Source organism: Helianthus annuus, chromosome 9, assembly GCF_002127325.2.
Source record: "Helianthus annuus cultivar XRQ/B chromosome 9, HanXRQr2.0-SUNRISE, whole genome shotgun sequence".
Classification (NCBI taxonomy): domain Eukaryota; kingdom Viridiplantae; phylum Streptophyta; class Magnoliopsida; order Asterales; family Asteraceae; genus Helianthus; species Helianthus annuus.
This window is the reverse complement of record NC_035441.2, coordinates 187,165,334-187,299,519: the sequence shown is the minus strand read 5'-3', so window position 1 is coordinate 187,299,519 and position 134,186 is coordinate 187,165,334. Positions and strand designations below refer to the sequence as shown.

Genomic DNA, 134,186 nt, shown 5'->3' with positions numbered 1-134,186 from the left:
TTTGGAACATGTGTCAAATGTCTTAAAGGTAAAATGACATTAGCGAATAAGAAAGGTGCCACTAGGAGTTCTAATTTATTAGAACTCATTCACACTGACATTAGTGGCCCCTACCAAATCGCTGGCATAACAGGACATACTTCATTTATCACTTTTATTGATGATTATTCTCGTTACATGTACTTGTATCTTATTAAGGAGAAATCTGAATCTCTAACAACTTTTAAAGATTATAAGGCTGAAGTTGAAAAGCAATTAGATCGTCAGATTAAAGTTGTGAGATCAGATAGAGGCGGTGAGTATTATGGAAGACATACTGATGTGGGTCAAGCTCCTGGTCCATTTTATGAGTTTTGTAAGGGCCAGGGGATTGTGAACCAATACACCATGCCTGGTACACCTCAGCAGAACGGTGTCGCTGAAAGAAGAAACCGTACCCTTATGAACATGGTGCGCAGTATGTTAGCCAACACTAACTTACCATTATTTCTCTGGACTGAAGCGTTAAAAGCAGCTGTTCATATACTCAATAGAGTTCCTTCTAAGTCTGTCCCTAAAACTCCTTATGAACTTTGGACAGGAAGGAAACCGAGTCTTAAATATATGAAAGTATGGGGCTGCATTGCTGAAGCAAAACTTTACAATCCTTTCCTAAGGAAACTTGACCCTAAGACAGTTACCTGTTTCTTTATCGGGTATCCTGAGAACTCTAAGGGTTATCGTTTCTATTGTCCTTCCCATGTCACCCGTATTGTTGAAACCAAGCGTGCCGCGTTCCTGGAGGATTTCAAGGTCAGTGGGAGCAGTACCAACCCTTACGAAGAATTGCAAGAAGTACAAGACGCGGGGGGGGGAGAGACTCGTCGCTTACCATTACTCCGATTACTCCTCTTGTACCCAATGCAACTATTGTTCCTGAAGCTACTGCACCAACTCCAAATTCACCTCTACAATCAGAACCCATTATACCTCATGATGAAGGCACATCAAACGCTCAAAACCAAGACAACGCTGAACCCGATAATCTACTCAGGAGGTCATCCAGGCAAAGAAGGCCTCCTAATTGGGATGATTATGTTACCTACCTGACTGAAATGGATCCCGGAAAGCTCAATGATCCTATCTCTTACAATGAAGCCATTAGCAGTGATCAGTCTTCTGAATGGAATAAAGCAATGATTGATGAGCTTGATTCCATGAAGAAAAATGACGTTTGGGATTTGGTAGAATTACCCAACGGAGTCAAACCCGTAGGATGCAAATGGGTGTTCAAAACAAAACTGGATCCGAATGGGAACGTTGAACGCTACAAAGCGAGATTGGTTGCAAAGGGCTACACTCAGAAAGAGGGAATTGATTATCAAGAGACGTTTTCACCTGTCTCTCGTAAAGATTTATTAAGGATCGTCATGGCCCTAGTAGCTCATTTCGATTTAGAGCTGCATCAGATGGACGTTAAAACCGCTTTCCTTAACGGAGATTTGGACGAAGATGTTTACATGAAGCAACCTGAAGGCTTTGAGCCTGAAGGTCAGGAGCATCTAGTCTGTAAGCTGAAGAAATCCATTTACGGGTTAAAACAAGCATCACGTCAGTGGTACCTCAAGTTTGATGAAGTCATGAAGAAGCAAGGTTTTATGAAGAATCAAGTGGATCAATGCACCTACCTCAAGATGAGTGGGAGCAACTTCACTATACTTGTCCTTTACGTTGACGACATTCTATTGGCAAGTAATAGTTTAGACATGTTGCATGAGTCGAAGCGGTTACTCTCGCATAACTTCGACATGAAGGATCTCGGAGATGCATCTTACGTCATTGGCATCGAAATTCACCGAGATAGAAACAAAGGGATCTTAGGATTGTCCCAAAGGGCCTACATAGATCGTGTCCTTACACGGTATAACATGCAACAGTGCAAACCCTCCATCGCTCCAGTAGTTAAGGGAGATGTTTTCGGTTCGTTTCAGTGTCCGACAACAGAGGTTGAGAAGGAGCAAATGAGCCAGATACCTTATGCATCAGTAGTCGGGAGCTTGATGTATGCTCAAGTCTGTACTCGTCCAGATATCGCTTATATTGCTGGAATGCTAGGCCGTTATCAGACTAATCCTGGCTTAGATCACTGGAAAGCAGCTAAGAAGGTACTTCGATATCTGCAAGGGACGAAAGACTATAAGCTGACTTATAGAAGAAGTGATCATTTGGAAGTGGTGGGCTACTCTGATTCTGACTTTGCCAAATGCAAAGATGACAAGAAATCCACTTCGGGCTATATCTTTATGTTAGCAGGCGGCCCTATCTCTTGGAAGAGTCATAAACAACAGTTGACTACAACTTCCACAATGATGGCAGAATACATTGCTGTCTATAACGCAACCTGTCATGGAATGTTGATTAGAAATCTGGTCACTGGACTCAAAATTGTTAATTCCATTTCTAGACCATTGAAGCTTTACTGTGATAATTCAGCTGCCGTTAGTTTCTCGAACAGTAACAGTTCGACTGGAGTTGGTTTATATCTCGATACGAAATATCTATTTGTACGTGAACGTGTTGAGGAAAATAATCTTTGTATCGAGTATATTAGTACTAAGGATATGCTTGCGGATCCGATGACTAAAGGTCTCCCTCCTAAGGTTTATGAAGAACATGTTCGGAATATGGGATTATGTAAAGACCTTATTTGAGCATATTGTACTAGCTTATGTTTTATGTTTAATGAAATTTCCTCAAGTTTGATTTTGTATGTCTATTAGAATATGTTCAACCGGTATAATGGCATATAGACAAATAAAAGTTACAAATCAAACAAAGGGCTTATGCGTATTTTGATCATGACGATTAGGTTTTAAATTAAGGCTATAGTATGATTAATGGGGGTCCTGAGTCGCATAATGATTCAACGGCTGTATTTTTCTGCTATAGTACTTGTTTAAGGCTAAAATGAGTGTTAACTCCTGATCTGGCTTATCTAATACTCATAGTAAATGATTACTCGGCTAAGTGGGAGAATGTAAGATTAAATATATTATGTTTAATATTTAATCTATAGCCATCTTAATCATTTACATTATAGAGATCAAAATATATTAGAACCTATTATTTAATTAGTTGGTAATTGTTGATGGACCATATTACCCTTAGTAACTAATTAAGTTTCCTCCTGGGTGCTTATATAAGGAGAGTTATGTGGAGGTTTAAGGGTTACTCAGTTTCACAATTCACACCCCATAAGTCATAACATCAATAAGGTTTTCGGCCTCCTCTCCATAACCGATACCCTTTTCGGTTTCTAAGTTCCCATCATCAGTCAGCACCCTAAGGAGGAACCAGATCAAGATGACAGGCATGTCGAACTCCCTTACAGGATTCTCCTCTGCACTATCTGCTGTGACAGGTATGATTTATATTGTTTTCCTTCATGAACAAACAGAACTGAACCAACACCTGAGTTTCATTTAAGGAATGAAATAAAAGAAAAATAGCCTAAATTTTTTAGTTTTTCTTTCCTTCCGATTTGGAAGAAAATGGGAAGAAAGAGATCTTTTTTTTTTTTTTTCCTAATATGTAATTGGAATTTGGACAGTAATCTACATGCTGAACTAATAGAACCGAAATTATCCACTTCATAATGCCCAAAAATAGAGCTCATACATGTATTATCTGATTAATTCATTTTTCTTGGTCCTCGCAATTAATACATTTGTATCAATAATATTTGTGTTACATCTTAGGAAATCTCACATTCATCGTTGTCTCATTGATAAGTAAGAAGTTATAATCGTAGTGAATGTCTAACCTCAAATAGTAACGCATTTGAGCGTCTCGGTCTCGGTTATGGATAAGAGGAAAATTCTACACTTCAGGATGCTTAAATGGGTAATCGAATGATGAGTGACCTCATATGATATAGACAATATTGAATTGTTATATGTAGAGTTTATCTTTTCATATTTACTTATATGGTGACAAGATATGAAATACATTAGCTAGTAATTTAATTAGATAACATTGTCTAGAAAAAAATTACATTATATATTATACAGTCACTACAAATTGTGCACCAGATCCTCAGTTTTTGGAAATTTATATATAATATAACCTGATTGGAAAAATAATTTAAATATCTTTTTGTTTGTTTATACTTTTTATTTAACCGTGCATAAAAATATAAAATAAATATATGAAAACAAACAATATAACATATCTTTTTTTCTTTTGGAGAAGATAACATAACATATGTAATCTTTTACTCGACATGTCTCTTTTCTTTTGGAGAAGATAATATAACATATGTAATCTTTTAATCGGGTCAATAATTACCATGTATCCATCAATAAGATCATGGAAAGGATGAAAACATACAAACACCATACACTCTTTTTTAATCAATCAAGTTTTAAGAACAAAATCTACTAGACTACTACCATACGCGTTAAAAACACATAGTTAAATAAATCCAAATATCCGTTACTGAGGAACATATAGAGGTTTAGGCAAAGCTCCGAGAGCAATAGTCTCAAACTTGCAATCAAACAATTGACTTGTGTTGTCAATGTTGCTCTTCATATCTTCCGTTGAGATTAGCGAAGTTATAAGATGTAAAAGAATTCGCTCAAGATCCTCTCCATTGGTCCATTCATGAATTTCACTCTTAACAAGCTCTCGGTTTTTGCATATCAAGTCCCAAACGGGAAAATCTTTCCTCGGCATCATGTAATCCCCTTTCCCAAGCTTCAAACTCGGGCAAAAGTCACCCGCTCCATCGCCCAAATATATAATTCTTTTATCTTTTTCGTTCTTGAAAGTGGATTGAATTCTTTCTATGACTTTACCCTGTTTAACAAAAACAAAGGATTAGATAAACAAAAATAAAAATCCTGATAAAAAATGAACACTTGATGGTAAGTCAAAACTCTATATATTCAATGTATTTTTACTATTTTTCTTAGGTTTTTTTTCCCACCAAAAAAACCTCGTACGGTTAAAAACCGAAACAGTTTTAAAAAAGAAAAAATAAACGATTTGTACACCTCTAGTGAAAAGTTACTCTTAGGTTAAAATGTCATAAGAGAAAACCTACAATTTTAAAATTTTTTCAAATGTTGTTACAATTAATTTAATAAGAAAAAAATCAGATTGATGACAAATAGATTTTGATACGATACATATATAATTATACATTATATTATATTATGAATAATAAATAATAAAAAGGAATAAAGTTTACCTTGCACATGTTAGGAGGACAGAGACTACAACCGTGCGGAGATCTAAGAAAATCATGGTAAGGCAAAATCCTTAACTTTCCTTCATCGTCCACAAATCCGGGATTCGTGTTGATCTCCGAGAAACATTCTCGTATTCCAAGATGACTTAACACCGTTTCTATGTAGAACGTATTCGCATCACTAACAATCCTCAGATCGCATCTGGAACAATTCATACAAACATTAGTAAAACGTAAAACAAACCACAAAACAAACAACAATACTATGAAAGTCAAATTAGTTACCCCAAAGCGTGCGCAGCTTTTATAGCAGGAACAATCCTAGGATGTATTGGGACACGGTTTAGTACTTGTTTGATGTCCTCAATTGTTTTACCTTGTAAATGCAGTTCCTCCATCAACTTGTCCTGTTTTTGTTTTTCAATGCTAAGTTAATTACAACCTTATACATAACAATATAATTATAACTAGTCTTAAGCACCCACATGGGAGGGTGGGGGAGTAAAACCGTGCTACCAACGTTATGGGGCCGGGAGGCGTAAAACGGTGCCAAGTAGCAACCGAACCACGATCAAAATTGGAAAAAAAAAGCATAAAACAAAAAAATGAATTGTAACGCCAATTGACTCACGTGACGTAAAATGTAGACGAAGTCGAATATATACTAACATGTATAAGAAAGTCGAGGGGGTAAAAAAAACCCGACAAGGTAAATGTGACTACCAAACATCATGCTAAATAGCAACCGAACAAAAAAAAAACCTGATGGACCAAATGTGGCCACTAAACACTGTGCTAAGTAGCAACCAAAAATGACAAAATCCAGTGAAAAACGTAAAACAAAAACTAATAAAAAAACTAAACTCCTTTAACTTTTTATAACAAAATAAAAATAAAAACCCAAAAGCCAAACTATTTCTCAGTATGTTAGAAATTAATAGATATTAGATAATAATAATAATAATAATAATAATAATAATAAAAGTTATTGAAGATTTACCATCATGGAGTTCCAAGGCATGGTGGGGAGGAGTTGATTGAAGAGATCAGTAGCACCTAATTCATCCACAACCCAATTATCGCTATCGATGTCGATTATCGTCTTGTCAAAGTCGAAAACTACCACAATGCCAGACATGTTCGCCGGAATATTGAGAGTATTATGATCGGAGGTAGGTGTGTGTTTGTTGGAAGGGTTAAGGGTACAAAGAGGGTATTTATGGTGGTGTATGCCAAAGGAATATTACCATATTAACGGTATACTATGTGTGAGGGGTTATTCTTTGAGGCGTAGATCTCAGCCGTTGAATTCGTGTCACGTGATTGATGGTCAGTGATCCGACGGTTGAGGAAAGAGTTTGGTGGTAGAGTTTAAAAGCAAAACGTAAATTGAAAAACGCGGGAATAAGGTAGAGAATATGCCACTATATTCCTTTCATAATGTAAAGTTAGCCACTTCTTTTCGACCTAATCAGGGTGCTCCACAGCTCCAGATATTAAACCGTTCAATTCAATCCATCCAATAAATATGAGTTGATTGATTATTCAATTCAATCCATCCAATAACTATGAGTTAGATTGATTATAATAGTTTTTTAAATTTAAACATATAACAACCCATAAATTATCATATTGTTTTAAATTATGTTATATAAATTGGTTTTCCAACTATATATTTGATTAGGTAAGGGTTTCAGTAAAAAAAAAAAAAAATTCCGTACAAAATATAAAAAGTCTATATAGGCATATTGTTTTAAATTTTAGGTATAATGTTTTATATTCTTTCGGCATGGTACTATATAGAAAAACAACAAACACAGTGGCGAAGCTTGACCTGAATAACGGGGAGTCGAAAACGTATATACCCAAAAAAATTTATAGAACCGGGGGTCGAAAACGTATATACCCAAAAAATTCTATACGGAAACTACATATATAACACTACTGAGCGAAAAGTTCGGGGGATCGGACGCCCCTCCCCGCCCATGACCAAACATAAACAATTTAAAACACAATTAACTGTATTCTAGGTAAGAAATTACTACTTTTTTTCCAAACCAAAGGAGTTCCTAGGATTATTATATTATATACAACAATACAAACACTTATCTTGTTCTCTATTTAAAATTGATTATTAATTTCTTATTATTGAATGTGCCTATGATGCTTTAATATGTTGATCTGATTTATAAACGTAATATAAAACGTACAATTGATCTTGAAAAGTGGTGGTTTAGGAAAGTGATATGCAGTTTCTAGAGGAACTTAGAATCCAAATTGTGTTGAGACAGGTAAATCAGGAAGGTACCAAGTAACATGCGATGTTGGCCGAGCATAGGCGGCTATTCCAGAAACGAGTTGATTTCTTACTTTTTTTATGTTTTACATTATTATTCCATATATAACTTTACAACTTTTTTATGCATTATCACTTGTACATTATGCTTTATGTGTTTTTCAAAAAAAAAAATTTGATTTTTTATTTTCAACCCAAAGGTTTTTACTTTTTACAATTTTAACCTACATAATTTGTTGTTTTAACTTTAACCCAAAACTTTTCATTATTTGCAATTTAACTTCACAACTTTTCTCACTTATACTTTTCATCTTTCGCAAATTTTTGTTTTACGTATAGTTCTAAATTTTTCGAGTTAATACGACGCAACGTGCATGTGTGGTTCAACGTTTTACCTCTATTTTTCCATGTTTGACAGGTTCGTCGCGACACGCATATCCTAGGTCGAGTCAGTGTTGGTGGTCGATTACGGTTGTGTGACATTAGTACTATCTGACACCATTTTACGTCCCGCCGCAATGCGGGGTGTGCTTTGTGGGGTTTTCAAAGAAAAAATGGTTATGCATATGGTTGTCGTAACGTTGGCTTTGGGGTTTTCCAAAAAAATTGATTTTTTTTTACTTTTCACCCAAAAGTATTTCATAAATTATTTTTGACTCAAAACTATTTGTTTTTTTTACTTTTAACCCAAAACTTTTTATCTTTTGCATTCTATCCTCATAACTTTTTTTACTTTCAACTTTGGTCCTTTATAGTTTTCATGTTCCGCAAATTTTTCGCTTTATGCTTGGTTCTAAATTTTGTGACTTAACACATCGCAACGTGTGTCTTTGGTTCAACGTTTTTACGTTTCATTCTAAATTTTGCGAGTTAACACGACGCAACGTGCGTGTGTGGGTGAACGTTTTTACATCGTCTATTTTTCCCCGTTTGACATGTTTAACATAACATGCGGGTCCTAGATTGACTTAGTTATAACTAAAGAATCCCCGCCGCATTGCGGCGGGTCGCAATCCTAGTTTAATTAATTTAAGAATAAAACCATATTCATATTTAAAACAATAAAAATCATTAGAGCATCCACAATGCATAACTTTACAAACCTTCACTTTTAAACATCCACAACACAACTACACAAACCTTCACTTCAACATTTCTCGTCAGATTTCAAACGTCCTTAAAAACCTCTATTTTTATATAAAATTCTACTTTACATAAAAAATATACAAATAATATTGTGTGTGTCTTCTTGAACCGCTTGAAGCCCGCAAACAAGAACCAACCCCCTCGAACTTGTTGACGGGCAGGGGTGGATGTAAAGAGGAACAAGGGGTAGCCTCCGCTACCGCTTGGTCGGAAAATTTTTGACGTTTTTAGTGTAAATTTTAGAAAAATTTGACGTTTTTTCGATTTCGTTACCGCCTATTTATAAAACGTTACCGCTTGGTCAGAATCCTAGATCCGCCACTGTTGACGGGCTCCACTCATATCACAACGACACAACCTCGGTCCGCCACCTCAAGTCCGGATTTCCGGACCATGTCACGTAAACGAAGTTTTATGCTCTTACGGCATATGTATTGTTTTAAATATCTAATTTATTTTTCTGTTCATTACATTTTTCTGATTATTTTACAGTTATATTTATTTTTTCAAAAATAGAAAAGAAAAGAGAGAAACAGTCCAAAAAACTGTATGATTTGCATGTATATGGAAAGGTGGTTTCCGGAACGAACGGAACATATTAGTATATTAGGCCATGTGTAGTCATAAAGCCTTTTTGTGGGCGTTATGCGACACGTGTCGTGCCACGTCACACAGGGGCTTTATGAGGCGTTATGTCACTAGAGCCCGTAGTCATAAAGCCCCTACCTCATCATAACCAAAGTGTAAAATGCAGGGACCAAAGTGTAAAATGCAGGGACCAAAGTGTTTTAATGCAGGGACCAAAGTGTAAAATGCAGGGACCAAAGTGGAAAATGCAGAACAATTCTCCTCCATCTAGCGCCGCTATAAATATCACGCCTTTTATTTTTTTTTTAGCATAGCGCCCAGGGGGGTGGTGTGGGCGGCGCTATGTTGGCGCTATGGCCCAACTTCGCGCCCCACTACGTTCAACCTTAGCAAATAATGGCCATCCACCAAAGACCAAGCCTCGTCATATCCACCTCTTCATTTTGGTGTGTTATGTTATTAAAAATAACTTTTTGTTATAATATTTAAATTATGTAAAAATCAACCATTGAAATATAAATAATATAAGTTTCTTAAAAATAAAGTCTAGTTAATAAAAATCAATATAGCCCATAGCATTATAGTCTAGTGGTATCTTTGGGGTGAAATAAGGCTTACGCACCATTAGGTTTTGGGTTCAATTCCCACAAAGCGAATTTTTCAGATTTATTGGGTTTGCTTCTGAATTTGTGTATAGGCATTATTGCCCAGTAGAGTTGGATATGATCAGGTGGTTCCGGCTTTGCTGGTGGCACGATGATACTTCAGTGATCTAAATTTATCGTTAAAAAAATAAAATTGCTATACGACGTCTGTTTTAGTCTAATAAAATTACATAGGAGTTTTAAACTTCTTAAATCTGAATACATTGGGGTGCATTGAAAATTTAGTAAAGAGTTATAGAGATGAGATCAAATACAAACCTTAAAATGTGTAAGAACTATAAGAACCAACCACTATTAGACATGTGTCCTTCATTAAAAAACTAGACAAAGGGTATTTTAGACTTTATCACTCTATTCTTTGAATTTAATTAATTCTAAATTTTAATTATCCTCTATATTCATGCACTATTTCAAATCAAAATTTGAAAATTTTCAACAACAGGCACTTTGTAAATCAGCACAATCTTCACAAACCGCAACAATAGGCACTTTGTTAATCAGCACAATCTCCGTCAACAACAGACAATTTGTTAATCAGCACTTTGTAACAAATTATTACAACTATATGATTGTTTTAAACTAAGATAAAAGTCAATAAAGATAAGTATCAAGAATTCAAATAAAGAAATAAACAGATAAACTAAAATAAAAACTTGAAATTAATTTTCCATTACGCAGTTAGCATGTGTATTTACATAAATTTAGTTTCCTGTTGTGCTTGTTTTTCAAGTGCTGCTAAAACATGTGCTACTTATTTTTTCAGTATGTTTTTAATGTGTTGTTTACACATGTGCTGGTATGTTTCTAAAGTTCTGTTAGCACATGTGCTGATATGTTTTTGAAGTGTTGTTAGCATATGTGATGGTATGTTTTTAAAGTGTTGTTAATACACGTGTTGGTTAGTTTTCAAAGTGCTGATTCAAATCACCTTCAAGCAGGATAAAATCTTATGGGAAGAATAATATTCAAATTTTATGAAATATCTCGATGGGCAATTATATTGTAATTAACACATAATCAGCACAATTATAAAACAACTTTTGGTAACTTTTTTAAAAGTTACTTTTATAAATAAAAAAAAAGTATAGCAATATGGTACTCATATTAAAGATAAAAAAATACTTGATTTTATGGTATATTTTAAAAAAAAATAATGAAATATATAAAAGTTATTTTAGTTTAAAAAACCTTGGTGGAATTTGTATTTAATTGAAAATGTCAAATGACTAGCAATTTTACATAATTACCCCTAACTTGTTAGTACTAGTTTTTAATTATAAGGGTTTTATTTATAATCAACCATAACCCTTGATTTAAACTATCAATGGTTCAGATTTGTTCTTACGGTACTTACAATTAGCACTGTTTGTACAGGATCTCAACCCAAGAGTTATATGCCATTTTAGTGGTTTGAGTCATTTCCCTAGTTTAGTCCAAAGGTTTTATTTTTCGTTTATGGGTCTAAAAAGATTTCACTGTTGCCATTTTAGTCCACGAGGTTAACTTAATCTATTTCTTCTGTTAACGAGAAAGGGCAATTCAGTCATTTTATATGGTCGAATTGCCCTTTAGTTAACAAAATTACATATAAAATGACCTAATTAGTTTTGATAAATAGAAAATACAAAAGAACCTAATTACCCTTGAACTCTGTTAAAATAAACAGGGTTAAGTATTGGTACCCAAATTTGTTACAAATTGAAATGTTAATACCTTATAAAGTAACTTTAAACTAAGTACCGTAGGTTGTTACTTTCTACAAACCACATGGGGGCTAACGGTGTAATTAACTCTAACTATTATATATACTATGTTAAAACCCCGTGTATTACACGAGTTGAATAAATATAATTTTTTAGGGTGGAGTTGGCTACAAAGTCTATTTTTCCTACAAAGTGTACAAAGTCACAAAACACCATAATTTCAGCAATAAAACACATTCAAAACCCACAAATAACAAATTGAAGATTACTAAAACGTCATATTCGTGGGTTTTGTGTTGTGTTTTGGATGATTAAGCTTTGATTTTCGAATGACTAACATTAGTGTGTTTTATGTTGATTATCATGTTGTGTTTTATATTCATAGTTCTACGATAGTGTGTTTGATGTTTTTATGGATTGTTAGGGGTTGGATATTGTGTTTTAGTGATCTTGACTCTGTTATTTGTGGATTTTGAGTGCGTTTAATGGTTGAAATTGTGGTGTTTTATGACTTTGTACACTTTGTAGGAAAAATTGACTTTGTAGCCGAACCTCACCCTAATTTTATATACTAAATAATAAAATGATAGTTATTCAATCCTTAATGTATCTTTTAAAGCCTCGTTTATTACATGACTTGAATAAATGTAATTTTATATATTAAATAATGAAAAAAAAAAGTTATATCTTATAAAAACCGGTGTATTGTACGAGTTGAATAAATGTAAGTTTATATACCAAATAATAAAAAGTTATATCTTTAAAAAAATCTATGTGTTACACGAGTTGAATAAATGTAATTTTGTATACTAAATAATAAAAAAAGTCATATCTTTAAAAAACTCTATAATTAATTTCAGATTATTATGAAAACAAAAGAGATAAATAGATTTAGTTAAAAGTGTGTGGTTGTATTTATAAGAATTTATTTTATTCGTATAAGAAATAACCTATTAAATTAATTTCAGATTATGAAAACAAAAGAGATGTATTTATAAAAAATTCTTTTATCCGTATAAGAAATAACCAACCTATTAAATTAATTTCAAATTATGAAAACAAAAAAACATAAATAGATTTAGTTAGGTTAATGTTTGATTTTATTATTTAAGAGGAAAGAAATAGTTAAATAATCAGAAATGACACTTGTCCAAAAAGAATTTTTATTTATTAGTATAGAAAGATTAAGTTAAAAGTTTTTTATTCAGTGAATAAGTATTTTTATAACCAATGGGGTGATCAATTGGCAAAGGGAAAGCCGTTTAAAACACCTAAATTTGAAAGGAGAAAGTCTTGATTTCAAGTCTCATAAATGACAGGAAATTAAAGAAATTTGCCGTTTAAAAAAATATCTTTATACTATTAATCAAAAGATATAGTCACATGATGTGTCTTTACAACAAGTTTATGTGGTTAATATCATTTAATGTAAATGATAAAACTCTAAAAAGTATAAGTTTGGAAAAGGTAGGGATCTCTAGGACACGTATTAACCGATCATGTGATCCGATCTAGACCGATGTCCCTACAAGATGTGATCATTTTTTAAGAAAAAAATCTCTTAATTGAAGATAGTAAGACACTATACTCTTATGATTTTATGAATTATTTTAATTTGTTTCATTGAATGTAATAGAACTAAATTGGAAATTGAATTTGAATTGGATTTTAAATACTCCTTTGAAATCTCATAATATGTTTGGCTGGTATAACTATTAGGGTGAGAGGGGCACTCCTCTAAGACCATATGTAATGGGGCTTTATAAGGGCATGAAAGTTTTTGATAATGCCCTTACACCATTACTCATGGGCATTATAGGTGCATGAAGAGTGAGGGGCATTTCTATAATAATGCCCAAAGAGAAGAAAAAATAATGGAAAGTAATAAACGAAATGGGCATTAACCATTACACCTTTTTTAAAAGGGCATTATGATGATGATATGGTGAAAAATGCCCCTTAGTGGGCATTAACCATTACCTATGGTCTTAGACACACCCAATCAACACGCACCACGTCAACTCCCCACTTAACTCCCCCCACACCCTCAATTTGATGGCGACACTCCTCTCTTGGGGGACTTGTTTTTTTATTCAAAAAGAAAAAAAAGGAAAATAACTTGATTGGTTGAAAATCTGGTGGGCCACCCTCTCCCTCTCTCCCTTCATGCGGTAACTAGTCCCCGACCTTCCATCCCCTCCATGCGGTGAATGATGATGGCGGCACTCCTCCCCGCGCGGTAACTAGTCCCCGACCCCCCTCCTCGAGAAGTGCCCCGCTTACCCTTAATGAAACTAGAATGTAAATATGTAAAATAACATAACTACCTTGAAATCACATAATGTTTTTTGTTGACATAATTTCAAGGGTTTTATATTTAACTTGTTGAAACAAAACAACCTAAAGAATGAAATATACATTCCGGTTCCATTTCACTATATGAAACGAACGCAACTACTATTTTGGGCACTTAGCACATTTTCCTATGTTCGTATTTCTTATATAAATAATAATACAGTGTATACCAAATTAGAAATCCTAATATTATATGGTTATAGGCATACTAAATCACTAAATTGCTAGAGATGACTTTTCAAGCAATTTTATTAACACTAATATATTACTAATCCAAAACTAGCTAAACCCAGATTTTCACATAGATACGTCATATGTTTGGATCTTAGAGATTCTAAACATGAAATATTATGTGATAATAGTTTATAAGAACAAAGTAAAGATACGTTTAATTGGAAGAGTCATGACATTATGTGACAATAGTTTATAAGAACAAGTAAAGATACGTTTAATTGGACGAGTCATAACATAAGGTCAAACTAATAATCATTATCCATTTGCACTACAATATCATGAACAATATAACATATTTTTTAGCGTAAAATGAATTAAAACAGGACATTCGTTTAATGAAAAAAAAAGGTTGAGTTTTTTTAGCGTAAAATGAATTAAAACAGGACATACGTTTACAGAAAAAAAAAATGTTTGAGTTGCCCTTGTTTTTAACAAAGAATAAAAGAGTACGTCCAAGAAATAAAAGTGGGCCAATCAGGAGGCAGATGGGCCAGCTGGCGACTGCCTGCTGCTGGGCCTTTTTTGCTTTGTTAAGCTGGGCTGGACACTAAGGGTGATGGGGCGTCGGGGACTTCAATCGGGGAGGCATTTTGCCGATTAGGGGGTACCGCCATTAAGGCGGGGGAGTGAATCGGGGAAGCAAATGGGGGTGGAGGCACCGAAGAGAGGGGGAGGAGAGAGAGAGGAGAGAGGGAGAGGGGACCAATCAATGATTTTCTTTTCTTTTTTTTTTTAAAAAAAAAACCAATTCACCTAAGTGGGGAGTGGCGCCATCAAATTGGGGTGTTAGGGGAGTTTAAGAGGGGAGTTGACGTGGCATACGGGGATTGGTTTGGCGTAAGAGAGGGGACTCACCTATTAGGTGAGCACCCCCTTCACCCTAAGAGTGTTATCCAGGTTGCCAAGAATTATATTTTTGTTTTTTTATAAGCGGATAAACCATTTTGACACTCATTGTCACTTTACTCTTCATCATTTAAAGCTTGGGAGCATCTTGCTTCCATTTGTTCTATCAACCTTGCAGATTGTTGATATTTTATCAAGGCTTAGTCGGCGTCTTAGTATTGTTTCTTGTGTGATAAACTCTCAATATTTATTATTATTGCATTGTGAGTTTGAGGGGATGTTATCATAATAAAATAAAGTATGGATTCATTTGTATTGGCTTATCTCTCAGCCTATTTAGTTGCTAAACCTAGATTGCTTCTTTAATACATTGTCTTTCTTTCATTGTTTATGTAACTCTTTTCTACTCTTTAATAATAAAATCATAGTCACATTATTTGTACATGTTTATCAATTATTAGTCCCTGATTAAGTCCCAGACTGGCCGGTGAACCCAAACATTTAAGTATAAACCTTAGCAAAACAACCTTCGAACATTAGTGGCATCTTGGGGGTGGGATAAGACTTTGAGACCAATAGATCTTGGGTTCCATTCCCACAAGGGGTTTTTTCTCATATTTATTGGTTTCATCCTGAATTAGTGTATAGACATTATGCCTAGTGGAGATGGATATGATCGGGTGATTCCGTTGGTGGCACGATGATACTCCAGTGGTTTAACGATTTAGTTAGAGGGTCATCATAAGCTTATATTCTATACTGGTTCAAATTAAGGGGTCCATCTCTAAGTTTGTTTTTCAAAAACTCAAAATTTATAAATAAAAATTCTAAAAGTTCCGGTGACCGGAGGGTCAACGGACCCTCTTGACCCCCCTCTGGTTCCGCCCCTGTTTGTCAGTGATCAAAATTTGTCGTTCAAAAAAAAAAACACCTAAGGACTATTAATTGAATGAACACAAAATGTTGTGAAGATTTATGATTGCCTAGGTACAATAATTGTTATTTTATATGAATACAAGTAACATGATGTTATAAATGTAGAATGCTTGTATAAAATTGAAGTATGGTCTCAATAACATATGTGGTCCGTTGAAGCATTAAATAAGTCATTTAGCTATTAAGAAGAGAAAGTTTGAACAGATATGGTTAGGCAATCATATAAATTAAATGTTAGATTTTTATTCAATAAAGTGTATCAGTATGCTTTGTGTTGATAAAGTATTATTTGAAGTAAATAATTATATAAATTAAATTTAAGTTTGCCTTAAAAACTGGATGTAAAATGTAAATTGTAGATTTATATACCTTCTCTTCCTATTTGTAATTAATTCTGTATTATAAATATCTCCAAACATTTAATCAGAAAACTCACTTAATATTTTACAATACCCACACTAGTTTTCATACGAAATTTGGTTGTGTAAATTTGGTGTATAGGCATTATCGCCCAATGGAGATGGATATGATCGAATGATTCCGCTGATAATACAACGATATTTCGTTAGTCCGTCAGTGATCTAAATTTATCGTTAAAAAAGGAAAATTGGTTTTGTAAACTCTCCATTACTAGATTAATAGTATGTATTTGAAAGACCAAACTTAATAAATTTGTCGTTAAAAAAAGAAAATTGGTTTCGTAAACTCTCCATTACTAGATTAATAGTATGTATTTGAAAGACCAAACTTAATCAATGCAAAGAGATAAGTTATAGCAAATCCAAAACCAATTAAAAACTGTCCCACTATAGTGGGGATTGAAGAAGTACATTATCAATAATGATAATCAAATGAAACATCACAATCATTCGTTTACCTTTTAAACTATGACTATTGTTTGCTAAAAAAAATTACCATCACTACTTATTTTACAATCATTGGTAAATAAAAAAGTAACTTTAAACCACATTTTTGTTGTTATAAAAAAGTCTAGATACTTCATCATTACAATTAAAAAAAACGCTTTCGCCATATCATAAATCCTCTATTCAGAATATCTAACGTTGTCGTTTAAAGAATATCTAACGTTGTCGTTTAAAAAACTCTATAGAATAGTTGAAAGAAATGTACTACAATCCTCGATTAAAGAATATCTAACGTTGTCGTTTTTGTATATAGAATAGTTGAAAGAAATGTACTGCAATCCTCGATTAAAAGTTCTAACCTGAAGCACTGCTTTTGATTTTTCAACTAGAGTGTCTAGAAGTAATTCACGGATTATTATTAGTTATTATTAGCATTTAGTAGGTCATGAGGTATATCTTAACTCTTGTTAACTTCATATAAACGTCATATCTTAACTCTTATTTTACCTTTTTTTTTACTTCTCCTCGTTCGAAAGAAATGATTTAACTTTGTTAACTTTACCTCACCCACCATTATTTTTAATTATTTTAATGTTAATATTAAAATTAAAACAAAATAAATAAATTATAATAATCATACTATTTCATTAACTTCTTAGCTAAAACAAACATTTATAATAAATAATATTAATTTTTTTTTTTTTTTGCCTAAGTTAACATGTTAACAAAGTAGGTTTTAACTTTTAACACCCCTTAACATGTGGAGGGAGTGGTTTGAAAAACATTTTAACTTGACATATCATCTTTAACATCAATGAAGTTAGATTACACCCCAAGACCATAAACGACGAACACTCATCCTTTTGATGGGGTTGTAGGCAAACATCTGATTACACTAGTGTCTGGTGTTTAGTGGCTAGAACAATTGCCCACCAAACGAGACAATGAAAAACTTAATAAACAATGATGAAAACACCATTTTGATAAATAATTTAAAAAAACACACTAAGGGTGAAAGGAGTGGTTACCTATTTGGAATAGGTAAACTCCCAATTCACCCAATCAGACAGTGTCATGTCAATTCACCTAAATTGTTTACCTAATGCTCAACAACGTTAGCGGTGGTTTATCTAATAGGGTTTAGGTAAACTATTTAAAAAAAAAATGTATGATTGGTTGAGAAGGAATGAACCCCACCACACACACATCTCTCTCTTCTTTCCCTCCCTCTCACCGAGTCGGTAAAGGTTCACAGAGATTGGCATGTGTGATCGGTAAACCCAATGTTGACGACGGTGTTACCACTTTAGTTTACCGAATTACCGCTCACTCCGTTCACCCTAAAATGATAAATAGTTTTTCCACTAACACCCGTAGTTAATCGGGATGATCATTGTTCCGATAAAATCTTATTACAAGGAGACGGATAGAAAAGTCATGTTACACTAAACTGACCATATATGTCATCGTTAACTCAACCCCGGTCGTCTACTTTATTCACTTTCCATTCCAGTCACCGACTGTCACGCTCATCCCATCACAGCCACTCTCATTCACCCACACCCTCCAATCCCATTCGACTTTCACGCACTCAACATACACTAACCGTCTTCAAATCATCGTAAACGACAAAAAACACAAAATAAAAATAAAAAAAGTAAAAATAAAAAATAAAAAAATCGGGAGAGAGAAAGTATTCGCTGCAACGGGGAGTTGTTGTTTTGGTGTGTTCTAGAGAGAGAAAGTGTTGTTCGAACGAAGAGAGAGAGAGAGAGAAAAAATCTCAAGCTATGAATTAATCGATTCTGATGATGATGATGATGATGATGATGATGATGATGATGATGCTTATTAATGGTTGAATGAAAAGGCAACATTCTTTTGTTCTTTTTCTTTTCATGAAATATTAATCGGACGGTTCGGAAGCTGCGATCTCGAAGAATATTAATAATAATTCTCAAAAAGCGATCCGTTGATGCTGTTGTGGTGTTGTTGTTGATGATGATGATGATTTTAATCATTTTATTTTAGTTTCTACTTCATTAATTCGTTTTACCTGTTGATTATTATTAATTAATTAATTAAACAAAGCGATTAACGAGAAGATTAACAAGCAATGACCGGTGGTGACGGAGGCGGTGGCGTTACGGCAGCTCCGCCGCTCGACTGGAAATTCTCGCAGGTTTTCGGAGAACGAACCGCCGGTGAAGAAGTTCAGGAAGGTAAACTTGCTTTTGTACTTGATTTGATAATCGTTTGTGTTTAGGTTAGGGTTAGGGTTTGGATTAAGTGTTGTTTTGATGATTTGATCTGGTTTTCGGATCGGTGCATTGCTGAATTGTTGTTGATTTGAGGATGATGAGATACGGTTGTGTTTAATACTGGTGTTTGGATAAGTTGTTGACCTAATTAGTTGTGTAATGACAAACTTGTGATTGTAGATTGATTAAGTTATTGTTTATCTAGGTTTATAGGTTTTATTGTATTTAATTAACTTCCTGAAATGCATATTTTGTTCTGTTGTAATTAATTGTTTATAAGATTAAAGGTTCTTGAGTTTACTCGTTTACGCCTAAAGGCCCTAAACGCGGATGGCAGTGGTTCTATATGTATAATAAGAAACTAATTTATTTAATGCATAGATCTGATCACATATCTTATCGTTGTATTATATACCTAATTGTATATCTACTGTTATACGAGTAGGTAATCTAGTATTACTTTAATATGCTGTAGACTTGTGGTATATCTTCTGTTGAAAGTTTGAATTTCATATTTTCATAGGTGAAATGCTTTTTTTTTCTAATATTTGCATATGCACTTTATAAGATGTAACCTAGGGGAACTGGGAAGTTGTTTGGAGTTCTTGGGTCAAGTTTGAAATATATCTGTTTTTGTATGTTGTTAATCGGATAGAAAAGTCACCTTAGGTTAGTATTGTGATGAGAGATTATCTATGCAAATAAAGTGTAGGTTGTAGTCGTTCAAAACTTTATGACATATCAAGGACACTAATAAGTTTTGATTTAAGTAGGATGTGTGATTCCTATAGTTGCTATAACATAGAAACAAATAGCTGCTGCATGCTGATTATATTGTGCCGGTTGGTGAATTTGGAAATGTAATTTATGAGACTGTATAGGCTTTCTATGAACGTATATGCCTTGTTGGTGAGTATATGGTGGATTGGTGTCTAGTTTCTTTAGTTTAGGATATGTCAATATCATAAATGCTAAAGATATTGAATCTTGCAAGTGCTAATATGTTTCTTTAATTGGCAAAATAGCGCAAATATTGTTGACTGAAACCAAAACCAAAACCAAAACCAAAACCTGAACTCAAATATGTAAAATGTTTAATTTAACAGCCTTTTTGCACTTATTTTAGCTTGTCTAAGCTGTTCACAACATATTTGACAGTTGATATTATTTCGGCTATTGAGTTTGATAAAAGCGGTGACCATCTTGCTACTGGTGATCGTGGGGGGAGGGTGGTATTATTCGAGAGGACTGATACAAAGGAGGTCAGTTATAGTAACAATTCCGGAGATTTTTGTTTCTCTTTTGTGTTTTGATTTTATCCCATTTTTGTAACTTTACAATATAATTCCCGCTTAATTATGTAGCATGGTGGAAGTAGAAAGGATTTAGAGAAAACCGATTACCCAAGTAGTAGGCATCCAGAATTCCGTTACAAAACCGAGTTCCAGAGCCATGAACCTGAGGTATTCTTTCTGTTATTTGAGCAAATTGTATAACGTATACAGGTTGTGTTTTATATCTAACGGTTCAAATGGAACAAGACTTCAAAGTTAGCCGGAAAGAAAACGGATTAAATGGGTCTGAAAATTGCCCAAAGTGTAGTTTATATGCGCAAAATCTCCTGGATAATTTTATTGAAGAAACTAGATTACTGGTGATTATTGAAATAATCGTGTGTGATGAGAATTGTTCATGTTGCTTATTATTGAATCTCAAATTTTGCTTTCAGTTTGATTACCTAAAGAGTTTGGAGATCGAGGAGAAAATTAACAAAATTAAATGGTGCCAAACAGCCAATGGTGCCCTTTTTCTTCTGTCTACTAATGACAAAACCATCAAATTCTGGAAGGTCCAAAAATCAACAAAAAAAATTGTTTCTCTTTCGTCCCTTCTCGTGACATTTGATAAATTAACAAAAAACGTTGACTTTTCAGGTCCAAGAAAAAAAGATTAAGAAAATTGCTGACTTGAATTTGGACCCTGTAAAAGCTGTTGGAAATGGAAGTATTGCAAGTTCTAGTGTTTCTTCAGTTAATAATTTGTTACATACTGGAAATGGGGAGTACACAGATAAATCTTACACTAGTTTGAACAAGGACTTTTCTTCTTCAGGGGCAATTCAGTCATTGCGCTTACCAGTGGTAGTTGTATTTAATTTGTGCTTTATATATTTGTACATTTGTTTTCAGTTATTGCGTTTACAGGCGAAAATGGGTAATTAGTAATAGTGATATCAGTCTTATAATAATGATAATCGTCCTTTACGGGGTGTTTGTGCTTTATATGTTTGTACATTTTTTTCAATTATTGCGCTTACAGGCAAAAATGGGCTAAGAGTTAATTACATAGTTAGTCCTTGTGGTTTGCACAAAGTAACATACTTAGGTACTAATAGTTTAAATTTAAAATCACCTACTAGGGTATTAACTTTTCATTTTGTAACGTTTGGAGGTATTAACGTTATTGTTTGTTAAACTATTAGTACCTAAGTATGTTATTTTGTGCAAACCACAGGGACTAACTATGTTAATACCCTAGAAGTTAATACCTCGAAACGTTACAAAATGAAAAGTTAACACCCTAGAAGGTGATTTTAAACTATTAGCACCTAAGTATGTTATTTTGTGCAAACCACATGGACTATGTAATTAACTCAATGGGCTAATTAGTTAATTGTAATATCTGGCTAATTATGATATTTTTCATCATTTATGTTTGAATGTGCTTCGAAGTGATATTTAATTCTCAAACTGACAGTTCAAAGTTGTAACTTTCTGGTAATTAGCTGTTTAAATTGTTATATTACATCAACCAAAGAGGATATTCTTATATTATGTGAGTAAGAGTCTCTCAGATTAGGTAGTTTATTTATCATTTGATAATCCGCTTCGTTGCAGCTGATATGAGACTGATGATAATGATCATAGTATGTTTATCCAAACATTAAAAACTGATTATTATCATCACAAGTTTCAATAATCACTTAATCAGTTTCTAAATGCAAATCCAGACACCCCTCATCAATTTAATATATTTATCTTGTTGCAATGTTATTTTTGCTCGTGTCATTTGATTTTCTTTATCATTTTGTAATATAACATGAAGGTAAACTTTGTAGGTAACTAGTAATGAGACAAGCCTTGTTGCAAGATGTAGAAGAGTGTATGCTCATGCTCATGATTATCATATCAATTCTATATCAAATAACAGGTTTGGATATTTATTCTTTTTCATTTATTGTCATTTATTATGTTATTATTCCAAACATTTTCTTGAAGTAATTATGATCTGTATATCACAGTAGTAATCAATAGGGATAAGTTAATAAGTGTCTACTGATTTTTATTCCAATTTTTTTTTTGTTTGTATTAGTGATGGTGAAACATTCATATCAGCCGATGATCTTCGGATAAACCTATGGAATCTGGAAATTAGCAATCAAAGTTTCAACATTGTAGATGTCAAGCCTGCAAATATGGAGGACCTCACTGGTATATATTTTAGCACCTATCTTATTTACAAGCAACTTAAATCTGATGTTGCTCTTATTATGGATGCATATGTCATCTGATTTTTTCTAAATGAACCCTTTATGGCTTAATTTTTTTTTTTTTTTGAGTGAATTTCAAGGATTGTCCTCTTTATACCCATTTTTAGGCGCTGTCCTTTATGTTCAAAATTGACGAGTTTTGTCCTTTATGTTTTCATATCACACACATTTTGTCCTTTAGGCCTAACCCAGTTAGTTTTTTCAGTTAAATTTGGTCATGTGCTTTGCACATGAGGGCATTTTTGTCAATTCAAAGGTAAGTTCAATGGCAGATTTACAGCTCAAAGCTTTTGCAACCTTTGAATTGACAAAAATGCCCGCATGTGCAAAGCACATGACCAAATTTAACTGAAAAAACTAACTGGGTTAGGCCTAAAGGACAAAACTTGTATGATATGAAAACATAAAGGACAAAACTTGTATGATATGAAAACATAAAGGACAAAACTCATCAATTTTGAACATAAAGGACAGCGCCTGAAAATGGGTATAAAGATAAAGGTCAATCCTTGAAATTCACTCTTTTTTTTAATAACTCTAAGTGTTTTTTTGGCTTACATGCAGAGGTTATTACATCAGCAGAATTTCATCCTACTCACTGTAACACACTAGCATATAGTAGTTCAAAAGGATCCATTCGTCTTATAGACTTACGTCAATCTGCATTATGCGATAGACATTCTAAATTGTAAGTATTTTGGTGCCTTTTTTTATATTTACAATTCTCGTTAGGCAAACTGCCCCAAAATAGAATACATTTTTTTGCAATTATAAAAAGATGATACTAAATAATATTTGAATTTGTTCTTAATTGTTATGTGACATATTAAAAAATAGCAAAAATCATTCCTTTCTAGAATTGATTTTAAAAGCTAACTTGGCTGCTATAGTTGGTGATAAAATGTAACTGGTTCCTATTATGGTTACTAAATTCATGTAATTTGCCCATTCTGGTTTTGTTTTATTTTCTAATAGCGACACATTTGTTTTGTAGGTTTGAAGAACAAGAGTCACCTGGTTCAAGATCGTTTTTTACTGAGATAATAGCATCTATTTCAGATATTAAGTTTGCAAGGGATGGAAGATACTTACTAAGTCGCGATTACATGACCCTTAAGGTTCATAATTCGTTATATTTTTTTCCAACTAAATAAAATAATACTTTTTTTTTAATCCTGGGTTATTTACTAAAATTGCAATTGATTTGGGCAGTTATGGGACATCAACATGGACTCGGGTCCAGTCTCGACATTTCAGGTTCATGAACATTTAAGACCCAGGGTATACCTCCTAAATTCACCAAACTTTTTGGAGCTATTTTAAATATTTTGGTGCTGAGATTACTGATATTTTGCAACTGATAATATCCAGCTATGTGACTTATATGAAAATGATTCGATCTTTGATAAATTTGAGTGCTGTTTAAGTGGTGATGGTCAGAGGGTAGCGACTGGTTCTTACAGGTTATGCCCGTATTGGAATTGTAATATGTTTTGCTGTTACTTTTGCTCACCCACTGACTCGTTAAACTTATATTATTACAGCAATCTTTTTCGTGTATTTGGATCGAGTCCGGCCAGTACTGAAGCAACTACCCTGGAAGCTAGCAAAAACCCTATGAGGTATCTTTTACCAACGTGGCGTTCAGCCTGTTATGTTTTTTTTTTTTTTTTTTGAGTGTAATGTCATTTTCGTCCCTGAGGGGTGTTCAGTTTTGTGACTTTTGTCGAAAGGTTTGTTTTTCGCATTTGGGTCCAAAAGGTTTGAAATCTTGCCATTTTCATCCGGCTCGTAACTCCATCCATTTTTCTCCGTTAAGTCGGGGTATTTCCGTCTTTTTTGTTAGACTTAAAGGGCAATTCGGTCTTTTTCACTTTATGTTAAAAGACCGAATACCCCTGAAAAAGACCGAAAAAGAAAAAATGGATGGAGTTAACGAGCTGGACGAAACTGGCAAGATTTCAAACCTTTTAGATCCAGATGCGGAAAAATAAACCTTTGGACAAAAGTAGCCAAACCTTAGGGACGAAAATGGCATTTTACACTTTTTTTTTAATCTTAATGTGTTATGTTAACTTGACCCGTTAAAATTATTATATAACCCAGGAGACAAGTGCAGACTCCTTCAAGATCTTTAAGCAGCAGCATAACTCGTGTGGTCAGACGAGGTTAGCTGTCTTTGTCAACTAATAATTAATCATTTTTGGTATAATTTCTGATTAATATAACGTATGAATAATAGGGGGAGAGAGCCCAGGAAACGACATAAATGGGAACTCATTTGATTTCACTACAAAGTTACTCCATCTAGCATGGCATCCTACTGAAAACTCAATTGCTTGTGCTGCTGCAAACAGCTTGTACATGTACTATGCATAAATTACAACTCCACCCCTTGAGTTACAAATATCTGCCAAACATGTCTAAAAGGTTGTAGAAGATGTTAAAATACACATAAACAACAACAAGGTGTCAGAAAGGTTCTAGAAGATGTCAGTTTCTGATGGTGATAAAATTTCTTTAACCACAAATGTTGGACCTTTTGTTTTGTTATATCCTCTTTCCTCCCCAGTTTGCTGCTTCAACCTACATTGTTTCTTTTTCTTTTTTTTTTTTTTTTTTTTTTTGTGATAAAAAGTTAGCTTTTATAATTGCAAAAGGGATGTTGTTGGTTTGGTTGTTTTTGTGCTGTTGTTTTGGGTTGAAGAAAAACAGACTAGACTGGGATTGTAGCTGATATGTAGTTTTAGACTTTTAGTTGGGAAAGAGTCATGCGTCTTGCATCGCAGGCTATTAAATTTTACATATTGTTATTGGTATCACTCTGCATTTTTTACTGGTTATCTTGTTGTTTAATCCTTTTGTTATATATACAAAACCAAATTTTGAAATACAAGTCACCCTTTTTTACTAAGCACTGATCCTCACCATGACAAAGGATCACTGAAAGATACACTTATTATTGTTTAATAATAATATGATGAATGACACTTGTTTTGATTTTATTTTGCATTAGTTGGTAGTTAACTAAGACTCAATCTTGTAATAAAATCAGTGAATATTTCATTACTAATGTCTAATTATAATTTATAATTAAACATTAGTAATTATAATGCCCACTTCTGATAACTTGTGCGAAAGGATAATCTCTCCCTGTACCTCCCCGGACGGTATCTTCACCGGGTATCTCGCCTTTTGTTTTGAAGTGAGGAGTTCTTTAAAAGGCACCTGGACTTCTCTTATCATCCGGTCGAACCACTTCCCGTCGTGTTGGATCTCGCAGAAGACGCTGTAGCTGCTGTTCATGTAATGCAGCTGGAATTCCATGCGATAATCCCAGACGGGACAAGTACCAGCCTTCTTAGTCACCTTGGTTTTATATTTGTTTGAAGACCTCCTGCGCTCCCCCACCCCCTCCATCGATCCAAAGGGTGGCATAAGGATCCATGGTGCCAAAGAATTTGACGTTGTACAGATCCTTTGCGGAGTGGAGGATGATCTCCTAGCGTGCGTGACTCCATTCACCGATCTCTCAACTAATTATGATGGGTATCTTGTAGTTGGTATACAAGATACTAACGCTCAACCAAGGGTTGACTGCGGCAACCGTAGCTTCCCCGTTCTTTCATGTAGGATCTTTCAAACAACGTTTTTAGAATTGGATCCAATTTTTTTTTAAAGGAGTTGCCAATAGTAGGAAAGAATAAACAATTAACGATTGCTTAACATGTTAACCTAATAGTTTCTTAAGCATTGAAGACAATATGTTATACTCTCTGCTAAGATCTTATCACATTACCATAACACTAGGTAACTATTTTATGATCATAGAATAATTGCAAGGGTGCGGCATGCATCCATTCAGGATGCTTCTTTTTTATGGGTCCGATATGGCAGAACGCTGTTCCCGATCATCTTGATCCCCTCCATCCCAATCCATCCTGATTTGTATGGTACGTGCTCTTTACAATTCATCCTAATCGAGATTGCCATTCCTTCATCTTGTATGAAACCACGTAACACAGTAACAGTAAAACTTTTACATAATTTTTTAAAATTAATACATAATGCATTTAGTGGAAGTTTCAGTTACATTGTGGATGATGGTATAACACGACTTCCAGCGAGTCATGTAATCAAACCCAATTTCCCTATACGTTTATTTGTTTGAATAAAAGTACAACTTCACAATTAAGCATGTTTGAATTGTAGAATGGGTGATTCAAGCAAACCGAAAACAAAACCATAATCACCTCGTTAACGATGCAAACATACATGTTACAAAAAAAAAAACAAAAAACAAAACTAGAAATTCATTTTTATAGTTTTAAATATGATGGTAAATATTCGTGTCTTTTTATTCATAGAATTTCCAACTCGGGTTAACATGTAAATTAAAAAAAAAAAGAATTCTCTGTAATTTTACTAACTAAAGAAAAGTTGAAAGCACATTATCAAACAGGTACAGTTGTTGAAATCGAAATGGAAATGGTTGTTCCTCACTCCATGTTCTAAGTTTGATGTAAATTAAATCACAAATCCAATTATCAAATTACACAATTATAATATCACATGGGAAGGGTGCGCGCCTTGTACATGCAAATGTAAGCCATATGCCAATCGCCTGTAACAACGAAACAACAAACGAATCAACATTAAAACATGTACCAAATACTACAAAGGCATATTTGTTTGTATGAAAGGAATTTCATCCATACCTCCTCCAGAAAGTTTTGTTATATCTTCTTCCCTTTGTGGGATTGGATTATCATCGTCAAATTGGATCCATTTCCCTATATATCAACATCAGTTATTAGCTCGTTGTTTCGATGTTATAACAAATTGCAACAAGTGTAGAGCAAATAGACATGATGGACTAACCATTTTCTTGCTTGACCCATGCAACATAATGACCTGAATCTGCACTTCTGCCTTTATGAGTCAGCACCGCCACCAAATCATACACTCCGGTCAACTGGACATTCTTATCAGAACCTACAAATTGTAGAGCAAATATGTCATACACAGTGGCGAAGCTTGAGATTTCCGACCGGGGGGTCAGAAGTCACCGGACCTAAAATTATACCTTAAAAATTATAAAACCGGGGGGTCGAAAACGTATATATCTAAAAAATTCTATACGAAACGTACATACATAACACTACTGAGCGAAAAGTTTGGGGGGTCGGGCACCCCTCCCGGCCCCTTCAAAGCTACGCCCATGGTCATACACGATGGACATTTTTGTACAAAAAAAATTTATATCAAGATTATATAAGAATGTAAATTTGTATAAGGTTGTTAACCTTCTCCCAAAGTAGTTTTAGACGATTCCCCGCTTGCATTTGATGGTCCCTGAATAAATTGAAAAGGCGAAAATAAGTGAAATGTTAGCATATATGTGTGACAGATGTCACGTTTACATAAACTGTCGAAAAAACAACGTACCTCTGCATCAGACATCTTAACATCAATGTCCACTGAAGCAGAGCTCTTTTCTTTGAGTTTCAAACCAGCCTTTCTACCGTCCTCATCTCTTAACATCTAAAAGTATCAAAAGTCGAAACCGAAGTGAAAACTATGAACATCATTTCTTCCATTTTTGTAAAACAATAAATTTCTATAAACGCCTTAATAACCGCACGATAGTTGAAAGAAACTACACAAGTGCAACAGGTGATCGAGAAATTTTTGCTGATTTTTCAAATTTTCTGACATGGCATCTCATTTATAATTTTAGATTGAGTAAATTACGTTTTTGGCCCCTGTGGTTATATCACTTTTACTATACTAGCCCAAAATAAGAATTTTTAACATATCTGCCCCCATGTTCACTATAACTAACCATTTTGGCCCCCATGATCTCTAGACTTGGGGGCCAAAATGGTTAGTTATAGAGACCATGGGGGCAGATATGTTAAAAATTCTTATTTTGGGCTAATATAGTAAAAGTGATATAACCACAGGGGCCAAAAACGTAATTTACTCTTTTAGATTATATATGTATATGCCAACTTGCCAAGAGGCATCTGATGTGATGATACAAACTATTTTTACATATAACATTAAAAATAGATCATCATTTCAAAATTATAATAAATAAACTTAAAAAGCAAATTACACAGACCGATCCTGTGCTACGCAAAACTTTCACATTTCATCTTTTTGTATCATAAGTTACACATATCGTCCCTAATGTACACTAGACCGTCACACTTTCATCTGAATACGTATATAATGGTAATTTCACAAAGATTAAAGAAAACTTGTAACATTTGTCAGTGACAGCCTGACCGGGACCAAAAGCGTGACAGCCGGTTGAACAATAGTGACGATATGCGTAATTTCTCATACTTACGAAATATGAAATTTTTGCAAAGCACAAGGATGGTTCGTGTAATTTACTCAAAATTATTTTTCACAGTAGCCTTTTTGCATATGTGGCGACCAGAATGGTATCAAGCAATGCCACATCACCAGTTAGTGGAGTAATTTGTAATAAAATGCACCTTGGTTTCATTTTTGTTCCTAACTTAAATATGGTTGCTACAATAACTTTATTGGTCACCATTTTTGAATCTATTATATTGCATTTCAAGTAGATATATAATGTAAAAGTTACAAACCTGACGAGGAGTTTCCAGCTTTTTGCGAAGATCATCTGAACAAAGATCAAAAATATCCAGCTCCAATGGATAATCCACTTTCTGAATAATTCAAGTATACAGATAGTCAAAAATTAATTTTAAAGAAATAACATTAAAGGCCAATATATTAGGTGGTTATCTTCTTAGTAAGAAAATAAATGCATTCTTAATAGTAACTTTATTACCCTCAAAATCTTTGCTTTTTGATTAGATTCCCGCTTCCAGAAAAATCGGACAAACTGAATAGTCAAGTACCTAGCATATGAGAAAACAGTTTCAAAAAAGGTCAACACATGTCTTGTTGTGTAACAGGTTTGGATTTTGACAAAATATGTAACGAACGAAATGACAGTTACTTTGGCAATCCATTGATGTGTGAATCTTTCAAGTAAACCGCACTGCGTCCCAAAGAAGGAGAAGCCTTTTCTAGCTCTGATTTCAGACCCTGCAAGAAATAAAGTCGATCGTACATTATTAGTGACCTACATATCTGTTTGTGACAAAAAAAAAAGTGAGAGAGAGATAATGAGGAAAAGATTATCTGCAAGTGTGATCACTTCTACAATAAAACTTACATGCTTCAGCCCCTCATGCAAATGATTCACCTCCTGTGATATATGGCATTTTAGAGAATAAACCGATTCTGTCTCTATGCTTTCTTCACCACTTTCCGCACAGTGCACCCTACACAGGCAAACATACCATTATGTAAAATGCCATTTTCGTCCCTGAGGTTTGATCAGTTTTACGACTTTCGTCCAAAGGTTTGTTTTTTCGCATCTGGATCCAAAAGGTTTGATAACTTGCCATTTTCAACTGGCTCGTTAACCCCATCCATTATTCTCCGTTAAGTCAGTGGTATTTTCATATAAAACTAGATACCAGTTCTACAAGCATGACAAGAATGTTCATATAAACTAGATACACGTATACCTGCTGACAAGGTCAATGCCGAAAAGTTCTTTCACTGTATCAACATTGGCACTGCATGTTAAATGAGAATAATGGTTACCAAATAGATGAGGATCAAACACACATCTAAATAGCATTTAGAACGTAACTGGCACATATATGTTATTAAACGTAAAAAATGGGTTGATATTCGATGTCAAACATATAGAGATGATTCAAACTATTAAGGTATATCATTAACTGTACAGCGTCACGATCATGATCTATCGAGTATTTCTATAACAAAAAATAGGATCATGACCAATATTGATCAATATAGCCGAAAGTTCATTAAAATACCTTGTACTTGGAGATCTAAGGGCCTGTGAAAGAGTATACAGAATCTGTGTCCAGCATTCTTCAGCATCCTGTGAGGTATCAACGGTGTTAATTTCAAAACGCAAAAGATTAGGAAATTTGACAAACAAAATGATATCATAAAAGTGTGAAAATCAGAGAAACCTGCTGCATAAAAGATCCGTTATGCAGCTGCCCAAATTGAGGATATTTTTTCCGCAATACCTACAGTCATAAATGATGTGCCATAAATAAAAACATCTCAACAAAATTTGGCTTTTCGCGTTTTATTATCACATACATAGTTACTAAAGGCGTGAGGCGCACTCAGGGCTATTTGTTGGGCCCGGGGCCTTATTTGCGCCCGCCTGGGCGCTCGCTTTAATAACTATGGTAAGTATCATAGTTATTAAAGGCGCGAGGCGCACTCAGGGCGATTCGTTGGGCCCGGGGCCTTATTTGCGCCTTGGCGCGCCTGGGCGCTCGCTTTAATAACTATGATCATATAGTAAAAAAAGACAAATATAATATTTTGCGATTTATTGGAAAGGTTGTCAAAAAGCAAAATTTAGTGGTGTACAAATCACCACCCTTAGATTTAGGATGTAATGAACTTATGAAAAAGAACTGCCAAGTACTTTGTTTTTCACTACAGTTGTAACTTTTAACAATATTAGGTCTAGCAACGTTACTGTGTATATTACGATCTTCGAAACACAATTGTTAGCTCCAAATTCATATAGATACAAATATACGACTATATTTTGCAAGTTCAGGGGAAAACGTACCATCCAAAATTGCATGGGTGCAACTGGCTTGACATTTTTATCAAGTTCACTAAACAAGTCCCGTGTTGCAACAGTCAAGAGATGAGAAGATTGATCCAGATCATTGCTTTTGCCAGACTGCGGATACCTAAACAAAAAAAATTGCACAAATTTATTACTTCTTCACAGAAGATGTATGAATTTTGTGTAGAAAATAGTATGTTACTTCACTCACTCTATCAACGCAGATTTAAGCTCTGGGACTGAATGAAGGCATTGCATGGTGGAATTCATGTAACAGGTATTTCCCAGATTAAATAATCCAGCAGAATGACCCTACAGAGAATAAAAAAACGGTAGGTAACTAGTTTCATTCCCAAACATGATACATATATATGTCATACCCGACACAATATAATCTGGGTATAACCTATATATTGAAAACCAGAAGCTAATATTACATCAAGTGTCTATAAAGTCGGTCACTTCATATATGTGAAATACTGAAATGACTAAGAAAAAAATTAATAAGGTGTTGCTAGAACTCAGCTGGTCTGGTATACATACGTAAATAACAAAAGATTCAAAAACTGGTTAGTTAGCGAAATGATTTTGCAAAACTAGGCCTGTAAACGAACCGAACAAACACGAAAGCGGGCATGCTCGTGTTCGCTCATTTAACTTTAACCGAACAGAAACACGAACATATAATCGAACACATTTTTTTGTTCATGTTCGTTCATTAAGAAAATGAGCATGTTCGTGTTTGTTTATGCGTGTTCGTTTAAAACCTAAACGAACATAAACATACAAACAAACAAACTTATATGAACATAATTTAATAAACATAACGAACACAAATGAACATAATTGACCAAGCATAGACGAACACAAAGTAGTTTTTTCATATAAACTGGTGATTAATTAGAATTAGTTCAATTCAAAAGCCCATTTTTATTACTAGGAAGTCCGATTACTAATTAGTTATTTTTATATGAGTAGTTAGAAATCCCGTTTAATGTTTATATCTATATGAACATAACTATTTATGTATTTGTTATAATTTAAATGAACTTCTCGCCGAACTGTTCACAAACAGTTCATGAACGTTCGGTTCGTTTACAGACCTATGCAAAACACATAGATAGAATATGATATTTTGTATGTACAACTAAAGATTCGGAAACCTTACCACAGCAACTACTTGCTCTTCTTCTGGAAGGTCTTCCATAAAAACGGGACCCTTCTCTGGAGCCTTCACAATCTCATCAGCAGTTCCCACCATCATTAATTTTTGACCCTATACATAATAAAAGAATAATAAATACCAATTTCAACAAGGCAATCAAATGTCAAATGTAAGAGAGATCATTCACCTCTTTCAACCCCAACTTTGACCAATCCGCGTCATCCTGGTTAACAGATGAAAACAGTGTGATTATCGTTATACAAAGAAAAAAGAAGCTAGATAAAATTATGGCATGTGGAAAAACGGGAATACCTTTAATATTCCACCTTTCACCATTATCTTTTGCCTTTCAGGGGGTACCCCTGTGAGGTCATACAGCTGACATTTGAAAACATATGGGGGCTGGGTTGTATCTATCTCCACTGCGGGGTATAGCTCTTTTTGCCACTTGACACTCACTGTGATAAGGACATATGAATGACAGTCAAAAACATAAGTTCTTAAGAGAAACTTAAACCCCAAATGAGTTGGCAAGAGCGAGCATACACTACTATGTACTTAGCTGCATGGTTTATTTCCGAATAAAAAAGGCTCTACTAGCTACCAGCAGGACTTTTATGAAGAATAAACTAGCCAGATATAAATTATATACTAAAGCAACTGTTAAAAGAGCACAAACATCCGAAAGGCAAGACAGGTATTCAGGTAATGTCTCGTAGAAGCAATGTAAGGCAAAATAATTTATACTTTATAGAAACAAGAGATTATGCATCTACTATTCTGAATCCCTCAATACATGCAAAGCATAAATTATAGATAGTATAATGTGAAAAGAACAATTTGATAAGAGCCAACGAATAAATATAAGCCTACAGAGTTCAACAATAGTATTCGAAATGCATATCCATCTAAAACACACTCCATTTATTTCATTAAAAATCACATTCCACAAACAAGTAACTAATAACCTCAACCCATAATCATATAACATCAACAGAATATTCTAAAATATAGAAACAAACCAATGACCGGCATAAGATCCTCTAAGAGCTTCCTAGTTACACCACTCGCCGTTTACTAAAATTATATACAATTATAAAATCGCCACTAGCCCGCTAGGCAATCAATTCTCACCGCACGATATATCTAAGGGCTTTTGTAAAGCACATGCATTGTTAAAATGAAGGTTTGCATCACCTTCGCTTGAACTTAAAAGTTAAAACGATGCGAAGTTTTTAGCTATCAGTATTACATCTCTGGAGAAATACGCTATGAACTTATTCCAAACACACATATACATATAAGTGGAGGACAAGCAAGTCAAGTGACTATAACGAAACTGAATAATCGATATCCGGTACACACACATGAAGCATCCAACACATAAAACAGCCACCATCAGTCCTACATAAACAACAACTTACTTACATAATCTAATTCTCAGGTTGAGCCCTAGAAACGTGAAACGAAACACAGCAGCAAATAAAATCAGCTAAAACATATACAAACTCATGAACCACAAGTCACTAGCATACCTAATCGGAGATAACAAACGAAAATGAAATGTATGCAGTTCGAACGAATAACAAGTTATTGTGCGCACAAACTGTTGTTTGAAACTTTGAATCGTGAATCAACGTAGGAAGAAATTGTAGATTAAAGCAAGAGAAGGTTGAAAATCTACCTGTAGGCATGATTATGATGATGATTGTTGGTGCGATCGGTAGCGGGAGAAAGATGTATGCGTGTGTGTTGTGTTTGCTTGGAGGAAAGGGCAATGATAACAGAGACGCCAAATTAGAAAGATCTCGGTGAGGGGGGATCGTAAACCGCCGTAGTTGTTAATTGGGCCTTGTTTGAAGACCTGGGCCTGAATGAATGAGCCCATAAGGCCTGTTTCGGTTTATATAAATGGTACTAATCATGAAAATCATCTCACTGCATGTAAGAATAATCTAGAAACTACTCATAATCGACTCAACTACTCATGACAAACTCTACCACTCATAACCGACTCAACTCTCAATCATTGCTACAAGTCAATATACTCTCTAATATGCCCCCTCAAGCTAAACGGGGCGTAACAACATGAAGCTTGGATTGCAAGGTGTCGAAGCGTGATGATGACAACCCTTTGGTCAATATATCTGCTAATTGAGCCATAGTAGAAACATAGCAGACACAAAGATCTTGAATGAAATGCAGATCAATCTCAATGTGTTTCATGCGCTAGTGAAATACCGGATTGACTGCAAGATAGGTAGGCTGTAACACCAAAGAGTAGGTGGATAAGACAATGAAATATGTAACTCATGTAACAAGGAAATAATCCATCAAATCTTGGCAGCAGTATGTGCTAAAGCACGATACTCAGCCTTAGTGCTCGACCGGGCGACAGTGTGTTGTTTCTTGGAACTCCAACTAGTAAAGTGTTGTTTCTTGGAAGTCCAACTAATAAATTTTGGGAAGACCATAAATTGATGAAAACGCAAACAGATTGACTTTTGAGTCTAAGGTGCTGTTTGTTTTTGCAGACGTAAATTGTCTGCAAGCTGATTTCATCTGTTTTCGTATCTGCAATTGAAGATGTGGTCTGAAGATTTGCAATCTGAAAATATAAGATTGTTTGTTTTTATTATTATTATTATAACTCTCTCTACCACTAACACCACCACCATCCTCCAACCCACCACCATCTGCCAACCCACCACCACCATCAGCTCCCCCCCTGTAACACCACGTAAAAACGTGTCCAATTATACATAGACACGTGTCCTAAACTCCAGTTATGCGAAAGATTGAGTTTAAGGGACTAAAGTTGACAACAAGTGAAAATATGCAAACGAAAGGACTAAAGGTGTCAATATGCCAAACTTGGGCCTCTGAATGACCACACGTGAAAGAAATATTCTTAAATGGGTGATTGATTGGGTATGCGAAGCCGTTTGTGAAAATAATCGGAAGATTATAAATTACATGGGTTAAAAGTGTCAATATGTCAATTCTGACCTCTGAGTGGCCTTTTAACAAAACCAAGGCTTCATAATATTCAAATATACTCCCGAGAATGTGTGATAAAAATTTCACGTGATTCCAAGATCGTTAAGCATGTTTTCCAAACTTTGGGCTAAAAGCGTCAACTTGATGTAACTTGCATTTACAAAGGAATTTAACGAACCCGAGTCTAACGAAGTTTGTTTATACCTCCTTGGGCTCCAAGAAAGTAATTACAAGGGCCTTGATTGCCAAAAATGGAGTTAAAAAGGATTAAAAACGTGCAGGGACTGAAATTGCAAGTTTTTAAACTTGTTGAGCTGGTAACCTGGGTGCTCGCGTAGCGCGAGCCTGAGACCTTTTGCCGTCGCGCTACGCGACGGCCTTCGCTGGACAGAATGAGCCTGCCAGGTGTGGGTTTGGCTCTCCACCGCCTTAATCTAGTTTGTAACGAAGTTTGGAGCTATATGTCGGTTTAATTCACTAGCTAGGACACCTGGAGTGATCCTAGGGCCCCCAAAAACACCTGGAAGTGATCAAGTTCCATAGAAATCCCTATATAAGAGCACCTCCTCTTGTGTTCTTGACTCACACTTGCAACATTTCATTGTGGGACTTAATCTGGAGCTTCCAGCAATAAGGAGAAGACTTTCAAGTGTAGAAAAGATTGCTAGGACCAGTAGTAAGTTTCTAATTACTTGTTTAGTTAAATAATTTAGCTTAATTGCTTAAAAGTCAAACTTAGTGCTTAATCAGTTTGACTTTCGTTTTAATTACATGTGGCTTAACCACTGATCAAATTGAAAGTGGTTATGAAACCACATTAGTATAAGTGATTAACCCCTGAAAGGGTGTCTCCTAATTATCTCGTTTGACTGGTTAATTGTCGGGTCAAAGTAGTTTGACAAAAAGTCAAACTGGACAGAAATGACAAAATGATTCTAATTAATAAACCAGAGGTTCTAAATTATATTATAACATTCTAATGACTTGGTAATGATTATATAAACATGTTTTATCAGTCCTAATCCGACAATTAATCATCTAAGGGCAGATTATAACCGAAAGTCGCAAAAGCTTGACTTTTGCTATGACTTCCAGTTCTGACCCATTCAAGCTTATTTCTTCCATGTTTTAAGCTTCCATTAGGACCATACTACATTGTAGTATAACTCTCTGAAGTTATATTGCATGGTGCCTAATCGTTTGTCATTTATGCTCTTGATCGTAATTATGCTCATTAATGCCTAAAACGCCCTTTTTGCATAAAATCGAGATTTTTAGCAATGTGAATGAACTAAAACCTTTGCTACTGATATTTAGGCATGTCCCGAAAATTTGACATCAGTTTGGGGTCTAGAATGGGAGTTATGCTCAATAGCGTAATTAAGGGACTTCTTAGTAATTAGAAGGCGTAATTAGCATAAGGCCCATCTAAACCCGATTTTTATTACCAAACTTTTTACCTACTGATGTTAAATAATATTTTGGGATTTTTAAAGATTTTTATTTATTTTTAAGCTGAACTTAACATAGGATTATAGTCTAGTTTCGGTAATTACCAATTTTACCCTTTTCATGCATAAAATGAGTTTTACATAACTTTTTGAAACCAAACTTTTTGCTACTGATCCTAAATGATAAATGTATTATTTTGAACCCTATAAACTGACCAAAATATCAGATTTCCTATCTTTACCATATTAGCCCTTTAAATCGCATATTTAGCGTTTTTAGCACCTAGTATGGGTCAAAACTATATTTATCATATAAAACTCATAACCTACTGATGTTTTAAACTAATTTACATAATATTACAGTAAGCTAATGTTTTAAACTCAGAAACTTATTTTTAACCCCTAAAAGCCTATGTAAAATTACCAAAATGCCCCTACGGTGCATAATTGGTTATAAAAGGTATATTTTCCATATATTAAGTATCCTACTGATGTAACTTAATAAAATACATGTCTTTACTAATCTAATAAGACCTGGAACTCGGTTTTATAAATAAATTCTTTTATAAGCATCAAAATTACCAAAATGCCCTTTTGGTACTTATTTTGGTTTAAATTGCTTTTTGGGCATAAATGTTGATATACTACTGATATATTGACATATTATGAGCATAATAATGATTAAGACCTGTTTATAGTTTGTCCGGTTACCCGTTACGCATTTACGCGTTCGGATCGGTTTACGTGACTAGTTTACGTAAAATAGCCGAAACGGGCTTAACCTAGTTATTAAAACCTCATTTTCCAGAATGTATTTAGTTTACCCATATTATACAAGTATCCAAGCTTGTCGGGTCTAAATCACATTCTATCCCGGTCTCCGTTTAATCTACCGGTTAGGTCCGTAAGGTTTCTTTCTAGCTAGTTGGTCTAAGTCTCCGACTTAAGTAAAGACCCATTAGCATCCTAATAGATAATTAAACCTTCTATACAGATTTATAGCTTCCGGTAAAAAGTATCTTTCAAGAATCTTAGGAATTTACTGCTACATCAGGTAAATACTTTTAACTTATTTTCCCTATACGGGCTTGGGATACGGTATATTAATACCGCTTGGTCGGTATGGGATTATTATGTCGGATTGTGATTTAATAAATCCGCATAACCCGTTTTAATCTGTATTGTTTGATAGCATAAACGTTTGGGGGTTAACGACCGTGTCCTGGATATCCTTGGCTCATTTAAGTTATTAATGGCCACGACTATGCACGGGGTGCAGGCATGCACCCGACAGATGCAAATGCTAAATATTAATCTACCCACAAGTTGGGGATAACTCCTTTGTGGGTTCTATAAGTGGTGAGTCAGTTAATCATGTCCGGCTTACAAACCGGCCCCACATGTATGACAAGCATGTAAAACTGTATACAAGATTTTAATAAGATTGTCCCAAGTTATAAAAGATTTGTGCCTTGTGCATCTAAATAAATTTTCCTAAATGTTTTCAAAACGAGTCAGTTAAATTGTATTTACCAGTGTATACTGACGTATTTTCCTAAAGATTGATTTGACAGGTACTTATCGAAATAGGCTGGAGCTATAGGGTGTTGTAGAGGATCTTGCAAATCCCGTAGATACCTTGAGTCTGTAGTTTTTGGTTATTTTGTACTTTATGATCCGCTTGTGGATCTTATTACATTCCAGTCTGTATTTTCTTGTATTCGAACATCGACAGACAGTATGGTTTGTAATAGTTTATTTACCCAGCCTTCCGCTGTGCTATATTATTATGTGTGTTGACAATGATGATATCAACTACGTCACGATACTCCCCACCGGGCCCACCGGTAATACGTGGAATATTTGGGGTGTGACAGGTTGGTATCAGAGCCAACATTGAGCGAATTAAACACTAACCTTTTGTGTTTAATCTCAATGACACAATAAGCACATTCCTTAGACTCTCGAGTCTAGGCAAATGACCTAGGATGCATCTTTATCTTTCTTTTATTACTTTTATGTTTTGTTTTATTTTGTTCTCTTGTTCAACAGGAAGTTAACCATCATGCCTCCAAGACTAAGAGGACGTGGCAAGGGTCCCATGCGTGGAGGACCGTCATCTGCAGGACCATCTCACAGACGCACTCCATCGGCGTCTTTTTCCACTTCCGACTCCCGCGATATGTGGGGTCAACCTTTCGAGCCGGCAAGACACTCAGTCTCGCTTAGCTCTTCGCCATCTTTTCATCCGTCTTTCGGACCATTTGCTCCAAATGAGCCCGAACACTCTCACCATTCGGACCAATCTCACCACTCGCATAACTCTTTGCAATCTCATTCATTTCATCATTCCGAATCCCCCTACTCTCCAAGACAATTCAACCCAGCCGACTATGTGAACGACTTTCTTGGCTACAACCCGCTGGGCCCTGAGGACCATTTCTCTCAAGAAATGGAGATGGATGACGACCCCGACCCGGAAATGCAAACAGGAACCCCGGGCCACCCTATCAGCATATCTAGTGGGTCACCATTTCAGGGATCTCCTTATCGTGGACCCGACTCCTTCCAAGAGAGGATGGCTACCTATGACTGGTTCTTTACCCCATCTTATCATAGCTCTCCGGCTCAACCACCTTTAGATGATCCTCAATTTCAAGCTGTCTCACCACCACCACTTCCGGTAGAGGAGCCACCGCAGCAGCCACCACAACCACCTCCCGAGCCTCCGAGGCGAAGGAGGAACGCTCGCATGTCCGTTAGAGGAGGACCCCGTTTTAGTTCTCCTCGAGGATCGAGTTCCTATCTCCCTATTCCCGAGGACCCTCAAATGGGTGGGCCCTCGAATGCGGCACCGGAGGCTGATCCTCCGCAAGCTTCTTATGCACCACCTATGCCGCCTGTGGGATTTGATAACCCAATTCCGGCATACCCAGGTTCTTCCGGGTATAATCCTTATGGAGACCCGTCGGGATATCCATTGGGCTACGGAACCCATGACCCATATCTTACGGCTGCGCAGTATCACCACCTTTATCCTTCTTCTTACCCCCCTGTGCCTCCAACTGACTACCCTATTCAGGGTTATCAGTATCCTCCGTATCAGCCACCTCCTTCCCAGCAACTACAGCAGCAGCAACAAAACCAGGAAATCTTGGAGAGGTTGGACAGGGTTGAGCAGAAGACCAAGAAGAACAAGGAGAGGCACAATAGCTTCATGAAGGGTCTTGCCAACCTTATCAAGGGAAAGAAGAAATAGAGGGTTGTTTTTGTTTCTTGTTTATTGTAATAATGTCCCTGCGAGGACATTTGTTTGATTTCTGTATCAAGTCCCTGCGTGGACTTATTTTCATTCCTGTTTACCCCTGCGTGGGTGGTTTGTCTTTCTTAAGTCCCGTTTAGGGCAATTGTATTCGTTTCTTTTCATAATGAAGTTTAGCTTTGGTTTTAATTGTGTATTTTATTACACCATGTTATTTCCTTTCAATTTATAATTGATCTGCCAAAGAAATTCTTAGAGGTATAACCTAGCCAAAGTATTAATTGGCTATGATGGTACAACCTTTTTAAGAAAATAAATCTCTGTTAACATCTGAAAACATGTTAACACTCCTAACTGTGCGGTACGAGAAACCACACAAACTTCCAAAAAGGTACTTGGACCCTTCCAAGTCATATAAAGCCAAAATGATCAATATGAATCCTGGCTAGAAAATATCAGTGTGATGAATACACCAAGACATCCATTTGAGATGCATGCTTTAAGCAAAGGTGTAAAATGACAATGAATGTATGATTCATAAACTTCTTGTCAAAAAGGCGATGAACTTTGTTCAGACCTTAAAAGATCACTGATATTTGAGATCATTAATTTGAATCTCAACTCGTTTTTGTGACAAGCTTTTAAGCCAATTTAAATGTCCTTTGAAACGAGTTTAAAGATAAATAAAATGCCTTCTATGACATGGACAGTTTTGAAAATTTCTATCTTTTCCCTGTCTAGTAATATGTAGAAACGCATTATGTAAACATTCAGTTATATTATAAAATGGTCTAAATGGTTTAATAATACCATGACCAATGAATCATCAATGTGATGAACTTATATATAATTTAAATTACTATTATTGTTTATATTATAGCATCCTGAAATGGCTGGCTCCGACGAAGTGAACAGTCATCCAGCACAGGGCAATACCAGAATTAACATTACTGGTGCAGAATTACAAGCTATGATCACCGCTGCGGTCTCTCAAGCGGTTGATGCAAAATTTAAGGAGCCGAGCATCGTTCGGTCACAAACTCACTCGAAAGCTCATTTTAAATCTCACACTCATAAGAAGAGTGAGTCAGTGCATTCGTCTAACCAGGGTAGTATACCCAAAAGACAGATAGATCTTGAGCCGACCCCTAGGTACGCCAAGGGTTGTACCTACAAATATTTTGTTTCCTGTAAACCGAGGGATTTTACGGGAGAAAAAAGGGGCGATAGATTGCATGAAATGGATTGATGAGATGGAGACGGTGATAGACATTAGCGGCTGCGCTAAGGAAGATGTAGTTATGTTCGCCTCCCAATCTTTTAAGGGTGATGCCCTTACGTGGTGGAAAGCACTCGTGCAGTCCACCGGGAAAGTCCATTTGTATAACCTTTCTTGGGAGAAGTTTGTCGACTTAGTTAAGGACACTTATTGTCCTCAACACGAAGTAGAGCATGTGGAGACTGATTTTCTCACCCTCGTGATGAAGGATCTAGATTGTAGATCCTATGTGACTAGTTTCAACTCCATGTCTAGACTGGTACCGTATTTAGTCACACCTGAGCCCAAGCGCATTGCGCGTTTTATTGGTGGTTTGGCTCCTGAAATTAAAGGAAATGTGAAGGCTTCTAAGCCAACCACCTATAGATCTGTTGTGGATCTGTCATTATCCCTCACTTTGGATGTGGTGAGGAGTAGGGCGAAGAGAAATTCTGAAGAGGGGAAGAGGAAGAGAGAGGATGATCAGTCCTCTCAGCCGAATAAGAAAGGAAAAGGGAACTCTGGTTCCAAGAAAGGGCAAACTGATAACAAGCCCAGGTGCAAGAATTGCCATAAGAGGCATTTTGGCCAGTGTAACCAGGAATCACAGGCCAAACCATGTGGGATATGCAAAAAGAAGGGGCACAAGTCTGTTGAGTGCCGAAACATCAAGGATGCAACCTGTTATGGTTGTAACGAAAAGGGGCATATCAAGACCAATTGCCCCAAGAATACGAAGAAGCCTGAAGAGGCTAAGAAGAACAATGCCCGAGTGTTCCAGATGCAGGCAAGGGAAGCGGTGACTGATGATAACGTCATAACAGGTACCTTCCTCATCAATAATATCTATGCTAGAGTCTTATTTGATTCCGGTGCTAATAAGTCATTTGTAGATCATAAGTTTTGTAAGCTTTTGAATTTGCCCATTAAGACTCTAGACATAAGATATGAGGTAGAACTTGCTGATGGTACCTTAGAATTTGCTTCAACTCTCCTTGATGGATGTTCAATATCCATTAGGGACCATTCTATTCCGCTATCCCTCCTGCCAATGAAATTGGCTGGTTTTGATATAGTTCTAGGCATGGATTGGTTATCCCATAACCAAACTCAAATTGCCTGTGATAAAAAGCTTATCATTATCAAAACCCCCTCCGGTGAGTCGGTCACTATTCAAGGAGACACACAGTACGGGTTGCCCAGCAATGTGTCTATTCTTAAAGTATCCCAGTGCTTGAAGGGTGGATGTGTCATTTACATGGCACAAGTGACTGTTAATGAGCCGAAGCCGAAGATCGAAGATATTCCAATCATTTCAGAATATCCAGATGTCTTTCCTGACGAGTTACCTGGATTACCTCCTGAGAGGCAAGTAGAATTCAGGATCGACATTCTCCCCGGATCTGCCCCTATTGCACGAGCTCCGTATCGCCTAGCGCCTACCGAAATGAAAGAGCTAAGAACTCAACTGGATGAATTATTGGAAAAAGGTTTCATACAACCCAACTCTTCGCCTTGGGGAGCTCCAATTTTGTTTGTAAAGAAAAAGGACGGATCAACGCGTTTATGCATTGATTACCGGGAACTAAACAAGGTAACGATCAAGAATCGTTATCCTTTACCCAGGATCGATGACTTGTTCGATCAACTCCAAGGAGCGAGTTACTTCTCAAAGATAGATTTGAGATCTGGGTATCATCAGCTTAAGGTTCGAACCGAGGATGTTCCGAAGACAGCATTCAGAACGAGGTATGGACACTTCGAGTTCTTAGTGATGCCTTTTGGGCTCACTAATGCACCTGCAGCATTCATGGATCTCATGAATAGAGTCTGCAAACCATATCTAGATAAGTTTGTCATTGTCTTTATAGATGACATACTTATCTACTCGCGTAGCCAAGAGGAGCACGAAAAGCACCTTCGATGTATTTTAGAACTGCTTCGACAGGAGAAGTTATATGCCAAATTCTCTAAGTGTGAATTTTGGCTTCGCAAGGTCCAGTTTCTTGGACATGTGGTCAGTGAACACGGTATTCAAGTGGATCCTGCCAAAGTAGAGGCTGTAATGAATTGGGAAGCACCTAAGACACCTACAGAAATTCGCAGCTTTCTGGGTTTAGCAGGATATTATAGGAGATTCATTGAGAACTTCTCAAGAATAGCTGCACCATTGACTTCCTTGACCCGTAAGAAGGAGAAATTTATCTGGGGTCCCAAGCAGCAGGAATCCTTCGAGACTTTAAAGCAAAGATTGAGCAACGCTCCGGTTTTGTCACTACCGGAAGGAATTGAAGACTTTGTTGTTTACTGCGATGCTTCACACACCGGCATGGGGTGTGTACTTATGCAACGGGGCAATGTGATTGCCTATGCATCGCGACAGCTAAAGGTGCATGAAAAGAACTACACCACTCATGATTTGGAATTGGGTGCTGTAGTATTTGCACTAAAGCTGTGGAGACACTACTTGTATGGAACTAAATGTGTGATCTATTCAGATCACAAAAGTCTCCAACATTTGTTCAATAAAAAAGAACTCAATATGAGACAACGTCGTTGGATGGAAACGTTAAATGATTATGATTGCGAAATTCGCTACCATCCCGGTAAGGTGAATGTGGTCGCAGATGCTTTAAGCCGGAAAGAAAGAGTTAAGCCAATTAGGATCAATGCAAAGAGCATTGAGTTGAAGAATAATTTGAACGAAAGACTGTTGGCTGCACAAAAAGATGCCATGTTGGAAGATAATCTTTTAAATGAAAAGTTAGGTGTAACTGCTGAACAGTTGACACCTGGAAAAGACGGAATTCTTAGGATGAATGGCAGAATTTGGGTTCCTATTCAAGGAGGACTACGGGATGTAATCCTTCAGGAAGCCCACAATTCTAAGTATTCGGTTCACCCGGGAGGTGATAAGATGTATCAAGATTTAAAGGCCAATTATTGGTGGATAGGTTTAAAGAAATCTATTGCCACCCATGTAGCTAAGTGCCTGACATGTGCTCAGATTAAAGCCGAACATCAGAAGCCATCAGGACTTCTACAACAGCCGGAACTCCCCACTTGGAAATGGGAAATGGTAACTATGGACTTTATAACCAAGTTACCCAAAACAAAGCACGGAAATGACACTATATGGGTTATTGTTGATAGACTGACAAAGTCAGCTCATTTCCTGCCCATTAAGGAGACTCATAGCTCCGATAAGTTAGCCCAGTTATATGTCGATAAGATTGTAGCTCTTCATGGAGTACCGGTGGCAATTATCTCTGATAGAGATACTAGATACACCTCTCACTTTTGGAGAAGTTTTCAACAATCATTGGGCTCACGTCTGAATTTTAGTACTGCTTACCATCCTCAGACCGATGGTCAAAGTGAGCGTACTATTCAGACCTTAGAAGACATGCTTCGTGCATGTGTTATGGATTTGGGTGGTAGTTGGGACGACCACCTGCCTTTGATTGAGTTCTCCTATAACAATAGTTATCATACCAGCATTCAGGCTGCGCCTTTTGAGGCACTGTATGGTAGAAGATGCAGAACACCTGTCTGTTGGGCCGAAGTGGAAGAAGCTCAGATATCAGGACCTGATATAGTCCTTGAGACAACGGAAAAGATTATTCAAATTCGAGATCGCCTAAAAGCGGCCAGGGATAGGCAGAAAAGCTATGCTAATTTAAGACGAAAGCCTCTAAAATTTGAAGTAGGCGATAAAGTGTTGTTGAAAGTGTCACCTTGGAAAGGTGTAATGCGTTTTGGTAAAAAGGGGAAGTTGAGCCCCAGATATATCGGACCATTCGAGATCCTAGAATGTGTTGGCAGTGTAGCATATAGGTTAAGACTGCCGGAGGAGCTAAGTGGAATTCATGATGTGTTCCACGTTTGTAATCTCAAGAAATGTTTAGCTGATGAATCTTTAGCAATGTCTCATAAAGACGTGCAAGTTGATAAAAGCTTGAGATTCATTGAGAAGCCTATAGCAATTGAAGATCGGCAAGTCAAGAAGCTCCGAAGAAAGTATGTACCGATAGTAAAAGTTAAATGGGACGCTCGTAGAGGTCCCGAATATACGTGGGAAGTTGAGTCCACTATGAAACAAAAGTACCCTCACTTGTTCCAGTAAATCTCGGGGTCGAGATTTCTTTTAAGGGGGTGAGGATGTAACACCACGTAAAAACGTGTCCAATTATACATAGACACGTGTCCTAAACTCCAGTTATGCGAAAGATTGAGTTTAAGGGACTAAAGTTGACAACAAGTGAAAATATGCAAACGAAAGGACTAAAGGTGTCAATATGCCAAACTTGGGCCTCTGAATGACCACACGTGAAAGAAATATTCTTAAATGGGTGATTGATTGGGTATGCGAAGCCGTTTGTGAAAATAATCGGAAGATTATAAATTACATGGGTTAAAAGTGTCAATATGTCAATTCTGACCTCTGAGTGGCCTTTTAACAAAACCAAGGCTTCGTAATATTCAAATATACTCCCGAGAATGTGTGATAAAAATTTCACGTGATTCCAAGATCGTTAAGCATGTTTTCCAAACTTTGGGCTAAAAGCGTCAACTTGATGTAACTTGCATTTACAAAGGAATTTAACGAACCCGAGTCTAACGAAGTTTGTTTATACCTCCTTGGGCTCCAAGAAAGTAATTACAAGGGCCTTGATTGCCAAAAATGGAGTTAAAAAGGATTAAAAACGTGCAGGGACTGAAATTGCAAGTTTTTAAACTTGTTGAGCTGGTAACCTGGGTGCTCGCGTAGCGCGAGCCTGAGACCTTTTGCCGTCGCGCTACGCGACGGCCTTCGCTGGACAGAATGAGCCTGCCAGGTGTGGGTTTGGCTCTCCACCGCCTTAATCTAGTTTGTAACGAAGTTTGGAGCTATATGTCGGTTTAATTCACTAGCTAGGACACCTGGAGTGATCCTAGGGCCCCCAAAAACACCTGGAAGTGATCAAGTTCCATAGAAATCCCTATATAAGAGCACCTCCTCTTGTGTTCTTGACTCACACTTGCAACATTTCATTGTGGGACTTAATCTGGAGCTTCCAGCAATAAGGAGAAGACTTTCAAGTGTAGAAAAGATTGCTAGGACCAGTAGTAAGTTTCTAATTACTTGTTTAGTTAAATAATTTAGCTTAATTGCTTAAAAGTCAAACTTAGTGCTTAATCAGTTTGACTTTCGTTTTAATTACATGTGGCTTAACCACTGATCAAATTGAAAGTGGTTATGAAACCACATTAGTATAGGTGATTAACCCCTGAAAGGGTGTCTCCTAATTATCTCGTTTGACTGGTTAATTGTCGGGTCAAAGTAGTTTGACAAAAAGTCAAACTGGACAGAAATGACAAAATGATTCTAATTAATAAACCAGAGGTTCTAAATTATATTATAACATTCTAATGACTTGGTAATGATTATATAAACATGTTTTATCAGTCCTAATCCGACAATTAATCATCTAAGGGCAGATTATAACCGAAAGTCGCAAAAGCTTGACTTTTGCTATGACTTCCAGTTCTGACCCATTCAAGCTTATTTCTTCCATGTTTTAAGCTTCCATTAGGACCATACTACATTGTAGTATAACTCTCTGAAGTTATATTGCATGGTGCCTAATCGTTTGTCATTTATGCTCTTGATCGTAATTATGCTCATTAATGCCTAAAACGCCCTTTTTGCATAAAATCGAGATTTTTAGCAATGTGAATGAACTAAAACCTTTGCTACTGATATTTAGGCATGTCCCGAAAATTTGACATCAGTTTGGGGTCTAGAATGGGAGTTATGCTCAATAGCGTAATTAAGGGACTTCTTAGTAATTAGAAGGCGTAATTAGCATAAGGCCCATCTAAACCCGATTTTTATTACCAAACTTTTTACCTACTGATGTTAAATAATATTTTGGGATTTTTAAAGATTTTTATTTATTTTTAAGCTGAACTTAACATAGGATTATAGTCTAGTTTCGGTAATTACCAATTTTACCCTTTTCATGCATAAAATGAGTTTTACATAACTTTTTGAAACCAAACTTTTTGCTACTGATCCTAAATGATAAATGTATTATTTTGAACCCTATAAACTGACCAAAATATCAGATTTCCTATCTTTACCATATTAGCCCTTTAAATCGTATATTTAGCGTTTTTAGCACCTAGTATGGGTCAAAACTATATTTATCATATAAAACTCATAACCTACTGATGTTTTAAACTAATTTACATAATATTACAGTAAGCTAATGTTTTAAACTCAGAAACTTATTTTTAACCCCTAAAAGCCTATGTAAAATTACCAAAATGCCCCTACGGTGCATAATTGGTTATAAAAGGTATATTTTCCATATATTAAGTATCCTACTGATGTAACTTAATAAAATACATGTCTTTACTAATCTAATAAGACCTGGAACTCAGTTTTATAAATAAATTCTTTTATAAGCATCAAAATTACCAAAATGCCCTTTTGGTACTTATTTTGGTTTAAATTGCTTTTTGGGCATAAATGTTGATATACTACTGATATATTGACATATTATGAGCATAATAATGATTAAGACCTGTTTATAGTTTGTCCGGTTACCCGTTACGCATTTACGCGTTCGGATCGGTTTACGTGACTAGTTTACGTAAAATAGCCGAAACGGGCTTAACCTAGTTATTAAAACCTCATTTTCCAGAATGTATTTAGTTTACCCATATTATACAAGTATCCAAGCTTGTCGGGTCTAAATCACATTCTATCCCGGTCTCCGTTTAATCTACCGGTTAGGTCCATAAGGTTTCTTTCTAGCTAGTTGGTCTAAGTCTCCGACTTAAGTAAAGACCCATTAGCATCCTAATAGATAATTAAACCTTCTATACAGATTTATAGCTTCCGGTAAAAAGTATCTTTCAAGAATCTTAGGAATTTACTGCTACATCAGGTAAATACTTTTAACTTATTTTCCCTATACGGGCTTGGGATACGGTCTATTAATACCGCTTGGTCAGGTATGGGATTATTATGTCGGATTGTGATTTAATAAATCCGCATAACCCGTTTTAATCTGTATTGTTTGATAACATAAACGTTTGGGGGTTAACGACCGTGTCCTGGATATCCTTGGCTCATTTAAGTTATTAATGGCCACGACTATGCACGGGGTGCAGGCATGCACCCGACAGATGCAAATGCTAAATATTAATCTACCCACAAGTTGGGGATAACTCCTTTGTGGGTTCTATAAGTGGTGAGTCAGTTAATCATGTCCGGCTTACAAACCGGCCCCACATGTATGACAAGCATGTAAAACTGTATACAAGATTTTAATAAGATTGTCCCAAGTTATAAAAGATTTGTGCCTTGTGCATCTAAATAAATTTTCCTAAATGTTTTCAAAACGAGTCAGTTAAATTGTATTTACCAGTGTATACTGACGTATTTTCCTAAATATTGATTTGACAGGTACTTATCGAAATAGGCTGGAGCTATAGGGTGTTGTAGAGGATCTTGCAAATCCCGTAGATACCTTGAGTCTGTAGTTTTTGGTTATTTTGTACTTTATGATCCGCCTGTGGATCTTATTACATTCCAGTCTGTATTTTCTTGTATTCGAACATCGACAGACAGTATGGTTTGTAATAGTTTATTTACACAGCCTTCCGCTGTGCTATATTATTGTGTGTGTTGACAATGATGATATCAACTACGTCACGATACTCCCCACCGGGCCCACCGGTAGTACGTGGAATATTTGGGGTGTGACACCCCCTCTCTCTCTCACACCCATTAAAATCTAAATCAAAAGGAAATATCCAAATGAGAGGTTAGAATCATGACACTACCCATATCAGCAGGAGTAGGATAACATCCATCCCTGCTCATCACTACCATTCTCTCCATAACCATTTTCTCTTAAAACTTTAACACAACAATGGAGTCGCGAATCCTCTCCTCCGGCGCTACCATCTTCTCCGCCCTCCCTCGCCTCACCAGACCGGCGGCAAAAATCAACACAGTCACCGTCGTCGTCGCATCTCCGGCGACCGTCAACACCACGGCGGCGACATAATTTAGGGATGACAACCTAATTTCCTGCCACTGCTTGCGGTTCCGGCGGATGAGAGTTTGAGATTGGTTGACTCATTTTGAATTTGAGTTTCATTTTAACTTTTGTTTACTTAGAAAGAATAGAGAGAGAGAGAGGATACAGAACGTGGATAGAGAAAGAGAGAAGAGTGAGGGAGCGAGAATGGAGTATATTAGCTTTTGTGAAGATGTTTTAAGCATAGGGTCCATAGCTTATTTTTTAAGATGAAAAAAGATGAGTTCAGATCTGTTAGAAAGAAAAAAACAAACAGTCTTCAATGGTAATGTCTGCACGCCTGCAGACATCAGCTCCCTTGAAGATGTTTGAAGAAAAAACAAATACCTCCTAAATTGTATTTCAAGGAGTTTATTTTTTACAAAACCAAGTTCCATAACTCATTTAATATAGGTCTAAATAACCTAAAATTTTAACTCTTTGAAATTCTATATATGCCTAGAAAACTTTTTGAAGAGGTCTTTCATGTTTTGATAAAAATTCAATTTTTTATCGAATGTTAACATTTACAGTGGCAAATATTTTGTTGTTACCATTTTAATTTGTTTCCTGAAGCATATTGGAAAAATGAAATATAAATATTATTGAAAACCTGACACATATGGGATAATATCATAAAATTTTCATAATATTATTCCATTGTCCTGTCTGTCAATAAAATTTGTGAATTTAACATTAAAACTGACCTGAAAATTCACTTGTTGATCTTGTTTGTTTTATCATTATCTTTAAACTATCTAACCCTAACTGGCATATAATTATTTTAAAAACCCTAATATATGCTTAGGCAAAAATAGCTAGTCATCTATTACATAACTTAACATGAGAACTCTATTGTGGTATATAAACCTTATTGAATCACAACACTTATCACAATGCATATCAACTAACCAAACATGGTCCTTACACGTGATATCTCTATACGTAGTTTTTGCTAAGGACGACCTTCCTTTTATTAGCAAACTTTGGGCGGGATAACTTAGCAACGTTATCAAGTGACTATCGCGACCTCTTTTAGTTTTTTGTTATTAAATCTTTAAAAGGGGGAAACATGCTAATTGACAACCATTTACTTCATTGTTTGTATGTATGTATGTAGCTGTTGAAATTGATGTGATTACATAAGCTAACATTGTTACATTTCAAGCCCCATAACGTCACTGTCATTTAATTTAACTTCTGGATGGAGCTAGTGGACAATATTAGATAATACTGTTTGGGTTGACAACCCCACTCTTGTCGTGTTACTGCTTGCTAAATCACACAAACACTATAGGTAGGCACCTGAGTGAATATCTCCAACATTAATAACGTATTGATGTCGCATAACATGCATTAATCGGGGCACCGTGTGTTAACATGTCAGTAGGCTTGATTTGTGACTTATGTGTTTTATTATCATGTTATACATAACATGCACTGCTTCCTTGCAAGAAACAACAATTGAACTTATTTACTGTTTTATCGAACTTATCAAACATGCGTTCTCACCAACTTTATAGTTGATCGTTTTTAGCACGTTTTCAGGTAATAGAAACAATTGAAGCTTGGTTGATAGATGTTTTGCTAAGCCTTGCATTTAGCTATCATGAACAAGTTATTTTTGCTTTTTGGCTCTTTCATTTGCATCACTTTATTTGTTTGAACATATACGAATAAGTTGACTTATATGTGTGCATCACTTTGGCAAATTTGTAACATTCCAAAACTTTGATAATATAATATATTTGTGAATATGTTAAATATTATTTCATATAACGGCATATACCCGTTTTAACGTGAAAAATATGAGATATATTATTCAAAATCAAGACATGGCAAACATAACATAAAGCATGGCTACTGGTTACGAGAGTACATAATAATATTTGGGGCAAACTCAATATTTAAGTTAATTGAGGGACCGAATGTGACCAAGAATGTAAATCAAACAAGAAACCTAGTTATGCTTGAAGTCAGCCACATAAGTTGATCGAGAGACGAAACGTGACCAATAATGTAAATCAAACAAGATACCTTCTTATGCTTGAAGTTAGCCAAATATCATCTTAATATCAAGAAAGACAACAAGGCGTGCACGTGAGAGTGAGAGAAAATAGAGACTGGGGATAAGAAAATCATTTTGAGCTTAAAAAAGAAAGATCATAAACCAGATTACATCATCTATCTTGAAAATATATGTTACGCAGCGGTTTGACTTTTCTAGTCAATAAACTGCCATCGACTTCTTCACATAATCTAACTTATCATCAATTATGAAATCGTACAATGCCATAATTATTAGCTAAAATATTTGTTGTACGTACAATACAACACATGAAATTGTTGTGTTTCCACTTAACTTTTCATGTAATTCTAAATGACACGTCACTTCTCCGTCGAGTTGTGGTGTTAGACAAACCAATGAAACATGGATTTAGCGTGGATCGCTCGCGAAGACACATAACTCTTTTCAATAAAAAGATATTAAAAATAACACAATCTCTAACATGAAATCATCCAATATCATTATTTTATCGACCTAGATTTATGTCGGTCACGAGCAACTTCCACATGTGATCTCTTCCCAAACTTCATTGACCAATTCATCCCAACATATTGGAGTCACACATCTCGTTTCCTAATAACATCTACCATGGAGACATTCATATACTGTAGTAACAATTCTTGTTGTGAAAGATCTCTATTAATCACATAACATGTGTCCCAACTTATCCAAACGTTCATAGAATTTATGAATTTGGTTATAGTCGGACAACCCATCAGTCAATAACTAAGTAAGCTATTGCTCGCAATCTTATTTTTGTTAAAGATCATGTAATTATTTTACCAATCTTTGAGCAATTGATGCATAGTTCAATCTTGACAAATCATAATCTGACTGACAAGTTATTATGCTGGGTGGTGTGGAGTGGCACCCTTCATCCACAACAACTTGATAACGGCCCAACACCACCCCAAGGGCCCCAAAGGCGTTATAGTGGAATGACGGGGTGAAAGGGCTCCAATTATGGACTCCGGTAAATAAATATAAACAAAAAAATAAAAATAAATCGAAGAATTCCCAAATTCTTTCGCATCTTTTCCGTGTGACGGTATCCAGGTTTGCACCTTCTCAACCCCCACCGTACCCAGATTAGTTACTCCGTCGCTAACCTTTCCCGTCCGATAATGTACGGTGGCTCCGCCAAGCTCGGCGGCCGTGGCCGCGGCGGCGGTCCTGTCAAGCGCAACATCCACTCCGCCTTCCAACCTTCTTCCGTTCAACGCCCATCCGCTACCCCTGCCGGTACCGGTCACCGTAACCGCAGCAATACTCCGGCCGCCGCCGCCGCTACAACCTCCACTGCCGAAGAATCATTCAGTTTAGTTCGCAACAATCCTCTCAACTTCGGTATGATTATTAGGCTCACGCCTGTTCTTATTGAAGAAATCAAGCGCCTCGAAGCGGAGGGAGGTGTTGCCAGGATGAGATTTGATTCGAGTGCTAATAACCCTAACGGAAATGTAGGTTTAATCTATCTGATCACTGGCTATATGAATTGTTTTTGTATGTATGTTTTCTGAATTTTAGTTTTGTGCGTAATTGACCTAGATTAGTGAAAATTGGATGTTTAATTTGTTGAAATAAATTATTTGATGAAATTAAGGCTCACTTCTAGGTTAAAGTGCCAATACAGTAATACACATAGAGGAATTATACCTAGTTAGGAGGTTTGTGGGTTAGCATAGTCGAAACTATCACGAGAGGTGTGCACATAGGAGAGAATCATATACTGTAACAACAGTTTTGCAAATGCTTCATTGGTTATCTGACTAAACAGATCTATATGCAACTACTGGAAGCGTATATATTGGTTAGGACTGTATATCCTTACGTTTGTCTCATTGTCTGTTAGATCACATTCACAAAGTTCAGCTAGCGAGTGTTGTTTTTTCCTATTGACATATCAGGTTCTGTCATTGAAACTTAGTTTTTTTTTTGTACTTTTTAGGTTATAAATGTAGGAGACAAGGAGTTCAGATTCACATGGTCCCAAGAAACTGGTGACCTATGTGACATATATGAAGAACGCCGAACTGGTGATGGAGATGGTTTGCTTGTTGAGTCTGGAGGTGCTTGGCGGAAGTTGAACGTTCAACGTGAATTAGATGAATCTGTTAAAAACCATGTTAAAATGCGAACAGTGGAAGCAGAACGCAAGCACAAATCACGAAAGTATGTTTCTATGTCTGATACTAGCAATATTATAATCGACTAATCGTGCTCAGTGATCCCTTACATGTTGCAGTTTGCCCTTATTTACGTGATTAATTGCTAGGTTATCTGTGTTTCTGACTATGTAGTTAATGCGGTAGAATATCGGATATCGGTCAAGGACCGATATTTGAAAGATAGGTTATCCCGGTGAGATATCGGTAATTTTAATATAATGCAGAATTTATATATATAGCAATTTAACACCAATAATTCAGTGATATATCAGTGATATATCGGTTATATTGGTCAAATATCGGTCAAACATCGGTGATATCGGTCAAATATCGGTGATATATTGGTTATATCGGTCAAATATGGTCAATGTCGCCGATAATATCGGTACCGATCTTTGACACTGATATTTTACTAAGGGACCGATATGACCGATATAACCGATATAACTGCATAGGTTTCTGACACATCTCACTCTCCTTGTTTCTGTGTATGATATGCTATCTAGCATTTTCATCAAATTGCTTTCCGAATCTCCTTATATATTTGCTTATACACATGTACTGATGTTCGTAACGTTCCACGGCAGTCTTATTATTACTATATGAAATTATGAACACAGTTAAGTGTAAAAGATCCCTTAAGTTGTTCATGTAAAAGGGTTTTCTTACAATTACAATCGTCACTTGATCTTGATTGATGTCCTTCAATAAAAGGGTTTATATAAACCTGGCTCTTAGGGCTACGGTTAACCACTGTTCTTTTTATAAACTCTTTCAGGTGGTCAGTTATTGATGGTTAAAAAGCTAACACTGTGTGAGTAATGACTAATAGCGGTTTTGATTTTTTTTGACAGAGCCATTATTTTAGACCATAAAAATCCATCTATGAAGAATCAAATGAAGGCCTTAGCTGCTGCTGAAGGTATCATATCCATTAAATCATTACTATCTTTATGCATGTTTTTTTTATTCCTCTAGTTTGCGCCGATGCATAAAAATAATGCATATCAGATATTATATCTTATTATCTGAAATTTCAAACTTCATATCAAATTTATGTATTTATTTATTGGTTTCAGTAAATAATGCATGGAGAGGGTCATACAAACAAAAGAAGGACCTCCCTTTCAAAAAGACGAAACCTGAAACTTCTTCAGGTAAGGGATCTTGTGTTACATATCTATAACCTATAAGTATTTGTTTTATTTTAACACTATTTTTACGTATCAATTACAGCTGTAATTCCTCTTAAATCTGGTGGAAAAGCTGGGTTTTCCTCGTCAACTCCTTCGAAAGTCAGGGCTTCAACTTCACCTCTACAAATGACACCTGAGCAATCTGGTGTGCCGTTATCTCCACTTAGAAGTAATAACGCTAATAAGTCACACGCAAACAGAGAAGATGCTACTTTGACTCAATCTAGTAAAGAGAACGCTAGCACTTCCGAGAGAGAAATGTTCAACAGAGTTCCTGTTCCTGCTGGTATTGTACAGAATAAACCAGGGAGCAATGAAAGATTCGGAAACAAACCTACTGACCCGCAGAGTTTGCTAATCTCTCTTCTTATGGGGAAACCACAAGGAATGAACCTCAAGGTAAGTGTAAGAATGATGCTACTCGGTTTTAAAATGCGCGCATAATGCGTGATGCGCTGATGAAAGCGCATCGCCATAGCTGATGTGTTGCGTTTACATGATGCGAGAATATTGCACCGATTTCGCATAATGTGCTCCGATGCATGCAACATTGTTTGTTATGTTTTTTTTCCAGATCTTATAAAATGGCTTGGGTTTTTTCAATAATTAATATCTTAGTATGCTTGATTTGTACCATTATGGTTCCTAAACACTTTTTTTGTGGTTCTAGAAACATTTAGTATGCTTGATTTGAACCAAAAAGCACAATTTTATCTTCTTATTACGTCAGTTGTTTTTATTTCAAGTATGTTTTTATAAGTTGTTATGTATAAATAATTATTTAGTATTTCTTTACAAAGAGCGCATCACATACGTGATTCGCTCGCATCGCGCATCTGATTTTTGGACCAAACGCATAGGAGCGCATCACGCAATTTAAAACCAAGGATGCTAAACAATCCTAGAGGTGGCAATATGGATCCACTTCCCTTTAAATGGGTCACTTCGAGGTGTATTTTATCTCAGTTAGTCAAGTTTTAGAAAATAGCTAAAAGGGGAACGGGTCAACCGTGTTGAAAGTTGCCCAAAGTATATTTTTAATGCATAGAACCCCCTAAATCTATTTTATTAAAAATATGTAGAATATTATGTGATACTAGTGTTATTGAAATAACAATTTACACATTAACTATTATTTTTATTTGTTAAGATTCTATTTCATGTGTGAAGTTTACGTATAAACAGCTTTTTTTTCCATTTGTTTCTCTTATACATTCTCATCTTACGTTTTAGGCTCTGGAGAAAGCTATTGGAGAAACCATTCCCAAATCCGTGAAGCAAATTGAGCCCATTTTGAAAAAGGTAAGTGATAATAAACTAATATTTATTATTCAATATTGTGTTCTTCAGGGACCGCTGAATGACATTGTTGTTTCATTCAGATTGCTGTGTTCCAAGCTCCAGGAAGATATGTATTGAAACCCGATGTTGAGTTAGAAAGTGTCAAGAACCCTTTATTTGAAAGTGGAAGGTTAGACATAACTTATGTGTTTTTTCACTTAAATAATTAATATATGAGCTTCATGAATAATATTATTAGGTTTAGGGGTGTGCACGGTTCGGTTTTTGGACAAAACCAAAACCGAAATGTTCAGTTTTCGGTTTTTATAACCGTTCAGTTTCGGTGTTTGTGGTTTTAGCAATGGTTCGGTTTTGGGAACAAAATTACGTAAGATTCAAAAAAAAAATTATAATACAAAATTTAACATCCTTCTTAGATGTTTACATTTAAGTTAAATATATTTAACCTTTTTAATTAATATTGTTCACATAAAACTAACCTTCTAATCTATTTTTATGTTTCTCCAAAGTTTTTATTAACGCATTTTCTTTTATAATATTTTGAAAATCATTTAATTTTTATATGAATTTCTTATTTTTTGTAGGCAATGATAAATAATTTCAAAGATATATAAACATGTTAATATTCTGATTATAAATACTTACATTCAAGAATAAAATTATAATTTCTAAATAAATATATAAAAAATATAAAAAAATAAAATTTAGGGTTATACGGTTCGGTTTTTATAAAATGCAAAACGAAAACCGAACCGTAAATTTCGGTTCGTTTTTTGTGCGGTTCGGTTTTTTTCGGTTTGGTTAAATCGGTTTTTTCGGTTTCGGTTTGGTTTTTTTCGGTTTTCTGCTCACCCCTAATTAGGTTTCCTCTACAGTTTGTTTTTGTATGTGAGAATTAAGTAATCTCTTTGTTCTACATTAAACCTTGCCAATATTCCCATTTTCAGCTCTCCAGAAAACGATAACCATCACCGAGAAGCAACAACTGCACCCGAATCTAGCTTCCCTTCGAGAACCGATGACGTGACGGAAACTGAACAACCATCTCACCTAATTTCCAAACCTTATGAAGATTTAAACATTTTAGAAAACAATGATATTGGCAATCCTTCCCCAGACGCATTAAGCGATAAAAAAGTCTCTCACAATAACGAAGATCATGCGGTTAGCTCTAGCAGGAGCGGAAGTGACAGTGACAGTGAAAGTGACAGCAGTGACAGTGAAAGCAACAGCAGAAGTCCTGTCGGTAGCAAGAGTGGTAATAGTAGTGACAGTGATAGTGATAGTGATGCTTCTTTAAACAGTAAACAAGGGTCCGATGAAGATGTAGATATCATGAGCGATGATGATAAAGAACCCAACCAGAACTTACAACCATTCAACCATGAATTAGGATATGCACCACATAATATGCTTGATCTTGAAAAAGATTTGTTTGAAGATAATAAAGACGAGGATAATTATGCAGATGATACCAAAAATCTCTTCAATAATCATCAAGAGAGTGAAGTTCATGGTCATGCTAAAAAAGTCGTATCAAGAAGTAATACATCTAAAAGGGGATCTGATGAGAAACATTTTGACGAAAGTGAAAACGCGAAGAGATTAAAATCAGGGAACTCGTCTCGGTCCTCAGTTTTGAGATCTCCTGATGGGCCCGGAATGATGAGCCGAACTGTTGGTGACTTGTCTGATTATGACTATGAAAATGTCAACAACCGTGAGTTTCTTGGAAATTCAACTTTGGATTCCCCAAGATCTGGCCCGAGATCGATTGACCTTAATGCACGCGCAAAACCTCCTGCTGACATGGATAACATTGTTAGGTTCTCTGAAAGGGGCCCACAAGATAATAGAGTTAATAAAGAAACGCGTGATGAAGACGGTCAACCCAAGGATAGAAGACCGCCGAAGAATTCTGGAGGCAAACCTCCGGGTTCTCATCAAAAGAAACACGGTGCTTTAATTGGAAAAAATAAGGAACCGGAGTTACTGTCAACATCGCAGATTAAAAACTCTCCCGCCGACTTGAAAAAGTCAACCGTGATAAACGGACGTGGACCCGCACTCCAAAGAGAGCTCTCTGATTTAGAAATGGGTGAATTGCGTGAGAATTGGCATGAAGAAAAGCGTTTTGGGAAAAATAATTCATTTAAACAGTCAGAGAACAAATCAAGTTCAGATTACTGGAATCTTGATGAAAGTACAGTAAAGCCTAACGATGTCGTAAACTTACCTAAAAAGGTTGTCTCCGACGATCATGTTGACGATTTCACAAGGTTTAATGGCAAACAGTCACTATCAAGAACTGATCATTTGAAATCTGGGTCGCAAAACGATAAAGGTAAACATAATGAGGCTGGTTCAGAAGGGTACACAGTCAACACTGAGAGTCAAAGAAAAGGGCATGTCGGTGGGCCCCATAAGCATGAGAAACAAGTGATGCCTACAAAAGATAAGAAAAGACATAAGTCTAAAGATATAGGAGAAAAAAAGAAGGATTTTCGGTTGATAAATAGCAGGGATAACAGTGAAACAAAAAGGCGGGAAATGGAGTCTTGTTCTGACGACAGTATTACTTCGTATATTAAGTATGAGAAAGATGAACCGGAGATGAAGGGACCGATACGCGATATTTCACAGTAAGTATATTCTTATTACAGTTAGTTATCACTGTTTGGTGACATTTTTTATGTAATGGTTTTATTTGTATACTTATATTTTGCATGTTTAGGTACAATGAGTATGTGCAAGAGTATCATGAGAAGTATGATTGCTACCACACGTTGAACAAGATTTTGGAATCTTACAGGTATTTTTAAAACCATTTTGTCTGTATTTTTTGTTGTTTTATCTGAACCAAGACTGGTTTGAATATCCTTATCTAATTTGATTTAATGCTATCGTAAATGTGCAGAAACGAGTTTCAAACCTTTGGAAGGGACCTTGAGCTTGCTAAAGGAAAAGATATTGAAAGATATAACAAAATATTGGAACAGTTAATGGAGTCCTATCGCCAATGTGGAATGGTACACTAAATATCTGTCTTTTATTATTCTAATCAAATAACATTTGTGAGCTTTCTGGACTTAATTGTGGATATTTCAATGTTGCAGAAACATAAACGCCTGAAGAAGATTTTTGTTGTGCTTCATCACGAACTACAGGTTTCTATCTAACCACTTGATCTAGTTGTTAATCAAAATATATTATTTATGATGCACTTCATGTTTCGATTGATTAAAAAAATTCTTTGTATCCAGCATTTGAAGGAGATGATTCGAGACTTCGTTGAGAAACAAACAAAAGGATGATGCACAAAATCGATCAGTAGACAAAATAGGAAAAAGAAAGTGAAGAAACTCAAATCTTTTGTTTTTTTTAATTAAAGTATTTTTTTCAGTGTTCTAGAGTCTTAACCTGCAGTTGTTGGCTGTGAATGGAGGTGGTGAGTGGCGACCGATGAAGTTAAATGACGTTTCGGTAGGCATAATGGAGAAGGAAAAGTTTTGGATTAGTTGTGTATATAAACACTGTATATGTATTTTGTTATATTTTTATTTTTTTTGCGTCGTTTTTTCTAGATATGGTTGCGGTTTGGGTTGTAATATTTGATATGCACAGTAATTTAGAGTTGAAAAGGTTCCAGTTTTAGCATCTTGTTTGATCTAATTATCTGACCCAAAACTCAAGCTTTTCTCTTTATACAATGTAATGTGTCTGGTTCCAGCTTGTCGGGTTTTGTAATTACCCGCTGACTAATGATATAAGGTAAAACGTTGTTTGCTCGTGGATAAGAGTTTTGGTATTGTTTTAAGTGTCGTTAAAAGTAAAACAATTGTCAACTTAAAATGAAACTTTTACCCTTGTTAGAATAAAAATGATAACTCTAGACGCTCACCTTCTTTTTTGGTCATTTTTCTTTGCCCCAACCTCATGTCCACCCTAAGCTTTGTCGAATTCGTTAAGCTTTAGACACGTGACATGTTTGTTGAGTTTGGGTAGCTAATGCATAGTGAAGAAGAGTCGATAGTTGTTGAAGCGACTATGGATCTCCCAGGCTAGGCAATCCCACAACTATCTTATATAATGCAAGACAGGTCTCTATATATGTTAAGAAAACAACACCCCTTAATCTCAGCACACATGAAGGTTCGGCCAAACTCGATATTGTTATCCAATACATGATTCTAACTTAAATCTTGTATGTTTAATGCTAAGTAGTTAAGAGAGAATCCAATGACCTCTCTCAATGAGAAAGGGATATTTATAACCTCATTGTCCAGTAGCTATAGGGTCATTAGACTTGCTTGTTGTTGATCAGGTACTCATAAGATAGTTTTTGTTTCGAATATGATCAAGATGCAGACGGGATCAAGGAGCTTCATGATATTTTTTAGCTCTATGATCTAAACAAGAACCAACTGATTTCGGAAAGAGAGTTGCTCAGGATCCCAAAGCGGTTGGGCGAGAGTTGCAATGCTCATGACTGTATGAATATGATCAAGTATGTGGATTCTCATGGCGAGTGTTACGTTACTTTTGAGTTCAAAAACATAGTATAAAGTCTCAAGAAGATGAATAAGGAGACAGACTAATAATCTTAAAAAAAAAAGAAAAAAAAAGTCAACACTGAATGTGTAATTTTCAGAAGTTACCTTCAATACTATAACACATAGTACAAGACCATTGTACAAACTATAATTACTTTTACACATGGTTGTAAGAATCGTTAGGCACTAGTCGGGCGATGTGGTACCGACTAGCGATTAATCGGATTGATACTTTTATATGTCATCTTTATTTTAAATACCGGAATTTACAGGTTTTGGCTGGAATTTGGTCGGAATCGCCTATTTCTGGCCGACCAAGGCTGATTTTCCGGCCGGCTAGGGACGATTAGGGCCGACTAGCGATTAATTCACCGATTACCCAAAAATTAATCAATGGCTGGCCGATCAATCCAATTTTTTATAACACTCCTTTACACGTGCAATTGAGACGGTTTACACAAATTAACTCGAGTAAAATTTGTTGTGTATTTTTTGTGATATAGTTTCCTTTTTAACGGTATAACACTACAATACTCTATAATAAATGGTATGCTAGAAGCACAGTTTGGATAAACAAACTATAAACAACAAATAATTTAATACATTGTGTTTTTTTATTAAGTTGTTAATTTTTAATTAATTTAAGAAATATTTTATTAAGTTGTTAAATTTTTAATTAATTTAAGAAATAGAATATGCATGGTGAAACAAGAGAAACCAAAAAGTTGGGAAAAGAATAATCTAGAACCCATAGGGTTAACCAAGTAATTTAACCTCATTATATTCCCACTCATTTCCCTTCCGAACAACCAAAAAAGCAGTTCACGGGTGTTCTTGAAGCTTTCAACTTGAATTTTCTTCAATCTTCCATGGAGATGAGTTTCGTGACCTTCAAGTTTCCACAATCTCTCAGATCTGTCGAACAAGTCGCCACTAACACGATCCACACTCCGATCTGTGCTCCAGTAAGATCACCACAAACATCTCGCCGAACTTCAGTTGCAGTGAACGCGATCGGCGGAGGATCGGCAAAGTACAAAGGCACACAGATGAGAGAGAAGAAACTAACGGAGTTAATTGAGGCAAAAGTCGCTGAAGCGACACAAGTTTGTGAAGCAGATCGTGATTCCGACGAGTGTAAGGTAGCGTGGGATGAAGTGGAAGAGGTTAGTCAGGCGAAAGCAGATCTACGTCGGAAACTGGAAGAGAATAAGGATCCGTTGCAGTCGTTTTGTCATGAAAATCCAGAAACGGATGAGTGTCGGATCTACGAAGCCTGAAAGTGAAAGCTACCGGCAGGTGATCGGTGTATTCTCCGGCGATGTATGTTCCGATCATTATTATTGTGTAAATTGTTATTATATGCTAATCTCTGATTATGTTATGTATTTGCTACTTTTTTTATATGTGTTTTTTGCTTAATTGAAGATGATTGTTATATGTTTAGCGGTGTTCATCAGCTGAGCCCGAGCTCGATTATAAACCGAGCTAAAAATTTAAGCTCGGGCTTGGCTCGATTTCAAAAAGAAAAATAAATACATATTTCTTAAAATTTAGTAATCTAAAATATTATTAAATAGTTCAAAAGAATATATCCAAAAGTTCATCAACCTAATACGTCACAAGCTAAAATGAAGTTTTACAACACAAATAAGTTTTAAGTTTTAACGAAATACAATATTAGTTCATTAGCATGATAATCAACCTTCAAATATACAATAGATATCAAATTACACTCCTAAATACATGTAAACGATGATCAGTTTTTTGTAATATATTATACTGTATATAAAATAAAATAGATTAGAAGTAAAATTTGTAATATATTATAATGTATATAAAATAAAATATATTAGAAGTAAAATAATTCGAACTAAGCGAAGCCGAGCTACCAAGCGAGCCGATCTGGCTCGTTACGAGCCAAGTCAAGTTAGGCTTACTTTCTAATCAAGCCGAGCCGGCTTGGTTCAATTTCAAACCGAGCCATATCAAACGAGCTTTTTCCAAACTAAATCCAAACGAACTGTTAGCCGTATGTTTTCTAGACAGCCATATATATTTTAGCAGTTAATTATCCTATGTCTGATGTCTCAGAGGAATATTTGATGAAGGTGGTGGCCTGTATTCTTGATGTTTGTTTTTGTGTCGGTTGTAGAGATCAAATTGGAATCCGAATAAGTATTGGTAGTGTGGTAATTCTTGCTTGTTTGGTAATAAGTGGAGGACCCCATTCCAGCTAAGCATCTGGGATTCTGGATAAGGGTTGTGAAAGGTCAAAGGTGTGTTATTATAATTAAGACTTTTAGGGAGTCATATATTTAATGTTAAATTAATATTTAATTATATTTGTTGTTTCATATTATCTATTATGTTTATAAATTACAAATTGTGATAAACTGTTTGGATACTTGAGTTTTCACATCCCTTTCATCAAATTCGGTGAGTGATATTCTTTATATTATAAAAAAATGTTCTGAGTAAAGAAGAGAAAAAATGTAACTGTTCTCTGAGAAGACTTTGTTGACCGTATATAAATTTTTAATATATTTTAAAAATGGTTTGTGAGCGGAGAAGAAAGAAAATGTAATGATAAAAATATAAAAAAATATTATTTAATTGAAAGAATAAAGAAAATATGGTATTTTTTAGTGTAATTATAGGTAGAAATGGTGGAATGAATACTCTAAACCTCCCCCAAGCTAAAACTTGAGCTTGTATTTTACTCGTTTACAATGTGAGTTGGCTAATTGACTCGTTTACAATACGAGTTGGCTTATTTGACTCGTTTAAACTTTAGTTGGTTTGTTTAGAAAGAAAATCACAAATCCATGAGCTCAGTTTCCAACCATTTTCATTGAGCATAGGCAGAAAGAACACCAAGTGTTCTTGAATCTACAAACAACTTAGAATCTATCTTGTAATTATGTGAACAACCTTAGAGCTAAGTTTGAATAATCATTCTACAAACAAGTTAGAATCTATCTTGTTACTATTTTGACAAGCTCATGAGTCATTATTCTGGTGGTCCACTCACTATTCTCATTGTGTTGTTCTTGACGCTGATGTAACAAGGGTACTTGGGAAGAAAGTTTTATGGTGGACTCAAGAATTATTTTCAGGAGTTCGAGTTCGAATGAGGGGTTTAACCAAACTTTCAAGAGGTGTGATCAAGATTTTTACCTATCAAATACACTATTTTTTTTATGGGATGCACCGATGCACCCACCCACCCTTGCCTCTAGCTGAGTCCGCCCCTGATAGCATCAAGCCAGTTCTAACATCCTTACCCGAGTCGAATAAGGCCTCGAGTCACAGTCTGGGTTTCAAACACATTGATCAATAACATATATTATTATTAGTCATGTAATCAAATATGCCAACTCACTCTTTTTCCACCTTGCATTCTCATCCAATGTAATTTTTTTTTCTTTAAAGCTCAAGCAAGGAAAAGTAGAAATAACTTAATTGCTTAGACCCCCCGTAACGGGGCGTTTTTTTTAAAAAAATTTGCAAAAAAACGCCGGATAACGCCGGAACCCCCATTACATGGGGCGTTTCCGGGCGTTTTTTTTGAAAAAAAATGGTGGTGGCGTGGTTTTAAAAACGCTGAACAATGGTTTGAATGCCCAATCAATTGAGGACATGTGGGTTTAGAGAGAGAGATGGGGTTGTGGCCGGATTTTTTGGCCGGATTTTTGGCCGGATTTTTGGCCGGATTTTCTGGGTTTGCAGGGTTTGCAGAAGGGAAGAAGAATGGGAATGAAGAAGAAGAAAGGTTTTTTTTTAAAACTTTGATATTGACACTTAGGCCCCTATACTTTTAAACTTTATTATTTTCTGTATTTTTATTTTACTTTCTGTTTTTTATTTTCTGTATTTTTATTTTCTTTATTTTTAAGTTCTGTTTTTAATATTTTAGTATTGTATTTTTTTATGTTTTAAATTAAAAAAAATAATTAGGAAATGATTGCATGGGCATTATTTGAATAATGCCCCACTACACCATTTTATGGTATAATGCCCCTTGCTGACTGGGCTGCCACATGGCGCAAAACGCCCCATGGAGGGGGCATTATAATGTTTAACCATTACGCATGGTCTTATCTATGTTAATTATTTCGGTTATTGTATTATTTTACCTTACGCAATTAACTAAAATACCTATTTCGCTAGTCTATATCTAAAGTTTATTTAGTAAGCTTACATTAGTGACAATCTAATCTTACCGTTCTCCAAATTTATATGGTAACACTGGTTACGGTTATAACATAAATAAATAAATAAAAGAACAAAACAAAATACAAACTTTCCATAGACATATTCGACAAATGAGACAGAAAAGATATTAACAAATCAATTCTATTACATGTACATAGTCATGTTGTCATCCATTTGATCAAATCAACTATAGTGCCAACTTAAGAATAAAAAGATTTGGATTTGACTGTTATAAATCATTGTTAGTCATCCTAGTATGTGTTCTTTCCATATTTAGTTTTATACGTGATAGGACATTGTTGACCTGTGTCACGTTTAGTTATTTTTAGCATCTATGTTAAAACGTGTCTTGGATTTAAAAAAAAAAATTATCAGACAAACTTTGCCCTAACACATTTTCTTAATAATCAAATAGAAAGTGGTTTAAGGGCATGTTTGGCTAAGCTTTTTGAACCAACTTATTGACTTATTAGTTTTTTCAAAAAACTAATAAGGAGATTTTGTGTTTGGCAAACCTAAAAGGACTTTTCAAAATGACTTTTTGTACAGAAGAAAAAATCATTTTTGAGAAGTTAGGATAGTGTGACTTTTTGAGCAACTTATAACTTTTTGAGCCCTTTTAGTCATTTTACATCAATAAGCTAAGCCAAACACTTTTTAAAAAACAACTTATTGACTTATTGGTTTTTCCCACCCTATAAGTTAATCCAAACACTTTTTTAAAAAACTTATTTTCAAAACGCTTAGACAAACATGCCCTAAATAACACAAAGGAATTTCGCCGGTGGGTTCATGCTAGGCGATCACGTTTAGCCCCTTAAGTTCATTTGAATTACAAAATCAACCCTAAGTTAATTTTGTTTATTTTTTCCTTTTCTAAACTTTCTTTTTTCTTAATAATATAATTTTTTATAGTTAACTTTGGGCTATAATTTTTAAAATTTGTGATTTTTTATATTTCAAATGTAACGTACTTATTTTTTAGTTTTTTTCCGTTGTACTATGTACATGAGGTTACTGCTAATGTAAAAGTCATTAGGTCAAGTGTTACCAATTTTAACATTTTGACGATGTGTACATTTCAAACTCGTCATGAAACACAGACAGTTACCACTAGTTTAATAAATAGTAATAATATATTTTTGACGAAAAATGAATACTAAAGCAAGTTTGGTATCTCTCAACCATTCATATTTTATTTATGGATTTTACACGTAACACATTAAAGCTATTTATATTATGGGAAAATGATGAAATAAACATTGACCAAATGTATTTTACCAAAATAAACATATGAAGTGCCTAAATTTGAAGAACACACGAAAATCCTTTCACTTCAGAACGTGACAAGCGCCTAAAAAATAAACTCGTAAATCATGGTGAACCCACACTGATATCCAATAATAAATAACCACATGTTTAAAGAGTCTCGAAAGACTCTATATATGTTCATGCGTCTGAAATTTGGACTCTACAAGTTATATCAGATGAAGAATCTATGCTTTTAACTGAAGTGACTAGGTTCATAGATAGAGTATGAGCCTAGTCGCTACCTTCACACCATGGCGGATTATATTTGGTAAAAAAAGTTTGATCAATGTTTATTCTCGTCCTTTTCCCTTATATCATTGTTGTTACCATGATTTAAGAAACTATGTTTAGGACATGTGTCAAATTACGAAGTGAATAGATTTTGTGTTACCTAAATTTCGACACTTCAAAGTTTATTTTGATAAAATGAGTTACATCAACATTTAATAAGTATTTATTTTCGTCATTTTCCCAAAATTTAGAACCCCTTGTTGTCAATTGGGAATGAGCGCGGTATCAACTAGTATTGAAAATACCGATACCAAAAATCCCCAAAAATGGGTATTGGTATCAGTACCGAATATGGCCGGTACGGTACGATTCGGTACCGGTATTTAATGGTAAAAGCCGGTGCCGTACCGGATCGATATCGAGCCGCTACAAAAAACGTCAAAAGTCGGCACCGAAAATGTTTCAGTTTAGTAAATTCAGTACTAGTGCTGTTCGGTACGGTATTCAGTACCATTTGCTTCGTCAATTGTACAATCTAAGACCGTGGGGTATGGTGGGATGTGGGTTGGGGGCATGGTGCGACACGTGGAGTATGGGGCACCCAAGACCAAAAGCCAATTTCAAAGGGGTATGGTGGGGCGTGGAAAAAAAACCAATTTCAAAGGGATAGCGCTCTTGGCCAATGAGGTTCCGTCATGTCATGTGGGTAGCTCCGCCCAACGCCCGGGTTGAAACCCCCGCCCAAAGGGCCACGACGAAACCCAAACCCACCCAGAATGGTGACGTGAACGTTTATACCCAACCCACGCTCCAACCCCGGCCCATTCCCCATAGTCTAACGTCATTAATATTCCAATTTCAGCTCTCTCTTTCCATTAAAAAAACCCCACTTGAGCTATCACAAAAATCATTGCACAACAATAAGTTACCCCTATTTCCTATTTCTTTCTACAAATTATCTACAACAATTCATCTACTTTTTACTCCTTTCCTTCTCAATTTCTTATGATCGAGCAATAGAATGTGCGATCACAGTTCAATTCGCAGTTGACCCTCTTCGTTAAAGTTCAAACAACAGTCAACAAGTCAAACCCCAGTTCTGTAAGTCCCCAAATCCTGTTTATTTACCTTCGTTGCAGTATTAGTTCGTTTAATTCGTATAAAGTTACCATCTTTGGGTGATAATCAATTGGGCTATGAATCTTTGAATTGGGTAATTTTGCATATTCTACAGGAACCTGTAATTAGGGTTTGGTGGATGTTGTTTGTTTAATTCAGAAGATGTTTTGTCTGAATAGTCTTAATTGGATTGAGGAATAGTCTTATGATTCATTTCTAGGTTATGTTTCTTTGAAAGTGATTGTGTGATATTGTATAACTAGAATATGATAATCTGCTGCAATAAAAAAACTTGCAGAAGGAGTTAGTGTTTGGATGTGCTTTTGTTGTTTTGGGAAATTGGCCTGTAATAATCCCAGAGCTTATTGGCCATTAGTAATCCCACCTCACCTCAGAATATTCCCCCCCAGTAGTCCCACCTTTCACCTATTTTTCCTACAATGGTCCCCCGTTAAAAAACCTTAACGGAGTTAAGCTTTTTTCCAAATTACAAACAGATTTTTTAGGGCTTTTGATCAGAACGAGGATACGAGTCCATTGATGTAAAACTTGCCTCGAAACGGTGCTCCAAACGATGAAAACGACGCTTCAATTCGGGTGTTTAAATTTCCAATTAACCAAAATCAAGTCACTTGGAGCACCATTTCGAAGTAAGTTTTACATCAATGAACTCGTATCATCGTTCTGATCAATAGCCCTAAAAAATCTGTTTGTAATTTGGAAAAAAGCTTAACTCCGTTAAGTTTTTTTTTAGCGGGGGACCATTGTAGGAAAAATAGGTGAAATGTGGGACTGGTGAGGGGAATATTCTGAGGTGGGATTATTAATGGCCAATAAGGTCTAGGTGGGATTATTACAGGCCAATTCCCCGTTGTTGTTGTTTCAAGTTGTAATTAGTCATATTTTTTATGGGTGTTGAGTGTTTGGTTATTCAAGGTTTTAATGAGTGTTTGGCACATTATGGTGTATATTTATTTTACCCTTATATGAGGTTTTGTTTCGACTAGGATGAAATTGGTTATTTGATTACTTTATATTCAAATCAGATCATTGACAGTATCATATTAGCTGCAAGAAAACTGATTATGAAAAGGGTAAAATGAGATTACTTTGTTACTGATTCTTCAATCCTAATTTTAGAGACTTTTACTCGGAATAACTCATTATCTGATTCTTAATTCTTATGTACAAATTCTGTAATTGATCTGAATTACCAAACGCTCGGAATAACTCATTATCTGATTCTTACAACTTAAAACAACAAAACGACATCTAAACACTTCCTCACACAGTTTATTTTAGAGTTAAATGCCATTTTAGTCCCTGTGGTTTGGGCATTTTGACAGTTTAGTCCAAAGGTTTGAAACGTTGCCATTTTAGTCCAAATAGTTTTAAACGTTGTCATTTTAGTCCACTGGGTTAACTTCATCCCTTTATTTTGTTAACTAGAAGGGCATTTCAGTCATTTTATATGTAATTCTGTTAATTAGAAGGGCAATTCGACCATATAAAATGATCGAATTACCCTTCTAGCTAACATAAAAAATGGACGGAGTTAACCCAGTGGACTAAAATGGCAACGCTTGAAACAATTTGGACTAAAATGGCAATGTTTCAAACCCTTGGACTAAACTGGCAAAATGGCCTAAACCACAGGGACTAAAATGGCATTTAATTCGTTTATTTTATTACAACTAGTTATCTGATTCTAATAATTCAAAGCCACGTAATCGCTTCGTGTGGATGCATGAACTCACAATTAGTTATAACTTCTCTTTTACCTATAAATATATGCTTTTACATCTATACAGAGTGCAAAAACCGGCCCGAGTGGGGATTACACTTGTGATGCTGAATGTTGATACCAGTTGTTGGGTTAGGGATGGATTCTGCAATGGATGACATCAGCTTGATTCAACAAAGGCATCATTTGGTGGTTAGGGAGCTCGGTGGAGAAATCGATTTAGAAATCGGGCCGGGGGACGATGACCCGACGTTTGCTCACACTCCTTTGATTAACGTTCCGCCACAAGAATCTTCAGCAGATGATCACGATGAAAACAAGAATATGGCAGCTGTTTCACAGCTTCCAAATGATGATCAAGAATTGTTAAAGTCAATTCCAGTCAAACGAAAGAAAAAAGTGGTGAAAAGATGGCGGGAAGAATGGGCTGATACGTACAAATGGGCGTATGTGGATATGAAAGAAGGTACAACGAGGATATTTTGCTCGATTTGCAGGGAATACGGTAGGAAACATAGAAGAAATCCTTACGGAAACGAAGGCAGTAGAAATATGCAAATGAGTGCTTTAGAAGAACATAACAACAGTTTGCTTCATAAAGAGGCTCTTCGTCTACAATTGGCCTCTAAAGATAAGATAATTACTGACAAGCCCATATATGTAAAAGGTTTGTGCTGATTTTTATTATTAAAAAGGAAAAATTACAAAAATCGTCCTTTATGTATGTCACTTATTGCAAACTGTGTCCTTTATCTTCAATAATTACAGAAAACGTACTTAATGTTTGCAAACCCTTGCAAGTTATGTCCTTTAGCTCTAACGCAGTTAATTTTTGTGGTTAAATCTGACCAAATGGACCCCACATGAGGGTATTTTGGTCATTTTACTCTCACGTGGGGTCCATTTGGTCAGATTTAACCACAAAAATGCCCTCATGTGGGGTCCATTTGGTCAGATTTAACCACAAAAATTAACTGAGTTAGCGCTAAAGGACATAACTTGTAAGGGTTTGCAAACATCGAGTACGTTTTCTGTAATTATTGAAGACAAAGGACACAGATTGCAATAAGTAACATACATAAAGGACGATTTTTGTAATTTACTCTTATTAAAAATGTTCAAGTTTATGTTTTGTGTCTTGTTATATGATGCTAGTTACTTATTTTTTTTTTGATGATTTGACTTTTGTGACAGCTCTCATGTCAAAATCGTCGGGATCGATTGTTGAAGCTGCACTAAAAAGAGATCCTAACGAGCTTGAGTTCATACAATCTGTGCAAGAAGTTATTCATTCTCTTGAAAGAGTTATTTCAAAAAACTCGGGGTGTGTTTTCTCAAAGTTAATTGTACCGCTTATATTCAAATGCATACAACCTTTTATCATTACTTTTGATTTTCTTGTTGTAGTTATGTCAATACCATGGAGCGGTTGTTAGAGCCCGAGCGTACAATTATCTTCCGAGTTCCGTGGGTTGATGATAGAGGTGAAATGCACGTCAATCGTGGGTTTAGGGTCCAGTTTAACCAGACTTTGGGCCCGTGTAGAGGAGGCCTTCGCTTTCACCCGTTGATGAACTTAAGTATTGCCAAGTTTCTCGGTTTCCAGCAGGCATGCTTCCATCTTTTACCTTCTTTTTTTTATCCGTTCTAAATTAAGTTCATATTATTCTAGCTCCCGTTATTTTTTTTTCATCATGGGTTGTCTATTTTTATGGAACCAGTGGGTTACTACCCGCGCTCCGCAGCGGGTTCGAAACGTAGATAAAAATAAGCAAATCACCAGAGTTAAAGTTGTTTGATGTTTTAGTTAGGGGGGTAAACATGTCATCATTAAAGTGGAGGGGCTAAACATGTCATTATTAAAGTTGAGGGGCTAAATTTGTTTATTATTAAAGTTGAGAGGCTAAATTTGTTTATTATTAAAGTTGAGAGGCTAAAGTTGTTTTAGTTAAGGGGCTAAACATGTCATTATTAAAGTTGAGGGGTTAACTTGTTTATTATTAAAGTTGAGGGGCTAAAGTTGTTTTAATTAAGGGGCTAAGCATGTCATTACCGAAGTTGAGGGACTAACCATGTCATTATAAAAGTCGAGGGGCTAAAGTTGGTTAATGCCAAAGTTAAGGGTCTAACCAGTTTTGACTGCAGACGTTAAGGACTGCATTATCTCCTTATCGACTTGGAGGAGCATCAGGCGGAAGTGATTTTGATCCCAAAGGGAAAAGTGACAATGAGGTGCATTCTTCAATTTTTACATCAATATATAATAATTGTTGAGTTAATTGCTCGGATGGTCCCTGTGGTTTTACGTTTTTTCACGTTTAGTCCTCACCTTTTGAAAATAGCAGGTATGCTCCCTATGGTTTGTCATTTTGTTACTCGGATAGTCCCCTGACATATACTCAGGGGACTATCCGAGTAACAAAATGACAAACCATAGGGAGCATACATGCTATTTCCAAACTAACTGACATCTACTCAGGGGACTATCCGAGTAATAAAATAACAAACCATAGGGAGCATACCTGCTATTTTCAAAAGGTGGGGACTAAACGTGAAAAAACGTGAAACCACAGGGACCATCCGGGCAATTAACTCATAATTGTTTATGTGTGTCGTTAAATAATATTAGGATTTCTGTCATTCTTGTTTGCAGATTATGCACTTCTGCCAGAGCTATATGGATGAGTTGTATCGTTACATTAGCCCCGATAAGGTATTCAAATTAATTTTATTACTTTTGTAGCCAACTATTCGTTAATATAAAATGCGTAATCTTTTGTCATGATAATATCAGGATCTTCCTTCTGAGGAGATGGGTGTCGGCACTCGTGAAATGGGTTTTCTATACGGTCAATATCGACGCCTGGCCGGGCATTCTCAGGTGAGGCTGGTCAAATTGTGTAATTGTTAAAACAGGCCAAACGGGTTTGATCGGGTTGACTTGACCCTTTTCTTGAAATCTAAAATAATTAATGTTTTAAATATGATTAACAAAATTATATTATTAAAAAACAATCTTAATTTGTAAAGTATAATGAATTAGGAACAGGGGCGCAGGACAAAGGGGGGGGGGGGCGAATTTTTCGCTCAGTAGTGTTATATATGTAGTTTTCGTATAGAATTTTCTGGGTATATACCCCCCCCCCCCCCTCCCAAGTTTTCGAGGGCAAGCTTCGCCACTGATCAATAATTGCGAATGGCGGACGATAGCGATGAAAGAGTGGGTGCTATCTTATGTTTAGTGACACACTAGGAGAAATTTTAGAAATATTTTGCATGTATATTATATCCAAATACGCTGTATGAATACTTAACAAAATATTTTGTACGTATATTATATATCCAAATACGCTATTAACAACTATAGGCAAAATATAACCCTAATTGACCTTTTCATCCATTAATATGCCAAAATTGCCACATCTGTTTGCTTCACTTGGGTGCTGTTTTTATTTTCTGTCGTTTTCAAAACGTGTCACTTAAATTTTGGATCGGTTTATGTTTTGTGTATGATTTAGTAATATTTTTAAGCAGGGAAGTTTTACCGGCCCGAGACTTAACTGGTCTGGTTCCAGCTTACGTACTGAAGCTACTGGTTATGGACTGGTAAGCTTTTGCAAATCTCTGCATTTATTAGAAAAAAAAAAAAACGGTTTAACAGATTGTGTTGTTTTTTACAGGTTTTCTTTGCACAACTTATGCTTGCAGACATGAATAAAGAACTCAAAGGACTAAGGTTTTCTTTACACCAAACAATATTTAGTTTTTTGATAGAGTACAATGCACGGATAGTCCCTGTGGTTTGGTGAAATTTCACCTTTAGTCCCCAACTTTTCAAAATTACACTCTTAGTCCCTGTGGTTTGACAAGTTGTTACTTGGATAGTCCCCAAAGTGGATGGAGGTTAGTTTTTCTGGTTAAGTGGGTGTGAAATGACAAGGACTATCCGAGTAACAACTTGTCAAACTACAGGGACTATCCGAGTAACCTTCATCCGCTTTAGGGACTATCCGAGTAACAACTTGTCAAACCACAAGGACTAAGAGTGTAATTCTGAAAAGTTGGGGACTAAAGGTGAAATTTCACCAAACCACAGGGACTATCCGTGCATTTTACTCTTTTTTATATTTGACGAAAATGCCCTTAAAGTTTTTGAAAAGACTTGGGTGGCCTCAATATACGTTATCCCTTAGTTTTTTGAAGCACATTTGAGTACAGTTTCAACAATTAGTTTTTATTTTAATTTTAGATGCGTGGTTAGTGGGTCCGGGAAGATAGCAATGCATGTTTTAGAGAAGCTTATTGCATACGGCGCTCTTCCAATCACAGTATCAGGTAATGTTATTTTTTAAGATTTTATTTGGAAGCTGTTTTTTGAATTTCAAAATTAATTATTTCACGTGCGTTATTAAAAGTGATTATTTGATTTTGAATAATATCAGCTCTAATAAAAACGTGTTAGGTTAGGGTAGTTAGGTAATTTTGCTTTACACATTGATATTCAAGAAGCTTAATATGTTTATCCAAACATTAAATATCAATTATAATGACTAAAAGTGAAGAGTGATAGATAATCCATTTCGAAACGCAAATCCAAACATTCGTTAAGTTTAACCTACGTAATGCAATTTAATAACGCGGTATTTTCTACAGATTCAAAAGGCTATTTAGTTGATGAGGATGGTTTTGACTTCATGAAACTATCTTTTCTTAGAGACATCAAAGCACAACATAGAACTTTAAGGTTAGTGTCCCGTTTCGAAAACACGTAATTCATCTTTACTCTCACTGTTCTGTAGATATCTAACTTTTTTTTTTTTTTTTTTTTTTTTTTTTGTAAATTTCCAGAGATTATTCAAAGACGTACGCTCGTGCTAAGTACTACGATGAAGCTAAACCTTGGAACGAAAGATGCGATGTTGCTTTCCCTTGTGCTTCACAGAACGAAATCGATCATTCTGATGCGATTAGTCTTGTTAATTTGGGATGCCGTATACTTGTTGAAGGTGGTGATCCTTATTTATTCTTCATTTGCAGTTCATTTTGCTATTAATAGAGGTGGCTATTTTGGTGTATTTACTTTTGAATGGCTCGATATAAGTTATGTTTTAGCTTTTATCGTTCATATAAAAATTATCGGTCATAATGTATTTTTTGCATGATTAAATCCCATAACTTATAAAACTTAGGGTAAATTTTATTTTAAGTCCTTTAAGTTTTAAGCAAAATTGCAGGCGCTGTCCTTTAACTTATGAAATTACACTGGAAGTCCTTTATGTTACAATTCTTCATCATGCGGTGTCCGTTTGCCCTAACCCAGTTAAAACCTAATGTTACCTCTTAACATGTGCCACTCACATGAGGGTCTAATGGTCATTTTCACTTAACATATATCTTACTCTTGAAGTTTTATGTTTTTTTTGTTTTAGTTATTGAGTGGAAATGACCATTATGCCCTCATGTGACTGCCATGTGTTGAGAGTTAACAGAAAACAATAACTGGGTTAGAGCAAAAGGAGACCACATTATGAGAAACTGTAACATAAAGGATATTTAGTGTAATTTCGTTAGTTAAAGGCCAACGCCTGCAATTTTGCTCAAACTTGAAGCACGTAAAATGCAATCTACCCTAAAATTTAATAATAAAGGCCCCGCCGTTTATCCTGCATGAATATCTATGAACTTGTCAAAATTGAATGAAAATACATCCCTAGACTTTATCGAAAGTGCCTTTAACAGTATAAATTTCGCTTATCGTATTTGAGACACTATATATCATTATCAATAAACGTCTAGACTTTTCAACAATAGTTACCCATTTTGACCCGTTACCCAATGTGCCTGACCTGCCGTTTTTGCCACCTATAATTATCAGGTTTTTTTTTTTTTTTTTTTTTTTTTTCTGGTTGTAGTAAATAGTTTGTAATTGTGTATTATTTTTTAGGTTCCAACATGCCATGTACCTCTGAAGCACTAGATGTATTGAAGGGGGCCAACGTTCTGATTGCTCCTTCCATAGCTGCTGGCACCGGAGGGGTATGCGTACATCTTAATGGCCTATGATCGTACGATCTAAATCGACATTAGTTTTTGAATTGAAGTTATATTTCTCGTATACGATTTTTCTCAGGTTGTTGCTGGTGAGCTTGAGCTAAAAGAATACAATCTGAACTGGGCACCTGAGGACTTCGAGTCTAAACTACAGGCAAGAAACCAATAGTTTTTGTAAGGAAAAATTACAAGCTTTGTCCTTTATCTTAATACCACTTATCAGGCGGAGTCCTTTTTAACGAATTTTGACAAGTTTTGCCCTTTACAAGGAATTTTGTTGCACGTTTTGTCCTTTAGGCTTAACCCAGTTAGATTTTCTTGTTAAATCTTGTCACCCAAGGGTATTTTAGTCTTTTACCCATTTATTTAATATTATTTAAAAGAATAAAACAAAATATTTTAGGGTTGACTCTTGAAATAAATGGGTAAAAAGACTAAAATACCCTTGGGTGACAAGATTTAACAAGAAAATCTAACTGGGTTAAGCCTGAAGGACAAAACGTGCAACAAAATTTCTTGTAAAGGGCAAAACTTGTCAAAATTCGTTATAAAGGACACCGCCTGATAAGTGGTATTAAGATAAAGGACAAAACGTGTAATTTTTCCGTTTTTGTAATTATAGTTGATGTATAAATTAAATTGTAATTTAAAATAAAAGCCAGTAACATAAGGTGACGAGTCAACCCAGCCTGTTATATGAATTTACCTGAATAGGCACGTTGGTACGTTACCCAACCTATCCGATCCGCTCATCATTTTGTTTATATTAAAAGGTATTCCAACTATTGAGAAACAAACCGAATTTCTTTACAAGTATTTTAGGGTGTTAGTAGTAAAAAGAGTAAAGTACACGGATGGTCCTTGTGGTTTACCAAAATTTTGGATTTGGCCCCTAGCTTTCTAAAAGTACACGGATGGTCCCTATGGTTTGCACTTTGTAACGCATTTGGTCCCCAACCAACAAATCTAAAGGCTTTAGCATTTCCAAGTTAGGGACTAAATGCGTTACAAAGTGCAAACGATAGGGACCATCTGTGTACTTTTGGAAAGCTAGGGACCAAATCCAAAATTTTGGTATACCACAGGGACCATCTGTGTACTTCACTCTAATAAAAAGTAGAGTAAATTACGTTTTTGGCCCCTGTGGTTATATCACTTTTACTATATTAGCCCAAAATAAGAATTTTTAACATATCTGCCCCCATGGTCTCTATAACTAACCATTTTGGCCCCCATGATCTCTAGACTTAGGGGCCAAAATGGTTAGTTATAGAGACCATAGGGGCAGATATGTTAAAAATTCTTATTTTGGGCTAATATAGTAAAAGTGATATAACCACAGGGGCCAAAAACATAATTTACTCTAAAAAGTATTAAAACTACCTTTTCTTTTCCGATTAATGGGACAAAAGTCACAAAACAAACCGAAAGAAAACCGAAAATGTTTGATTTGAGGTGGATGAAGTATGAGTTTTTACTATCGTTAATTTTTTGATGACAGGAAGCAATGAAACAGACCTACCAACGGGCTCTGAAAGCAGCAGCTGAGTTTGGTTATCAGAAGGAGAGTCCAGAGTAAGATTCTCAAATGCATATGCTTTAGATCAACCGATTCTCGAGTAAATAGGTGGGGTGCTAACTTTTTTCTTGTATTGGATCTCTTAGGGCTTTGATACACGGGAGTGTAATCTCTGCGTTTTTGACCATTGCTACGAGTATGTCAGAACAAGGATGTGTGTAGATCCACTAAATGCAAAAGCGGTAAGATGTTGGAAAGCGGTAATTGTTGTGTATATAGTTTTAGGTAAGAGTTGTAAGAATATATATATATCATTATTAAGATTAAGATTATACATGCTGCTGATAGTAAGTCAATTGCTATGCAGTTTGTGTGTTTTAAGTTATGTAGGATTGTGTGTATTGGTTTTATTGTGAAAACTAATAAATTATTATTTGAATGAGAGCAAAAAGCATTTCATGTTTAAACATACCAACCGATGATGATGATGTTTGAATATCACACAATCTTGCTAGTGGTTTTTTTTTTTTTTTTTTTTTTTTTTTTTTTTTTTTTTGTGTGCGTGTGTTCTTCTCAACTCGGTATGAGTTCCATCAACATTTTGGTCTTTTCACTCACGAACCTCTAGCACGCGAATGCTTATACCTTTTTTTTTTTTTGAGTTCGTTAGGATTTTCTTACAAGCTCAACGCTTTTTTTCTTTTGCGTTATGCGTGTCAATGTTATGCTTTAGATTAATTTAATTGTTTATTGGCGTTATTTTATTTCGCTTTGTGGCATTTATTTTCTTGCAAGTTTCCTTATATGGATGCAATAATCTTGTGAGCACGTATTTAGTTTACGAGTTTCTGGTAGTGTTTTTATTTCCACGTCAGGCAGTGGGGCTTAGCTAAATCGTTATGGTTTAACTAGTAACTAAACCATTGCATGGATGAAGAAGATTTTTGGTGAATTGTAACCCACTTGCAGGGGCGGACCTACCCTATGGCGTGGGTGGGCGGCCGGCCGCACCCCTTGAAAAAAAGATTTTTAGTGGTATTTTCCGCTGAAAATCCCGATCGCACCCCTTGTAAATTTTCGTCCGCACCCTTTAGAAAAAAAATGTTAGGAATTTATGTAAAAAAATTGTGAACATGGATTGAAACCCGACTCAATTATGTAAACAAGTTAGCCCACTAACCCCTTTAATAAAACTCGAATTCATTCCATCAAGCCCAATAAGTTAATAAAATTCAACCCTAACACAAATACATCTTAAATTAAACAAAATCAGTCCAGTTTACAAAAAAACCCAATCGACTGCCAGCTTTGTGCGACTCCCGCCCTCCCTCTGCCTCACCTCACTGCTAGTGACCTGCGACACCCACACCCCAGACGGCAGCTGCAAAATTCCGGCCAGGAATAGCGTAATTCTGGCCACGAACAGGTACATGTTTTGTTTTTTGTTATTTTGATGTTTATGTGATTTTGTTCAAGACTCATGACATAATAGAATGGGTTAAAAAAGTTTAAACTTTTATGTGTTTTTCAACGCTATGTAAATATGTAATACATGTGTTTTTAACTTAATAATAAATAAAAAAGCGAAGTAAAATGTTATAATAAGTAAATTGTAGTCTTTATAGGATGGCTTCGTTGTCTCTTAATCTCTTATTGATTATATAATTCTAGTATAGGGTTTGAAAAGTTGAAATTCAAAACTTGAAATTTAACGAATATTGATGGTTGAAGACCGTTGTTCCAAACATATTTAAAATGTCGCCCTACGGGTTTTCAATTTTTTGAAATCTATCCAAAACATTATTTAGAGTTACTTTCTTAAGCAAGTCATTCTTTATATAACATATACAACTATCACTTAAATTCTCATCGCCAATCCGATTGCTCTTTGTGATGTGAAAGAGCGCTTGAAGCGGACAGACCGCATCGAAGATAGATGTAAATTTTAGTTTGATGTTTTTTTGTTTTACATGACCCGAACCGATCCTATCTGAACCGAATTTTTTATTTATATATCTAGACGGCCTAATTTTTTTTTAAATATTTCGCACCCCCATAAAAAAATTTATGGTTCTGCTCTGCCCACTTGATCAGTTTCCTGTTAGCAAATTTCATTATTTGACCCATCCTTGTGAGATCATAACTATATGTGAAACAATGTTTCTATATATAAATGATTGGGTGAAACCGCTAGAGCGAGCATCTATTTTCTTTCCAACAGGGGCCGAAAACCGACAGAAAATGGATTAGTACAAATCTCAACAAAACGATTTTTTTTAAGATTTACTACTAAAAGAAATACTTTGGATTTTTATGCTATGCAGTTATAGCGGTCCAAATTCAAATAACGGTCAAGGTCTACGCTATACGATATATATAGGTTATAGTGGTGGTATAGCGGTAATTTTTATATCATGCATAATTTATGTGTGTATATATTTGAAACATATTAACAGGCCCGGCTGAAGCATAATCTAAATGAGGCAATGGCTTTGGGCCACACTTTCCAAAGGGCCTTCAATATCTAATAAATCAATTCTTTAATTATATATGTAGTAATCCAAATGAGGCTTTTGATCATGAATTGAGTTATATATCTAGTAAAGAAACTATGATCTAATTGCATTTGCTAGGTAACTACTTGAATTGATCAAAATCTTTATTTGTATAAGGAAACTATAAAAGTAGAAATTTTAATACATGTTACCCTCCCAACCCTCCAATTTATTTGGTCATTTATACCGTTAGCCAACTGACTATACGTTATTATTTTTTTATAAAAAGGCTCCAATTCTTGTATTCATTTTGGGCCTCCTAAAGGGTTAAGACGGCCCTGCATATTAATAGTAATAATATCAAAATTCGATTTAGGAAGTCTAGCCACGAGATTCCAGACTCCAGCGATTTAGATTTAGGAAGTGGAAGTTCAACGATTTCTAGATTTAGGTTTTATTTTGTTGAACGATGAAGAACTAGGCAACCAACGTCTAGCGAATGATGACTTTAGGTCTCAATTTTAGGTTTAATTTTCCGTTTGAGTTTAATTTTCGTGTTTCTTCAGTTTATTTCAAGCAAATAGTTGATTTAATGTGGGCTTTTGGGCTGAAATATAAAAACCGCTAAAAGCAGTGCTACAACCGCTATACGAGTTTCAAAATAGCGGCCTTTAGCACCACTAATAGCGGAACCGTTATAAGGGACCGCTATTTGAACTGCTATGACATCGTATGTCCGCTAAGCGCTACAACACCACGATAGCACACTATTGACTGCATAGTTTTTAGGTACGTACCGCTACACCAAATCTCACATCGTATGGTTTATGTCTTGTCCAAATAAGATCAAATGTTAGGTGCATGAGAGAATTGGGGATAACCTCCTCGAAAGTTTCCACTTTGGCAACCAAAAACAAATTTGTAAACTCCACATGGCTATACCTAACAATATTGGTTGGTATGAAAGGCCAAGTGTTATAAATGGTATAAGAACCACTCAAGTTTTGTATACGATTGGGGGGGGGGGGGGTCCCAAGGAGGGTATTTCTAGGTTACAAGTAATACACTACCTCAAATATCACTAATGCGTTTCATACGCAATGACTATGGACAATATTGCTTGATATGTGAGGCCAGACCTGTCCAAAGGGTGTGCAGGGTGCCCCACCGAACAGGGCCCAAAATTTTCGAGGGCCTAATTTTCCTTGTTATTATGTATATATAAAATTAGTCGCGTAAACAAGTGAATCAAGTTATTGAAGTTAAAAGTAGAACGGTCACATGTTTACGCCTTGGGAATAAATTGATTGCTACAGTAGCATAACTAAAGACGTCCACAACTTTACTTACAATAAAGTGTAATGTGGATCTTGTGAAATGAACATCATTTGAAAATTTGTAGACCAGAAACTTGTTTCATGTGGATCCTGGAATCCGTGTTTATAAACATAAACTTATAAACTTCTTCCTTCCATGTGTTGGTTTGAAGAAGTTTATCCTTGACTTCACAAAGAACTTTCAATACCAATGGGCCTTTGACCATTAACCATTCATTGTTTAAACTCAATTTGTAGTTTGTTAATTGTTTGTCTGGCTCGTTTATCTCGAATTTGACCACAACTCAACAACAATTTTTAAACTCGAGTTCAGCTCGTTTATTATATATATTTAATATTAATATTTTATCTACACATAATTTTATGTGGATATGTATATAAGATAAGAAAAAGTATATCGTACGATATATCTTAACGTACGTTGCGTACGCGATGGCAAAATCGCACGTTATGTTACAAAAAAGTGAAAATCACATGTTGTAAATAACCAAATATCTCATGCTATAAAAAAAGTTTGCATGTTAAAAAAAAATCGCATGTTGATACTGCATCTCGTAGGCGTCGTACGTTAAGGCAATTTGTACAATAACCGGCCTCTATAAGATAATATATTATTTAATTATGTATTCGGTAACTACACAGATGATTATATTTATTATGTAATTATATTAATTAGAAGTTATTATATAGAGAGAGAAATCTTAGGCTAGTTTAGGCTCGTGAGACTAGTAAAAACTAGTCAGCTCGGTATATAAGGCTCGGCTCTATTACACCCGTATGTCAACTCAGTGGTGGATCCAACTCTGTTTGTGGGTCATATGAACCCCTTGGGTATGAAAAAAAAAACTCGTGAGAACCTTATATGATTTGGAAAAAACTAGTGACGAGCATCTATCAAAACAAATCCACTAAAAAAGTTTCTGGTTCCGCTACTATGTCCACTCAACACAATCAGTCATCTCAACACAATTCTTGTCCTATAATTAGTCTTTCTTATATTTCTTGTAGATGTTTGTACCCATCCACGACTAGAAACTTGAGGAAAAGGTTTCAAGAGAATATTTATAAAAGTAGTAGCTGTGGTTGGGAGCAGTTATGCAAGAAGTTACGTGTTAATGTTCCGGGGACTAGTTCCAAATTACTTGCTTTACAAGCAACTACACGATTTTTCCTTAAACCCTATTAAAACACCTTCTACAACCTTTTTTTTTTATCTTTACTCGTTTATTCAATATATACTAGGTTAGAAACCCGTGTATTACACGGGTTGAATAAATGTAATTTTATATATTAAATAATAAAAAGTTATATATTTATGAACCCCGTATATTGTACGGGTTAAATAAATATAATTTTATATATCAAATAATAAAAAAAGTTATATCTTTAAAAACCATGTGTATTACACAGATTAAATAAATGTAATTTTGTATACTAAATACTAAAAATGCCGTATCTTTAAAAAACCCGTGTACAATCGGGTTGAATAAATCTACCAAATAATAAAAATTACATCCTTAAAAACCCCATATATTATACGTGTTGAATAGATCTAAAAAAGAGTTATATCTTTAAAAAACCATGTGTATTACACAGATTAAATAAATGTAATTTTGTATATTAAATACTAAAAACGTCGTATCTTTAAAAAACCCGTGTATAATCGGGTTGAAAAATCTACCAAATAATAAAAAAATTCTATCCTTAAAAAACTCCATGTATTATACATGTTGAATAAATCTAATTTACATAGCAAATGATAAAAAAAGGTTATATCTTTGAAAACTTCGTATATTACACAGATTATATAAATGTAACTTTGTATAGTTAATAATAAAAAATTTATACAAAATAGTTTATTAAAATTAAATTCCTTAAAATATAAAGTTACATTTTCATCATAAATATTATTTATAATATCAACAAAATCATAACATTTAACCCGTAAGATATTAAAATACGATGTTAAATATAAATGTACATAAAGTGTAATAAATGTATATTTTAAGGCCCGTGTAAATTAGATAGCAGGTAAATATTGAAGTTTTAACCTATATGCTCACAAAGAATATTTAGTTTAATCTCCATTTCACTTAATATTATAAATGAGAGATTAAATTAAATAATAATTATTCATAACATATTAAACTAAATAATATTAAATAGAAGAGTTATCTATAATTAATTAGAATAGTTTAAACTAAAATAATAATTATCTATAAAAGATGGCCTAATATGATGACAAGTGTCTCAAAAGAGGTTTCTTTTATTATATAGTATAGATTGATATCGTACCACTTTTTTTTTTCTATATCATATGCATTAATTATATTTGAAAATTAGAAGGTATAAAAAGTATTTAGATATCAACCTAATATAAAACCGTCCGGTTTAAAACTTTTACTATGATATGACTGTCTAATTCAAAATCTATTTTAACACACTTGTATATGGATGGATTAATTATATCTGAACTCGATGGGTAACCTTATTCGAGACAGTATTCAGGTATGAGACTAAGGAGTTGTTTGTTTTTTCTTCAAACATCTTCAAGAGAGCTAATGTCTGCAGACGTGCAGACGTTACCCTTGAAGACTGTTTTTTTAATAGATCTGAATTCAGCTTTTTTCATCTTAAAAAATAAGTTATGGACCCCCCACCTTACAACATCTTCACAAAAACCCATACTGCTCCCTCATGTACGCTTAAAACATCAGCCCCTCCCGGACGCTGCCGCTCCTCCTTCGACCAGTTTTACGGCGACCTCCCTCTTCTCCTCCGACCAGGTACTTCTTTTTTGCTTCGTGATTTAGCTTCTTAGACCTAATTTTTGCTTCGCGTTTGTTAGCCCTTTTAGACCTAATTTTGCTTCTTGATACATACAAAATATTGGTGTTAAAGTTCTCCGACCAATTACATATTTTCAGTTTATGCAGACAATATCAACTTATAAAAACAAACAATCTTATATTTTCAACTTGCAGAGCTTCAGACCACATCTTTAGTTGCAGACATGAAAACAAATGAAATCAGCTTGCAGACAGTTTACGTCTGCAAAAACAAACAGCTCCTAAGTATGTTATTAACTTGAGCCTTTTTTGCGAGGTTGAGACGTGCATAGTATTAGGTGATACCCGTCTGAATTCCCAACCCGTTTAATTGTGTAGAAATGGAATATATATATATAATTTTGTTATACGATTAGAAACGATATTTCGAAACCAATAAAGTTGAGATGATTTATCATCTAGTTTACACATCATAATGTAAGATTACTTTATAATATCGTCATACATTATCCCTTTGAACGATAAATCTAAACATTATGTGTAAAGACTAGTAATTCAAAACCAGTGCACTCAAAATTTTATATCTGCATGCGGGTCATTGTTAAAAAAAACCCATCTTAAATTATAAAATGTTAGTAAATCAGCATAAAGCCAAGACTCATTTGTTTTTATTGGTCCTAAAAATCCACCTGTTTACGTTTTTGGACCCCTCTTATAACCCTTATCTCACTTCACCACATAATCAATCGTCATCATTAACCAAATACATTTGCAAAAAGGGAATTAATACTTGAAAAGTCAAGTCAATGAGATCCAAACCCACACGTTTTAAGAACTTCAACATCTTGCATTTGCAACGATTATTCTCCAACCCTTTATAACCATTGGTGGGGTGGGGACTTGATTAATTAAACCCACAACCACCATCTCCATATGGAAGTAATCACCGTCACCAAGCCTGGCGAAAACCCGCCAGCTCATCGATCTCCGACAACTAGTGTGGCCGTGCATCCACATAACGCAAAGCGACAACGCTACGATAGATGTTTCTCCTTCATGGAGATATCGATAGACCCGGGAATCAAATCGCTAAAAAGACTTGATTCAAGAAAGTTTAAGTCCGAAATCCAGAGATGGGCCAAGGCAGTTGTTCGATACGCGCGACAAGTCAGCGATCGTTTTGGTACTCGTCAAGGCAGCGAAGGAAACTCCCGTGGCTAGCTGAATTATATGATCAACGATAAGAAGAAGCATCTGCCACTATGGCTGCCAAGTTAGCACAACCACAGGCCGATGACCCGAATGTAAATAATGATCATGTAACATTGTAACGCTACAATAAAGAGTGCTTGTAATTGTATGTGCGCGCGCTCAAATACATAATTTGTTAATGTTATCCAACGCAATCAAGATTTTTGTTGAAATCTAGATGCTATCATGAGATCAATAGAATGGACTCTATAATTCATTTAATAAACAAACAAAATGATGAAAATAAGCTGTTCTACAAATAAGATTTTTTTTCTTAGATACAAAGAGACTAATCTAAGGTTGTATGTACTGATTTTAAATGTAGCATTGGTGTGCCGTGTGCCTGTAACGAGTATTCCTCATTATTTCCTTTACGAGACCCAGAAATGATCCACATAAGACCATAAAGTGGGTATACCGTATACCCGCAAACCCAATAGCTAACAGGTAACGAGTACGGACCTAACCAGCATGAGACATTTATAGTCGAGGATGAGACTGATTACCAATGCGAGACCATTGCCATCCTATTTCAACCGACAAACTAGAGATGATTTGTGCACTAGTAACATTGCTTTTATTTAAACGGCCAACGAAATAAAAGCCTAGCTACCCAAGGTAACCCAATGGCATAAGGCGACCCCATATGCCCGTGACTGCAGACTGTGTTGGCCGCTGGGTAGCTCAAGCCTACCATCTCCAATTCCAAGGAAAACCTGGCGTCCGAAGGCCCACTGCAGTAACACCCGGTTGGGGTTAGATTCGAACTAGTAACATAACTTTACTAACATAAAAAATATTGTCTTATATTGTGCCATATGGCTAATCCATACAATATAATGTGTAAAGACCATTGCACTCAAAATTTTATATATGAAAAACGCCTAATTATATTTGAATGCTTTATTTAAAGTTTTAAACTATGCTAGTCACTGTTAAAGAAAAAACCGATCAAGTTATAAAATAATATGTTTAATACATCAGTCTATTAACCCTCATCTCACTTTACCAGACAAGCAATCGTCATCATTAACCTAATACACTTGCAAAAAAGGAATATTTGAAAAGTCAACGGTCAATGTGGTCCTAACCCACACGTTTCAAGAATCCCCTCTTGCATTGGTAACGATTGTTCTCCACGCAAATTCAACCCTTTATAACCACCATTAGGGACTTGAATAAAGTCAAAACCATCATCTCCATATGGAAGCAACCACCACCACCATCACGACAACCGCCACTGCGGTGAAGCCTGGCGAAACCCCGCCCGCTCCTCCATCTCCGACAACGAGTGTGGCCGTGCATCCACTAAACACAAAGAAACGACTGTACCATCGATGCTTCTCCATGGAGATAAGGATTGACCCGGGAATCAAAACGCTAAAAAGACTTGATTCAAGAAAGTTCAAGTTTGAAATCCAGAGATGGGCCAAGGCAGTTGTTCGATACGCCCGACAAGTTAGTGATCGTTTCGGTACCCGCCAAGCTAGCGAAGGAAACTCCCGTGGCTAGCTGAAGCTGTATCTGATCAAGCGATAAGAAGAAGCACCTGCCAGCCTGGACAATCATCTGTTTTCTGACTGCCAAGTCAGCACAACCACAGATCGATGACCCGAATGTAAATAATGATCAAGTTACCCGGATACGATTCTTGTAAAGCTCCAACAAAGACTATCTCTATGTGTGTGTTCTATAAATAACTTGTTAATGTTATTCAACTAGTTTTTCCCCCGCCCGCGGTGCGGGGCGGGGCAATAAACCGAATATAGAGGGCAAAATCGTAATTATATTTTGAGCTGGAGGCGAAATCATAATTTTAAACTGAGAGCAAAATCATAATTTTGAGCTGGGGGGAGGGATCATAATTTTATTTTGAACTGTGGGCAAAAACGTAATTTTTAGCTAAGGGCAGAATCGTAATTTTAAGGTAGAGGGAAAACCAACATTTTATTTTGAACTGGGGGCAAAACCGTAATTTTAAACAAAGGGCAAAACTGTAATTTTAAACTGAGAACAAAATTAAAATGAGTTTTTGAACCGAGGGCAAAAGCGTAATTTTGATCTAGGGGCAAAATTATAATTTTATTTTGAGCTGGGGGCAAAAACGTATTTTTAAACGAAGAACGAAAACGTAATTTTAAACTGGGAATAAAATTAAATTAAAAAAGGCTGGTCCAAATGGGGTGAGAACAAAATTAAAATGAGTTTTTGAACCAAGGGCAAAAGCGTAATTTTGATCTAGGGGCAAAATTATAATTTTATTTTTAGCTGGGGGCAAAAACGTATTTTTAAACGAAGGACGAAAACGTAATTTTAAATTGGGAATAAAATTAAATTAAAAAAGGCTGGTCCAAATGGGGGAGTGCTGCCTGGCACTATTCCCGCATCTTTTAAAAGTATATGTAGTATAGTATAATATAATATAATATAGTATAATGCTATTGGATCAATGTACTCTATAATTCAATAAAGAAAGTTTAAACAACTAAATGACAGGAAATATACTATATGCTACAATCTAAAGACTGAGATTTTTTCTTACATACAAAAATTATAACCTCAAAAAGGGACTAATCTAAGGTGGTATATACTGATTCTAACATTAATGTACATTTAATCAGCATTTGGTGTACATGTAACGAGTGTTCGGCCCGAAATGTTCCTCAAAAGCTGCTTAGAGCACATGTTTTGTGCTTGAGTTGCATTCTTCATTCGGTTTGCTTTTACCCAATCAGGTTCCTACAAAAAATGTTCTTAGGTTCCTATATATACATACATACATTTATATATATACGCACATATATTATTTTTGAGTTAATCACTGTTTTTGTCCCTGTGGTTTGTCAAAAATCACTATTTCAGCGCGATTTCAGTCCCTGTGGTTTCACTTTTGTAACCATTTCAGTCCCTGTGGTTTCACTTTCATAACCATTTCAATCCATTTATCTGTCAAGTACAGGGACTGAAATGGTTACGAAAGTGAAACCACAGGGACTGAAATCGCAATTTTTAAACTAATGGATTGAAATAGTGATTTTTGACAAACCACAGGGACGAAAACAGTAATTAACTCATTATTTTTCTTGTACCTCGGGGACGATCTTTGAGAAGCCAAATTTGATGAGAAGGAGTACATGTTCCATGATGAGGATGGCTGCAAGACCAGGAGATATATTCCAATTCCCCTCCCGATCGTATAAACATACTAGAAGTATGCAGTTGGTGCATATTGATACAACTATCAAAAACTAAAAATCAAGATTAAAGATTAAAATTTAAATCAAAAGGAAAAGAAACTCGTATATAAAAAAGGGTCATTGGATTTTATCACCCCCTAACTATTGGCTATTGGCTGCGGTCACCCCCAACTATCACTTTGACGCCCGTCACCCCCGACTTAACACTTAGTATGTTCTGTCACCACGTCGTTAACTGATCACTAACTTTTGATCTTGGTACTATACTTTTGGGGGTGTCATAGGGATCTTAGGAAGGTTTTAGGGATCTTAGGACACCCCAAAAGTATAATAGTAACAAGATCAAAAGTTAGTGATCAGTTAACGATGTGGTGACAGAACACACTAAGTGTTAAGTTGGGGGTGACGGACGTCAAAGTGATAGTTGAGGGTGCCAGCGGCCAATAGCCAATAGTTGAGGGTGATAAAATCCAATAACCCTATAAAAATAGTTGAAACAAATAGTACCTGAAATATGTTAAGCCAGGCCCCGATTGTTGCAGCAACTCGAGGAACTGGTCTTCTATACATGGCAAGAATCTTTAACGCGTCTGCTCTAATTTCTGTAACATTGTTCTTTACAGAACCATAAAAAAATAAAAACTTCCGTTTTACGAGTCGTGTTTTTTTTAATTAATTTAGGCAGGAAAAATGAAAAAAATAGAGGTTTGAATTTACCAACGCAGCAAAAGCAAACGCAGGAGGAAAAGCACAAGCAAACATCATAATCATTCCAAACTGCAAAGCCAGCTCAAGAAATTCTGGACAAGGTTTTTATTTTCATTATGGAGTTATGAAAAGAAAGAGAGAAATTAATAAATGTTAAAACTTTCATTTTCTGAAATAGGGCAATTGTTAAAAAAAAACACTATAGAGTTTTGCTGAATTTGTACATAAGTTAATAGACTTTATGTTTGCATAATTACATCCCTTACTTTATAAAACTTAACAATGAAGTCTACAGGGGTGCAAACGAGCCGAGCTACTCAAGCTCGGCTCGAAAAAAAACTCGAACGAGCCGAGCTTGAACGAGCCGAGCTTAAACGAGCTCGAGCCTAAAAAACAAGCTCGTTTAGTAAACGAGCCCGAGCCCGAGCTTCGCTTATCGAGCTCGATCCGGCTCGCGAGCCTAAACGAGCTTTCTGTTTATATATTTTTTGTTAATATATTAAACATATATTTATATAATAATAATTACCATTTATATAAATATAAAAAATTAACTTAATTATATGTACAATAATAATTGTAATTAATATAAATTAATTAATAAATACTAAACGAGTCGAGCCCGAGCCGAGCTTGAAAAACTACCTTCGAGCCGAGCTCGAGCTGTAGAAATGAAGCTTGAATCGAGCCGAGCTCGAGCTTTTATATGTTAAACAGGCTCAAGCTCGGGCTCGGCTAGGCTCGTTTGCACCCCTAAGTCTACGTGATATTATTAACATAAACGCTTTTTTTGCAGATTAAATCCTTGGAATTAACAAAATTCAACAAAAATGTCCTCTTTTGCATTGATAAGCTAAATGTTATTATAATGCCTTCTTCATTGGATTTAAAAAAAAAAAAAAAAAAAAAAAAAACTAGGGATTTACTCATGCAAAAATAAAGTTCAGGGACTTATGTGCGAATTCAAGAAAAGCATATAGAAATCTTTTCTTTTAATTATAACAATTTTCTTTAAATATGTTACCATCAAAGAGCCCATCTTCGAGTTCATCACCAACACTGGCGGAATATATAGGCTTAAAATACTCCTTCTCAACCCTAGAATTAAAATAAGATTTTCTGGCTGCCATTCCCTTTTCCCTTTTTCTCTTGTTTCTTCACAAATAGAGAAGTCAGCAATTATTAGCTACAACAAACATTACGGTGGTCAAAATAAAAACCGAAGTCAAAGAGACCTACCGAACAGCTCTGTATTTTCTGTAGCTGTATTTGATGTAGGGTAGAGAGTTTTCCATCAGATTTTCTAGCACCTGAAGGATATTTATTTATTTTCCAATAAAATATATTTAACTTTAAGGGTAAAGTTCTTGTACAAATAATCTTAACATACTAAACATACAAATTGAAGGAAAACTCAAAAAGACAAGGTGGCATTTTTGTAATTATCAATAACTATCAAAGTTACTCTACAAATATACCTAAAAAAAACCTAACCCCTCCCCCCCCCCAAAAAAAAAAAACCTAAACCCCCCCCCCCCCCAAAGCTAAAATGCTAAAAACTAAACCCCCAAAAAATCTAAAAAAATAAAAAAAAAACACACACAAATTATTTTATTTTTTTAACATTTTTTATTAAAAAAATCGCTACTTTTAGTAGCAGCAATTTTTTTTTTTTTTTTGCTAACGAAATGTAGCGATTTTTTAATAAAAAATGTTAAAAAATTTTTTTTTTTGTGTTTTTTAGGTATTTTTGGTTGAGTTCACATTTGTATAGTAACTTTGATAGTTGGTGGTAATTACAAAAATGCCACCTTGTCTTTTTGAGTTTTCCTTCACTTTGTATGTTTAGTATGTTAAGATTATTTGTATTTGATCTTTTGCCTTAACTTTAAATCATCAAAAACCATAGATTGGAAAGATAAAAAAAAGATAAAACGTGACACCTCTGATATGATGAGACGTTGAGTTATGACTTGACGAAGAGTCATGAAGTTGCGATGCAGAATTGCATGATATAGTAGTCCAATGTATGACTGCATAAAGTATAACCCAAACACCTACATGGTTTTATTCAAAACTAACACGTTACTTATTTATATTTAATATAAAATGGACAACAGATGTATGTGGGTCACCCATTTTACCAAATACCACCTCTAGAATTTTTAAATTAATTCCGTTGATGTAATAATATCTCTTATAGTTGTAACTAACACATTGGTTATATATAAATGGATAAAAAGGAATGAAAGTCACCCACAGTGTTTTACTCAAATATTATAACTATTATTATCATAGTTGTCAATAGCGGCTATAGTGACCGCTATAGCGCGCTATGTAGCGAAGCGGCCAAGTGTCGCTATTTGGGTCATAGCGACCAATAGCGTGAATAGCGACAGTTTTTTTTTTTTTGATGTAAATAGCAATTAGATATAGCTATAAAATAGTTGGATGTACAGATTTTTGTTAAATATACATGTAAAATAGCATATATACAAGGGTATTTTGATGTAATATACATATAAAATTTTTCAAAATTCTTTTTCTAGTGTAATCGCTATTTATAAAATAGCCATCGCTAATTCGCTATTTGTCGCTATTCGCTACGTAGCCTATAGGGGCCTTGTCGCTATTCGCTATCGACAACTATGATTATTATAGTAACATATTTTTGAAATCTTAACTAATGCATTAATTACATTTAACTATTTAAAAAATGTGGAAAGTGTTTCGCAGTCAACCAGATCCGTTTTAACCCATACAAAGTTACGACCTGTTTTAACCCGTACAAACATTAACTATATATTAATATAGTATTAACTATATATTAATATAGTTAATCAGAGAGAACTAAAAAGAATATGAAGTTTGATTCTGACCTTGTAAATCAAACTGTTAGCCCTATATTCAGAGCTCTCGTTTTTTTCACGCTTGATTAACTTCACCGACACCTTCCCCCCAATTTGTGTGAAATATTGAATGGCAAATAGGTAAATTGCCGTTAACCCAAACCTGAAATAAAATCTTAAATCTTAACCAAATTGATTTCCAGTAGCATTTAAAAAAAATTACATAAAATCACAAGCTTACTTTATGATATCGGATCCAATGATCTCGTACAAATGTGCATACGCCAGTTCAAAAGGAAGCTGGAGGCATATAATACTCAATATAATAATCGCATCGTTTCTGAATCGTAGCATATGACCAAACCATTCCTCTCTTTGGAACTTCTCTTTCTCGGTTTTATCAGCCCCGAACTTTATCGATCCTACAGACGAATGAAACGAACTCCATTCGGTATCCATATATTTATAAGCTGCTCCAACTGAATAACAAATATGCCACCTACATTTTGAAATCAAGGATATAAAAACAAAATACGCATATATTCAATAGAGTAAAATGCCATTTTCGTCCCTGAGGTTTGGCTGGTTTTTGCGACTTTCATCCAAATGTCAAGATCCAAAAGGTTTGAAATCTTTCCATTTTCATCTAGCTCGTTAACTCCATCCACTTCTCTCCGTTAAGGCAGGGGTATTTTCGTCTTTTTCGATAAGTTAAGGGTATTTTCGTCTTTTTTGAATACTTGTACATTATGCTAAATGCTTGTACATAAAGTGAAAAGGACCAAATTGCCCTTTAAGTTAACAAAAAAGACGAAAACACCCCTGCCTTAACGGAGAAAATTGGATGGAGTTAACGAGGCGGATGAAAATGGCAAGATTTCAAACCTTTTGGATCCAGATGGGAAAAAACAAACCTTTGAACGAAAGTCGCAAAACTGGCCAAACCTCAGGGACGAAAATGGCATTTTACTCTATTCAATAGATAGATTGTAGAGTAAATTACTTTTTTGGCCCCTGTGGTTATATCACTTTTACTATATTAGCCCAAAATAAGAATTTTTAACATATCTGCCCCCATGGTCTCTATAACTAACCATTTTGGCCCCTAAGTCTAGAGATCATGGGGGCCAAAAAGGTTAGTTATAGAGACCATGGGGGCCAAAATGGTTAGACTTAGGGGCCAAAATGGTTAGTTACAAAGACCATGGGGGCAGATATGTTAAAAATTCTTATTTTGGGCTAATATAGTAAAAGTGATATAACCACAGGGGCCAAAAAAGTAATTTACTCTAGATTATATAATATTACAAATTACCTGGCCAAAAGGGTAGAGTTTTTCCGCTTCCAGAATTGGAGAAAGAAGACAGCCCATGAAATTATGCATATAAAGAAAAAGGGAAGTACCAAGAATTGCAAAGATCTGGATTAAAAAATAAGAGAAAAAAACAAACGATTATCAACGATTGAAGACTTTACGAGAATAACAACCGTTATAGAAAGAAAGTGCCCTACCCAAAATCAACCAATTGCACGAAGATTCCAAATGCAGCCGGGAAAAGCAACCACTTTGTGTACATCCCAATGAAAGCAAAATATATTGCAATCTACCGTAAAAAAGAAGATATTATCTATCATGCATGAAAAAAAGAACGTTTAAAAAACAACCATAATTTTACCTTCGCTCCATAGTAAGCATAGATTTCGTCAAGGGGTTGATGTGTAAGGTCCCGCCAGCTCAGAGCCCAACATTTCAAAAGCCGCTTCCTCTTTATCTCATCTTTTAAACAAAATCATGTCACTTGTAATGAATACCGACAATTAATTCAATGTGCAAAAAAGAACTAACTATACAAATATATATTTAATACTAAAAGTGTCGAACCATGGATAGGAAAGACTTCTTTAACAATGGCTTCTTTTTCCAACTTCCACAAAAGACGCTTCCCAGGCTGCCATCTAATTTCTCTACAGTCGGACTTTAAAATGATAGCCGAATCGCTCTTGTTGACCTGTAAATATTCGTGTATCATTCTAGAGTTTAACTAAACAAACCACCATTGTGATCTTGTGTTATCTTGTTTATCGTATCCTATGCAGTTAATATCGGTGATATATCGGTTGTATCGGTCATATCGGTCCCCTGGTATAATATCGGTCAAAATATCGGTACCGATAATATCGGCGATATTGACCGATATTTGGCCGATATATCACCGATATTTGACCGATATAACCGATATATCAGCGATATTTGACCGATAAAACCGATATATCACTGAATTATCAGTTTTAAATTGCTATGTATATAAATTCTACATTATATTAAAATTACCGATATCTCACTGAGATAACCTATATCTCAAATATCGGTCCTTGACCGATATCCGATATTTTACCGCATTAACTGCATAGATCGTATCTATACAATACACTATCAAACATTTATATCATGTTGTGTATAATTGAAGTTCTTTAGAAACAAGTATAACTCACGATTCCATATATCATGTGCTTATAACAACGAAAACGCTCACACCAACTGAACAACGACCCGTCAGATTGTTTGATAAACGCATCAGCCTCATCCCATTCAAACTGTAAATCCACCCCTGCAATAACATTATATGCTTATACAACATCTTAAACAACAAGGCAGAAAACTTAAGTACGTTATCGACTAATCGCGCAACTTCACCTATTTGAGTTCTTTTTTTCAACCGTAATTCAGCGGCCGCCTTCCCTAAAACTTCAACAGGTGCTGCAATCTGCCGAAAGTTGAGATCTCATTTCTTTTCATATCTTTCTCAACTTAAACTCAAGAACATAATTTAAAACTTTTTAAATTGAGATCTCATTTGTTTTCAAATGTTTCTCAATTTCTCAAACTCAAGAACATAATTTAAAACTTGGGTTTTAAAAGGGTTTTAGAATTCAACTTACAAGGTGTTAAATCACATAGTTTTCGTCATAAATTGGCAAAAAAAAAAAAAACATATGCATAATAATATAAAAATTGAAGAACAAACCTTGAGGAATTCATCATTAAGGCCAGCAACTCTATCAACAATTAAGCCAATTTTCTGAAACTGATCCACAAGAACTTGAACACAATCATAACCTTCACCAATTTGGTCAAAAACCCTTTTAGAAACAACCACACCCATCTCAAAAGGCGGTGGTTGTTCCTCATACAACGCCTCCATTTCCGAATCTTTAACAGATACCCCTTGAAACAGATAAAGAAATTCAACCGGATGATGGGTTTTTTGGTGGAACACAAGACGAATTCTAACAAAGACCTAAAAGGAATTAAAAAATTGATTAAGAAGAGTACGTCGTATTTAGGGTTTTATGGAAATGCGAATCGGAATGGAGGAATTGAAGGGGCGTGATTCGGCTGTTACGCACAAGGAGATTCGCATGAGAGAAAGAGAAAAGACAAAATGAGAGACAAGTGTCTGCGAATTCGAGATTAAGGGTTGTGATGGGGCAGTCAGACCGATGAATGAGTTGGCCACGTGGCGCGTCGTATGGCCCAATCGGCGCCAACGAGAAGATGAGCCCAACGAAGTACTCAAGAATTGAGCTGAAAGACAAATGTCGCACACAAATCAATGATGGTCCCGTGGAAACATTCTGGGTTGGGTTGATAAGATGATTTTATTCTTTGACGGAAGGAAGACGCAGTCGGGAATAAATGGCCTCGTGGCCGGAAACTATTGGGGGGGGGGGGGGGGGGGGGGGGATTACCGGCGAATGGTTGTTACGGCAGAAGTCGTCGTGTTGTTGTTTCAAATTTCAAAAATGGGTCTCTTTTTGTCGTAAATTTTGAGTCAAAACTTCATCATTTTGGGGCCTGAAGACCCGTTGGCAGTGTTCGAAACTTCAGTGTTAAGAATCCAAGGTGATTTCAGATGTCCTTTTTTTTTACAATTTTACGCCTTTTAAATTAGCCTAATGTTTAAATCTTTTCCTTATTGTTATTATTTTTTAACAGCAAAAAAGGAACTTTTATTAATTTTGTTTTATTAATTATGAGAGTTTTTTTCATCCATACAAAAACTATTTACCAAAATAGTGTTGTTAGAAAAGTATTTACAAATAATAATAATAATAATAATAATAATAATAATAATAATAATAATAATAATAATAATAATAATAATGTTTTTGAAGATTTTTTTTTGTCCCACGCTCCAAATCTAATTGGATAAATCTAGTTCGTTAAATAACTATTGATCTAATCAAACCTACTTTGAAACAAAAACATATTTTAAAAATCTAAAAATTTGTATTTGATAAAAAAGGGATTTTTTTCTTCACCTGTTTTGTTGATACCTTGTTTATTTATTTATTTTTTTTAAATCAAGTTTTCAAGGTATGAGTTAGGCCATTTTTATTCCATTCATTAACAATGTTAATAAACTTTACAGTTTAACTAGTAAATAAAAAGGCTTTTTTTTATATATTTTTAGATAAACAAATTTTCTTTTTTTAATAGCCAACGGAACCTTCATTAATAGAAAACGAAAACCAAAACTACAAAGTTTCCAGCCAGAAGCTAAGTTGGACATCTAACCGGAAAAAAAGAAAACACAAAAAGAAATACAAAGCAAACCGCATTACAAGTTTAAATTAAAATCCCACCATTCCTGTCTCGATATCGCATGGTATTTTGAGCACTTAAAAGGGATAAAACTTAAAAGTCTACATCGTGTTTTGAGCACAATATTTAGTAAGAATAAGCCATATAAAATTTATGTATTCCGTGGAACACACAAAAGAGTTGTAGGTTTGAATCCATACCTTACTTTATTCGTTAATACACTAGGTTATCACCCGCGAACTTCGCGGGTAGGAAAATTTAATCTACATTATCACAAAGTGTATAAATATAAATACAAATACAAAAGTAACACATTACATAAATTACATATTGACAAAGTGAAAATATAGTTAAAATGCATTTAAGTATGAAACGATTAGGGACTCAGATCGTTAAACTTTTTGATTTTGGATTCAAGTAGTTAAAAGTAAATATAATAAACTATTATAATATATTAAATAAAAGAGAAAAATATACATATATATTATTATAAAAATAAAATTACTATTTATCGTTTTTCGTCAACAATATTTATATATATATATAATATAATAATGATGAATTTTTAGTTATTTGTATTTGGTATAAATTACATTACATTGGTTAAATAAAAAAGAAATGGTACAGGGTTGGGCCCGAATCTGTTTGGAGTTGACTCTAATCAGTTCCTATAGGTTCAAATACGGCCCAAATCGATTCCTAACTCAAACCAGGGGCCCAAATTTGAAAAGCGGGTTGGTTTTGAAACCTGTTCATACACATACACCTCTAAGTTCACTATGTATGAAGCCCATTAGCTAAAATGTTCTAGATACAAATCTCGTCAAAACCCCAACATTATTTGACAGACGCGCAAGCAAACATTGTGTAAATTGTTTTTAAAAAAATTACTCACACCTCTTGCACACTTTCAAAGGTAAAAAAAAAAGAGAATGGATATTCATGATCAATTCAAAACACATGAACATGAAAACTATATTCATAACTTCTGATCCAGTTTCCACATTTATAAAGGTAAAAAAAAACACCAAAGCCGCAGAGAAAAAAAAAAAGAAAAAAAGAGCAAGCAAACATCATACCATTCACTTTCCCACCAAACCAATCTACATAAATCACCAACATTCATTCATTACCCATCATCTACTCATATTATATTTACATTCACTATACACCATTTTCATACCCTTTCTCGACGCATTGTTAGGCTTTTACGGTTACTCCACCGTTTGTAAGTCAAAGTCAATTCAGGTCAAAGTCAAATGTCAGCATGCTTTGCAAAGGTTATTAGTTGTGACATTAGAAGAACGCTGCTCTCGAATTGGACTTGTAGGCCTGTGTAGTTGTTCCCGACTGACACATAACTATCACATAAACCTCATTCTTCGGCAATAGAATAGCACACCAAAAGTCAACCACGACACTTCTGAGTACATCCTCTGATGAGTATAATACTATAAATCTAGACAGAATGGAACAAATAAAAAAAATATGATTAACCACACAAAATATTAGATGAGCAACATATCAGAGATGATTCCGTTCATTAGTCGACGGCGCCGGAGAGACCGAATCCGGTGAGATGCTTGACGCGAAGTCGGTGAAGTTGAAGGACCGCAATGTCGGTGAAGTGTCATCCTACTTTTACCGGACCACACATCAAATGCCTGGACATTCAGAAAATATGTTTAAACTTAAAAGATTATAAAAGAAAATATTCATTTACTCTCTTATACACCTAGATTGTATGTCCGATAACCTCAACCTTGAATGAAATCCAAAATATAAAGCATGAAAATAAGAAACAACTGAAAATTAATATATTTGTTTAGAAAGATTCTTTATTCTGAAAATGACGCTTAACCTGCACTCAGAAGACGTGCTTTCCTTACACGGATGTACTTGCCCGTCATACATGTACTTACCTCAACCATATGATCCCTAAATAATGAGATACTTGTAACCAATAATAACTTATAAAAAGCGCATCCAAACACCCTCATAAAGCCTAATAGTGTATTCATAAACGATTGGCCGGTAACCATGGTTTAAAAAACGGAAACGGGTTTCGAGGTGTTTTCCCTTTGCCTCACAAAGCGTAAAACCTCGAGGCGAACCGAAGCTTAAGCCCGAGGCGGAATTTAAAAAAAATATAAAAATTATATAGCTTATAAAATAATAATACTAACTAAAATCATCATCGAATACACACATAAAAAGATATAAATTGCTTAAAATTGACACAAAAAGTCAAAAACATCTAAAAACAAATATCAAAAACCCCTGATGGCTCAGCCCCTCTGAGGCGCACGCACAACATAAACCCCCTGAGGCCATAATCGTTTTTTGGGTGTTTCGCTTCGAGGTGCCTTGAGGCGCACGCCTCAACCGTTTTTTAAATCCATGCCGGTAACCAGGCTACGCGGATCCAAGTTGTTAGCAAAACTACAAATAAAAATAAAAAACAACAAAATCAAGTGGGGGTTTACCACCATGTTGTTTCTTGCAAGGCAATGGATCTGTTGTAAGAACCTTAGTAGGCACAAATGGCACTGCTGTAGTTCTCACAAAACATCATGAGCATAGATATTAATCCATGGACCATCAGTTCTGCATAAATATGACCAAATAAACACATGAGTACAAAACCTTTCATGTATCCAACTTATAAGTGACAAAATGAGCAAGCAAAGCAACAGGTCCAATGGATAAATAATTGGTAGTTATACAAAATATTATTCTAATACTAAATTATTGAGATAAATGTATGCCAATTGACCTTAATATCAGGTTAGCACTTGAAGCCTCATAGATTTAAAGAACTTTAGCTTAGATATGAGTCTTCTTCTCCTCAAAACACTTTGCTATAATCCTTCGGTGTGTTAATTAATTGGCATACTAAAATTAAATACTCTGTAAGTACCTGATACATTTATTTTGTAAGCCTTCTTTAGATTCTTTAGATATATTTTCTTCAAACACAACCCTACACAAACCACAACCATATGTTACGGTTCAGACTCCAGGTGAAATCAAGAAATAATACGCAATTTGGAACAAAGAACATGATGCCCGTACCTGGACCCCTAAACCGCTTGGCGACGCCGCGTGATGAGTCAATGGGGTCTTCATTGCATGCTCCATAAACTTCCCCACATCCACCACCCCCCCCCCCCCAAAAAAAAAAAAAAGCTTTCAGTTCAGCATCTCCAGGTACCTCAAATTCTATTGTATCGCCATCTTTTATTGTAGCAATTTTATTCAATATTAGTAGCTGCAAATAAAAAAATGTTTATACAGAAATCACAAGCAAGAAAGTGTAGATGATCAAACAATAACTATAAAAGAACACATTTTACCTTCCGATTTGCTCATAGTTTTTCAGTAAATGATAAAGAGTTTTCTCTTCAGCAAGCATATAGCTACCTGAATTCGAACGAAGACGACCACAAACTGCTTTAACCTACATACGTATATGCATATATTAATGGGACATGGCTAACTAATCATGGGTATATTATATTCCCAAACGGATCAGGCAGCAAAATTTAGAAACTTTTTTTCTTAAAGAAAGAGGTTAAATTGATTAATCCAAACTGGTTTTGACCCATCGCAAAATTTAGAAACTTTTTTTTTCTTGAATATGAATGTTAGATTCACTGATTTCAATGTGTCATGTTCTGCAAATTGTCAAGATAATCAAGCTTCGCCATTCCTTTCACTTCAACCTCACTGGAGCATGCCCAAGTTAGGGACTAAATGCGCTACAAAGTGCAAACCACAGAGACCATCTGTGAACTTTAGGAAAGCTAGGGACCAAATCCAAAATTTTCGTAAACTATAGGGACATCAGTGTACAATTTAAGGTAATCTTCAAACTCATCATTTTTCACATGGTAGCCTATAACCTTAGACTTGATATAATAAAAAGTTTAATGATAATTTCTCGGCCCAAATTGATGGTTAACCAAAACAGAAATCTAAACAACGTTGGTTATGGTTTTATGCAGTTGAGTCAAAGAAAAAAAGGGTGCATTAGTGAAAAGATAATCACCTGATCCTCAAACTCATCCTTGATAGCTAGCTTGTTAGCCTCTTCTTCTAAAAGAGCTTTCATTTGAGATTTCAAGATGTATCCGGGAGGGAGATCGTGTCTGTAATGGCACTCTTTATTACCGTTTGGACATACCCAGAACCAACCATATTGCTTTTTCTCCACTGCATCGAGGAAGTGTTTACAAACCTACAAAAGTAGTCCCCACGAGTCAAATGAAATTTTTTTTGAAAAATCAAATTCCCAAAAATGTATCATAAACTGACATTATACTTTAAGATGACTTGATTGAAAAAAAAAACAAAAGAAAAAATGTGGGAGAACACCCGTGCACTGGCAGTAATAATTTATTCCAATTATCATGCATCGTCTTTTTAGCGCTAGATACAGAGCCAATATAATCCACCTATATGATATAAAGACTTGATACGTAATAAAGTAAGAGCTTAAGAAAGTATACGATGTCGGTTGGTTTATTCTGGTTGTACTCTTTTCCTTTTGATTCCACAACTTTTTCCAACGTCTCCAAATCCCAGTCCTCCATTGTTCCTAAGATACACATGTAGAAATTGATTATACTCCATAATCCATATCAAAGGACACAAAGAAAAAAAGGTAAACCTACAAAATAAAATACAAATAAATAAATAAAAATGTTACAGCATCACCTTCATCACGCTTATCACTGAAAATGTCAAACTTTTCACCCTTTGTTTGTACATTCAAGTCATGAGAAAACTTGCATTTGAAACCTTTCGCACATTGACCAGCCTTGAAAAACTCGCACAATATAGACTTTGGATCCACCCCTGACCATAACGATAACCTATGAGATGGTAAATCGTATTGGCCAACTTAACTTGATTCACAAATATGCTCTTAACTCGCACATAAGCCACAATATAATAGTCCCATTTTTTACAGCCGAATAATACTGTATTTTCCAATCATTAACCACTCCTTAAATTTAGACCAAACTGCATCACATTATGTTAAATTGATGAGTAGAGTGAATACTTACGTGCAGACTGCATGACCGGTTTCATGATAGGCTACTAACATCTTGTTATTTCCATCTGTCATCTGAGTTCATTCAGTTCCTACAATGATTCTATCAATCAAGTCATCAATCTTTTTCAAACTAATCTTACCCTTGCCTCTTCTGCCATCAAGATGGTTGTATCGTTCATTAGATTTGCCAGCTCATACAGTTTAACCTAGAAGTTCACATCGTGATCACATTTAGTGACACGTTCTTGTCGAGCTTCTTGTTTTTGCTATGAATTATCAGTATTTCTTCTCTTCCTTTCACATCTGGCAGAAGAATATACATTCGAATTCAGTACAAGTAATACACTTCATCAAGAATTAGACTAATATAGAATTTAAAAACAGTTGTACAGAATAATAATTATCAACTTAAAGAAAACTAAAAACAAAACAATAGTTGTACTTATTTCATAGTGGAAATAAAATGAAATGGTAGTGTATTCGAGAAGGTAGAAGACATTGACATAATATATTGTCTTGTATAAGCTCGAAATGAATTCATTTCATGTCAATTGTTCTCCGAGCGAAATACCTATCAATTGAGCTTGACACGAACTTGAGCACAGTGTTCCATCGGAATTAAAGCCAGACCCCAAGCATTCCATACAGTAAATGCATCAGTCTTAAAAAGAATTATAACATTAGATAAAAGAAAACTGAAAAAAATATAGAATATGGTTTATACTATACATACCTTACACTTTTTACAAGTATACACAGCCATGATATATCGTTCTTCAAGGATTAAACGATCACGCAACCAAAAAAGTTTTCAATCTCAAACACCACCTGAGAATAAAAACCCTTTTCGATTAAGATTCAATCTCAAACACCACCTGAGAATAAAAACCAAAAAAAAAAGTTTTCAACTTTAAATACCGATCTGACACAGATGAACATAAATCGTTGAAAAGATCTTATTTTGAATAAACCTATCTAATCAAGCTTATTTTTCGTTTAAAGATGAGTTTAATTTGTTAAAATCACCAATTTTAATAAAATCGTAAAGATACATTCCAAACAAAAATAGGCAAATAAAAAATCATATAAGGCTTAAGCTCTAGCTCCATCGTCTGTGAAGCATTAGAACTCCACTTTGTAGCATGGTCTCTGGCTTTTGTAGAAAAAAATAAAAAAAGTCTCAGATCAACACAAACAAAAAACGACTTCAAACATCTCGTTTACAACAGAAACCCCAAAAGTGCAAATGAATGCCGAAATCAAAGTCTAACCCAAAATCAAACATTACCTTGAGACCGAAGAATCCAGATAACAAAATCTGCAAAAAAAAAAAGATACAAAAAAAGAAATGTCTTTATACTGTGGAAACGATGAGAAGGGGTACAAAGGACACATGATTCCTTCTTTTGAGCCATCAAATGAAGAAGAAAGCAAATCTGCGTTTTTGATAGTGATCGATTATAGAGGGCGACAAAGGAGAGCGGTGTTAGGGTTTTGAAAAAAAAAAACTTAGTTCCACCTAATAGTGATGGAAGAATGAATTGAATTAAAAGAGGATTTGGTATTAGGGTGATTGAAGATACCTTAATGGAGATGAAGGATAGTGGAGATGATTGACTCGAAATGTTAATGCCTGAATCATATGCTTGAACCAGAACGGAGATGAAAGGAGAATGGAGATGAATGCTGTGTCTAGGGTTTTGGAAAATAATATATAGGATCCATTTTAGGTTGACCCAAAACAATGCCCAACCAGATTTAAAAACGGATCCCGCGTCCATCCATTGTAAATTTGTGTGTAGAACCAAAATGTGATTTCCCTCCTAAACTACATTGCCACATCAGCCAAGATGGCCAAATAGAAATGCCACCTAGCCCAAATCCATCTCATTTATATATATATATATATATATAGATGTTATAAAGAGTTAATAGGTTCAAATCTACTATCTCTTTCATATGTTCTAACACAAAATACATAATTTCTATGTGGGTTTTTCTTAGAGAATACTTTACATAAAACACAATTTTGACTTTTAATTTTTTAGTAGTTGTAATTAAATCCACCAACTTTTTTTTAATAAAAAATAATAATAAATAAAAGCCTTTTTTATTTACCGGTTAAACCTTAAACAATTTTACAAGTTTTTTAATATATTAAGTTTTAAATCAATATATAAAATAATTATAAGGTCTGTTTAAAATATCTTTTAAGTAATGTTATTTAGTTTTAAAATTACACTTACTGTTTTATTTATATAAATAAAATATTAGTCAACGAAAATATATCAATGACAGATTTGAGTGAATTTTCACTTTTTTTTTAATTGAATAACTTAAACATGAATATCAATATCAGGGGGTAACTAAAGTTATAAGAATCACGGTAGGGCTTTTTTTAATAAAATACATAATTTTAGATTTATAAAATATGTCTTTGTTTCAAAGTAGGTTTAATAAAAAAAAGCAATTTTCTTTTTAGATTCTAAAAAACATGATTAAATCAATAATTATTTAATGAATTGCATTTATCCAGTTAGATTAGGAGTGAGAAACAAAAAAAATCTTCAAAAACACTATTATGGTAAATACTTTTCTAATAACACAATTTTGGTAAATAATTTTTCCATCAACACTATTATAGGAAAAAGTCTATGATTTTGTGGTTACTTCACACATTCATATCAAAGGTTAAATGTTTGAATCCTGCAAACTATAGTCACAGATGATACAGTTTTGGTTACTAAAAATCATAATTTTTCTCGTCTAAAACTAGTGGTTTGGTTTTGTTTTCTTTCTAGTTATGATTCGATTTTGGTTACACCTAGTTCCGAAACTAGATTGTACTGAACCAAACTATAAAACACGACCACACCGAATTCGTTTGAATTCTTGTTATTGGATTTACGACATAGATTTATTATCAAGAGTAAATTGCCAAAATCATCCTTGAGGTTTGGACATATTTGTCGGTTTCATCCAAAACAACTTTTTTGTACTATATTGCCCTTTACTTTTGAGATTTTTTGTCATTTTTCATCCAAATGTCTAATTTGGGTTATTTTTTAGCATATCTATAGATGAAAATGACAAAAAAAATCCCAAACCTCATGGACGATTTTGGCAAAAAAAGTTAGACATTCATATGAAAATGACAAATTAGCTCAAAAGTGAAGGGCAATATGGTACAAAAAAATTGTTTTTGATGAAACTAACAAACGTGCCCAAACCTCATCAGAGACGATTTTGGCAATTTACTCTATTATCAATGGGAAAGTTTAATGCTTACATTTAATAATAGGTGATTAACATATAATTTAGTACAAAAGTTTTTCGCCCAGTTTTGTTATTTTTATGTCCAAATATTTCAAGCCCATTTGTAAGACCGAAAATCGACTTATCTCCAAATGAAACCAAACCCGTACGAAAGCTGAAACTATTGACTTCTTATAACCGAAACTTTTAGTTTTCGTTTTGTTTAAGTCTAAAACCAAGACAAACAACCGCATGTACATCCACCACAAAATTCAACTTTTATTATAATAGGACTAAACATAAAAACGTTAAATAGCTTATGATGGGTTGGTGAAATTTCAAAGTTTCATGTGTTTAATTATATCAATTTGTGTGAAATAATTTTAGAATACACCAGTTTGAGATGGATTGTATTTTGCAGATCTTAATAGGTTTAAGGTGCATTTTTGGAAGCTTCACGGGGCTTTGGAATAAAGGTAGCGAGGAAATGATGTGTTTGGGAGCTTACCGGAGCTTAAATGGGTGCATTATGGTAGCTAATTGAGAGAGTGGAAGCACCAGTAAGCACATGGAAGCATATGGAAGTAACCGAGATTGGTTTTGAGAAGAAATGAGAACACATGGGATGGTGACACAAGTTGTTTCCTCAGGGACGTATCTTACGTCCCCGTTAGCCTCTTTGGGATGCAAACCAGGACGCGTGACAGTGGGGATTTTAGGTCAAGGACGTATAACGCGTCCCCATCAGTTACATGTCGCGAATTTCTTTCTTTGACCCATTTTAATGCGCTATTCATTCCAATTAACAAACACTAATTGGGGTTTTCCATAGACCTTTTTAGGAGCTTTTGGGGAAATTCTTGAAGATCCAATCCATCCATTACTATGTTTCATCAAGTTTTGAAGATCAATCATTTACTATGAGTGGCTAATCACTCCAAGATCATCCCAAGGTGAAAAATTGTGAGTTTTCCAGGGTTTGGTTTTTATGTTTTGGTTTGATACAAACATTTGTTAATCTTTGATTTAAATTGTAATATACTGAAAAGTATGCCTAGGTGCGCGCCTGGGTGAACCTTGACAACATAGGTTTTAATCGTGAGGGTTCAATGAGTTAGGGTTACGAGATTACCAAAATACCATTTCAACTAACGGTCAAATTAACGGTGAGTTGACAGAAGGGTACAACGTGTAGCGAAATACAAACCACAAAAACTCAGATACCCATTATTTTGAATTAATATTGCGTTGCACTATATTTATCTAAAGTTAAAAGTAGATGTTAAGAGCATTCACATCCAAGGCATCATATTCTTAGTGTGGTGTTTTTAAAATATAAAAAGTATAAAAAGTGGTTGTGAATAGAGGAGAGTGAAAATGTTACTGTTCATCTGTATATTTGGGGGGACACTCTTCATCCACTATAATTTTTTAATATATATTGAAAGCGGTTGTGAGTGAAGGAGAGAGAAAAATGTAATGATAAAGGTATAAAAATATTATTTAATTGAAAAGGAGAGAGAAAAAATATTTGTTTTTAGTGGAAATATATTGATATAGGAGTTATTTTTTAATGGAATGTATATATAATTTTAGAGGGTTGGATGTGAATGCTCTTAACATCACATTAACATTAGTGTTCGTAATTTACTTGTTTTGTTAGACACACGGATTACACCGTGTGAAGCCCCAGGGACCCCACAAGCAACGGTCATAGAACCACACCCATTATAAAAACGCATCCCGTCTCCAACAAATATCCAATCCCCAAATCGAAATATCAAGGAAACACACCAAACCCTAGCTCATAATCAAAAGAGGGCTTTCTTCACCATCAATCATCTAACAAAATTCCTTCTCACCCTCTTCAATTCATCACCAGATCCACCTAAATCATGGGCCAAGCCGAGAAATTGATGAACCAGATCATGGAACTCAAGTTCACCTCCAAAAGCCTGCAACGTCAGGCAAGAAAGTGCGAAAAAGACGAGAAATCAGAGAAACTCAAAGTCAAGAAAGCGATCGAGAAAGGTAACATGGACGGAGCAAGGATCTACGCCGAAAACGCCATCCGGAAACGTAGCGAACAGATGAATTACCTTCGGTTATCTTCTCGCCTTGATGCGGTTGTCGCCCGGCTTGATACGCAGGCGAAGATGACAACAATTAGCAAGTCTATGGGGTCGATTGTTAAGTCGCTTGAGTCAACGCTTGCTACGGGTAATCTGCAGAAGATGTCTGAGACTATGGACCAGTTTGAGAAACAGTTTGTGAATATGGAGGTGCAAGCCGAGTTTATGGAGAGTTCGATGGCTGGAAGTACTTCGCTTTCGACTCCGGAAGGGGAAGTTAATAGTTTGATGCAGCAAGTGGCTGATGATTATGGTTTGGAGGTGTCGGTTGGCCTGCCGCAACCTGCTGGACACGCGGTGGCGAATAAGACGGAGAAGGTTGAGGAGGATGATCTTACTAGGCGCCTTGCCGAGCTTAAAGCGCGTGGGTAATTGACTAATTGGAAGTTTATGTGGATTTTAATAATTTGTTTTATCTGAATTTCCTGATTGGGTATGTAAATTTGACTGAATTATGTTGTGTTATGTTACGTTATGTTCTTATTTACTGCTTGCTTGAAACTTGAAACTCGTGCTTTGCATATATTGTTATGAATCGATGCATATTCGGTTGTTTAATTGTTTTCTCTAGATGATTGTACATGCTGATGTTTGAGATTCGACTGATGATGACATTCGTTTTATTTAGAATTGCGCTAGTTTATTGGTTTGACAACAATGAATAACTAAGTGAAATTCTGACTGCATTTCCTGCAATCAGTTACAAGAGATTTCTATCTTTCCAAAAGTCGCTACAATACCGTAGTGTAGGGATACTCATATGCCCCACCAATGACCTTTTGAACCTTTGATTTTGTTATGTTTACCATCTTTAATAGCAAGAGGGTTGAATCCTTTATACATTATCTGGAATCTTTGAAAGAGGTTTTGTTTGGGGCTTGAATAACTTGATAGGTAGAACCCGGGGGAATCCAGAAACCACCCGCTTCTTCCATTAAACCCTACAATATGGCCCCCATTTGTAAAGGAGTTAAAGGGTGTTCCTTCTTCAACCCCGAATGGCCCAAATGTTCGTTTGTTGCTCTTGAAAGTGAGTGACCGAATCACCGGGCTGCCTCCATAGACGACGGGGCAATAGTGCCCACTAACACTTACTAAGATCTCATCTGGAAATTGTAGCTTAATCTGAAATTAATCCATAAGACATTCCGTAAATCAGTTTCCAACTTTAGTTCAAGTACATGGAGATTTAGTGAAATTAATCCATGTATGTACCTGAGCCGATTTGGTTCCACCAATGTCACCATGTTTTTCAGCTAGAAACGGTTTACCGTTGTTATCATATGTTACACGGATCGAGTCGATGTAGCTACCGTATACTAGAGTTATTTCTCTAACTCCAGTGTGTACTCCATCATCCATTCATCTCCTCCATTTCCTCCCCAGGGTCCCAATAGTATACTACCATCCTGCAATATTCAAATACGAGTGAGACCATTTTCAAAATTTAGAAAAAAAGAGAGAAATTAAAACAAGTAAAAACATAATGAGGGATTCCATACCATGATGACCCCAAGTAATTGTGTATAATGCTCTTGCTCTTGCACTCTAATTACAGACTACATGAGCAAACATAGTGCTAAAGTGTTAATCCTGATTCCCATTCTGATTCCATTCCAATAGAGGTAATCCACATTGCACAATCTAACAATTTACATGCATAAATCATGCACTGATTCCCTTTTCTTTGAATATATACCATCTTGGCAATATTGAACCTGAAAGAATGATCTACCAAAGTGCCATCAATATTCAACTTTGGATAGTGGAAACTCTTCAAATGAAAGTAGTAATATTGTCACTTGTGTGCAATAAATAATGTGGTATGCAAATTTTTGAAACATATATAATTACAAATTAAGGTAAAGTGACATACCCCTAGCAGGGGAAATATATTTTTCTTTTGAAAAACGGGCATGTCGCCTTTGGCAGGGGTGATCTCTTTGGCTCGTTATTATCCTTTGCAACCAAATAGGTCACCACTACCAAGGGTGATGGACCCGTTTTTGAAAAAAAAATAAAATAAATAAAATAAAATAAAATGCCGCCTCCAAGCGATGAATGTCATAGTCCCGGCACCATTAACAAAAGTTCCTAGTTATGCATCATTGAAAAGGACATCTGAATCGATGACAGTTGTAGATTCCTTTGAAGAATTGTATTCAACGTCTGAATCGGTATTCATAAAGTGAAAAGGGCTTTCAACAAACACTTGGTGTGTATCGAACCAAGAAACTCAAGAACAACATTCGAAGTCGAAACCGATTCAAAGTCCCAGTTAACTGTAACCATAAGTATCCGACTTCGGCTTCTATTGCAGTTCTGAAGCGTAACGAGCATCGATTTTGGGGGTTTCGTTAGGCGTTTGGGGACGAGTAATAAGGATTTGTTTAGATCGCCTCTTGAAACGATTTTCCTGACGGTGCAGTTGTGGTGGTCACAGGTGGTGGTTCTTAAGAGGGTTATAAATTGTAGGGTGGTTTAGCGACGGAGAAGATGAAGTGGAGGACCCCACTTTAATTCTTAAATATTATTTATATTTCTTTTACCTTTTTAATTATTATATATTTTAATAGTAAGGTTATTTTTGTCATATCACCCCACTTAACATGAGAAAACTAATTGTCATCTAGGGTAGGGACTATCCAAGTAACAATTTGTCAAACCACAGGGAGCAAGAGTGTAATTTTAGAGGGTTATAAATTGTAGTGTGGTTTAGTGACGGAGAAGATGAAGTGGAGGACCCCACTTTAATTCTTAAATATTATTTATATTTCTTTTACCTTTTTAATTATTATATATTTTAATAGTAAGGTTATTTGTCATATCACCCCACTTAATATGAGAAAACTAAGAGGGTGTTTGGGGTTCCTTTTTTTTGAGGAAAAAAGGACTTTTGAAGGGAAAAAAAGGACTTTTGAGGGTGTTTGGCTTTCCTTTTGAAGGCAAAAGTCCTTTGCAAAAGCTAGAACTCAGGTTTTTCTGACTTATTTTTTCCAAAAGGAATTTTAGAAAAGTTGAAAATAAGTTAAGCCAAACATGCCCTAATTGTCATCTAGGGTAGGGACTATCCAAGTAACAATTTGTCAAACCACAGGGAGCAAGAGTGTAATTTTAGAGGGTTATAAATTGTAGGGTGGTTTAGTGACGGAGAAGATGAAGTGGAGGACCCCACTTTAATTCTTAAATATTATTTATATTTCTTTTACCTTTTTAATTATTATATATTTTAATAGTAAGGTTATTTTTGTCATATCACCCCACTTAACATGAGAAAACTAATTGTCATCTAGCGTAGGGACTATCCAAGTAACAATTTGTCAAACCACATGGAGCAAAAGTGTAATTTTAAAAAGTTGAGGACTAAAGGTGAAATTTTAGCAAACCACAGGGACTATCCGGACATTTTACTCATAAAAGAATTAATAACTTGCATGAAATGAAACAAGGAATTGAAAATAAATAAAAAATAACAAGGAGAATGAAATGAAATCAAAATGACTTGGCTGCTTGCTTGCATGGAAACGTAGGTCAAAGAGTGATAGGCTTCAACTTCATCTAGCTCATGTTCATGGGTGTGAATGCAACTCAGTTTATCACATTAGCACCCTTATATGGACTGTTTGTGTAGGAGGTAGAACCATGCGGATCCATCATTTTATTTTGAGTAAACTTTCGTTTTGCTCCCTGTGGTTTGGTCACTTTAACGGTTTTGCCCAAACCTTTCAAAATAGCCATTTTACTACCTGATCTTTGAAGGCCTTCATGATTTTGCTCCCCGCCCTTTAACGTCATCCATTTAAGCAGTTAAAGCATGTCACGTGCAAAACCCCTGAGGGACAATTATGTCTTTTCCCAACCCTGATTAATGAATCACATTTAAAACCCTAACAACACATTATCTGCTTCCCCATTTCGTCTTCTTCCCCATCACATTCAAAACTCTAACTTCCATGGCAGACTTCCATTGTGCTTGTGGATCTCCAACCTCGTATGTGACATCTTGGACTTCTAAATCAAGATCCGTGATAACCTTCTATTCCCAGATCCACGAATAATCTGCTCGATCCGTTCCAACCTTGATAATCAGCAATCAATTCAGATCCATGATTAGTTATTCAGTTGATTCGTGATTAGTTATATAGTTCCAGATTCGTCCCCAATTCTCAATTCCTAACCCTAGTATTTACCACTTTGTCACTGTTGTTAAAGTATAACAATGAATTTGTTAACTTATTAATTGCTAAGGAAACATCATTATTGTTCATCAGTTTTTTAAGAAAAATATCAAAATCAACTTTTTCGATTAAAAAAGCGAAGAACAGAGCAACGAAACATCCTGTGGCGGGAAACTAAAAACTAAAATAAATGCAGTATTACGTTTTAATCAGAATACATCGAAATCAAACTTTTATTGGAAAAAAAAAACTGGAAAATATTTGAAGAAACCGTGTCGGCTGTTTGGAATCATATCAGAAGTCAGACCCAATTCTATCAAAACAAAAGGTCAAACTGGAAGAATAAAAGGTCACTTAGAGCATTCACATCCATTCCACCATATTTTCACCTTAAATTACACTAAAAAACACTACATTTTCTCTCTCCTTTTCAATTAAATAATATTTTTTATACCTTTATCATTACCTTTTCTCTCTCCTTCACTCACAACCACTTTCAAAATATATTAAAAAATTATAGGGGGTGAACAGTGCCCCCCCAAATATACAGATGAACAGTAACATTTTCTCTCTCCTCCACTCACAACCACTTTTTATACTTTTTATATTTTAAAAACACCACACACACAATTTGATTATTTGGATGTGAATGCTCTTATATCTTATCCTTTAAAAATTATAATTATCTGTTTTTAATGCTCTATATTCAAAAGAAAATATATGTTTTAAGGAAAAGGAAATAAAATCTATACTATATAATAAAAGAAATCTGTTTTGAGACACTTGTCATTCTCTCATTTAATTGATTAAAATTATTAATAATATTAATAATAATAATAATAATATTTAATTTAGTTTACTATTACTTAATTGTAGATAATTATTATTTAATTTAAATTATTAAATTTAATATATGTTTCAAACATTTAAAAAAATTACGGATAAAATTCCATAACTTATCTTAGTATTTATTTATATTAATTGCTAGGTTATTATTCTAGACGATTTAATCTTACTTATTTAATTTAAATTACTAAAGATAACAACTAAATCTCACATGAAGTTGTGGTCTACCCGTGAAGAGTAAATATTTTGATGTATATTAAAAGTAAATGTAGTGAGTAATGTTACGTAAGGGATGTCTTTATGAGTTAATTAGATGTGTACATAGGTTGATTAAATATAATTTTATATATTAAGTAATAAAAATATTTATATCTTAAAAACCCGTGTGTTGCACATATTATTATTTATCTATATAAATTACTAGGTTAGAAATTATATCCTAATAATTGAAACAAATATTGAGCATTTTTATAACGAGGGTGGAGGGAACGATTTTCTTATTTATATTAATTACTATGTTAGAAATTATATCTTAATAAATGAAACAAATATTGAGCATTTTCATAACGAGGGTGGAGGGAACGATTTTCTTGCTTAACAAGAATTTATTTATTTAATATATTTAAAATATATGAAGAATAATAACTACATTTATCATACTAATAAATTTATCCAATAACAATCATCCTTTTAAGATGCAACTCAAGTCCATATATTTAAATTTTAAAGTTATATAACTTAATAATTACCGATAGTTCATACTTATCTAATTAATGTAAATATTATTTTGTAGCTATAAGTTTACCTAATTGGCTAATTGCTATATGCCTAATCTAAACATTTCAATAACATTTTTAGAACTAATAAATTAATACCACCGTTATTTAAATAAAATTTGGGTTCAGGTCGTGAGAAAGTCGATGATTCGGTTTGTCTTCTAATCGATGGTCCAAATGCTTTCATATTTATAAACTTGACAAACATCACAAGTTTTAATCACACATAAAACAAAATTTTGTTCGGATATCAGAAAATGTCTTAAAATATCGTTTTATAATTGTTAAATCTTCCTTATTAACTATTTGATATTTCATTTACTTAACCCGTGTAATACACGGGGTTATAACCTAGTAATACCTAAAGGAAATCGACATTAGGCAACTAACTTTTGGAATTTGACTTATCAGACGGTTTAAAAGAAAAAATTGGAATTTGATTTTTGGAGGAAAACATTTTTAAGAAAAAGAGAATCAGATTTATTCTTGATATAGAATTCTAAATTTGTTAACTTGCTAAGGAAAATTAGGGTTTGAAAATTAGGGATGATGAAGGTGTGGGGAATGGTGGAAAGAGAGAAAGTGTGTTAAAATTAAATAAGGAAATTAATAAGTTTAAGTAGGAAAAGACTAAAATGCCCCTCATGTGAGGGGCATGTGACCATGATTTAACAGTTGAATTGGATGGAGTTATGGGCGGGGAGTGAAATAGAGATAAACTTTATAGACCAAGGAGTAAAATGGCTATTTTGAAAGGTTTGGGGTAAAACCGTTAAAGTGACCAAACTACAGAGAGTAAAACAGAAGTTTACTCTTTTATTTTAATGTGTTCCTTTTGGTATTTTTTAATTATCACTATTTTTTTTAAATTCTATAAGGTTCTCACTAGTTTTTTTTTTTATTTTTTTTTAATTCTATAAGGTTCTCACTAATTTTTTCCATTTTTTCCGAACGCACTGGGTTTCTGAGAACCCACAAATGTGGGCTGGATCCGCCCCTGAGCAACAACATCTTTGTTTAACGGGTTGTGTAACACCTCGAATTTTTGTGTCCAATAAATAAATGACACGTGTCGAATACGACAAAAATAATATAAACCCGGATTAATTAAGATATGCGGTAGGATTTTCGAATATGTCGACATGTTAATTTTATACCACTGAGCGACTTCGTTATTATAAATCCCGAGACCCCAAGCAAAATTAATAAGCACCTAATATGTCTTAATCCGGGCATTACCAATAATCAAAAGTATCCAAGTTTACTAATGTTGAATCTTAATGAAATAATACCATTCAAATGATTAATTATGAAGCCCATCCTTGTGCAAACCCATAATGCCTTGTGATAACAGACCAAGCATGGATTAAATAGGGCCTCATACTGACATTTCCCATACCCAAAACCCAATGATGCAAGTTGACTGTTCAATGCATGAAAGGTTAATTTTTTTTGCCACTGATGAGCGTTTACGGACCGTAAGGGTCATGCCTTACGGACCGTAAGGGGGTGAAGGGGTAAAAGTGTTTCCGCCATAGGCTTACGGACCGCAAGGCCCATGCCATACGGTCCGTAAGCGATGCCCAGCGACAGAAAGTTGGCTGTTGGCTGTTTTAAGCGGTAAATCATTTATGAATAGATCTTCCAGAGATATGGGCGACCCCTAATCACTCCCTAACACTATAGGACACTTGTTGATGATCAATGAGCATGGGTAGACTTGTTTGTCAACAATCTAGGGCCTTATGAGCACTATATAAGGACCTCTATGCACAACAAGTTCTTCACACCCTTCTCTTGCATTTCTGATCATCTCTGGAGCTCCAAAGCAGAACCAAGCCATCCCTAGTTGTGCATAGGACTTTGGTAAGCTTCCTTAACCCTTCTTAGTTGAGTTTTTGGTTAGTTATAGCTTAAAAGTCAAACCGTCGTAATTAACGGTTGACTTAACGGTTAATCACAAATGGTCCAGTGATTAACCGAATCAAAGGTAGTTATATGTTGGTATTCATGTGGGCATTAAACCCTTAAAAGGGCACCCTCTGATTCCCACTCTAACTAGTTCAAAAGACGAGTCAAACTTGCTTAGAAAAAGTCAACAGAAAGCCATTTTGCGATTTTACGCATAATCTGTAATGTAGATGGTATGCAACCTGTTTAAACACTCATAAAACATGATAATAAGTGTATTAGCAAGTCTAAGCTTGTTTGATCCGGCCATTTGCTATATTGACCCGGTTCGGAGCCGAAAGTGGCAAAGCTTTGACTTTTGCTTTGACTTCAGTTCTGACCCGTTTTAGTGTAATATAGATATGCCTTAGGACTATTTTGAGACCAGGTTACATGATGGTATAACCCTCCGTGACCGGTTCGTCGTTTGTCCGAGTCTTTTACACCTTTCCGTTAAATGCTTAAAAGTTGACCGTAACGCTCTTTTCTAAATTAAAACGAGAATTTCGGACATGTGAAAGGACCATAACCTTGGTTACTGAATTCTAAACATGTCCCTAAAATTTCACGTCAATCCGAGGTCTAGAATAGGAGTTATGCTAAATAGCGCAATTAAAGAAAACTTTTGTAAATTAACGGCGCAATTAGCATAACGCCTATCTAAACCTAGATTTCGACACCAAACCTTTTACACACTGATGTAAAATAATATTTTGGTATTTTTAAAGATTTTTAATTATTTTTAACCTGCTCATAACCTGCGGTTATGGCATCGGTTCGGTAAATACCGAATATACCCTTTTCGGCCATAACTTGAGTTCTACAAGGTCTTTTGACCCGATTCCAGTTGATACTGATTTTACATAATAAATAAAGTATTTTGGACTTTATAAACTGTTCGGGAAACTCAGATTTGCTGTAGAACTCAGAAACCGCTTTTATAATCTTTAAAATGCCCGAAATACCCCTACGGGGCATAATATGAACTTAAACTCGTTATGGGCATTACGGAAGGTATCCTACTGATACCACAACCTATTTAAGGCATATTGACTTAGGAAACCAGTGTAGGACTCTTACGGTTACCCGTTACGCGATTGCGCGCACGGTTCGGCTTATGTAACTAGTTTACATAAACTAAGCCGAAACGGGTCAAACCATATTGTTTTGACCCCAAAATCCAGAGTGTGATTAGTATACCCATATAAAACAAGTCTCCGAACTTGTTGGGTCCAAATCACATTCCATTCCCGGTTTTCGCCTTTCACGCGATTAAACCGTAAACATCCGTTGAAACTGACCGGTCTAAGCTACGACTAAATTAAAGACCCGTTAGGATTCTAATAGGTTATTTTAAACCTCCGTTCCAGAATAGGAGACCAGTAAAAGCTATCTGCAATTTACTTCAAATAAGGAATTATACTTGCAAAGGTAAATGCTTTTAACTTATTTTCCGTTATACGGGCTTGGGTTACGGTATTTAAAATACCGCTTGGTCGGGCAATTGACCCCAACTCATTAGTAGTTGGGTATTATCAATATGACCCGTTTAAAAACTTGTTTTGTTGGCTTTACGCCTTTGGGGGCTTAATGACCATGTCCCGGATATCCTTGGCATCATTTTACGAAATGGCCACGACCCTAACATCCGGGTGTAGGCGTACACCCGGCATTGTGTCCATGATTTAAAGGTATAACCGTTGGTTACCCGCCACGGTTTTATGCTATGTGGTGTGTCTATTAAACTTTAACCCGGCACGACCCGGGCGACCTAACGCATAGTAAACATGTAATTCTTTACAAGATTTAATTATAAATTATCCCAAGTTATAAAGAGCTTGTGCCTTGTGCATTTAAACCAATTTTATTAAACATTTTACAAAAGTGTCGGTTGAATGTATTTACCAGTGTAAACTGACGTATTTTTCCCAAAAAGACTAAATGCAGGTACTAAGCGTAATTGGCTGGGATTTCTCCTTAGCATCATTAGAAGTCTCGCAAGCTTAAGTTGCCTGAAGTCTGTTGAACAATACTTTTATTACTATTTTGATCCCCCTGTGGATTTTATTTCAACAATGGTGATACTTTGATATTACAGTTAAACGTTGAAATATATTTATCTTTATGCTTCCGCTGTGCATTCATATAATTGTGTGGTTTGACTATATTGTTGCCAACTACGTCATGGTAATCCCCCACCGGGCCCACCGGTGAGACACGTGGAAATCGGGGTGTGACATGTTGGGTATCAATAACGGGTATTTTTCATATAATAAGACTAGGGGTCTGTTTGGTATGTGGTAATGGAGTGGACGAGGTAATGAAATGTTCGAGGTAATGGAATTGACAAAGGAATGAAATAAATCATTCCATTCCATCTTGTTTGGTTACCAGGTTGGAATGGAATGAATCATTACCTTGTAGTGTTTAGTGGGCAGGAAAAGAAGAAGGAATAAAATTGGAGACGGGCGGTGGTGGGTGGCAGTAGTCGATGTCGGCGGTGGGTGGCGGCGATGACGGTTGGTGGCAGCGGTGGTAGGTTGTGGCGACAGTGATGCTGGTGTTCGGTGGTGGAGGGTGGCGATGGTCAGAAGTGGTGCCGATGTTGTGGCGAAGGGTGGTGGCGGCGGGTGGGTGGTGTTAGTGGTGGTGGCCGGTGGTGGCGTCGGTGTTCGGTGGCAGAAGGTGGCGACGGTGGTGGGTTGTGGTGGCAGTGGTCGGTGGTGTTTGGTGGTTGATGGTGGCGTTGGTGCCGATGTTCAGTGGCGGCGGAGGTGGTTGCGGCTGCGGGTGGTGGCGATGGCGGAGGGTGGCGGTGGTCGGCGGTGTCACGACGGGTGGTGGCGATGGCGGTGCCAGTGATCGACGGCGTAAGGTGGCGGCGGAGGGTGGTGGTGGCATTTATGGGTGGCTAGTGGTGGAGGTGTTGGTGATGAAGGTGAGAGAGGGAATGAAATGAAAAAAAAAACAAAGGGGGATGGAATGAATTTGAGGGAATGGAATGCTATATGTAATGGGTGACTACATTACCTTCACCAACCAAACACATTTTTTTTTCATCCCCTCGTAATAGTCCATTTCATTCCCTCTCTCATTCCTGCATACCAACACTACCTAGAGGTGATGATATCAACTTAAGAATAGATAGATTAGCATCACCCGGTTGATTTCAAGTTTCAACACATGCTTATTCAAAAGGTGGTTGCGACACAGCTTGTTACTCGTTTACCTATGTAGTTCTTTTATATCATGAGTTTTAATATATTTTGTATCATCTTTTATCTAAACCTCACTTGTATTGACTGAGAATTTGCATGTTGCTACTGCTCTTTAAACACCCCTACTACTTTTACAAAGAGCAGATGCATTATGGAACCACAAAAGATTTCCAATGAGATGGACTAATGGACTTCATAGCCTTATCGTCGGTTTTGCTCAGAATCACATAAAACCATTATTATTTTTTATTACATCGAAATAGAAGGTAAACGGGCAACGAGCTGCGCCGCTTGAGAAAACAAGTAACCAGTGAAAACACTTTTGGAACTAGCGAAACGAGGGTGTAAGGCGGAAAGCAATAGCCCCGCAAATCGAACATCGACCCTTGACTTTTAACCATTTTTTGATGCATTCATCATGATAACTATGTTTGCATACCAGTGTTCCAATCATATCATCCTCTTGATATTCTTCGAGACAAATTACACAAATCTCATCATCATCCATTTTCTCTTTACCCGTCGTCTTCACTGCATCTTCAATAGCCGTTGGTATGTTATTAAGAACAAGTTGACACCGTAATACAAGATTTGCAATACTCATAGCTGAACGATGATTGTATTCATGGTCAACATAATCCAACAGTTGACCCGTTTCAGTAGAATAGTACAAGTACGTAGCGGTGACTACTGACCCGTTAATCTCTGTGAATTTCATCCGAGAGATTATATAAGGAGGCCTATTTATCGAACAACAAGGTTTGATAATTACCTTGAGTGTAATCGTGTAGCGTGAATAATAACATACCTGTATTATTAATCCCTTTATCCACTTCAACTAGTACATCCAACCGATCACCAGGTCCTGCATTTACAATCACGAAACTCCTTGATGGTCGGTGTATGATACCGTAAGAAAAAGAACAAGACATGGTATGATCTTTTGCCTAAGAGAAAGAGAGAGGAATTATTAGGGTTCTTATATAGCGATAATTGTTATTCACTAATTATCCACCAAATCTAATATATCAATTTAAAACTAGGTTAGAACCCCGTGTACTGTATAAATGTGATTTATATAATAAATAATAACAAAAAATATATATCTTTGAAAAAACTCGTATATTGCATGTAATAAAATATAATGTCATATGTTAACACAAACAATCGTCAAAATTTATCTTTTAAACATGAAGATTGATGTACTATTTACTTATTATAACATTTTACTTTGTCCTTTTGTTTTGCATAAATGTAATTTTATATAATAATAATTGTATTGAAAGAGCTTAAGAGAAAATTGTTATTTTTTACGATATATAAGTACTTGAGTTTATCAATTGTCGTTGACGAATTAATACAATTTACTGAAAACTAGACCATGGAGGATATATAAACGCATAACCTATTAGCGTTATTTAAACAAGTATATCTAAAACAACAGTAAAACACACAAAACCACCATATAAACACACACACACAGTATACATCTAAAACATGGATTCATGGTGTATTTTTAAAAAGTAAATCCCAATTATTCATTGCACTTACCACAAAAACAAATGTCACCAAATTCTAATGTAATCAAGTAAACCATTGCAACAGTGAACAATTCAATCCAGCAAATTAACATCCTACAAAAAAAAAAAAAAACAAATTAACATTCAACCAAAATAGAGCACGGTGAACAATTCAATCCAGCAAACTAACAAACAGATTATCTCCTTGACAAATTAACATCCAACAAAAACAGAGGACAATCAAACTATTTAACAACATTAGCAAACAGATTTATCTCCTTGCCTACTTAACACCCTAACCCTAACAAACAAAAATAGAGCAGAGCACAACAAATAACAATTCCATTCTTCAAATAAACCTAAAGCCGTTCATCAAATAAACCTAATACCGTTCATCAGATTAACATCCGTTCCATCCTAATACAGTTCATCAATAAACCTAAAACCTACAACATATAACAATACCGTTTATCAAATAAACCATTTAGCCTATTAATACAACTGTAAAACAGAGACTGATTTCAGTGAATTGTGATTAATTAACAGTGAATTTACATTAACAATCAACTTACATCACAAGTAAGATAAGTGTAAACTGATTCCATTTTTTACTCAACATCTTCAAATCGGTTATGATATCATGTCGACTAGGCTTTATTGTCTCCGACGTCTCATCTTCGGCCAGTGGCGGATCCAGAATTTTTTTTAGTGGGTTCACTGGTTTTAGATGATCCAATTTCATTAGACTGGACACTAAAAATTTTGGTTTGATTCAACAGTTCGGCTTGGGTAAGGTTCATCCCATAATAAAATACGATGCAACAATAAAAAAAACGTCATTAGAGTCCTACTGTCTTACAGACCAACCAAACACGTTAATGAAACCCCTATATATACACATATAGTCTTTATACATAATTAAAAGAAGTTTCATTCCATTACCAAGGAAACATAATAATGGGATAATTTTTTTTCCATTCCTTTTATCCTTTAACAATATTAGCCAATCAAAAGACCCTAAAAGCCATTGTCAATTATCTGTAAATCAAATGAAACAGAGACTATTTGTCACGTCTTGTGTGTAATCTTGTTTTGGCTAAGCTTTGCTTTTTGGGTGTAGAATGAATTTTGCTATTGTTGGTTAAAAAAAATAAAAATAAAAATAAAAGAATGGGGTTTGTTTGGGTGTAGCTGAACAAGGAATAAACACGAGTAATAGAAGTCACATATCTTGTTTTAAAAAAAAACTTCACTAACGAGGATCAAACACGGAGCACCATGTTTAGAAACAAAAGCCCTAACCACTGGAGTGCTTCATCATTTTTGTTGCGGGTGCATCCCATATTTTATTTATGGGTTCACTCCATACTTTTATATAGCCGCTCAACTAAAAATTCAAAATCCAGTGGGTTCGGGTGAACCCGGAACCTTGTACATAGACCCGCCCTTGCTTCGGGCGTGATCTCCGGCACATGTGAAGGTTGCACATGGTGGTGTAGTAGTGAGAGAGTGATTTGACAGGAAGAAGCATGACGTATATTTATAGCGTTTTGTCACGATCCCCTAAACACACAACTTATTTTCGTGAATTCCAGAACACCAAAGATGCGTCTAGGGCTGCCCGAAGTTTCCAGAACAACCTACAAGTTGCTGGAACGATTTGGCACCATCGGAAGGTTCTAGATCAGCATTCAAAGATCTAGAAAGGGTTGATATTTCTGCAGCCAAGAATCCTCTAAAAAGACAATGGAATCACTTGGAAAGCATGGATATTTTGAAGGAATACTCTAGAATTCAGCTCATAAAAATCCAAGATATTTTGTATAGAATTCTCTAGTTAAAAAATTCTCTAGAACTCGTAGTTAGCTAGTATAAATAGGTGAAATGGGTCTCATTTGGAGATCACCCAACATCATAGCAAGTTGTATACTTGTACTTGGAACCCACTCTTTGAAAGCAACACTTGCAATTATCACTTGGTTCCCACAAAACCTTAACATCGTTGGGCACAAAAGCTTAACTTAGATCAAGTCTAAGTCGCTACACGTGATTCAGAAGTTACCCTGTAACAGTTTGTTCCATGTCCGTTTACGCTTTAGTCCCTAATCTAATTATCTTTTTTCACTTTAATCCTCACCCCCATTTCCTGCATGTCCCAAATTGCCCAGTAAGCTGCTGCCACGTATGGAGAAGTTCAACTGATTTTTTTGATGCACAGATTTTTTGGCTGCATTCAATTCATTTCGTTACAAAAACCCTTAGTTAGTTATATATTTTATTCATCATTTTCATTTTATAATTTTCTTAAATAACGTAGACACATTTAAATGATTACTTATTTAAAATTATTATTTATCACATATGCAAAAACATTTGCATTATTCTTGTATTTATACATTATAGTTTATTATTTAGATAAATCATTAATAATTATCTAAGCTTAAACTATCTATAACTAGTCTACAACTTTTATCTAAGCGTATAAACTATTTATAACTAGTCTACAACTTCATACACTACTTAAACATGATTTTTCATTAATTTAAATAACTATATAAATTATATATATCGAACTCAAATTATATAATTTAGCTAGTTGTTATATTTATATAATTTTTACATAAACACTTATAAAGTATACTTATATAAATATTATTATTATTATAATTTTAGACAATACATATTTCACTTAATTAACCATGATTTAACTAATAGAAAACTGCCCTCTCGGGCGACAAAGGAAGAATTACACACGTATAGATGATACAAAGCACTATGATATAATACAAGAGAATTCTAGCTTCCTTCCTCTTTTTTTTTTTGAAAAGAGTTAATTACACCGTTAGTCCTTGTGGTTTATGAAAAGTAACAAGATCGGGTACTAATAGTTTAAAGTCACACTTTAAGGTTCTACCATCTCATTTTGTAACAACCTGAGGTATTAAAACTAACTTTTGTTAACTTTTCTATTAAATTGGAGTGAAATTACTAAAATACCCTTTTATAACTACAGGGATTATTTATGTAATTAACTTTATTTTAATCAAGGGCCAATTATGTAACTACTCTACAATTAACTTCGGTGACTATGGATTTGGGTTTTGGTTAAAGACAAAGAAAGAGACAGTAGAGATAGATTTCCAGGCGAGAGAGAAATCCACCTGATGCGGTGGTTTTATATCTAGAGAGAGATATAGTTTGGATAGAACGAGATAGCTGGCCCACCGCACCCGGTGGCGGCGTGACTGAGCTACAGAGGATCACGGCGGCGGCGACACTAAGACTTCCGACGGAGGCGCAGCAGGTGGGAATGAAGAGAAGAAAGGTGGGTTGTTACAGGATTCGGTGGATTTTAGTTTGGATGACGTGAGCGTTTTGCTTGCGTATCAGTTGTTTGTTGTTGAGCCCAATTTTATTCATTCGTTGTCTATGTAATCTACATTTGCTGTTGGAGATAGAATTGTTGTTGAAAAGGTAGAAATTCTGGTTGATTTGGTTAGTTTTGTGCAATTTGATGTTTTGTTTTCATGTTTTCAATTTAGGGGTGTTGTGAGGTTATCATTTGATCAGCTTTTGGGTTAATTTGGTAAGTTTTGTTTGAAATTGTAACTGATACGTTATCCGAATTACATCAAATTCGTTCATTGACTACACTTCAAGACGTTTACAACCATTGACATGATTATAGAAGATAAAAACATTTAAGGATAGCATAGGTACAAATCAAATGTGTGACGGTTAGTTATGTAAAAAAGATTTTTTTTTGTTTAATTAGTTAAAACAAAGTTAATAACTGAATATAATTAATTGGCCGGATATTGGAGGCAACTAATTGGTTAGAGGGACATGAGAACCTATTATCTTTGCAATCATATTACATTTCAAGAAAACATACGAAACTATTATTTTTTTTCTAATACAAATTTTGATAGTAACTATTATTTGATTTCAAATTTATATGAATAACAATCTGCAGGTATGGGATGTCTCAAATGAAAAGGCAGTGAAAGTATGCAGCGGCTCAGTGGAAATTTAAACGACCGGTATTTGCAACAGATGATATCTCAGTTGTATGCATATTTTTCAACCATCCATCATGTTTAAGTTTTATTAAGATACATTTATGTTTAATTATCTTTAGGTTTTATTAAAACTCTTAAGATACATTGCCCAAATTTCCCCCTTGAATGGATATTCACTGCAGACATGTTTAGCTAAAGAACTATATTTATTTATATATGGCCCCTGTAGTTGTAAAAGGGATTACAATAAAGTTAATTACATAAATGGCCCCTATAGTTGTAAAAGGGCATTGTAGTAATTTCACTCCAATTTAACAGAAAAGTTAACAAAAGTTAGTGTTAATACCTCAGGTTGTTACAAAATCAAATGTTAGAACCTTAAAGTGTGACTTTAAACTATTAGTACCTGATCTTGTTACTTTGTATAAACCACAAGGATTAACGGTGTAATTAACTCTTTTGAAAATGATATAAAACTACATTGGATCAGTGGCGGACCCAGGAATTTTTTCATGGGGGTGCGGAACAATTTTTAAAAATTTAGGCCCCTAGGTGTATAAGTAAAAAAATCGGTTCGTATCGGGTCGGGTCAGGTCGGGTCATGTAAAACAAACGAACATCAAACTAAATTTATATAATCATCAAAAACATGTCAAACCTTGTTACAAACATAATTAAAACGTCGACGCTCTACGGGTTTTCATTTTTTGAAATCTATCCAAAATATCATCTAAAACTAATTTCTTAATCAATTCTTTCTCTATATAACATAACATAATGTTTCAATTTTAATTTTAATTTTCAACTATTCAAGTCCTAGAAACCATAACGTAAGTTGTAATCACCCTTAAAATATATAAACAACATAATCACCCTAAAAATCATCTAAACAACCATAAACAACGTCAAAACACACAAAAGATCAAACCTATTTAACAACTTTATTACCCTTTTTTTCCCTATAATATCAACCAAAATCATCAAAATAACAAAGAAACTTACACGTGTTCGGATTCCGGTTAGATTTGATGTCAAACGACGGTGGTATGGTGGCTAATTACGGTGGTCGCCGGCTGCTGGACTATTGTCGTTGGGTGATGTTGTCCGTTGGCAGTGAAGGGACGTAAGAGAGAGAGAGAGAGAGAGCGGGAGAGAATTTCTAAAGGTTTTGGGCTTTAATTATTTTATTATAGTTTGAAATATTGTTGGGTTCGGTTAATGGACTAAGACTTAGTGGGCTAGCTAGGTAGGAATTATAAGTGGGTAAATGTATGACTATTTGGGTTTAGTTAATTAGGTAATAAAAGTTATATAATTTAGGTAGTATTTTTTTTTTTTTGAAATAAGAGTTTACTAAAAAATTAAAATATAAATTGATAACACTTTTTACCTAAGGGGTGCGGACGAAAAATTTCAAGGGTGTGGTCGAAAAATTGCAAGGGGTGCGGACGAAAAATTGCAAGGGGTGCGGACGGGATTTTCGACGGAACTTAGCGACTAATTTTTTTTTCCCCGGGGGTTCGCCCGTCCACCTTGGGCTGGGCTTGGGTCCGCCCATGCATTGGATATAATTCTTTTTATGCTTTTCATTCTAGCTAATCATCGGTAAGATTAGAATCATCCTCACGCCAACATTCGGTGATGGATCCAGGGTTTCTTGTTATGGGAGGAAGAATATGTGTCACGTACTCACGTATAAGATGAAATAATAATAATAATAATAATAATAATAATAATAATAATAATAATATTAATAATTTAACAACTTAATATATTTGGACCACGTACATGCTTTTTTTTATGTTTGTTCATTAAGAAAATAAATGTTATTTTATGTTCACTCGTTTATATTACAAACAAATATATTTTGAAAATAAATGTTAGTTTATGTTCACTCGTTAAAATTACAAACATATATCTTTAAATTAAAGTGTTTGTATCATTAGACCAGAACTAACATTTTAAAAGTACACAAAAATATGCACGTCAACTCAACTTATTTGAACGAAGATGTAAACGGAAATAAATGATCTTTAATGAATGAGGATTAAACGTACATGGAATGAATGAATGAACGAATAAGACACGTGTTAGTGTCCGTTCAATAGTCAAATGAACAAGTATTTTTGCTTCTGTTTATTCGTGAACAGAAACTAACTTCCCGACGGGAGGTTTGTCAAAGGCTCAAACCTTCTATTCTTTTACCAGATATGAACTTATTAAAAGATTAAAATTTTGTGTTATTAAGGGGGTGTTTGGGGTTGAGTTTTGAAGGAGATTTTTAGATTATTGAGTTTTTAAATCGTAAATAATCAGTTTTGAGTGTTTGGGTAAAAAAATTAAAAAATTGATTATTTGCGTTTAGAAAGTTACAAAACACAATTTTCCAAAAGCAGCTCCCCCTACTGCAACAAAACGCAGTTTTCCAAAAATTGATTATTTGCGTTTAGAAAAGGATTTTCACTTGTTTATTTTCTAAAAATATATATTTGCCAAACACTCGAATAGTTGAATATCTGATTATTGTGATATCAAGCAACATAATCAAATCCAAACACTATCTTTCAACATCACGTTTTGTTAAAGTTAATTATCTGACTCTGATTATTCAAAACGAATAATCTATTTTCAAAACTCAACCCCGAACACCCTCTAAAAATGTTGGATTCCGATAACCCTACAAAGTACAAACCGTCTTAATGAGATACACTGAGATAGCTAAATCAAGTTTAATGAGCGCCCTTTCAGTTCAAACAAACTGATCCACACAAAATTTTGCTAGTTTGCTATTTTTTTTTCTTTTTTACAAAACGAAGTCGTTTAGGTAAATTAAATGGACCAAAATACTCGAGGACAAAAAGCTATAGTACATGGCACTGGAGCTAAACTATACATCATATGCATTCTTCATATATCTTTTCACCAATTTCATTTTCAATTATCTCAAAAACGTATAAACCATTTTCTGGCCTGTAATCTTCCATAATTTCACAGTTTAACCTCAGCTCCTTCATGAACTATGGATCTAAACGAGGTCAATTTAGTTTCATCTTTAATAGATTTCACTTAATTCTTCGTCAAATTCTGCTATTATTAAGTATTAACTAAAATCACAAGTTTAATGAGTTTAAAGTTTGAATGTCATGTCTCGTGAAACAAGTTGAGATCGAGCAAAGCAAGTCCGAGCTAAAACACCTAAGGTTTATAAAGGAAATCGCAGTAAAATTGCTTGTAGTACTATCAAATGTGTATGATCTCGCAAAGAAAAAATATGTCGTCCCGAAAACGGTGGTTGTTTATGCGAAAAATGCCATAGTCTCCACCGTGGGGCCGGTGTACGAGAAGGTTAAGAACTTTTATGGACGGATTATTGTGTTCGTTGATGAGAAGGTACAAATCTATTATATATAATAAATGTGTTAATTTTTGCTGATGTGTCAAGCTAGGAGGCCTCTAAATTTTGTTTTTTGGCGGGAAAATGTGAGAGCTATAATTTTTTCACGGGATCCGAATGGCAACAACCATACCCGGTATTTTGACCCGGGGTATATAAAGTATCTAACAAACCTAAATCACTCATTCGCCTCATTTCACGCGCTTACAGAACCCTAAATCCCTCACTCTTTTCCTTCACGCTTCCTGATTTCCCTTTGTTCTTCACCTTCAAGTCTATGAAGTTTAATCGATTCTGATTGGATTTAATATGTTTCATACCTGTTTATTGTAGGTACTGTTTATCTAAATTCTCTCCATTGATTCTTTGTTTTTTTTTCATATGATTTGTTATAGAACACTTGATTTCAGATTTATATCCTTTGTAAAACCCTAGGTTTCACATTCTATGAAGAAATCATACATCGTGAGTCAACGATCCTGAGATAGCATCATCAGGTATCAAATTAATTTGTTCGTAACTATTAATATTGTTGTTAATTTTGTTCTTTCTAAAACGTAGCTCTCAATCACACAAACCCTAATCCTAATCATCATCTACTCTCGGACATCATCAGGTTAGCTGTATCAATGTAACATATCTCTTCTTCATCTGTTGAATCTTTTTCATGTTATTTAGATCTGGTTAATTTGGGATTAGGGTTCTTACAAGTCCATCTCTGACAATCAAAGTCGTGAAGACCATCTCTGATATTATATTGTTAGTATCCGGTTAATTTGGGATTAGGGATTTTACAAGTTATTGTTTAAATTGAAACTAATCTGGTGCAAGTCAGAAGTCAGAAGTAATAAGGTTTGATTTTTGTAATTTCATTTGTTCGATCACTTTAAAATTTTTATGGTCTTCATTATTTTTTAAAAGTCATTTTTTTTGTTTTTCTTATTTCCAGCAACAGGGATTTTGTTTTGGTTTTGTGGAATTCATGTCATTGGATTCCATGCATAGTGCTATAAAGGTATGGCCTTGATACCCTGCTATTTTTCTGTCACTCTTTCTACTTGACTACAATTGGTTATTTTTGTACGCCAAACAACTAAGGTGGCCGGTTTGTCATTCAAAGGCATGAATTAGGGTTGCGTTGTTTATCAAACCAAGATTGAACAAGTTGTGAAGCTTTATGTTGTTTAATGGGTTGAATTGTAGCCTGATGTGGCTTCATGTACTAATAACATTGGGTGGTTAAGCCCATGAGAGTGATTGTTGTTTACGGTTCATCAATTTGTTTTTCTTTTTTTAGGATTTCGTTGATTGTTGAAATCGATAAAGATTCACTCTGTTCTTGGTTCAATCTAAACAGGTATGCTATACGGTTCCTTTGTTAGTGTTATTTCTTTCAGTCGGCGTCTCAATCTCCTTTTAGGGTTGTATTTATTTCTTTTACTTTGGTTTTAGGGTTTCATTGATTGACGTGAGGATCTTGATTTGCATATTTGTTATTATTTGTTTTACCTATTATTTTTCTCGATATGTAGGTGGAAGAAAATGATGAAATCAATGGTCGTTTCAAGATGGGATTGTTTTCAAGATTTAAGGTGATTCTATGGTATTCTTGCTTTTATTTATTGTTTCTGCATAAAAAGATTACACCTTTATTTGGGAATTTGATCTTTATTCTTGATATTTTCTTGAAAACCTTTGTTTGTTTAAAATCTGGACTGAGGAGAAGAAAAAAAGAGAGTGAGGGTGAGGAGGGGGTGGAGACGAGGCACTGGCAATGAAAAAATGGTATTAATTTGTTTTTTACAAAATATATATCCATAGAAACAATTTATTGTTCTTGAATGAAATTGTCATGGTGGATCAACAAATATCTTTACTAACTTCTTTCAGTGCAGATTCCATAAAACTTGCATCAATGATCTTGTATCAAAAATCTTGAAGAGCTGCTGGTGCATATAGCCACAGTCAGGTAATTAACTCCGTTGTAGCTCTGCAATTTGAACAAGTAGACACACATGCGTATCAGTTGAAACATGCCAGAAAAAGCCATGGCTATTTAAGTAAGTTCACGGACACATTATGTTTTGGTTTGGTTTTGGCATCAGGGTCGCGACACCATTGCTGCTGGTATTGAAGCTCGGGATGGTTTTCCTGCTGATCCAAATGATATCTTCTTGACAGAAGGTGCAAGTCCAGGGGTAAAATAATACATTGTTTGATCTAGAAAGTCATTTGAAACTGCACAGGCATGTAAAAGTGACCATCTTTAGTATATTCCCTTTCCAGGTCCATATGATGATGCAGTTATTAATAAGATCAGAGAATGCTGGTCAATGATACACATTTGACGAGGTAAGACCTTCACTTAGTTTCTTTTTTTTGGTAGTTACATTTTGCTGGTGTTCAAACTTTCCTCTGTCAGTTGACTACCTCTCCAGAACCCAACTTCAGAATCACTAGGTTTGATATCTTCTTTAGACGTAGATAAATAAACAAGATTCCAGTTAGCAAACAATGATTGAGGCAGATACTCGTCGCCACGGGGAAGACCCGAATCATAACAAACGCTTTTCAGCCGTTGAAGTTTCCTCCAAACGACGCGGCTTCAGATGAATCAGTTAGGGCACATTTTCATCATCATCTTTTGTAAGTTTTACTAAAAGTTTATATTAATTAATCTGAAACTGTCTTGACGAGTCGAGTTAAAACTGTAAACACGTTTGGCTAACAGTAAGTCATGTCAGTTTCTGTATGCACTTGCTTGCTGTGTAGGTTGTATATGTATATTTGGGTGAGATTTGATCTTTTGAAATTAAATGTTCCGATGTATATTGAATATTGAGACACAACATGTATACTGAATAAGTTTTTAAAGTTTGTTGTTCTTATTTAAAAAGGGGGAGCAATGTATGTTACAAACTTTGAGGAACTAAACAGTTAATTTATATTTTGGTAAAAGTTGGTTTGTTGTATTTAACATAAGTTTTATAATTTTCCTGTTACTATGGAATGTTTATTTATTTTATTTGCAGGAGGTGGGTATGCTTGAACAACTGGTGTATGAAGAAGTAATAGAATTAAAACAAAACCCCTGGAATATTGGAAGGGTGAAAGGCTCTTCTATGCACGAGTGCATAATAGTAAGTGCTTTATTCTCAAAATCAAGCTTTTACTTTTGACATTTTACATGATCCATCATGATTTAGCCTTCGACTTTAGCCAATTTGACCGGTTTACTTGTACAAGATTGGTCTAGGTTATGTTTTATATCTAAAAGGTCAAATGGGTATATTAATAAACATGTTAATGAGCAGAGTATGTGAAATGGATCAAAAATTGACAAAAGTGTTGAACACTAGAAATAACAGAATAGTAATGGAAAAATGTAAACAGAGTATTCATATTTCACACTTGGTATTTTAAAAGTTACTTTTTAGACAAATGTGATTAGGTCAATGCAACCTGTTTTGACATATTACAAAATTTTGACCCCTTTATATATCTATTCAGTCTTAACTACCATACTGTACCATACTGTTATAAAAGTAGAGTCTTTATATTTTTATAAACTATAACAATTGGTGTTCTTGGTCCGGCTTGATCAGTTTTTTAAAATCTGGGGCAAGCCGCTAACTACATTTTAAGTTCAGTGTTCATTTGTTTAGAATTTTATCTTTTTAGTTGAAAATTATTGATGACGAGATGGAATGAGTTAGAGGTTTCCTAATTCCCCTTGAAGGGAAAGATTGAAGATCTTGGGTTGGCTCACAAACTTAAAGGATCTTCAGTTAGGTTCAGTTGAAAGAAAGCTTAAGAGTGCTTATAACAAGAAGCCTGTTCTTTTACGCCTCCAACATTAATTATTTTTGGTGAATATATTCCACGTGTTTTTAACTCTTTATGGTACATTTATTCAAATTAATTATGCTTTATTTTTTTCGAAAACTAAGACATTTTGAACAACACAAACCATCTGGTCAGTTTGGGTTAAACCGTCTACATTTGTTTTTCTTGGTAATGTGTTAATTATGATTACATAAAAAGTACTATTAAAATAATGGTTTTAAATATGAAGAAAACAATTGAGGAGATTGTATGCTTTCAAAATAAAGTTTGGGTGTCTTTCAACCCGTTCGAACCATCGCGAATATGAAATGTCTTTATTTTTTCGATACTATAGTGTTGCATTTTGGTTTTTGTTTAGTGTTATCAATTGGCATCAGCAAACTAGCTAGGAACTACAATCAGGTAATATAATTAAATCTCTTTTTTTGTTCTTTATATCTCATATATGTAACTAGATTAATACCATATAATATGATAAATAATACATATAGTATACTATTAATCTACAATACATGTGAGATTTAGACTTGACCCAATAAGACAAAAGATGTTAATTCAGGCTTCATCTTAATCTCATTATTCTTATTCAAAGGTTATATTCATTATCTTTTTTAATCTTGATAGTTTCTTTATATATGGCTGTGTCAAGCTTCATGTATTTCCGAAAGGTTGCCTACACTATTTGCAAGGTCGCTCACAAGGAAAAATGTAGTGGTGAGTTTTTAAATTCTATTATTTGCGCTTTCTTATTGATGTCACATTTCTTGAATTTTGATACAACCTGCTCATGAGAACATAGGAGTCGTAGATGCACAGCCAATAGTATATCAAACTCTTCCTTCACGGGAAGCATGTGTATATGAGTATTACTGTTTGACTAATGGGCATAAACAAGTTATTTTGGTGTAGGTCTATCATACGGAGAAAATGTAACAAAATGGTTTTTGAAGGGTGATAATCTAGGTATTTTTTTATTCGTCCTTTAATAATTTGGATAATAATCTTATGAGCAGATTGTTTCAATAACTTTTTATATTTCATTATCACATGTAATACATCAAATTTTGGTTATAAGGGAATATTTAGAGATTTTTGATTATTTTAAATTTATACGTATTATAATTGTTATTTCGCTTTGCTCCTATATTGTTCAGTGATGATGTTTTGCTCATAATATTTACTAGAGTACATTTAAAGGACAAGGTAGTCACAAGTGATGTAATTGATAATCATGAGTTTTTCCTTTTAATTTTTCTCATTATTTAGTGGTCCAATTAATCAGTATACACGTTATTTAAGTAATTGAACATAGGTTAAAAAAGTTGTTAAGCATGACTTTTAGAGTCATTTAGCTTAGCGGGCTGGTTCAAGTGGAACACGTAGTACTGGTCTAAGATTGTCTTATTTTTATAGACGCTTGTGTGCAATATGCTAATCATTATCAAAATAAAATTATTTTTCTAAAATTATTTAAAAACACAAATCATAAACAATCAATAATGTTTATAACTTTTATTACACATTTACAACACGTGATTAAGTTTGTGAAAAGTCTAAGTCTTCTATAGGCAAGACATTTAATATCTAATACTTTTTTGTATGATCATATTAATCATAAATAGTTTTTGACCCAGTAGTTAATTGGACTCCATGGGACCATATTTTGGGAGTGTGTTGTTACTTATTGGAAGGCCCTTACAATTAATTTTTGGGTCAAAGGTCCATGTTTTTATGCCCATACATGGAGCTTTTCATTGTAGTAAATCTAATATTCGGAATTATTGTAAAAAACTATGGTATGAACCGAAACAAGAACGAAAATAGAACAATCAACACAGCCGTAGCTACAAAACAGTGACGGAAAACTTTATTGTTTAACCCAAACCGAAAAACACCCCCCAAAACCCTAGATCTTACTTATGCAAGATCTGATGTACAAACATTTAGATCAACTGATTAATCAGTTGATCTACTAAATACAAAGACAGAAAAAAAACAAGAAAGTATACGACCTGATTTACACAGCAAGATACAGTAAGACAAACAAATCTCTCAGATGAGATTAACAACTAGACGGACTGATCTTCACGAGATCGATATGCAGGCCGAGAGACAAACAGAACTCCATAGATGATATTGATACTGATCACCGATAGACTTACGGTGTGAACAACAGGGAACCACCAGTAAATTTTTGGGGAGAACTATCTTGAAGAAGTAAAGAGCCACACTGCTCATACTCTCTCTCTTCCTTTTATACCCAGCAAGAAACAATGTTACGCAATAGTCCCTGGATATTTACACTTTGCACCCTGAGTAACTAACCTGCACATGTTTACACCTTGTATGGCCCAATAGTTAGTAATTACTATAACAATATGTAACAAAACAATCCCAACAATAATAACAAAGTCATGACGTATATCAACAGTTAGTAATGTTAACAACCCAATAACAACTACATAGTATATGATTTTTAAACTGTTATTCTCAACATTCCCCCATCATTCATATACTATATATGTTAACCATAACCATACCCATTTAACAGTTACATATGCATTCCACATCCAGATAGTTTTCACTCTAGCCCCTCAAATGTTAACAGCTTACAACAATTTTGTCAACCCAAGATTGATATAATGATATAATCTAGCATTCTCAACACCCCCCCTCAATCTTGGAGCTGAACAAACGAAAAACAACATTTCCTCAAAAAATTGATGTTCCTTTTTTTTAACACAACTTGAAGCAAGCATGTTTATCCCCTAGATTGAAGAGAACAAAGATATATAGTAATTTCCATGAGAAACACTAGGTAACTGATACCAGCCAACAAGATTTATGTTCCTCTAGGAAACCAACTATCAATTTAATTTGCCTTTATTACAAACCTGAGAGCAAGTAGATAACAAGATTGAAATCTCAAGAAACACAGACACGGACAAAAGAGAATGGAATTACAATTCCCTACTATAATCAAGCTACAAAAAACACGCAGAATTATACACAAGTCACCATGGCTTAATCAATATTTCACCCTATATCAATTAGACAAAAAAAATTACAACTCTTTGACAACATACAAAGTTATGTTGAACCAACACAACCGTTTAAGACTTTGTTTAAAGACACTACAATCACAGTCCTAAACATGAACATATGAATACAACTCTCAATTAACACATAAAAACCACACTGGAGAGCACTCATATTTTGATCAAATGAAAAACACAAGATTAATCAGTAGAGCAGAAATACGAGAACTAACAAAACAACAAGAACCACATGATTCTTAGATAATATCACAACCACATATGCCCAAAAAAGCAACCCAAGTAAACAAAACCAGAAACTATCTTATAAACCAACAAAGAATCACCTAATTCCAGAACCAAACCAAACAAAACCTATCATGATAAAAAAACAAAAAACCACAAAGCACAAAGCACATCATGCCTTTGATATCTGTAACACACAATGATCAGATTCAACTGATTGACACAATCTGTTGAATGATCAACAACACGATACAATAATACCAGCACCGAGATCACAAGATCTCTGAAACAACAAGATCTCAACACTGAGATCAACAAGATGAACATACAGAGAGAATGACAATGAAACCCTAAGAAAAATCTAGAGCTATACAGGTCTAAACAACATAGAATCATATGATTGCAAAAAAATCAG

At 35.0% G+C, this 134,186-nt stretch overlaps 12 protein-coding genes and 2 long non-coding RNA genes across 40 annotated transcripts; 8 read left to right on the top strand and 6 right to left on the bottom strand.

Moving 5' to 3' along the window:
- Positions 1 to 4,268: 4,268 nt before the first annotated feature.
- On the bottom strand, positions 4,269 to 6,442 carry LOC110880208 (inorganic pyrophosphatase 2-like). Its single transcript, XM_022128792.2, has 4 exons — positions 6,234 to 6,442; positions 5,519 to 5,640; positions 5,234 to 5,435; positions 4,269 to 4,839 (listed from the first exon to the last, which is right to left on the bottom strand). The coding sequence occupies exons 1-4, from the start codon at positions 6,369 to 6,371 to the stop codon at positions 4,474 to 4,476; spliced, it is 828 nt and encodes a 275-aa protein (XP_021984484.1). The 5' UTR covers positions 6,372 to 6,442; the 3' UTR covers positions 4,269 to 4,473.
- Positions 6,443 to 18,478: 12,036 nt separating this feature from the next.
- LOC110880207 (serine/threonine protein phosphatase 2A 55 kDa regulatory subunit B beta isoform) lies at positions 18,479 to 25,498 on the top strand. Of its 2 annotated transcripts, none has more exons than XM_022128790.2 (14): positions 18,479 to 19,090; positions 20,288 to 20,391; positions 20,494 to 20,592; positions 20,859 to 20,978; positions 21,064 to 21,273; positions 22,248 to 22,339; positions 22,502 to 22,620; positions 23,244 to 23,367; positions 23,674 to 23,797; positions 23,892 to 23,960; positions 24,051 to 24,142; positions 24,224 to 24,301; positions 24,786 to 24,847; positions 24,922 to 25,498. In XM_022128790.2, the coding sequence occupies exons 1-14, from the start codon at positions 18,985 to 18,987 to the stop codon at positions 25,056 to 25,058; spliced, it is 1,536 nt and encodes a 511-aa protein (XP_021984482.1). In that variant the 5' UTR covers positions 18,479 to 18,984; the 3' UTR covers positions 25,059 to 25,498. The 2 variants fall into 2 exon arrangements, with proteins under 2 accessions (XP_021984482.1, XP_021984483.1); XM_022128791.2 differs by having other exon boundaries at positions 18,482 to 19,090; positions 21,064 to 21,270.
- A 1,575-nt stretch (positions 25,499 to 27,073) lies between these two features.
- LOC110880206 (ubiquitin carboxyl-terminal hydrolase 7) lies at positions 27,074 to 34,361 on the bottom strand. The gene is made up of 18 exons (XM_022128789.2): positions 34,215 to 34,361; positions 32,843 to 32,988; positions 32,718 to 32,753; positions 32,534 to 32,641; positions 31,577 to 31,677; positions 31,363 to 31,489; positions 30,740 to 30,799; positions 30,578 to 30,645; positions 30,260 to 30,310; positions 29,902 to 30,010; positions 29,683 to 29,771; positions 29,512 to 29,581; positions 29,306 to 29,386; positions 28,128 to 28,223; positions 27,986 to 28,034; positions 27,561 to 27,674; positions 27,398 to 27,472; positions 27,074 to 27,303 (listed from the first exon to the last, which is right to left on the bottom strand). The coding sequence occupies exons 1-18, from the start codon at positions 34,222 to 34,224 to the stop codon at positions 27,248 to 27,250; spliced, it is 1,446 nt and encodes a 481-aa protein (XP_021984481.1). The 5' UTR covers positions 34,225 to 34,361; the 3' UTR covers positions 27,074 to 27,247.
- A 4,685-nt stretch (positions 34,362 to 39,046) lies between these two features.
- LOC110900504 (proline-rich proteoglycan 2-like) lies at positions 39,047 to 40,240 on the top strand. The gene has a single exon (XM_022147392.2). It carries the CDS (start codon positions 39,047 to 39,049, stop codon positions 40,238 to 40,240), a length of 1,194 nt encoding a protein of 397 aa, XP_022003084.2.
- A 12,414-nt stretch (positions 40,241 to 52,654) lies between these two features.
- Positions 52,655 to 59,967, top strand: LOC110880204 (dentin sialophosphoprotein). The gene is made up of 12 exons (XM_022128788.2): positions 52,655 to 53,107; positions 53,596 to 53,819; positions 54,670 to 54,737; positions 54,895 to 54,972; positions 55,052 to 55,410; positions 56,245 to 56,313; positions 56,394 to 56,482; positions 57,261 to 58,955; positions 59,048 to 59,125; positions 59,231 to 59,342; positions 59,430 to 59,480; positions 59,577 to 59,967. The coding sequence occupies exons 1-12, from the start codon at positions 52,772 to 52,774 to the stop codon at positions 59,625 to 59,627; spliced, it is 3,210 nt and encodes a 1,069-aa protein (XP_021984480.1). The 5' UTR covers positions 52,655 to 52,771; the 3' UTR covers positions 59,628 to 59,967.
- A 1,680-nt stretch (positions 59,968 to 61,647) lies between these two features.
- LOC110880203 (calvin cycle protein CP12-3, chloroplastic) lies at positions 61,648 to 63,221 on the top strand. Its single transcript, XM_022128787.2, has 2 exons — positions 61,648 to 62,189; positions 63,022 to 63,221. Exon 1 carries the CDS (start codon positions 61,736 to 61,738, stop codon positions 62,144 to 62,146), a length of 411 nt encoding a protein of 136 aa, XP_021984479.1. The 5' UTR covers positions 61,648 to 61,735; the 3' UTR covers positions 62,147 to 62,189; positions 63,022 to 63,221.
- A 4,298-nt stretch (positions 63,222 to 67,519) lies between these two features.
- Positions 67,520 to 77,510, top strand: LOC110880202 (NADP-specific glutamate dehydrogenase). Its single transcript, XM_022128786.2, has 16 exons — positions 67,520 to 67,727; positions 69,557 to 70,156; positions 70,684 to 70,813; positions 70,897 to 71,098; positions 71,635 to 71,721; positions 72,143 to 72,202; positions 72,284 to 72,370; positions 73,024 to 73,095; positions 73,170 to 73,225; positions 73,739 to 73,824; positions 74,143 to 74,233; positions 74,338 to 74,495; positions 75,434 to 75,525; positions 75,620 to 75,694; positions 77,042 to 77,115; positions 77,206 to 77,510. The coding sequence occupies exons 2-16, from the start codon at positions 69,601 to 69,603 to the stop codon at positions 77,279 to 77,281; spliced, it is 1,902 nt and encodes a 633-aa protein (XP_021984478.1). The 5' UTR covers positions 67,520 to 67,727; positions 69,557 to 69,600; the 3' UTR covers positions 77,282 to 77,510.
- Positions 77,511 to 87,372: 9,862 nt separating this feature from the next.
- LOC110875139 (anoctamin-like protein At1g73020) lies at positions 87,373 to 95,556 on the bottom strand. Of its 2 annotated transcripts, none has more exons than XR_004868269.1 (16): positions 94,712 to 95,556; positions 94,381 to 94,450; positions 94,179 to 94,294; positions 93,568 to 93,694; positions 93,362 to 93,462; positions 93,198 to 93,289; positions 93,001 to 93,105; positions 91,927 to 92,184; positions 91,716 to 91,848; positions 90,780 to 90,893; positions 90,076 to 90,146; positions 89,861 to 89,991; positions 88,846 to 88,928; positions 88,636 to 88,743; positions 88,021 to 88,169; positions 87,373 to 87,670 (listed from the first exon to the last, which is right to left on the bottom strand). XR_004868269.1 is itself a non-coding variant. In XM_035978038.1 (16 exons), the coding sequence occupies exons 1-16, from the start codon at positions 94,886 to 94,888 to the stop codon at positions 87,545 to 87,547; spliced, it is 1,971 nt and encodes a 656-aa protein (XP_035833931.1). In that variant the 5' UTR covers positions 94,889 to 95,544; the 3' UTR covers positions 87,373 to 87,544. The 2 variants fall into 2 exon arrangements, 1 of the variants encoding a protein (XP_035833931.1); XM_035978038.1 differs by having other exon boundaries at positions 88,021 to 88,179; positions 94,712 to 95,544.
- A 1,794-nt stretch (positions 95,557 to 97,350) lies between these two features.
- Positions 97,351 to 103,033, bottom strand: LOC110941488 (zinc finger CCCH domain-containing protein 11). Of its 12 annotated transcripts, none has more exons than XM_035978035.1 (14): positions 102,937 to 103,006; positions 102,642 to 102,789; positions 102,087 to 102,228; positions 101,925 to 102,014; positions 101,494 to 101,656; positions 101,364 to 101,425; positions 101,011 to 101,168; positions 100,803 to 100,891; positions 100,343 to 100,531; positions 99,648 to 99,751; positions 99,367 to 99,562; positions 99,212 to 99,274; positions 98,778 to 98,898; positions 97,351 to 98,229 (listed from the first exon to the last, which is right to left on the bottom strand). In XM_035978035.1, the coding sequence occupies exons 5-11, from the start codon at positions 101,530 to 101,532 to the stop codon at positions 99,556 to 99,558; spliced, it is 648 nt and encodes a 215-aa protein (XP_035833928.1). In that variant the 5' UTR covers positions 101,533 to 101,656; positions 101,925 to 102,014; positions 102,087 to 102,228; positions 102,642 to 102,789; positions 102,937 to 103,006; the 3' UTR covers positions 97,351 to 98,229; positions 98,778 to 98,898; positions 99,212 to 99,274; positions 99,367 to 99,555. The 12 variants fall into 12 exon arrangements, with proteins under 12 accessions (XP_035833928.1, XP_035833925.1, XP_035833930.1 ...); XM_035978032.1 differs by having other exon boundaries at positions 97,351 to 97,955; XM_035978037.1 differs by having other exon boundaries at positions 97,351 to 97,955; positions 98,781 to 98,898.
- A 3,326-nt stretch (positions 103,034 to 106,359) lies between these two features.
- LOC110880136 (ESCRT-related protein CHMP1A) lies at positions 106,360 to 107,298 on the top strand. The gene has a single exon (XM_022128713.2). The coding sequence runs from the start codon at positions 106,504 to 106,506 to the stop codon at positions 107,110 to 107,112; it is 609 nt and encodes a 202-aa protein (XP_021984405.1). The 5' UTR covers positions 106,360 to 106,503; the 3' UTR covers positions 107,113 to 107,298.
- Positions 107,299 to 107,496: 198 nt separating this feature from the next.
- LOC110876952 (jacalin-related lectin 19) lies at positions 107,497 to 108,102 on the bottom strand. Its single transcript, XM_022125110.1, has 2 exons — positions 107,956 to 108,102; positions 107,497 to 107,865 (listed from the first exon to the last, which is right to left on the bottom strand). Exons 1-2 carry the CDS (start codon positions 108,100 to 108,102, stop codon positions 107,497 to 107,499), a joined length of 516 nt encoding a protein of 171 aa, XP_021980802.1.
- Positions 108,103 to 117,915: 9,813 nt separating this feature from the next.
- Positions 117,916 to 120,721, bottom strand: LOC110875116 (E3 ubiquitin-protein ligase Praja-2-like). Of its 2 annotated transcripts, none has more exons than XR_004868268.1 (4): positions 119,801 to 120,721; positions 119,260 to 119,342; positions 118,517 to 118,655; positions 117,916 to 118,413 (listed from the first exon to the last, which is right to left on the bottom strand). XR_004868268.1 is itself a non-coding variant. In XM_022123333.2 (4 exons), exons 1-4 carry the CDS (start codon positions 119,968 to 119,970, stop codon positions 118,037 to 118,039), a joined length of 687 nt encoding a protein of 228 aa, XP_021979025.1. In that variant the 5' UTR covers positions 119,971 to 120,721; the 3' UTR covers positions 117,916 to 118,036. The 2 variants fall into 2 exon arrangements, 1 of the variants encoding a protein (XP_021979025.1); XM_022123333.2 differs by having other exon boundaries at positions 118,517 to 118,573.
- A 428-nt stretch (positions 120,722 to 121,149) lies between these two features.
- LOC110875117 lies at positions 121,150 to 123,420 on the top strand. Its single transcript, XR_002556523.2, has 3 exons — positions 121,150 to 122,166; positions 122,242 to 122,814; positions 123,205 to 123,420. It is a non-coding gene; the product is annotated as an uncharacterized LOC110875117 (long non-coding RNA).
- A 3,415-nt stretch (positions 123,421 to 126,835) lies between these two features.
- LOC110880137 lies at positions 126,836 to 131,589 on the top strand. Of its 13 annotated transcripts, XR_002559216.2 has the most exons (16): positions 126,836 to 126,977; positions 127,080 to 127,141; positions 127,206 to 127,260; positions 127,344 to 127,496; positions 127,594 to 127,659; positions 127,942 to 128,001; positions 128,177 to 128,236; positions 128,371 to 128,429; positions 128,540 to 128,613; positions 128,750 to 128,842; positions 128,931 to 128,996; positions 129,067 to 129,290; positions 129,677 to 129,784; positions 130,849 to 130,892; positions 131,115 to 131,204; positions 131,400 to 131,589. It is a non-coding gene; the product is annotated as an uncharacterized LOC110880137 (long non-coding RNA). The 13 variants fall into 13 exon arrangements; XR_002559222.2 differs by lacking the exon at positions 127,344 to 127,496; XR_002559220.2 differs by lacking the exon at positions 127,344 to 127,496 and having other exon boundaries at positions 127,206 to 127,275.
- The last annotated feature ends 2,597 nt before the right edge of the window (positions 131,590 to 134,186 follow it).

What these genes read in the sequence shown, in the direction of transcription:
- LOC110880208 (XM_022128792.2), bottom strand. Translation starts at nt 6,371, where the DNA reads ATGTCTGGCATTGTGGTAGTTTTCGACTTTGACAAGACGATAATCGAC. An exon ending in TGCCTTGGAACTCCATGATG is followed by an intron (nt 5,641 to 6,233) that starts GTAAATCTTCAA and finishes AAACAAAAACAG; the next exon opens with GACAAGTTGATGGAGGAACT. An exon ending in AAAGCTGCGCACGCTTTGGG is followed by an intron (nt 5,436 to 5,518) that starts GTAACTAATTTG and finishes GAATTGTTCCAG; the next exon opens with ATGCGATCTGAGGATTGTTA.
- LOC110880207 (XM_022128790.2), top strand. Translation starts at nt 18,985, where the DNA reads ATGACCGGTGGTGACGGAGGCGGTGGCGTTACGGCAGCTCCGCCGCTC. An exon ending in AAATATGGAGGACCTCACTG is followed by an intron (nt 22,621 to 23,243) that starts GTATATATTTTA and finishes GCTTACATGCAG; the next exon opens with AGGTTATTACATCAGCAGAA. An exon ending in GTAGCGACTGGTTCTTACAG is followed by an intron (nt 24,143 to 24,223) that starts GTTATGCCCGTA and finishes ATATTATTACAG; the next exon opens with CAATCTTTTTCGTGTATTTG.
- LOC110880206 (XM_022128789.2), bottom strand. An exon ending in AAGAGCAAGTAGTTGCTGTG is followed by an intron (nt 31,678 to 32,533) that starts GTAAGGTTTCCG and finishes TATTCTCTGTAG; the next exon opens with GGTCATTCTGCTGGATTATT. An exon ending in ACGGATCTTTTATGCAGCAG is followed by an intron (nt 30,646 to 30,739) that starts GTTTCTCTGATT and finishes GATACCTCACAG; the next exon opens with GATGCTGAAGAATGCTGGAC.
- LOC110900504 (XM_022147392.2), top strand. Translation starts at nt 39,047, where the DNA reads ATGCCTCCAAGACTAAGAGGACGTGGCAAGGGTCCCATGCGTGGAGGA.
- LOC110880204 (XM_022128788.2), top strand. Translation starts at nt 52,772, where the DNA reads ATGTACGGTGGCTCCGCCAAGCTCGGCGGCCGTGGCCGCGGCGGCGGT. An exon ending in GAAACCTGAAACTTCTTCAG is followed by an intron (nt 54,973 to 55,051) that starts GTAAGGGATCTT and finishes TATCAATTACAG; the next exon opens with CTGTAATTCCTCTTAAATCT. An exon ending in CACAAGGAATGAACCTCAAG is followed by an intron (nt 55,411 to 56,244) that starts GTAAGTGTAAGA and finishes CTTACGTTTTAG; the next exon opens with GCTCTGGAGAAAGCTATTGG.
- LOC110880203 (XM_022128787.2), top strand. Translation starts at nt 61,736, where the DNA reads ATGGAGATGAGTTTCGTGACCTTCAAGTTTCCACAATCTCTCAGATCT.
- LOC110880202 (XM_022128786.2), top strand. Translation starts at nt 69,601, where the DNA reads ATGTTGATACCAGTTGTTGGGTTAGGGATGGATTCTGCAATGGATGAC. An exon ending in AAGGGAAAAGTGACAATGAG is followed by an intron (nt 71,722 to 72,142) that starts GTGCATTCTTCA and finishes TCTTGTTTGCAG; the next exon opens with ATTATGCACTTCTGCCAGAG. An exon ending in TCTTCCAATCACAGTATCAG is followed by an intron (nt 73,825 to 74,142) that starts GTAATGTTATTT and finishes TATTTTCTACAG; the next exon opens with ATTCAAAAGGCTATTTAGTT.
- LOC110875139 (XM_035978038.1), bottom strand. Translation starts at nt 94,888, where the DNA reads ATGGAGGCGTTGTATGAGGAACAACCACCGCCTTTTGAGATGGGTGTG. An exon ending in AGAAAATACAGAGCTGTTCG is followed by an intron (nt 89,992 to 90,075) that starts GTAGGTCTCTTT and finishes CTATTTGTGAAG; the next exon opens with AAACAAGAGAAAAAGGGAAA. An exon ending in TCTCAAAGATCGTCCCCGAG is followed by an intron (nt 87,671 to 88,020) that starts GTACAAGAAAAA and finishes CATTTTTTGTAG; the next exon opens with GAACCTGATTGGGTAAAAGC.
- LOC110941488 (XM_035978027.1), bottom strand. Translation starts at nt 101,532, where the DNA reads ATGAACGATACAACCATCTTGATGGCAGAAGAGGCAAGG. An exon ending in TGATGGCAGAAGAGGCAAGG is followed by an intron (nt 101,426 to 101,493) that starts GTAAGATTAGTT and finishes GAATGAACTCAG; the next exon opens with ATGACAGATGGAAATAACAA. An exon ending in ACCGGTCATGCAGTCTGCAC is followed by an intron (nt 101,169 to 101,363) that starts GTAAGTATTCAC and finishes ACCATCTCATAG; the next exon opens with GTTATCGTTATGGTCAGGGG.
- LOC110880136 (XM_022128713.2), top strand. Translation starts at nt 106,504, where the DNA reads ATGGGCCAAGCCGAGAAATTGATGAACCAGATCATGGAACTCAAGTTC.
- LOC110876952 (XM_022125110.1), bottom strand. Translation starts at nt 108,102, where the DNA reads ATGGATGATGGAGTACACACTGGAGTTAGAGAAATAACTCTAGTATAC. An exon ending in GTGGAACCAAATCGGCTCAG is followed by an intron (nt 107,866 to 107,955) that starts GTACATACATGG and finishes GATTAATTTCAG; the next exon opens with ATTAAGCTACAATTTCCAGA.
- LOC110875116 (XM_022123333.2), bottom strand. Translation starts at nt 119,970, where the DNA reads ATGAAATTGGATCATCTAAAACCAGTGAACCCACTAAAAAAAATTCTG. An exon ending in ACACTTATCTTACTTGTGAT is followed by an intron (nt 119,343 to 119,800) that starts GTAAGTTGATTG and finishes TTTTTTTTGTAG; the next exon opens with GATGTTAATTTGCTGGATTG. An exon ending in TAAAGGGATTAATAATACAG is followed by an intron (nt 118,414 to 118,516) that starts GTATGTTATTAT and finishes TGAAATTCACAG; the next exon opens with AGATTAACGGGTCAGTAGTC.